The sequence below is a fragment of the Seriola aureovittata genome, chromosome 5, assembly GCF_021018895.1.
Source record: "Seriola aureovittata isolate HTS-2021-v1 ecotype China chromosome 5, ASM2101889v1, whole genome shotgun sequence".
NCBI classification, from domain to species: domain Eukaryota; kingdom Metazoa; phylum Chordata; class Actinopteri; order Carangiformes; family Carangidae; genus Seriola; species Seriola aureovittata.
In genome coordinates this window covers 26674613-26818791 of record NC_079368.1, presented here as the reverse complement: position 1 = coordinate 26818791, position 144179 = coordinate 26674613, and the positions used below count along the sequence as shown (strand labels likewise).

Genomic DNA, 144179 nt, shown 5'->3' with positions numbered 1-144179 from the left:
TAATATTATACTTTTTAATTAGGATAAGAGACAGTATAGATAATGCAGTGGCCTAATTGCACTTATAACATATCTGTATGTCTGTATGTGTGCAGGGGCCCCAGACCCCACAGCAGGAGCCAGTGTGGACGATGAGAACTGCTGGCACCTGGATGAGGAGCAGGTTCAGGAGCAGGTCAAGCTTTTCCTTTCCCAGGGAGGGTACCATGGTTCCGGCAAGCAGCTCAACCTGCTCTTCAGCAAGGTCGGGAGCCAGCAACATTCATTTTCACACATACAGAACATAACAACATGCATACAAAACATACCAGCCCTGACTGCCACAGCCACAGGCACATGCACACTCTGTTCAAAGTAATCCCAGACAAAAGCACTTGCATATATTGGCACATACTTTGTTTTACACTTTACCTTCTGCAATTAGCTATAGCTGAGCGCAAAATGCAATTTAAAGAGAGGGAAAGAGGTATAGAAAGAGGGAAAGCTTGCACTACTTTCTACCCACGATTAAATGATCACATGAGAGATGTGTGGTTCTCTCTGCTGCCTGGTATTACAGAACCAGAGTTAGGCCAGCATTAATGTGCTGTATACTATGTAAAGACTGCAAGCCAAGGCCATTATCATCCACCCTGCCCAGCTTTTAGAACGTCTCTCTGCTTCATGCTCTTTGATGCCTGTTATATCCTTTTCAGCACAGACACACACACACACACACGTGCGCGCGCACACTGACAGCCACTGTACAATTGCACAGACACACACACATACACACTCGCACCCCCACATTGAGGCATGTACACACTCATGTACACAAAGCTGGCCTCAAATAACAAAAAGATGTACTCTATATGCATTTGTGTATGTAAGTGTTTCTGTGTCTGTGTTTGTGAAGTGTTGTGACTCACAGAAAACGTGTGTGTGTGTGTGTGTGTGTAGCACATTTAGGAATCACTCACCATTATTTAATTTTTCATTATTTTTCACCTAAAAATACCCTGAATTCTTAAAAGTAGCAGATCTGTTTAAACCGATGTTTACTTGGATTTTTTTTTATTTTTTTTATCCCCACACACCCAAGAGTTGTGTTTCCTGCTGCAAGAAGATGCTGACCACTAAAGTTTACAATAAACGAGTCCCCCTTGCGATTAGCACTGCACAGAAAATCCTCCAGTAAGAGAAGGTGAAGAGAAAATAAGGAGAAAATGGTGCTGGTGCTGGACATGCACCAGATAGGGGGAAAAAAGAAATAGTTATATTACTGAGTGGTTGCAATACATTTTGCTCTTTTTTTAACATCAGACCTCTGAAGTTCTAATTTGAAAAGCATAAGTAAGTACTTAAGTATTTAGCCCTTAAGTACAATGTAGCTATGTTTGCATCTTGTGTATGTGAATTAAATTTCTATGTGACCTTGTGACTTCTGCAGAATGTTTCTCAAATGAAACCACAGAACTACCCAGAAAGCCCGATACTAGTTTGAATGGTCGTCAAGATTTGGAGAATGAAAAGCAAAAAGAGGTGTCAGCAACATTTGAGAGAAAGCAATGACAGAACTAGAGGAATTTTGCCACAAGATTTGAGCGAACATTACAGTTGCTCGCTGACACCGACCTCTAAAAAACAAGAGACCACTGCACAGCAGGGGCCTCTGCCAACAGTTTCTACAGACATATAGGACCCGTGAGATAGATATAACCCTAGCAGGCGGATATGGGCCTGTCCTTTTAAAGCATGTTTGTCAAGCATTGTCAGAAAGTGCTGTCTGAGGTGTTTATCAACTTCTTTCCATTCAGTTCAGTTCAATACAACTTTACTAAGAACAACTGTATGCAGCAGCTCACCACCTAGATCAACAGCTCACACACAATAGATGGAAAATTATACAGAATACAGTCATCTTAAAACAAGTTAATGTTGAATTGGTAATAAATACATGAATAAATAAAGATATCTAAATACAGATACAGATAAATATAGATATCGAAAAACAATCTAAAAGATGCACAAACAAACAAGGCTGTACAAAAGCTTTGGTCCTCATTTGATTTTGTCATTGATAAACTTTAATATATGCATTTTTCAATTCTTGTGTCATTTGTTTGTGCAGTGTGCAGTCCACTGTAGTCCTGCATGTCTTGTCTGTAAATTGTGAGGGCTGTTTGTTGGTGTGTCTTTGTATGACTGTGTGTGTGTCTCCGTTTGTGTAAGCTACACTTGTACGTAACTGTCCTCCCTGTGTCCCCTCCTCTCTCCTCCTGTAGGTGAGGGAGATGCTGAAGATGCGTGACTCCAACGGAGCGAGGATGTTAACACTGATCACAGAACAGTTCATGGCCGACCCTCGGCTGGCACTGTGGAGACAGCAGGGCACCACCATGACCGACAAGTACAGACAGCTCTGGGATGAGCTGGGTAAGGGGAAAGACACACACACACACACACACACACACACACACACACACACACACACACACACACACATCACACACACACACACACATCCACAGCAAGGTGGGTGATCGAACTCAGACATTGACACATAGATGCTCGTACACACACACACACATTTTTTCCTGTTTGTTTATTTTTTCTTTGTTTCCAATCAGACACACACTCTCAGACGCACACACTCTTCACAGTCCAGTTTCTTCCTCTCATTATGAATGTAGGTTTGGCAGCTCAGCTAGAGTGTCTTTGTGAATTACAAGCCATTTAACGCGGCACATCAAACCCCATCAAAACCCCAAATATTATGACCTCCGTTATGTTTTCCAACACATCACATCATATATTTAGTCGATGTGACAGAGTGCTTGCTCGCTCTTGCAGCCGTTTGGTTTGATAAAGTGTGTAGTTCCTTTGACAGACGTACTGTACCTACAGCAAAACACTTCCTCACAAACCGCAAAAGCAGCGAGCACATCTCCAGGACAGCAGTCGTGCTGTCTCCTGTCTTTGTTGTTTTCCTCTAATGTCTTGGTTGCTGCTACTGCCGCCGCCGCTGTTGTTGTTGATGATGATGTTCGTTTTCTCCCTTTGGTCTTGTTCTGCACTTTGTGAGGACAGCGCAGTGATCTCATCTGTTTCAATCCCACGTATTTTTGGAAGTGTGTGTACGGTCTCTTTGAAGTCCACACTTCAAACCCTTCTTCCCAAGTCCTTATCACTCCCCCTGATGTGTGGTGAATGCTGCCTCTCGGCGCCGCTCTCTCTATCTCTCTCTCTCTCTCTCTCTCTCTCTCTCTCTCTCTCTCTCTCTCTCTCTCTCCCCCTCTTTTGTCTTTCTCCTCTTTGAGCCGCAGCTACTCCTCTCCTCCAGACACAAAGCCACGCCTCATTCACTTGTCCTCACCCATGTCTCCTCGTCCAAATCATCTCCGCTCCCATTTCATTCTCTGCTCCCCTTTTTTTTCTGCCCTCCCTCTGTTCTGCACCTTTTGTATTCCTTTTCTCTCTTCATGTTCTGTCTCTGTCCTTGTCTTCGTCCTTCCTCCCAAACTCTCTCTGCCTTTACACACATACATACGTACAACACGATCGCACACACACACACACAACACACACACACACACACACACACACACACACACACACACACACACACACACACACACTGAGTGTACATATCTCCAACAGTCTTGAGAGTAAAATCCCTGAATGTGCTCGCCTCCTTGGAGACGTAGCCACTTTTCATATTCTGTTTGTTCCAATTTACTCCAAAATGATATGTGTGCAGTCAGCATTGCCTCGGGACTAGTTAAGTCCTCTGTTTTCACAGAGTTTTGTATTCCAGTGCAAGATGGCGGCAGCATAGAAAATGTACTCTAAAAGAAAAAGAACCAATGTTAAGATGTTGCCTGTCTTTGAAAACTGCCTTGAGCTTTTAATCTTGCATGATAACTGTATTTTAAATCTCACCTTCCTGCGTTGCATGACTCACTGCTTACATCATTGTCACACATTGGGAAGTAGGGCAGGTAACTGAAGTGTGTGTGTGTTCATGTTTTGTGTGTGTGTGTGTGTCCAGGGGCCCTGTGGATGTGCATCGTACTGAACCCGCACTGTAAACCAGAGCAGAAGTCATCATGGCTGCGCCAGCTGCGCAGATGGAACAGTGTGGACGTCTGCCCCTGGGAGGATGGTAACCACGGCAACGAGCTGCCCAACCTCACCCACTCACTGCCTCAGGGTGCCCATGGCAACCAAGGTCAGAGATTGACAAGTTTTGTGTGTCTGTCAATAACGTCTTTACTTTGCAATAACGTATCTCACAGTTGTGAAGGTCAGAGGTGCTACATGTAGCATTTGAAAGCATCTGCATTGAAGACTCTGCCTCTTGTGTATGGAGGATCGCTATTCACCTAAAGAACCATTCTTCATTCTTGTCTCTTTTGTTTTGCTTCAAAGTTGTTTTTCCATGTAGCACATTCACCCTGAACACTTTCGCTCGGTTTAGACAAACGTAGAGGCTCACTTCCTTTAAAACATCAGCAGAGTTTCTGTGGTGTGGAAACCAGTTCAGGCTGCGAGTCTTATAGGTGACGGTTATGTTTATTTACAGTCATCCATGACTGAAAAATGAAAGATCATATTAGTATTAAAAAAGCTGCCAAATGACCATGCATGTGGGCCCTATCTGCCTTTTTCCCACCACATGATCAGGCATTAAATCCTCCTCCTCCTCCTTCTCCTTCTTCTGCAGAGATGCGCCCCCACAGGACTGTGTTCACACGAGCCATTGAGGCCTGTGACCTGCACTGGCAGGACCGACACCTCCAGCACATTATTGCCAGTGACCTCTATGCCAACTACTGTTACCATGACAACCAGGAGGGTTCCCTCTTCGACTCACGCGGGTGGCCTTTGTGGCACGGTGAGTCTTTGTGTATATAAGTGTTTGTGTATGTGAGTGCATGTGTCAGATTCTGCTCAGCAGGTGGGATTGAGAATGTACAGTGTCCCCAAGGAGAGAATATTGTGGTTTGAAATTTGCCTTTTCCTCAGAACATGTCCCGACGGCCTGTGCCAGGGTGGATGCTTTGCGTTCACACGGTTACCCAAGAGAAGCCCTCCGACTAGCCATCGCTGTGGTAAACACGTTACGACGGCAACAGCAGAGACAACTGGAGCACTTCCGCCGGCACAAGAAAGGTGAAGCTAATTTTTTACTATTCAAAGATTTCTTTTTTTAGTTTTCAGAATATAAATTAGCAAGCATTCCCACAAATTCACTAATTATGCACACAGTCAAAACGAGCATACATCCAACTCATATATTATTACTCTATAACATCACAGAACAATGAAAGCATGGAGAGAAAAGAGAAGAGGAAATTGCCAGTGGCAAAAAGAAAAATTATTTTTTATTCATTGTCCTTATTCATTTCATTTGATTTAAGAGCTTGTTCATTTTTCTAGTACAGGTCTTTTTATAGAATGTTTTCAGTTTGTATTGTGAAGGCTGTTGAATACTTTTGGAAGTTTCAGTTAAAAATATATGTGTTAATATACTGTATGTTTGTGTTAAGTGCGTCTTTATCTGCTCTGTCTCGTCTCAGAGTTGCTCCATAAAGGCCATACCTCCATAACCAACATGGAGGGCTGGGTGGGACACCCCCTGGATCCTATCGGTACCCTGTTCAGCACCCTGACAGAGTCAGGACGAGCGGGAGAGGAGGGCTCCAACACCTGCTTAGACCTCTCAGGTACTGCTCCCTAAGTAGTATCCTGAATACAACAAATGTACACATATTACTTAAATATATCTCTGCTTCTATGGCAGCATATGAACCTAATCCAAAAAATCAGATCATTATTTATGTTTTGTGTGTGCTTTCTTATTACCACATACTAATACTATATGATTTGTATATGATATATATGACATTTGCTGTATAATAATATGTATTCACCGGTAACACAACTACCACATACAAAACAATATCATAAATATAGAAATATACAAAACCAACACAGCTATAATCATGAAAGTATGCAAACATTTGTGTATTTATACAGATGTTTATAAATACGAATGTTTCAAGATGCTTTATGTTATTTCCAGTGATTGATTTGAAATTTTATATGATTTACACTCACTTACTTGCCTTGTTGACTACAGAGGAGTAATTTTTAATCAGTGTAGCGTAATAAGATGCATTTTCAGGTCTTTCATATTTTTCAACTTTCATCAGAAGTTTTAGTTTAAATGCAGATTCACAGTCATGCAGTCTCTTTTTCTTATCTTGTAATGCGTCCTCTCATGTTTTTTAAATTCTCCTCTCCTGCACTCCACGATCGCTCCGTCCCTCATTGCCTCCTCTGCACACAGAAATAGCCCTCTCCTCTGAGGTAGAGAAGTGAATAGAGGAATGCTCCTGAGGCGTTGATCTTTATTTTGGATCGTTGTTGGGTTCAGACCTCTACTTTGTGACTGACACAGAGTGGTTTTCCATAGGAGACAGTTGGCCGCTTTATGAGAACTCACTTCCTTTGTTTCAACTCTCTTTCTCTTCATCTACCTCTGGTGTTTTCGCTTCCCTCTCCTCTCCGCAGACTGCTCCAGTGTTGTAAGCCGAGCAGATCTCCAGCGAATGCCTGTGCAGCGATTGCTGGGAGACGGCGAATCGTACGTGGCCCTGGCAGTGGAGACGGCTCTGATTGGCTTAGGCCAGCAGCGGGTGATGCCTGACGGGCTGTACGCTCAAGAAAAGGTGTGTCGCAATGAAGAGCAGCTATTGGCCAAGCTGCAAGAAGTGGAACTGGACGACTCCCTGGTCAAAATCTTCCGTAAACAGGCCGTCTTTCTGCTAGAGGGTGAGGGAGCTGACGGATTCTATTTCACCCTCATTTTCCCTTTAATTCACTACACCTCCCAGTCTCCACACATATACATAGACACACCTCCTCACATTGGAGAAAAAAAACACATTGGACTCTGTCTCACTATTTATTATCCTTTCATTTTGTGGTGCAAACAGAGGCTGAGCTGCCCTGGGCCAGACCAAAATGAGCTCTTTACACAGTAACACCAGGGGTATTGTGTCAGCACACACATGCATGCACACACAACAGTGTGTACATTTACAAGACTGGAGCTGGAGCAGAATGGGGCTCGGTTATGGGAAATGGAGAAGGAGGAGGAGGATGGAGGTGGCACATCCTGGAGGGCCTGGCCCAGTCAGTCTCCTCTCCAGTCCCCACCCTAACCCCAGCCATGCCTCGGTCCCGGCACGACCACCCACCTCTGGCTCCGTTACTAATAGAACACCAGGCTCCGAGGCCTCTGTGGGCCCCTGGAGGCTGCAGCCGCGCCACTGTGTGATGTGGTCTGTGGCTTAGGAGCCTGTTGGGGTTTAAAATAACCCACCAGAGACGAGGGGAAGTGCAGGAAGAGGGGGAGGGAAGGGAGAGAGCGTGAGGCCAAGTCTGCACACACGACCATATGGTTTTTGACGTCACGGTTTGTTTTAATGCTGCGTGGCTTTGCCTCTTCCTGGCTGGAAGGGATAGACCAGATCACTCCTCGGTATACAACAGAAAAACCACGAGTCAGTATACACCAAAATGAAAATATACTTGTTAATCATCTATTTATATTGTCTATACCATAAAATGCACTGACTTGATGAAACCATTTCCATCGTCACTAGAAACAGCATTTTTATGTGTGTATTTGTTTTTCAAACAGCTGGTCCGTACTCTGGCCTCGGAGAGATCGTCCACAGAGAGAGTGTTCCCATGCACACCTTCGCCCGCTATCTCTTCACCTCTCTCCTACCTCACGACGCTGAACTGGCGTACAAAATTGCACTGAGAGCCATGCGGTACGTCTCTTACCTTTTGTGTGTGCTTGCGTGTTTCCGTAATCATGTCAAAAACCTTGTAAATCAAATTTTTATTGATTTTTCATTTGAAGAATTAATTGCTGGCCTTTGGATTTGAAAAGAAAATCCTCCCAAATTTGGTCTAAAGGAGCCTTTTAAAAAATCACTGACCTCCTAAAACTGAATGATCTCATTTAGATTTGTCCAGATTCCATCTCTATAACTTGTTTGAAGTTGTGATGACTCCTACTAAAGTGAGCTAAACATTGCAAGATAACATATAGTGATCTCTCTGCATGCTCTCCTCAAGCTTTAAAGTCAGTCATTGTGGCTGATCTCTCTATATTAAGCTCCTGTGTGTATCCATCTGTGGACAATGTGTACATGTGTATGTGTGTTAATCAGTCTGCGCTGCTGTTTTGATGTTGTGACTAGTGGGAGCTGGATCAGTGAATATTAATTACATTAATGAGAGTGTAATTAGTGTGGCTGTAATGAGGAGGAAGCATACACACACACACACACGCGTACACACACACACATATACTCATGCAGGGCCAGCAGGGAGAGGGCAGTGTCGGGAAGATGTTTGTTGTGTTTCTACAAAGCCAGGCCTCTCTTAGTCCATCGCTGTCAAACTGGCAAATGATTAGTGAATGGATGAGGAGTGAGTTTTTCCTTGCACCATCGTGTGTCACAGCTGGACAAGCAGAGAACAAAAGGACAACAATCACACCTTCCTACAGTTAACCAGTTAGGAGCAATCAGGAAGTGAAATAACATGCTTCCAAAACCAAAACAACACGGCTGGATTTCTCATTGAGGGGTCGTGTGGTTTCAAGGTTGCACATCCAGCCGCTGCGTGTCCCCTCCTTGCCTCTAAATCCACATCCCAAACCTGTTTTTCCTGAGTCAGCCACTCCCCACCATCCCTTGCCACTTCCCTTCACCTTCCCCGTTTCCTCCCCTCACCTCCTCCATTCCTCCCTCCCGTGGCGTGAAACTGGCGATTTAGAATAATATGGCCACTTATGGGTGCTCCTGGGAGCCAGGGGTGTCTACTCAGCACATAATGAATGTGTGTAATGTAGCGTAGTGTAATATGATAGCATATACCTCCCCGCTCCCACGGGACGGCGGACAGTTAAATATAGAGGAGGAGGTAAAGGAACCAGGGCTATTTTAATGAACCCATTATAACACTATTATTGATACAAGGAGAGAAAGAAAGTCTTGCTCTCTCTCTCTCTCTACTTTTCCACTTTCCACTTGCTCTCTCTATTTGTCTTCCCTCTCACAGTTGCTCTTAAAGTGGCTTTTTTTTCTTTAAATGAGAGGAAGTCAGACTGCCTCCATACACAAACACGCATCCAGTAGAGTGTTTTAAAGTGTGTTGCGTGTGTGTGTGTGTGTGTGTGTGTGTGTTTGTGCGCCATGGATGAGGTTAATTAAAGTGTGTGAGAGCAGCATATGCCGTGCGATGGCTTGGTGTGAGCAGCCAACACAAAAACAGAGGAGCTGCCTACTGGTTCACGGGCTGCCCAGAATTTGACTATAGCTACAGAAGAAGCAGCTCGCCGCCTCTCCGGAGACTGTCCTTATCTCAGCTCTTCGGAAGCCAAAGAGACAAATCCCAGCCGCCTGTTATCATATGAGATTTCCATATGAGATTCAAGTCTTCCAATGCTAATGAATCTAGATCCTCTGCTGTAATCCACAACCTTTTGATCCTCTGCATAATCCATAATCTTTGAAAATACCGCACTGTATATCATAACTGCAGTCTGAGGTTATTCTCAGACAATGATATGCCAATGACACTCACAAGTAGCTGGCATCCTTTTTTGTTTAGGTTAGGCCCCCTGAAAATACAATGATTTTTCTATATTTTCTTCTTTTCATCATTTCATCATGCTAATGTTTATATGAAAAAGCAAGACTTTGGAATTAAGATGCTGGGAATCCATAGTTACAATGGCGGAGGAAATATTCCGATTATCGACTTGAGTTATTATAAGTAGCACCAAACAATTAAACTTTTTACTCAAGCAAAGGTACAGATCTACTGGCAACAAAATGTATCAAAAGTAGAAGTTCTCATAACAGGCCTTCAGAGTGATATACTGTATATACTGTAATACTGTATATTCTTGGACAGTCATTATTGATGCATAGCATGTAAGCAGCATTGTTGTGTTGTTGTTCTGGCCATGGTGAAGACAATAGTGCCTCATATTTCATAAACTGATCTTATGCTATTTATAAAGAATCATAAATATAGGTGTCAAGTAAATGTAGTGGACTAAAAACTGGAACACATCTGTCTGAAATGTAGGTGGGTTGTATTCTGTACAATGGAGTTGTACTATCAGGAAGCATAGTACTTAGTTCATTTGTGTTCAAACAACTGCACCATCACTACAAATCCTACAACCCTTGGTTTCTTAGATTATGGGGAAGTTTAAAATTCTGGATGCAGAGATTTTCACCTTACTGCGATGACATTATGATGAGTTAGATGCTTTGTGGAAAACAATGTGTCAACCAAAGCAGATGTCATTTCAAGAATCCAAGGCACTTAAGAGCTGTGAACTAAAATTTGGGGTTACCCCTTTAGGTCACGTATGACTTGATCCCTCCTGTCAGGCACCCTGAAGGTTTCCAACTCTTGAACGTTTGTGTATAGAGTGGAGGTCTTCCAGCGGATGTGTCACTTAGCTGATAGATGTGTGCTTGATAGATTGTGAAAGTGAAGGGTGTTTACAGTCAGCGGGGAGGAAGGAGTGTGAGCTAGAGAGGTCAGTAGTCATGGTGATGCTGACCAGAAACCCAAAGAGCCCCGGGATTTAGGTAAAACCTGGCGGGGGCTGCTTTTTATCAACGTCTGACTCTTTCTTCTTCTCTTTCACTTGTTAAACGTTTTGTTCTTCCTAAATGGGTATTCCATTATGTCACGATGATCCCGCCGATCTACTAAAACTACAACCCGACAGTTGTTTTTGAATATCCGATTGCTTATCTGTGTATCTTCACCACATGGAGACTCCCTCTTCACCATCGTCCTTGAATATTTCTGGTGCGATAAGTTTGACTGTGTCCCTTTCCGATGTGACAGGGTGCTACAGTGCCACAGGACCCGTTTGACACCTGAGCTGCTCCCCCTCCTCACTGCCTCGCACAGGGATTGATTGCCTCTTCCAGCTCACTCTGCTAGTATTTTATATATCATTGATGATTGCATTTATATCCAGCCATGACAGTGCTGTAAAGAAATATGAGTTTAATTTGATGTTTTAAGTACACTTGACATTGAATTTAGTGTTTGCATAGTGTTATTGGGCAAAGAAGATGATCGTGTTTATTGCCAGTGTGCACCATTTTGCAGGAGTTTACAAGGTGCTCAATGAGAATGCACCCGTGGCAGGAAATTCACTGTACTTTGTGGTTGGATTGAATGCCTCAGAGCAGTCCATGAGGATTTTTTTTTTTTTTTTTTTTATCATTTATGTTTTTTTGTTTCTCATGAAACAATAGCCCAGTATGGATTTTCCTCCCAACATTTTGAGGAGGTTATTTTTCAGCAGGCCAAACCTCTCAAGCTCCCATCCAATGGAGGCCTCTGGCTCTCTGGTGAAAACCAAACAAAGACAGGAATGTTGATGAGGCCTCCATCTTTACCCAGGGCCCTTTTTTTTGCTTTTTTTTTTTTGCTTTGCTACACCCCAGGAATCTTCCAGAAGGCCCCAGTGTGGTGGAAGCTTTTAGCAGCTCTTTAGATGTGTGCGGAGTGAACCCGGCTGTTGCTAGGGCTTTCAAACATCTCCATTTTACACCAAGTGTGAGTGTTCACACTCGCACGCATCTCGACTGGGTTTTTTGTCACCTTCTCTCTCTCAGAGACGAGCGCCGACTGTGCCCTCATGGGCAAAACAGAGTATAGAAGGCTGTTTTTGTACATGCCTTCACTCAGGTGGCAACAGTATCACATGCACTCTGCTCTGAAATTGAAACTGGCATTTAGCATCGCATTGCTTTTACTGGGCTGCTTTGATGTGTTTTAAAAAGGGCAGGTGCGTGTGTGTCTATCTGAGTGTGTGTGTGCATGCATGTGTGTGTGTGTATGTGTGTACGCGTGCGTGCGCTGGCTCTCTTCATTCATGTGTGTCGGTATTTGTTTGATGTGTGTCCAGCCTTACGGGGCTGGAAGGTGAATTCCCTAATTTCCCCGTGGACTCAATTAGCTTTGTGATTGGCTGAGAGAAGGCCAGGTTGTCTTCTGAAGGAAAGAAGACCTTTGAAACTGAGGTGGTAGCGGAAGGGAGAGAAGTGAAGCAGAATAGGAGATGAGCTGGCCACAGTGGTAATGGTGGTAGTGCTCATGGTGCTGGTGAAGACTTGGCCCTGTCAGTATTATTATAATGAGAGAGAGAAACTAGTGAAGCTCCTTCATCCTCTAGCAGGTGTTGCACAGCTCTGAGTTCATTATGACCAATTAGGGTGAAGAAAATACTAATTATACCTTAGTTTCTGGGTGATTAAATACTAGGTTGCAAGTGAATTGCAGGGCTAGGGTAACTGTAATCCCCCTGTGATCACTGAAGTCATTTTCATTTTGAAGTCACTTTCAGACCATCGTAATGAAGACTTCTTCTGTCTGTACAGTATTTCTTGTGACTGTCTGAAGAAAGAAATGATCTCACTGTGATGTTGACGATTCCTGGACCTTTGGTGTCCCTCCATTTCTCTGCCACTCTTTTTCATGCCAACATTATTCTTTTTCAGACTCATTCAAAATAGATTATTATTTTTGGAAGTTTTCTAAAAACACGATCAGTTTTTATATTATTATATACTGAATTGAAGTCAGTTGTTTTGTGGGGAATAGCATTGCTTGGATCTCACCTTCTGTGTCTGTTTTTCCCCGTCAGGTTGCCGGTGTTGGAGTCAACGGCCTCGTCAGGTGACCTGTCGCGACCCCACCACATCGTATCCGTGGTGCCCAACCGCTACCCGCGCTGGTTCACCCTGAGCCACATAGAGTCTCAGCAGTGTGAGCTGGCCTCCACCATGCTCACTGCTGCCAAAGGTGCAGATGTACTCTCAGTGACTGATACAAACACATATTGTACACAGCAAAAGGTCTATGCTGCTAACTCTCAGATAGTATTAGCAACACACACACACACACACACACACACACACAAATAAATACAAGCGGTGATCTCCGGGCTGTTCTAAAACATCCCTGCGTTTTTCATGTACGCCTTCTAGGTGACAGTCGGAGGCTGGAGACAGTCCTGGAGTCCATCCAGAAAAACATCCACTCTTCGTCTCACATCTTCAAACTGGCACAGGACGCGTTCAAGATCGCCACCTTGATGGACAGCCTACCTGACATCACACTTCTCAAAGTCTCTCTGGAGCTGGGACTGCAGGTACACCAACACATGTTTGTCAATAATGGCTTCCACTGTGTATATGTGTGTTGTTAAAAAAAAAAAAGTGTGGTATTAAATTCAGTTTGTGTGATATTCTACTCATAACAAGCCCTTATAAGTTTTAGAGTTTCTCCTTGAAACAACTGTAAGTCTCCTTTGAATTCTTGAAATTTTTCCCACTAATTCTTGTCTTTCTGCAGTGAGATATTTGATCATTTTTCTGCAGGTCGTGAGGATGAAATCTACTGTGTGTGCCATAATGCTCCAGTTCTGTAGAAATCTGTTGGGTCAATGGAAGTGCTTTCTTCTGGTGTTCATAACATCTAATTTAAAGTTGCGGTGGCATTATCATTGTGGAATATGGGAATATGTCGTGGGACTGTTATTTGCGCTATAAGGTTGCACTTCTTCCTGTAAAATGGCTCAATATTCCATGGCCATTACACAACCATGCAGAGCAATCACAAGACCTCATGACTCCCATGAGATGTCTACCGCACCGTTACAGATCGAAACTCTCTGTGTCCTTTAGATCTTTGAAAATCTAAATATGACATTTTTAGTTACAACTGTTGCAGATGTGTGCAGAGTTTTGAAACTAGATTATTTTCCATCAAAAACTCACAAACTGAAGTGATCATCATACCTGTTAAAAGATACCTGTTGCAATTGTTTTTTCTTTTAATGCACAATTTTCCTTGCACACATTCTATATTTTGATTTTTCACTTTGTAAAGTTTGATTTTGTGCTTGGATTTTAAACTGAAAAAGGTGGTGAGAAGAATTGTTAGATTACTTTAGTCTTTCTTCCTTGACATTTGTCAAGCAGGCCTGTACTGCTGCAGTAGACCAAACTGATGTCTTGGACAGACTCCATTTCTAGTAATGTCCCCATACCCTCCATTTACTTTAAATGGTTTGCTTGAGGATTGGTCATCCTCATAGTATGAGTGTCCCTCAGCCAGTTTGAAAATACACATGTGAAGTGAAACAGAAAAGTTTGTGTATTTTTGATGACAAATCAATCATTACACTTATACACTATAGTGTCAGTTGAATTAGGTAACATAAATATTTGAATTGTCTCCAGTGGGAAAACTATCAATGTTGAAAGTATCTCACCTGTCTCACCCCCTACTCCACCCCTTTCCGTCCTCCGCAGGTGATGAGAATAACTCTGTCCACATTAAACTGGAGAAGGAGAGAGATGGTGCGCTGGTTAGTCACATGTGCCACTGAAGTGGGTAAGTCACCCCGGCTAGTTAACCGGTTTTGTTTGGTTGTTTTAAGATTTACTAGATATACAGGTTTTTCTAATTTTCTGTTCATTTCTCTTCATTCTGTCCTCTTTGTGTCCTTCAGGTGTGTACGCGCTGGACAGCATCATGCAGAGCTGGTTCACCCTCTTCACCCCCACAGAAGCCACCAGTATCGTGGCCACCACTGTCATGTCCAACAGCACTATCGTCCGCCTCCACCTGGACTGCCACCAGCAGGAGAACCTGGCTTCATCCGCCCGCACCCTCGCCCTGCAGTGTGCCATGAAGGACCCCCAGAACTGCGCCCTCTCTGCTCTCACACTCTGTGAAAAGGACCACATTGCCTTCGAGACAGCCTACCAGATTGTACTGGACGCGGCGGCGACAGGGATGAGCTACACACAGCTGTTCACTATAGCTCGCTACATGGAACACCGCGGTTACCCGATGAGAGCCTATAAGCTAGCGACGTTAGCTATGGCTCATCTGAACCTCAGTTACAACCAGGACACACACCCGGCCATCAACGATGTGCTGTGGGCCTGCGCCCTCAGCCACTCGCTGGGGAAGAACGAGTTAGCTGCTGTTATCCCCCTGGTGGTCAAGAGCGTGAAGTGCGCCACCGTGCTCTCGGACATTTTGCGGCGGTGCACGCTCACCACGCCGGGCATGGTGTCGGCACTGCACAGCCGCAGGAACTCTGGGAAACTGATGTCCCTGGACAAGGCGCCACTCAGGCAGCTGCTGGACGCAACCATCGGGGCCTACATCAACACCACACACTCGCGGCTCACACACATCAGCCCGCGCCACTACAGCGAATTCATTGAGTTCCTGGGGAAAGCCCGGGAGACTTTCATGATGGCTCACGACGGACACATCCAGTTCACCCAGTTCATAGACAACCTGAAACAGATCTACAAGGGCAAAAAGAAACTAATGATGCTGGTGAGGGAGAGGTTTGGCTGAGGGTAAAGCTGGGGGTCACCAAAAGCTCCCCTCCCCACTCTAGTACTTTTCTATTAACTTGAGTCTGCCTTTTGAACTTCTTTTGGACTTATAAGATAGACAAGTAAAAAAGAGGGATGTGACTTGTAGAATGAAGCAAAAAGAGAAAGGAAAAGATGACAAAAAAATCAACAGAGCCACACGCGGTATTATTGTTCTTGCTGTTGTTATTGTTATAAACATTATTACTATTATTATTATTAATAATATTATTACTACTATGTGTACAGAAGTGTTTTTATTTTTCAGAAGAGAGGAAATTTGTCACGTTGTGAATGTTGTGTGTATTTCTCTACATGTGTGCGAGAGGAAAATGAAAAGTGAAATGGCTTTTTTTTAATTTTTGTTCCTTTATTTTTATGATTTAAAACATCATTTTTCCCTTTTTCAGTGTATATTGAGTTATATGTTGTCAAGTGGCTGAAGCCCTTCTACAATAGCGCTCATGTAAAAACAAAAGGAAAAAAAAAAAAAGAAGAAGAAGAAGAAAAAAAAATGTCTCGGCATCCTCAAAGAGAAACTAAGGCTTTAAACCACACAGAGCACCTCCCTCTGTCTAGGCCCTCACCGGGGGGCGCTGGGCAGCACTGCACAGCTCGGCTCGGCTCGGCTCGGCTCGGCACGGCACGGCACAGCTTGGTTTAGCACTGACAGAAAGCCGCCATCAGCATTTCTACAGACACAGCAGTAGCAGCAGCAGCAGCACTTCAGCAGCCATTAGTTTTCTCTGGGTCCCAGGCATTAGCATCATTACACACAACAATGCTCTTAGCTAACTCGTGTTGTTGTTATTGTTGAAATCTCACCCGCCTCCATAGTGAGTACCTGTTTTACCTGTTTTCCAGAGAACAGTGTGCAGGTGCTACAGTGATGGCACATTAGACAAAGATAATGAGTATTATTGTTACATTATTGTAATGTACAGCTGTGATTTTTAACAGCTCAGATTTGGCTAAATGACTGATATATAGTTGAGTTTTCTAGGTAAAGCAGATACCCAGAGGGAGACGACTACCTCATGACATGGTATTGAACCTGCTCCCAGTTTTTTTTTTTTTTTTTTCTTTTTTTTCTTTTTTTTTTTTGCTATCATGATATTTATCATCCAGGATAGCTGACAGTGTTAATTAAACAAGAGATTCACTCGTGAGACCAAGGTTATGAGGCGATCTAGAGTCAGATTCCTGCTGAGTGTTTCTGTGCTCGGCTCTGCTGTAACGTCACTGCCCTGGCATCGGTACTTACAACCCCCCTCCAAAAAAAAAAATCAAAAAAAAAAATTGGCTCTGACATGCTCAGAAGATGTGTCAGTATGTCAGTCCCCCTTTCATCTCTACAGCCACCATTGTACGGTATTTTCAGACTAGGCCAGTGTCATTTCCCTCTGTGCATGTGAATCATAGAAATTAGACTTTCTACTGTTATAGTTCATTGTGTGGAACCTTCAGTAATTGTCAACCAGAACGTTCTCAGGGATTTCTCTACACAGGAAAAAGGCGGAACAAATGAACGACTGACTACAGGAAAAAGACAAAAACATGACACAACATGAGCGAGCATTTATTGTACTCTGTATATATGCCATAGTATATGTCTGAATATGGAGGATCTGAAAGTATATGTTAACTAATTTATACAGAGTATTCTATGTAATGTGAAATACTTGAAGCCGCTGTAGTTTGCTCTCTCTTGCTCTCCTTCTCTTTCTCTCTCTTGTCTTCTCTTTTTGTTTCTCTTTTTGTTGAAAACAGAACATATCAGAAGGACTAGACTGACGGCTTTTTGGACTCACAGGGCCACATGTGTTCATACTTGAGACGCTGGATCCCGTCAGAGATGCAGGTTGAGTCAAATTGGTGTTGGCGGAAAAAACGTTGATCATTCCTGCTGACTACAGCATAGGAAGGGAAGGGAAGGGAGGAAGACTACTTTAGGCCATTGGTCGATAAATGTTTGAAAACACAATACAGGATTTCTTGAAGTACTTAATTGTGCATGTAAGCTGTTGTACTAGCATAGTTTTCGGGGAAAAAAAAACTATAATGTGCTTTACACAGGAGCTAATTGGAGCTGAATCTGGTTAAAAAAAAAAAAAAATCATATATTACGTGTCCAGCCTTATATGCATTTAAGGACATCTCTTGGTTGAAGTCTGCTTCATTCTGCAGTAATATAACCTTTGTCAGAGTAACTTAATAGTCGTGCAACTCAGTAAGACTCACAGTGATAATTATGCACAGGTTCAATCTATCTGAGATTTTTTTAAAAATGAGTCTCCTCAGTTCTCCCTTCCATTCACTGCAGAATTTCCAGTGTCTCCTCTGCAATGTTCAGCTGTCCTGTCATTAATTGCCTTTTTACCTTCTTCTTTATATCTGATTTTTCTTCTCTCTCTTTCTCTCTCTTTTTTTTTCTGTGCATCTTTTTCTATCTTGTGTTGATTAAAGATAAAAGCAGCCTTTTCTCTTGCCTTGTCTTAACGCTTTAAAGTAACCAAACAGGAGATCTATCTAACAACCAAACGCGTTCTAAGAGGTGAGAGACAACCCACCTTGGTCCCAGCTTTAGTGTCCTTAATTAGTAAGTGAATGGCTGTGTAACTCATGCTTTAACAAAGCAATTCCTCACGTGTGTTTGGTGAAAAAATACATTGTCCAGTGTCTCTTGTTCTCTTCAGAAACAATTTCCTCTGAGTCTTTCTAGCTGTTTTTATTTCATTTTATTTTTTTGTTTGTGTAGGAATCTTCTGCTCTCCCATTTTATTTATTACAATGACCCATGTATACATGCTTATGAAATTAAGATTTGATACACCGATATCAATTTATTTATGTAACTAAATCACTGTTTTATAATCTTGTTAATGAGTCAATAATTGATTTTTTTGTTTTTGTTTTTTGTTTTAATAAAAGTTAGTTTTTTGAAATGTATATTTATGTCCTCTCAGAGCTGCTTTTTTTTTTTTTTTTTTTTTACACCCTGACTGACACAGGAAACTTTTTTTTTTTCTGTAGCTGCAGTTTTGTCTCAGAAGGTCTGTCATGGATCGTTATGGGACGCGGCCTGTGAGTTTGAAGGCGTGCGTTGGTCGGCATATCAGTGAGAGACGATCAGTCGGGATGGTTCAGATCTCCATCAAACAGCGGTGTCAGAAAAAGGCAGAGAGGGATCACTCTCACTGGCAGCTGCTTTCACACTGTCATCTCAGGCGAGCTGACGAGGAATATGAAATGTATCAATTGATATTCCCGTTGTCTTTGTAGCTTCTGTCAGGCAGCCAGGCTCAGCCAACCACAATAACCTGTTTACATGCATCCAACACTGACAGTGGTGCCACAGGATGACTAAATCAGTGTATGTAGTTTGTCAGGTGTGTGTGTTTGTGTGGACATGTTTTTGTGCGTGCTCCTTCTTGTTTGCATGCCTCTGTGTGTTTGCATGTGTTTTCTTGCGAGTGTGTGTGTGTGTGTGTGTGTGCGTGTGTGTGTGTGTGTGTGTATGTAAAGGCCTTTAGGGAGTGAATGGGAACAGGTGGTAGCTCCAGACTACAGGAGCTCCTGACAGCAGTAAGGTCCCCAGACTCCCAGCCCCTCATTAAACATTGACACAAAAACACTGCAACTGTCTGTGTGTGAACAGTAATGAAGCGCAGACGGCTACACCGGCATACACGCTGAAACTTAGCACAGCACGAGCTCTCAGTCCGCATACGTGTGTGTGTGTGCGTTGTCCATCTGTGTGCGCTCATTAATGAGGCACATTTGTCCATGGAGGTGTCCACTTAGATATTGAGGAATTCATCAGGTTTAGCAACAAAAGCACCCGTCTGCTGTCAGAGGCCAGACAGAACTGTCCATTTGTGATGTGATGGATGCCTGCCTTGTGCGAAATTGTGCGTGTGTTGGAGAGTAAAAACACACTCATGCATGCGTGTGTATCCATGCGAGTAAGTTGCAACTTGTTTGTGTGTGTGTGTGTGTGTGTGTGTGTTTGTGTGTGTGTGTGTGTGTGTGTGTGTGTGTGTGTGTGTGTGCGTGTGAGACCACTTCCTGTGTGTCTGACCTGTGCTCAGGTCCCTGCTCAGTTCCAGTTGGTAATGACGTCCCTTGGGTGTAGCGTGGTGCAGCAGCCTCCTCCGGTCTGTCTCACTGTATACTCCTAATGACATCATGATCACACACTGGCCCCTTTCATGCCAAAAGCCCTCTTCCTCACCATCACCATCAAAACTCCTATCTAGAGCATTCACTCCCTCACTTTCACTGTCTCTTTCACACATACACACACACACACTGCGCCACAGCTTCACAACACATCAAGGCCTTGACATTTTCTTGCAGAACTGTAGATCTATTATGCTTTATAGTTTCACCTATGGAGAGCATTTTTGAAGTCAAACAAAAGCACAGTATTTTCTGAGTTTCAAATGTGCTGCGTAAGACATAGACTCTGGTGGCAGGCAAATGCTGCAACACAAAGATGTAGTGAATATATTTTATCTTTACATTAAGGGTCATAATCTGCAGACGAGTTCCTTGACAACAGCTAGGAGCCCTAGTACAATAAAAACTATAGAGGTGGTCACAGAAGTATTTTTCCCCACTGTAGTTTTCTTTTAATGATATAATTTACATTCCTCAACAGCCTGTAGAAACGCATGTCTTTTGGATAATTTAACAAAAGGTTTATTTTATGGCCATTTATTTTTATTATTTTATCCACAGTACATTTCATGAGAAATTATGCCGGTATGTATTTCCCATTATCGCAACTTTATCCCTAATCCCAACCAGTCATCTCTGATATACCTAACAATAACCTAATCTAAGGCCTAAGCATGAAGGAGCGGGGGCCGCTGCAGGAACCATCTTTTGACAGGAACTTCCAGGTTCTGTTTCAGAAATAAGAAAACCTCATTCAAACGCACACTGATACTGAGTTCAAACATTTTATTTTTTAAAGTTATGTCATATCCTTATTTATGGAAGCTCTACACCATTGCAGGTTAAACGTCTCACTATACTATGACTTTTTATGCCATGCTATGTAAAAGAGACAGCCTACAGGGATGAGGTTCAGCACCTTGCTGCGTGGTGTGGCGACAACAACTTGGCGCCTAACACCCAGAAGACTAAGGAGATCATCTCGGACTTCAGGCGGGCCACGCACACACCCCCGTCTAAGCTTCAAGTTCCTTGCCATCCACATCTCAGATGATCTCACCTTGTCTCTAAACTCCTCCGTCCTGGTCAAAAAAGCGTAACAGCGCCTTTATTTCCAACGGAGCCTTAGGAAAGTTCAACTGTGTCCCAGGATACTGGTGGACTTCTGCCACTGTACCATTGAGAGCCTACACATGAACTGCATCATAGTGTATGTGGCAACTGCTCCACATCAGACCGTAAAGCAACGGGTGGTGAAAACTGCCCAACCGATAACCGGCACCCAGTTACCCACCATCAAGAACATTTACTATAAACGGTGCCTTGGCATTGCGAGGGACATTATCAAGGATGCCTCCCACCCTAACCATGGACTTTTCACCCTCCTCCCATCTGGCAGTTGTTACAGGAAACTCCTCTCCCGCACCAGCAGGTTCAGGAAGAGCTTCTTCCCCGCGGCTGTGACCCTGCTGAACTCCACACGACCACTTCAATAGCATCATTGCAGTCATTACTCACTGTTACTTTTGTGATTATGTTATTTGAACTATTCATATTTTGCACTGACTGAACCACCTACAATGTTCAATAATGTTACTGTACATATAACCAACTGTAGATATGCTCTTTATACTCTGCATATAACTAAATGTATATATGTTGTTCATATTGTACATATAACCTGACATCATCACTCTTTATTCTCTAACTCTGTCCACTTCTGTGTACATACATATTTACTTACGTCCATCACTGTGCATAGGCCTATTGTAAGATATAGCATCACTGATGCTAAAGTCTGCACTTTTAATCCGCACTTATCTGTAAATAACACTAGTTTTGCACTTCTGGTTAGATGCTAACTACATTTCATTGGCTTTGTACCTGTAATGTTTAAAATGACAATAAAGTTGAATCTAATCTAAACTATGACATTTTTATGCCTTACTATACTATGACGTTTTCATCACGTTTTTTATGTCTTACTATACTATGATGTTAATATGATGTTTTTTTATACCTTTCTAATCTATGTCTTTTTTCCTGACGTTTTTTACGCCTCAGTATACTATGGCGTTTTTATGATTTTTTTTTTTTTACACCTTCATAAACTATGGCGTTTTCATGATGTTTTTTACGCCTCAGTATACTATGGCATTTTTATGAAGTTTTTTTACACCAGATCTCATATATTAATAAACCATTTTGTTGATGGCATTGAAAAGTCCATCTATTTGTTTCTGAGGGGTTTTGGGGTATCTACCAATGTTGAGACCAAAGCTGTGCCGTCGGTTTTAAGGTCTGGGAATTCATCTGAATGAAAGTTGTATCTGACTTATTTCTTTGACTTCTTTCATATAACCACCTTTTGCTTCTGTTGTACAAAGGTTTATACCTTTTACTGTTTATCAAAGAATCAGACATTTTCTTGTGGAGGTGCTCATCTTCTCTGCTGATGATTCAACTGGGAGATGCTCATCCACACGTTGGAAGTCCTCCAACTGTAAGTCACCCGACAAAGTCTTTGCCCAAAATTAGCGCTACTTTTATTTAAAGGACCCTGGAATATTTCCTCCCACTTCGCAACCCTATAATCTCCACCATTTTCATGGACCCATGTCCAAATGTCTCCTCCCATTCCCTCCATCACCCTGTTGGCAAAATATAATTCTTCCAATAATCTTTTCAGTATTTGTGGAGTCAAGCTACTAGGAAAAGCCCATCATGAACTTTTACAGTATCTGAGAATGTAGTCTGTGTTCTAACATCACCTCTTTCTGCAAAAGGTCCAGGGCCTTTGTGGTGCATCGTGCTTGCTATCATTAGAGAAGTACAAAAAAGGATCATAGACATGTGTTCTTCTACACTGCCTGCAGCATCAGGCCGGCTACCACAGGGACTGTCTTCCTTTCCTCCTCCTCTTACAGAAGGCCGTTGGAGTTTGATCTCGTCTCTCCCCCTCCATCGGCCCCGAGGCATCTGATTAAATGCTAATTAAAGCCGTTAGCGCTGCTATCACCGCTGCTAACTCCTCTCTCTCTGTCACAGAGATTAATGTCCCTCGTTCATCATCCTACCTCGCCCAGCCTGAGTACCTGCCCAGCTCACAAAACCTGATCAAGTCATCAGCCCCAAAACCCCTCTCCTCCACTCCCTCCCACCGCATGAAGATGGACGAGGGGTTTAAATTTTAATTTGAAAATTGCCCTCAATTACTTCTGCGGCGACCACTTGCCGGAGCTTCTCATGTGGTTGAGTGGGAAGGGGTTACAGCAGCGGGTCAGTGGCCGTGATGAGCGATAAGGGGACATTAATAAGAAAGGCAGAGGTTCATTTAAAAGCAGAGAGGACAGTGGGAGCAGCTTTCTCATTATTTAACTCCCCCAGCTTTATTTAAAGGACTTTATTTAAGGATACCAAGTTAATGTGTCCTCCAGGACAGACGGTTAAAGCGCCTGACAGAGTGAGAAAGTTACGGCCATAACTTACACCCTGAGCACACACTGTGGTGCCATCTTTTTTACCTCTTTTGACATTCTCGCCGTTTTCAGGCAGAGCAGAACGAGCCTCAGAGGGGCATAAAATGTTAGAACAAAGTTACACACATCATTTAATTTTATTCTTTCACAATTTCTGGCCCACAAATGTTTTATTGGTTCCAATATCGGTAATCATTATAAGCTATTGGAAGATATTGAGCTATGTATAACAAGTCAGCCAAATGTCATTTGAACTACCACCAGATCGGGGGGGAGCGGTGCCCTGGAATATGCAGCTACTCATCAGGGGCTCATTTGGTGTTTGTGTTATGCATATCATTTTTACTGCATTGCACTCATGACTCTCGCATGATCAAGTTTTTCCTCTTTCTCAAATACACCTTACAGCAAACAGGTTGTTGTTTGTGTAGAAGCTGTGCTACCTGTTGCTTGTGTGTCAGCACTTTGACAGATAAGTTGGGGTTTTGTTCACATTTTCATGATGAACAAGCTTTGTGAAATAACATTTCTCCCCTTTAATCCCCACACTCTGCCTACTTCCCAGCCCGAGCGACAAACCTGAGCCAACAGCGCTGTCACTCAATGGTTTCCGAGGACAGTTAACAAATATACAGAGATTTATGCACCTGCGACCTGACCGCTCCCACCCAAAAATACTTTCACTTCATCTCTCACTGTTATTGCCAACACTCTGCCGGATGCCTGTCCAAAGGCTCTAAATCTGTCTTACAGTGTTTATAATGTCATAATGAATGCTGAGAAATGGAGGAAAACCCTACTTGACTTCTCTTCTCCTCTCCTCTCCTCTCCTAATAGGATTCATAGACATAAAACGGACATGTAACACATGTAGCGCACATGTTGGAATTCGATATCCTGTAGTTTGTCAAAGGCAAAATGTCACATACTTTGATAAAGACACGGGCAAGATAGAATCCAAGCTGAAAATGACTTCATGCCAGCTTCCACATTCTTCCAGGCTTGCAGAATAGCCCTCAGAGCCAAAGAGAGCTTCAGATTCCAGGTAAAGTGACATTTAATAGTGTGTGCAGTGTGCTCTGAGGATCTGGGGCTGCACCACAGGAATAAACAACACCATAGTCAAGGTTGGCAGGCTTTGCAGGAAGAGATAGCTTTAACATTCCAGTGCTCGTTGATTAAAAGCCTAAATGAATAACAGCATGATGTCCCCCACTCACTCCGTCATCCATCCACTGCCTTTTTTTTTTTTTTTTTTTTTTCCTTTTCCGGCAGCAGCAGGCACCGAGCGTCCGGTGAACGGGAACAAAGAAGGGGGAAGAGAGACAGAGAGAAAGAGGGATGGAGCGACAGGAAGAGGAGAGAATGAGAGCATATATCAAGGCCATTTTCAGTGACATTTGTGCTCTCGGTGTGGAGAGCTACTATGAATATCAATATGAACCCATGGAGAGGAAACATAGTCTTTTATTTTTTTTCTTCTTCTCACTGGGCTATTCATGCACACAAGAAATCTATTCAAGTCAATGTAATGGCCAATCTCTGAGCCTGTGCATGGTTGTGTGAACATTGCTGCCTCGGCTCTACATCTTCTCCCTCCTCTCATGAGTGTGGCTGGGCTTGTATTAGTGAAAAACACTTTATGTCAAGTGCAACTGTGGCGAACACTACAGTATGTAAATCAGACTGGATTAAATGCTTGCATGAGTCGAGCTCGATGGCACCAGTCAGCAACAGCTATCGACCAACAGTTTTCTCAGTATAATTTTTTGGGGTTTTCACACAACCTCTGCTCTCCTCTCCTCTCCTCTCCTCTCCTCTTCCTCTGGTGCTTAGAGATATAGAGTCAAAGGGATGCAAATCTACCCACTTCCTTCCTCCCCTCCCCCATCTGCAAACACAGATAGCCCCAGGCCAGTCCCAGTTCTTTCTATATGCAGAACCAGTGACAGGAGTTACGCACCATTCTCCCCCTGTAACAAACTGTTCCCTCCCTAACAAGCTGTGAGCCTCACTCTCTCTGGGCTGCATGTATGAAGCTGTGTGATTGGTTTGGTACGGTAATAACAATACGGGAATAGAGTGCTGGCTGCCTCCTCCCTTTTGCATGTGGATCTTTGCCGCCTCCTCTCTCCTTCCCTTCCCTGCTCACCTTTTGTGGGTGTATGAGTGTGTATGTGTGATTGTGGACTGTTGGCTCCCGGCTTATTACTTTAAGTTGTCTCCAGCCCCTGTGTTAATCCCTGTCTTCTTCAGGGAGGGATAACAATAATACAACAAGATCCAGAGGTACTAATGAAATCCTATCAGGTTCCTGAGCCTGAATGTCAGGGAGAGAGAGGGAGAGAGGTGAGGAGACTGAGAGTGTATGAGATATTGATTGAATAGAGACCAAAGTGAGGGAGAGATAGAGGAGGGAGTGAGGAGGAAGAGAAAAGCAAGGAGGTGTAGTCATGAAGAGAGAAAATAGTCACTGAAAAGCAAGTGAATAAACAAAGTGAGTGCGAGGTTTGGGAGAGAGTGAAAGGACGAGGAGAGCGGAGAGGACTTACGCCAAGAGGAGAGATTAAGAGTGGATGTGAAAGTTGGGTATGAGTGGAGACAGAATGTTTTTTCTTCGGTGACTGAGCATGCGGCAGCTAAAACGCATCAGCTCTGACTTGAATAGGTTTCAAAACCCAGACCAATTCTCCGCCTGCGTCTTCGCCAGACCCACCATTCGCCCCTGGGATTGAATTAGGCCTGCCCCATTATACAGTTGCCATGGGGACCCTGACACCTCCACTGACGAAGTGAGAGCCACGCAAGGCTGAGTTGCTGATCAGAATTTGTGCGTGTGTGTGTGTTGTGTGAGCATACACACGCACTTGGGTCTGTTACTGATATGTGAGTCTGCTCAGATGTATGTGTCTGTGGATATCACTCACAATTTATGAAGAGGTTGAAATAATTGGCGCCTTTTACATATCTTCAGCTAATATAAACATTTGATTTTCATTCATAAGCCCTTCGCTTTTTTGATATTGTTTTTATCTGCATTATTTATATGGTAAGATCAACACACACAAACACGTTCATAGTTTGTCACGGTCATGTGAAAACAACTTATCTCCAAAACAAAAACTTTTCATTAGATGAGAAAATCAAATGGGATTTTAAATAGTTTATTCAGCTCAAGAAGGAGAAGTTTCTCAACTCATAAAGAAACTATTAGTCCCTCAGTTTCTCTTAAAAAAAAATACAACATGACCAAATTTGGAGATACATGGTCTTCATTTAAACGGAAAGAAAGAGAAAGAAAGAAAGAAAGAGGAAAACTATATGGACACCTCCTTGGTTTAAAATGTTAAAAAGATCATCTTTACAACAAATGGTTCCTTTCACACAAAGTATCAATAAAACAGAAGTTACACAACACATTGACTGTGACTCAACATATTGCAGATGAGGTGCCCCAGAGTTTTCTCATTTGGTCTCACATTTCAAAAGGAAAGGTTTTTCTGTGACAACACAAATTTCATCTTGTAACAGTTTTTGGTATCATGGTGGAGTTGATATTTTCCAGTCTTTAAAAGCTCCCTTACTCACTTTCTTGGTCAGGATATCACGTGTATGGTGACAAGACGCCCCGGTTTCTGCGAGATTGTACCGGTTTCTCCAGGATTGTCCCGGTTTCAAGCGCGTTGTCCCCAGTCCCGAGAAGTATCTGTAAAAACACTTAATTTTCACCACGATTGAAAATAATAATGATAATATTATACTTGTTTTCAACACTTACATAGACATTTATCATGTTCTGTCCCACTCGTTATTACCTAACCCAATACAAAATGTAAACAATACACCATGCGTCTGAATTCAACATTGATTGGTCTGTGTGTGTCAATCAGTGGTTCGGTTGTCAAGGCTACTGCTAGCCCATGAGTCATAAGCCAGCGTCATAGCCTGTGATGCTGGCGGCTCTTTCTCACAGAAACTGTCAGTATGCTAACGTTAGCCGCCGAAGAGACAGTCGCTCTTTTCTGAAGAGCTCCAGGAGGCTTCCTCCTTCCTTCGTAAGGTACCTGGCGATGAAAATTCTGCGTTCATGGAGTCCATGCTGTTGAAAGGTGCACTCAGTAGGTCTGTTAAGTGCTGGAATAATTGTCTCCCATCCTGATGAAAACGCCCATGTTGTGTGTATACATATGTGCATGCATGAACATGCTGTACACTTAACAGTCCCAGTTTGGGGGTTTGAAAATATGATCACCCTACAGGTGACATTATGGCCTTAGAAGTTTTAAAAGGCTAAGGTGCAAATGCCTAACACCCAGCAGTGAAGGAGCAACATTAGTATTCATTTGGAGGAATTTTTCTGGCCACCTGGCAAATGTAAGTCCAATTTTCACTGTCCTTTTAGCTTCGATTAAGTCTCCACCAACTCCTGAAAATAGCTCCTGAGCTAACAGCTAACTTTGTCTGGGCAGGTAGTGTACAGTGCGTTTATCAGAGCCGTAAACAGATGTTTCCTCCTGGTCTGGCAATGGGGTCACAGAGTGGTGAGAGTGAATCAGAACAGTAAAGTCCTGTAAAACCAAAACAGTGGAATGATAGAAGCTAAAACGCTCTCTAGAGCAGAGGGGCGCACTGCAGAACAGAATGTGGCTTTATCACTGAGACTGACCCCTTCCACAAGTTCATGCTCTTTTTGTTTTTGTTAGATATATGTTGTCATATAAATATATTGATTTGTGCAGCTTTAAGAATCAGCCTTGTGGCTGATACAGAACCGGTCATCAATGCTGTTTTTCACTTGTCAGGGACGGGTTTTAGGTGTTCTCCAAACATCTAAAAATAACCAAGTCTCTGAGGATGTGTTGTTGTTCTGTGACCAACATAAATATAACATTGGACAATCCAAAAATAGATGTAATTTATTTTGTTATTATTTCCTTGTTGTAGTTAAAGCCATGATTCAAAGGTGGGACAAAACAACGGCACTTTTGTTCTCTAAACTAATCTGGCATAAATGTGTATTTCCAAAGCCCTGTGGAAGGCAGACACAATTTCAATTTTCTCTTAGAATCATTTTGCAGATTATTTACGACACTGTTCATAAGTTTTCTAAACAATAATAAATAATAATAATTTAATTCTTGTATTTATTTATTTCTCTAGTTTCACTTGTGCCCCCTGAGAAAATCAGTGCTAAAGAGATGGTAGTTATCTATTTATACACACACACACACACACACACACACACACACACAAGTGAATGGATACTGAAAGCAGATACCTTGTATGTCTCCTCACATTGGAATTTTGTCACCAATGCCGTTCTAATGGATGGCCAGAGAAAGGATGCCACCCACAGCACCATCTGGCTAATGCCCCGTCCTCTGCTTATGAATTACGCTAAATTGTGCCCAAGAGAGAGAAGCCACATGTTCATTATGAAAGCTGCAGGGGTATTAGAGATCCCCTGAGTCGCACCAAACGAGCTGCATGTCACAGGACGGCGTGACACACAACATGGTGCCATGAAGGGGGGGGGGGATACAACCTTCTCCAGACTTAATAGGATGCATTCATCAGGCAACCTTGACTGAGTTCTGACAGGGTTGGTTTGCTATTGTTTCAACAATGATCAACTGTTTTGTCAGAGCAAAATAAATACAGTATGGTTTGGCTGTTTGCTAAGACTTGCTGTTTCACAATCCTTTTCTTGGAGCCATTGCAGAAACCAAGAGAAACTGCACTGATGGATGTCACCCCCAACACCAAGTGACACCTGGACCTGAACTGAAACACGGTGGCCATTTTGAAGCAAAATGCTCACAACAGCAGCCTGTGTTCGGGAACCACCATTAGGTGTCTTTATCTGTGTCTAGACCATCATGAGACCAGCCTAACAGCATCTGTCAGCTCCTGCAACACCCCCCCTTGTACCATAAAAGACTGGGCCCCCTCAGTAAAAGAACTAAGGCCGGAGAACCCAGTGGGGACCAATAGGAAGGTATGGAGAGAAATAAAATGCTCAGTTTTTTTTCTTTTTCCATTCCACCACGGTGTGTGCCATGCATTGCCATGCAGGCAGATGGGGGAGGTGGAGGTGGAAATAAAACATGCATGAGTCGCCTGCAGCCCAGGAAAATAATTACTGTCATTTAGCAGACATGTAGAGGAGAGCAGCGCAGCCCAGTCTGCCCACAGTATACCGCCACACCGCCTGCATACCGATGAACTGGAGGGAAAAACGCACTGAGTGGGAGAGAGTTGTGTGAGAGATGGCTCGATGTTTCCTTGTTTGATGGTAATAGATGCTGCAGGTTATTTTGAGGATGTTGCCATATGTCACTCATAGTTGACAGTATCCTTAAACTGTTGCAGTGACGAGAAATTAAACAAAGAGGTTTCCTCTTCTCATCCGTCTGTCCTCTCGTAGAAGTTCCAACACGGCTCATGGAGCACTGTTCTGGGTCCAGGAGTCTCAAAAGGCACAAGAAGTACAGTATATTTCTGCAAAGATCAGAGAACAAGACTTGACCCCTGTGTCTCCGCTGAAGCTAAATCATGTGCTCGTTCTCTCTCTTTTACTCTGTCACTCATCTCTCTCCCTCCTCTTCCTTTTTTTTTCTACATCTGTCCATCTCCTTTCTTCCGTCTCCTTCCTTCCCTTCCCTTTGCCTGAAGTCAGACCACAGCACAAATTTATAGGAGGTGGAGAGATGCCAGTAGAGGTCAAATGCATGAGCGGCTCCCTGTCTGCCTCCCCTGTCATTCTTTATGGCTGATCTAGTGGTGGAGCCTTCATTACCCTGAATTATACGCTGCGATTATTACCTCTCCCCCCGGCCCATGCAGGACGGCCCTGGCCTTATCATCTTATCATCTTACCCAGGAGGAACGTAATGCAGGGAACTCTCGATATATAGCGCAACATCTGCCTCCAGCATGACTCCACCTCGGATCTTTGAACTTTACGTCCTCACATCCACAGTATGTGATGTATGGTGTATGACTGGGATCACAGGCTTATTTGTAGAAAGTTATAATGGACTGTAGAGGCATATGGTCTGATGGGGAAGTGGGTATTCCATGTAGCTCTACACTGTATATACAGTTTTTCTGTAGGTTTAATTAGACCCACTGATCCCCACTCTGTGGTGCTAAAGCAGAAACCCACCCAGTGCTGTTCCGTGTCATGTGACTGTCTGCTTACTAAAAGCTCCACAACACCTCAAATTTAAGTGTCTCCAATGTGAATAAAGCATTTTGAATGTTCAGCCCAGATTTTGTAAAATATTTTCCCTTTGGCCCCTTCAAATGCAGCTTCCACATGCTTATTTGTAGTCTTTTTTTTTTCTTCCCATCTGTTTTTGATGTTTAAGGGAAGCCTAGCGATGACCCAACTGCTAAGAAATCTGGTTACTGAAGACTCACCCTCATTGTTCCAGATTTTTGATCTTCTTGGTACAAATTGTATCCTGAATTTCAGACAGTAAAGCTCACTTAGTTTGGACGCATGATGTTGTTGTTGTTGTTGTTGCTGCTCTTTTCCTCATCAACACACCGCCATTACACATGTTTATTACCGCAACTGAGGTGCCAGTGTGAGGCCCGATAATCTGAGAAATCAGCGGGGTGTTCAGATAGCGGCGAGCGTTGGCAGCCTCGATATATTGTACTTTTTCACAACTAATTTTCGAGTGGGCACACTGAGAGAACCTGCACTGTGTCATGGTGTAAATATCAATGCAGGCACAGAGGGGGGTGGCAGGCAGGGACTGGATAACAGATACACTGCAGCAGGCTTCATCAACTCAGCTACAAATCAGAACTATATCTCAGGGAGTTTGCAGAAGTTTTGCCTCACAGATTCTTCCTGTAAAGTCAAACACACAGAAACAATTCTTTGTGTTGTAGTCACACCTCAGTAGTAGCAAATGCACACCAGGTGGAGCTAAGTGTATGGTTACAATGCTTTTTCCACTTGGAAACGTGTCATTGGGCCGGAATTGCTAGTATAGTGGAAGAAGTACTCAGATATATAAATAACAATTAAAAAATACTCCATTAGAAGTAAAAGTAAAAGTACAGTCTTGTGTTTTTAATCCATTTATATCAGTAACTAAATATTCTAAACACCTCTTGCAAGACAATTTAGTTTCAACAAAACTGACCATTACAACCTTCAGGGAGGATTTATTACAGGACAGCTTTACTGGACTCTATTACATAGCAAAACGGCAACTTTGTGCATATAATATTGAATTCTAATCACTGATGCATTAACATATAAGCAGCATTTTAATGTTGCAACTGGTCCAGGTGGAGCTATTTCTAACTACTTCATACACTGCTGGGTAGTTTGATAGTTTGATGTTTGGATGAAGATTGTATTCTTATTGTAACAAGTAAAAACTGTTGGCAAATAGATGTAAAGGAGTAAAAAAGTTCAAAATTTTACTCTGACATGTTGTAGAGTAGTAGCATGATATTAAAATACAAAATCGGAGAAATGCTAAAAAATATTTTATATTTTCTGATTGTCAATAAATCCAATGGAAAGATCAAAACAAAAAACTGAAGATAAAACACAAATGAATTGGTCCTACTAACAAGTGTTGTCTGTGTATCCAAAACCTTATATAGCTTATTCCTCAGTGCCGTAAACCTCCATTGTCGTCCAAAAACTATTAATTACACATTTGAGCCACACATCATTGCACTGGTTGATCTGCAGCTGAAAATAGTTATATAGTTTGCTCCTGTTCAAGTGATGTTTTCTTAAAAACTACAGTATCCAGCCGTTAAAGCAAATTACTGAGCCTTTATATACAGTGGGTACGGAAAGTATTCAGACCCCTTTAAATGTTTCACTCTTTGTGTCATTGCAGCCATTTGCTAAAATCAAAAAAGTTCATTTTATTTCTCATTAATGTACACTCAGCACCCCATCTTGACAGAAAAAAACAAAAAAACAAACAAAAAAAAGATATGTAGAAATTTTTGCAAATTTATTAAAAAAAGAAAAACTGAAATATCACATGGTCATAAGTATTCAGACCCTTTGCTCAGTATTGAGTAGAAGCACCCTCCCTTGCAGATCCTCTCCAGTTCTGTCAGGTTGGATGGTGAACGTTGGTGGACAGCCATTTTCAGGTCTTTCCAGAGATGCTCAGTTGGGTTTAGGTCAGGGCTCTGGCTGAGCCAGTCAAGAATGGTCACAGTTGTTCCGAAGCCACTCCTTCGTTATTTTAGCTTAGGGTGCTTAGGGTCATTGTCTTGTTGGAAGGTGAACCTTCGGCCCAGTCTGAGGTCCTGAGCACTCTGGAAGAGGTTTTCTTCCAGGATATCTCTGTACTTGGCCGCATTCATCTTTCCTTCAATTGCAACCAGACGTCCGTCCCTGCAGCTGAAAAACATCCCCATAGCATGATGCTGCCACCACTGTGTTTCACTGTTGGGACTGTATTGGGCAGGTGATGAACAGTGCCTGGTTTTCTCCACACATACCGCTTAGAATTAACACCAAAAAGTTCAATCTTGGTCTCATCAGACCAGAGAATCTTATTTCTCATGGTCTGGGAGTCCTTCATGTGTTTTTTGGCAAACTCTATGTGGGCTTTCATATGTCTTGCACTGAGGAGAAGCTTCTGTTGGGCCACTCTGCCATAAAGCCCCGACTGGTGGAGGGCTGCAGTGACAGTTGACTTTGTGGAACTTTCTCCCATCTCCCTACTGCATCTCTGGAGCTCAGCCACAGTGATCTTTGGGTTCTTCTTTACCTCTCTCACCAAGGCTCTTTTCCCACGATTGCTCAGTTTGGCTGGATGGCCAGGTCTAGGAAGAGTTCTGGTTGTCCCAAACTTCTTTCATTTAAGGATTATGGAGGCCACTGTGCTCTTAGGAACCTTGAGTGCTGCAGAAATTCTTTTGTAACCTTGGCCAGATCTGTGCCTTGCCACAATTCTGTCTCTGAGCTCCTTGGGCAGTTCCTTCGACCTCATGATTCTCATTTGCTCTGACATGCACTGTGAGCTGTAAAGTCTTATATAGACAGGTGTGTGCCTTTCCTCATCAAGTCCAATCAGTTTAATTAAACACAGCTGGACTCCAATGAACGAGTAGAACCATCTCAAGGAGGATCAGAAGAAATGACAGCAGGTGAGTTAAATATGAGTGTCACAGCAAAGGGTCTGAATACTTATGACCATGTGATATTTCAGTTTTTCTTTTTTAATAAATTTGCAAAAATTTCTACATTTCTGTTTTTTTCTGTCAAGATGGGGTGCTGAGTGTAGAAATGAAAATGAAATGAACTTTTTTGATTTTAGCAAATGGCTGCAATGAAACAAAGAGTGAAAAATTTAAAGGGGTCTGAATACTTTCTGTACCCACTGTATGTGTGTATATTTGTGTGTTAAAGATTTATGTCTTCAGTAGGATCCACAAGAGTTGGGCTGAGTGCCGCAGACGGATTGGGGAATTCAGAACGTATTGAGAGATGAACTAACACATTGTTGGTTTGTGTATTTGCATGGGATTTGCTAACAATAAGAAAAATACCAGTATAACGGCAGGCTTATCCTTTGAAGGGGCACTGCATTTAATATTGCACTTCTATACAAAGATTAACAAACAGAATAGTAAAAATTGATACAGCAGAGACCAAGATATCCTAACTTTTAGTATGATTCAAGCTCCAAAACACTGGGTCTAGCAATTCCCATTATGCATATACAATTGTTTTCAGACTGAGAAGTACCGCCCATGCCTAATAAACTGACTATGTAAAATCCAATTCTACTGCTGCAGTGTCAGAGCTTCAGTAATGGACAACTTTGTGTAACGTTGTTTTTTTATGTTTTTGATTTTTACTACATCCAATGCAAGTGTGTTTTTTTTTGTTTTTTTTTAAACATATAATGCCTAATGTCTGTGCATGGCAGTTAAGGTATGGTTAAGGTTAAAGAGTCATGATGCTGAGTAAAACACTTGGTTAAACTTTCTCCTGTATGATAGTCAGACATACGTTGTGCTTGACTTGATGTCAGGCACACTACTTGTTGCTGGATGTAAATCACGGCTTGCATAAAATGTCCTATATGAGCTGAAATTCTAAGACACTGGGCTGGGAATGGAGCAGTGCCCCTTTAGGTAAAGTAATTCAAAACTGTCTTCTTGTAGCTTACTTCCAGGGAACATGCGATGGAGACCGAAAGTGAACCCAGCAGAGAGCCATGTAACACATACAGATCATCCTCAGCTATCAGCTCCATAAGTGGGCACAATTAGAGAAGTTGTTGTTCTGTATCATCACCTAAGAGTAAGTACAGACTCAGCGGGGGGGGGGGGGTCGTAGACAGGATTTGGATGACACACGCATACACACACACATACATATAGACACACACACTGCTCCCCACCAAGTGTTCTGCTATATCAGGCAGCCAGGCAGGGAGTCAGGGAGCAGTAACAGGGCTATTAGGACTCCCAGGGACCCTATCGATCTCCTCATTGATCCCCTCCTGCCTCGGCTAGTCCAGACAACTGCGAGGGTTTATACAGCTACTACAGGAAAGAGCAGTGAAACACTACAGGCAAGAGCACATGTAACAGCTGAGGATGGACATGGTAAGAGTGGCAGCAGAGCCACTTACAAGACAAGACAAAAAGACACAGAATCAGAGTGGGAGTGAAAGTTTGAAAAGTTTAAAACCTTCCTGCCTTTCTCCCGTCCCTTCCTCCCTCCTCCATTCTTCCTTCCTTCTTTTACTTTATAAGCAAGTTTTAAGATCACTTTTTCCTTCAACACACATGGCTCACATTTGATATATGTCTTTTATCTGTAATAGCATCTTCACAATGATAAAATGACACCAGAGTGAAGTGAATGATTTTACAGCATAAAGATGTTATCCAACACTTGGAGCTGAGGAGATTTATAATCTGTGACAAAATAGGGGGGAAAAAAAAACTCTGCCAACCACAATCCCCTGTATGACAGATCATCATGATTATCAAAACCAGGCAGTTTGGAGCCTTCACCCCGCCTCCAAACGGATCACATTAAAGTTACATATGAGTCTAAAGGACCGAGAGATACTATCACCCCACCTGCTGAACCTATCGAATGTGATGTGGTAGAAGACAGTGATTGTTTTAGTCATTAGTCTTGACTATTCCCTTATTAAATAGTTTTTACCGAGTAGTACTGCAGGGCCCTTGCTCAATAGCCACTGGCACGGTGAAAGAAAATAATGCAACATCGCCCCCACTGGACCTTTGATGGTACTACTACTGCAAATGACTAATGCGTTTGCATAAACTGACCAAAATGATCATCTAAACAATCTAATAATTGATATCCACTCACTCTGTGTGTGTCCTCTGCCCATGTTTGGTGACCATGAAACAAGTGCTGAGTGTGCAGTCTGACCCTGATGTGTATTAATGACAGAGGGGTGGCAGGTCCTCATCAGAGCCCAGCTGATTAATAACCGAGCCGTCACGCCTTCCCTCACAACTAATGGCTCCCTGTCTCACTCTGTCTATAATTATCACTCAATAATGAGGTCTAAAAGAAGGCCCGTATGTGTGTGTATGATGTGTGTGTGAGTGTGTGTGTTTGAGACACCAGGAGAAACCATAATGTGGCAGTGTACAGATGGCACATGTAATAGACTGCACATTGAATTCATTAGTTGTTTAGATGTGCAAAACATCCTGCAATGGTGGAATGAAACTAAGTTTATTTACTACTGTTTTTTAATACTGTATTTAAGTACAAATTCAAGGTACTTGAAACTTTCTTTGAGTCTTTCCAATTCATGATACTTTATACTGTCATGGTTTGCCATGACAGACACTTTTTGTTAGTTTGTTTGGACTTTTCTCAATGTTTTTACTTCCTGTCTTGGTCCTGTTTCTGTGTGGTGATTGTCTGCCCCGCCCTAATGTGTTTCACCTGTGTTCAATCACCCTTGCCTCCCTTGAGTCTATATAGTCGATCTGTTCGTCTGTGGTTCTTCCGCGATCTGTTCATGTCTGGATTGGTCCTCAGTCCGTTCATGTTGCCAGTTCTTGTCTCCTGTTGTCATCCCCTGTGGTTCCTTGTGTTTTGGCCTGTTGTTTAAGTTCTTGTGTTTCCCTGTGCTTCACCCGTGTTTCCCATATGAAATGTTTTGCCTATGTTTTCTTCCAATGGGGGTGAGACCAGAGTGCGAATTATACAATGACAATCAAGGGGATCAACTATTTCTCCAGGGTGAAAGGAAACCCAGTAAAGCTCAGTACAGTGCTTCAGTGAATTGAGGTGTTGGGCACACATGTATTTTAATATTTAACAATATTTAAACATTAGCTAACATTAGATCATATATGAAAATTTTATGTGGGTAATGAAATGACAAGCTAACACTGGAAATTAAAGAGCATGCTATCAGCTAGCTAACATTGGTTAGCTAAGCTGTAACTGTATTTATGTATATTTAGATAACTAACTTAAGGCCAAAGTGAGAAACTAGTAAATATTAGTTAAACTAACTTAAGGCTAAAGTCAGAAACCAATTACAGACAGGAATATTATATACTGTACATGTTTAAACCCCCCAAATTGTTACTCTTTTTTACCTCTTTTGGTGGGGTCCAAGTCTTAATGAGGGGGGGTCAGACCCCCCAAATCTTCCCCATAATTAGAACCCTGGGTGAGGCAAACCTTTATGTTTGTATGTTTGTTTGTTTGTTTGTTTGTTTCATGTGTGGCAAAGACGACTGAACATGTGAAAAACAATGACTGTAATCTTTGAGCTACTGTGTGGAGCAGCTGTAAATCACTAATAATACCAGAGATAATGTCACCTAATCTGTTAATGATAGAGAACTTCATAATGAGGCGGCTGTTTGGTCTGGTTGAGGGTCCCTATCAGTTTTTTTCTTACAGTTCTCAGCAGTGTGCCAACCAGGTGCATATCAGACCACTAACAGCTTCCTCCGATTTGAGCGCCAGAAGCCAAAAAACACAATCTCACAATGACTTTATACAAATAAAACAAGCCTCTAGAGGAAACCAGGAAAACACTTTGAAATAGGATTTCTCACCTACAGTGGATCTGTTGTAATGACACAGACACTGAAATCCCCATGAGCAATGATGCATTCCCAGAAGAAAATTACACCACAGCACAGGCGAACACTTGCTTCTCATTATCTGCTATAAATATGCAGCATATTGCAGCGTCATCCTCCTGTTTCTAAGACTCCAGTTCACTTTCTCTTACAGGTCAGATCACTCAGGCTATCAGTCCAGACAATTTGTGATAAGAGTTGTCAGAAAATACACTATGTTTAGCATTGGGGACATGTTGTTAACGTCATCATTATCATCTTCAAAACAGAGTTAAGTACCTGCACTGTTGAAAGTTTACCATCTCATACTACATCAGACTGCTGAATGTGTCGATCAGCCACAAAGATTTATAATCTGCTATAGTGCCACCATTAACACTCATTAGTAGGTAATTCCAACCTATCAAGAATACTGTATCTGACATGGGCATCAAACACAGGGGTGTGTTAACCTGTCAAAAAAACATCGGCATGGTGCAATATGGAGCTCAGGGGATTAACACCACATAAGATAAGACTGATATGGTTCATTGAACCATTACAGTCTCAGAGAGCCGATAACAGCTCTGATGACTGTGAACTGCATTCATAACAAATGTTGAAAGGGTGTGGAGAAATTTCATTCATAACACCATCCAAGCATAGACCACTGTACCAGTCGTGATGGAGCGTCAATAAATGATGACTCATGAATACACTGGCCAATAAACAAAGAGCGAGGTACACAGTAGAGTTTATAGGTCAAGGGCAAATAGAAAGGAGAAAATAGTCACAAGTGTCACGTAGCAGAATATAATGCTGTCTTTGATTGAGCTCGGTTTTTGCATACTTTATAAAAGGGTCAAAAATCTCTTAGCATTACTCATTTAGGGGTTGTCTACAAAATTGTACATATGCCGTCTTTGCAAAACTTAAACACTGTTACATTTAGAAAGCAATTCACAATATATTATGGATTACAAGTATGACTTGTCTGATATCTTCCTAGAGTCTCTGCACAAGCCTTAGCAGCTTAGAAAGCTATCTTGTTACAGTGAAAACACAAATCTGGTGCATATGCTAATAAAAGGATCCAAAGCCTTCACTGCAGAGGATCATAAATGAAACCTCTGACTTTAAAAATGTAAGAATTGTTGTTTTGAGCACCTGACCTTGTTCCAGGTGAGGCCTGCTTACCCCATAGGTTATCATTCAGCTTTATGTAAGAAGGAAGTCACATTTTCACTGTATAGTTGAACATAACAGCTTATAAGCATCAAGGCCAAAGTACATACAGAGTATTGAAGGATTATTCACTGGATAGGATTTACATAATCTCAGATTTTAGAGGAAAGGGAAGAAATAAATTAAAGATTCAAGTGGAAAATTAGAAGAAATAGGAAAATTCCTGTTTAATGAATTACATAAACAATTGAATTATCATTATAATACAGTCAATTAAAAGCTTTCGCCTAATTTAATTGTGTACATTAATCTTACTACACCTAAAATGAATGTTCTATATAAACAGAACTACATTACTTATAATCTTTTTGTGCACTACAATACTAAACACAGGTAAATAAATTTACTTAATGAAAATGGATTCATGGAAAAATGACCAATTGACTTCCGTAAACTGTTTAGAGAAAAATGTTGTGCAATGCTGCACAGTTTTATCAGCACAAAGTGGCTCACTGCCAGCTGTGTGTTGGTTGTGATGACTAAGTAGCATCCATCAAATCAAGATGTGTTTTTCCATTTCCATATGGGCATGGAAATATTTCTATCTCACATTTTTTTTTAAAACACAAATCTTTTTGTTCTTTTTACGTGTTTGCAATAATTATTGACTTCATTCACATGAGACAACTAAGAAAACTTCTGTGGTAGAATAAAACTAGTGCCTGCAATGGTTAAACTGGAGGTAGCAAAAAGGAATAAAGAGAGAAAAAGGAATGTTTTTGTGCTGCGCACTTGAGTAATTAATGGCTTTTATGTAACATTGTTGTAGTGCATCTCAAGTATAAAATGTAAATTATAACTCTCAAAATTGATTATGGTGCAGGGTAGAAATTGAGAAATGGTAAGAAAAACTGTCATTGCAAATTAAAATGTGTAAATGATTACTGTAGCAAACAGTATTGATTTGTGATGTATTGTTTCCTTTTCTGTTCAGCTTCCTTTTTTTGTTGTTGCCAGATTCAGATTCAGACAGTAACAGCTCTATTCATTCATTCATTCATTCCTTCATTGTGTCTCTAGTAGTCATCAGGAGGAATGGTAATGTTCACAGACAACTGGATCAGCACCAGGATCGTTCATTCATCTTTCTGTTGAACTGTTTGCTTCCTTGTTCTTATTGTTTTTCAAAAAGCAAACTTTTGGAGATTTTTTTTTTTTTTTTTACTGTAAACTCTTTCTTTTTCAATATTTAATTATGTAATAGTTATAACAGTTCACCTTTTATTATAATTAGTAGAAATATCTGTATGTAATCATGTATAACATCATCAAGTTAGCAAGTGCACAGTATTATGTTATATCCGATAGCAGTGGGTCGCAACCTTTTTGGCTCGTAAAACCTTGATATAAATCAAAGTCTACTTGTAACTCTTCATAACAGGTTATGGTCATAAACTGTGAGCAGTTCGACCAAAGAGGGATTTGTCTTTCTCAGATTTCAGGCAGTTTAATTTGAGAGATTTATACGGGTCTTCAGAGGTAAAAGTATCTAGTATTTCACAAGAAACAAAATTAGAGTTAGTTAGAAAGTTACTTAGAAGTTAGTTAGTTAGAAAAGTTAGGTAGAAAAACTTGTGTACCCGATTTTTATGTACTCATCAGATTTATATATTTACAATGTTGGGAACCAGTGGCCAACAGCTTCCACCACCGTAAGATAAGCCACCTGCTATTTTTTCCACTTGTGACAGCACAAACAACAGAACATATTGAGATATGGATCCCACACCTGTCCACTACCAAGTTTAGTCAATTGTTCTCTTATCAGCTCTCAGCCCAAAGAATTTTCTGAATGTTTTTGCCTCTACCAACCATATCTCACTCATCCTTCTGACCCCAGATTGATACTGTGTTAATATACAACCGAGGAGGCAGGTACATTCCAGTCACCTCCCTTTATGTCTGAAGAGGTAGAGAAAGTTGCACAAACTCACACACCATCAACTGCAGCACCATTTGTTGGCATTCAAATTTGGAGAGGGAATTTATTCACATTATAGGTGCGTCTAACATGGTCTTATCCTGAGCAGGCACTAAAGGGATGAAACTACAATATAAATAGCTCCTGCCTGATACCAGTGTCATCAAGACTTGGGAAGGTACAGAAATAAGAAGGAAAACGACACCTGGAAACTCCAATAAAAAGCAACAAGGGAGTGAAATGATCATGAATGTGAAAAAGCAGCTGTGGTCTCTGGCCCGGATAGTCCTGCCTGGTGTGGGATTTGCGTTGACGTGCATCGGGGCCTACCTGGTGTCCCTGCAGACCGAGTACCAACACACATGGAAGGTCATCCCAGGTTATATCGTGATTGTCTTCGGCTTCCTGGCCATGCTCGTCGGGGTCTTCTGGACCATCTGCCTCAGCATGAAGAGTAAGATATACCACAGGGGAAGACATGAACAGCACATCCACATCTACACTATTGAAAGGTAAAACCACCTAAGTGATTATTTTTGCGCAATACTTACTACAACAGTTGGAAAAAAGAAATAAAACTTTTTAAGTAAAGTTAGAATAGTATTTGCTTTCTGGAGGAAACTACAGAAAAAGTGTTTTTCTGGAAAACAAATAAAACTAAATGAAACTAATGCCACTAATGTATTCTCTGTATTTATCTCTGCAGACCGAGCTCCTTTCCTCCATCATATGAGGAGTCCCAGGGAAGCCAAGTCTCTCCTGATACAGTCCCTGAGACTGTGGTTGTGGTCGACGGAGTGGATGTTGTCATGGGTCTCGCTCCTCCGCTGTACAGCCAGGACAGCTCAGAGGCCCCGGACTGCACGTGGAGCTGGGAGCAGCCTCCGAAATACACTCAGTTCGAGTGTGTTCAGCAAGAGCAGGGACAGGGACTAACTGTCTGAGAGAAAAGGGAGAAATGCCGATTATAGAAAGGCATGACTTCTAGACTGAGATGAAAGAGAAAGTTCCAGAAGAAAATGGGAAAGGGCTTGTATTGCCGGATTGTTCGGCTGGCAAACGATGGACCACAGAGTCGTGTTGACATCACCTGTGAGCCATGAATCTACACCCAGCGCCCAAACTCTGAACTCTAATGTCTGACCGGACTGCTAACAGGCCGGTTTCAGCCCAGAGGTATTAATAGAGGAACGGTCTGTAGAGTTAAACTGTGGTTTTGTGCTGATGTTACTCAAATGGTTTTGTCTCTGGTTTCCTAAAACAAGGACAAGCTTCACATTTGAACTGCAAAACTGTTGACAAATAACAGAGGACGATATTATTCCAGTTGGATCCATGGAAGTCTGAATGGACAGATGGATTTTTACCTGCACTGTAGTTCAATTTGTGAACTATTAAAATCAAACACTCCTGTATGTTTACAAGTATAATACCACTCTGTGTATAGAGGTGAGTGATGTTACCCCTGTTCTAGGGTTGTTTGTATTATGGAATAAAAATATCTGCACTGTGTCATTATATTGCTTGTGCTCAAAATGTTTCTTCCTCAATGTCAAGGCAACCTTTGGAAGATTTGTTTTGCATTATAAACTATGACTTGTCACATTCATCAACACCTTTTAGAATAATAGTCTTTAAAAAATCTTTTTACCAGGCAACATGATTTTAAAATAGATTGAACCAAAATCTGAATTGTATAGTTTAAAATTGACAAGTTCCTACTTGAAAATAAGCAGTTTATAGTAACGAATCTGTAGTGAATAGTGTACAACAGACTGACTTGAACCAGGAATATTAAAATTACATGGACCTTGTCCTCAGGCCACAACAACATCCCATACATTAGTTGAAAACTTCTTTTGCAATGCAAACCTACTCAAGATGGCAGCATATAAAGCTGGTGGAAAAACTACATGAAATCAGACAGTGGACAAACCAATATATAAAAACTTAATGATACTGAAATAAGATTAAATTAGGCTAAAAATGAGAATTTGTCAAATAAAAGTCCTTTTGTAGATTATTCCAAGTGGCTGGAGCAGAAAACATGGAGGCTGTCTTTCCAACATCTGCCCATACATGAGTGACAGCAGATATACAGTATGTCTGGCAATATTAGCTCATGATTACAAGATGGATTTTGTGAAATAAGTTTACACATCTGTAATGACAGTCAGGCCAGAACGGCTTTACAAATAATAAAATACACTAATATCTAATTGGACATATGGACACAGAGCACAGTGAGTTAATGCTCTTAATTACAAATTTTAAATATTTGCAACTATGTCAGCGGTCCATTGAGTGTATTTGTTTTACTATGGCCCTAACTAAGGCCAATAATGCTCTGGCAAAACAAAGTCTTTTCAGTCTTTGCTGAGCATGACACCATGAGATTTCCTAACAAGCTGTTTCAATAGATTACATGTTCTCTCTGAAGCACACCTGACAGCTCAGTTGAAAAGTTCAACACAATAAAAACACTGGTGGAGCAAAATGTCCTGCACTGGTATGCAACTTTGCATTTTAATGCTCAAATGAAACAGGGGATTACTAACAGGAGCATATTCATCTACGCATGCCTCTACTTATTAGACATTAGTCTCTGAAACATGGACAATTTCAGCTAAACTGTCTTCTTAGTGACAAACTCAAAGGTGATAAACTGCCACTGATCCTCATCCAACCTCAGAAATAACCCATGACATTATAAAACAGTTGGATGGGGCAATAACCTGTAATGGTTGACAGGTAATGTCTGGCTGACTGAGTGAACACATCCTTGTGGATATCCACTGGCATATCCTCAACTCATAATGACGGCAATCGGTGTGTTTATGAGTTCCTGCTCTCGGTGGCTCATTCAGGCCGTATAAAGATCAACCCTCTTCATTTCTTATCACAACACAACAGCTTCGACACGTTCAACACTCCGTTCGAAAGGAGGTGCTGTACTTAGGGAAACAAAAGCCTACTTTTCCTCCACAATCAGCATGTGATATATAGTATCGGGATAACATGATGCTCTTAATTATGAAGAATCTGTTTAATTAAAACCCAAAAATGCCTGAGGGCAAGCTCTCTCACTCTGATGTATTTTTATTTGTGTCCATTAGACCTGTCCGAATCAATTGAAAAAGCATCCACTACACACAAAAGAGTTTATTTGGATTAAAAAAAACAAATCAAAAAATGGTTATGTTGAATTCCCAAAGGCCTAAACTGACAAAATAAAGAAAACAAGTAAAATCATATTAGAATATATTTTTCTTCTTCATTCCTGATCTTGCTATGGCACCATTATTATACATTTTGAATACCCTGTCCTTAGGTAGTAAACATGAGTGTGACTACTCCCCACTTCATAGAGCTTTAACTTCATTTCATATCAAACATTTCAATTCACATCACTATGTCATATAAGTTGTGATGCAATGCTGCTTTTATTTTACACTTTGAAAAAATTATTACGTCTGCATGAAATGGTTGAAAAGAAAAAAAAAAAACACTGTGACATACTGTATATGAGAGGATGGGCACAAGCAATATGAAAAGTGAACACTGCACTGTTATACAAAAACAGCGTGAATTAAAAAATGGACAACTCCTTTTAGGCTCCCTCAGTCAATATGTCTCGATAAAAGCAAGGCACAAACATTAAACGTCATTCTGCACATTGATAATTGGTTTACTGCTGAGATAATTAAATAGCCTCCCTGGTTTAAACACTGATACTATGCTAAGTTCTCAATATAGTGGTCAATAAACAATTGAGATAATTGTGCAACATTAATTTTCTTGTAGGGAGATAAACTCCTGCATTAAGCACCCTCAGTTTAGTCATTTCTTTAAAAAGAAAAATGAAAAATGAACCTGAAGTTACAGAGAAAGCATGTTTAAAGCATCACAAACATTTTGGGGGGGGGGGGGTTTATCTGTGTGAGCAGGTAGATGAATGCGCATGTGTGTGCATGCATGTGTGTGTTTTCCCGCTTGCTCATGTGATGACGTTGGGGCCACGGCGGCCTGTCCTCTCATGGATGTTGGAGAGCTTCAGAGCAATGGCAATGAGAGGACCCAGCACCACCTGCAGTGAGAAACATAGAGACGTTTCAGCTGTTTTGAATCAAGCGGGGAGGAATGTTTGGCGCGTTTGTGTATCATCACAAATTCAGGGAGTGTTTCCTTCATGATCAGAATGTTTTTTTGAACTTTGAGGTTGAGACGCTGACTGGCTAATCAATGTCTGCAGCCGTGACCATCTGCTAGCATGCAGCAATTCACTCTCAGTCCATAACAAAATATCAAAGTTTTTTTGAAACTTTTAGTTGGGAAGACGTTCCTAGCTAGGGAGGAAGAAGATAAAGCACATGATGCCCGAAAATGACAATGTATAGCTTTTTTTTGGCATTGTTCTGTCTCAGTTTTTTAGTTTGAGTATTGTTGTACTGCTTCTGTGTATTGTTTGCATTGTTTGCACCTCTGACCAATGAGTTTCCTTCTTTGGATGAGTTGGACAACATAAATGTGATTTGATTTTTTCATAGCAGAAAAAAAAATTACATTATGACACTAATATTATATTTTAACTTATATTCCAACACTATATTATAAGCACAGCAAGAAAAAAACAACAACTTGCCACTAAGAGACTCTGACCATGAGAACACTGATCTTAACATCTAGCCTCTCACTGAATTACAGTTGTTGAGCACTTCATCAACAGACATCGACCTGGTCTTTGTTTTCTTGTGCACATATACTGTATGGTAGATATGATGTGAGATACACAGATAGTTAAACAGTTTCCAGCACCAGTAACCTGGTCTGACTTATGTGGTGTTTGCGCTATAAAAACTGTGTGAACGTGCATGTACGGAGGATTTTACAGAGGCATCAGCCTCGATTGTGAACCACTTCTTGTTATTCGTTACAGATAATTCATTCATAAAATGTCTGCAACAAGAACACTTGGGTGTAATAAAGAAATTAGGTATGAGGGAATGCTGAGTTGCGCCATGACAAGTGTTTAAACTAGAGCAGGTGCAGAAAAATAAACATAGAATGAATGAAGACTGAAAACAAGTTACAGTTTATACTACACAGCATGTGCAGTATTTCAATAAATATATCAATGTATTTGTTCTGCGCATGTGCACGGCACCTGTCACTAACATTGCTTATGACTTGACTCAGGAGTTTTGTGTTATGGTGTTATTTTTAACCCTTCATAGCACAGGGTTGTGTGATGGAATACAACTCACATCCCAACACATATTACACAGCATAAGCGTACAAACACAAGTACAATGTGAAACTTAATCATATCATCGTTTAGGCTTTAAACTCTGACACCGAACCACACACACAGTCCGCCACTGTGCTGCTCAGCTCAGTGGTGTGTATATAAAAGTATTTGCGGTACGTTTAATCTGGCCTAATTAGCATGTTGGCTAAGCTTGTACGTCCTCTCAGGTGATTTATGTGCGTCGGGTAAGGGGCAGAATGATTTATGATCTAGTATTAATGACAGATTGTTCAAGGGTTCAGTGAAGGTTCACACAATGGGGACAAGGAAAATAAAACGACAGTGTTAACATTTGGGCTATTGAAATATAGCAGGTTAAACAATATTTGTTTTTATATTAATGAACAATAGGTTAGCCAGAGGAATGCTGCTGTGTTGTGGTCAATGCTTAAAAAATGAACCCTTTTCATAGGCTACACAATGGAGGTCTAATCCCTGGCTTTTTTACCACTGTGATGTTCATTTTGCTGTTCCCTGATATTTTCATTCTGGTTCCCAAAGGAAATGTAACAACTTTAATGTTAAAGTTTTCATTTTATGACACGACAGAGTCGGACATTACTGGTTGTCCTTTGTCCCTGTTGTCCTTTGATTCAGAAAATACAAGCAAAGCTCGGTCAGGAGGCCAAACCTAAATGAGGCTGTCCAGCCATCATGACTGCATCTTTACAGCCCCTTGGTACTCGCTATTCCAACATCGATAGCCAAACTAGAAGGTTGTGTTCCTAATCACTCCAAAGTCTACAGGTCAGTCAGCGTCAGTAGTGTCACAACGTAGATCAAAACACTTCAACGCAGTTGGCTTCTGAGGTGGTGAGCACAAAAGAAGGCATGATGGAAAGTAATAACACAACAAATCTGTTTTTAAAGACATGAAGGAAATAGAAATTTCATGCCAAAATTATGAACACTAAATGAAAACAGCAGAGATGACTGATATATATCATACGCCATCTGACATAACTTCTGCTATTGTTTAATATCAGTCAATAAAGCTAAGATAGTATTGGTTTTTATGATGACAAAACTGTAAGTATCTACTACTAAATGACTCATTTTACAGACTCTAGCCACTCATAGACATTATATACATACACACACACACACACACACACACACACACACACACACACACACACAAGATAAGCACACAGACACACCTTCACACCCTCTCTGTACCTGTGTCTCTCTGCTGTGTCTCTCAGGGTCTCTCTCAAAGCTCTCGGCATAAATGCGGATGATGGCACCCATCCCGCCACCGCTCCCGCTCATCCGAAACACCAGGCGCGATGCATCGGTGAAGATGATCCTTAAACCCTGGAAACATACAAACCAAAACAAAATAATGACAAACGCTGACCACACAACAACAGAGCCAAAAGAGACTCTTAAATTCCATTGTTACTTTCACCAAGACTAAACAAACAGCCAGTTCCTTAGTGTTCAGTTTATAATTATATGCACTGAAGAAATGCAGCTCATTTAATGCCTGTGTACTTACCCAGCAAAAGTTTAGTACGTGGGCTTGTTATATTACCAAACGACTGATGGTTTGACATGAAGATATTCTGACAGCATGAACTGAATAATCTTACTGGCTCTGTATACTAAACTAAATTTGCAATTTCATTCTACATGCCGCATACAACATAAATGATGATGAGCATGAAATTCATCATATAATAAACATTTTTAAATATCAGACAATTACTGTTGTATTAAGTATTAAAAGTTTATCTAATCTTGATTACTCATTAGGTCCCAAATATGCAAATTGCTGATACTGACAAAATAACAAATTACTAGAAGGGCACTCAGAAAGCGCAGACCTCTGCCAAGGCCAATGACAAACAACATGCATCAGACTTCAGAGAAAAAAATTCTAATTGATAGTAAATGATCCGTATCTGCCTCAAAATTTAATGGGTTCTTCCAGCAAGTTCTGTGCAAATTGACTCAAAACGTTTTACATAATCCTGCTGAAATAAACACACAGGGGTGAGAACATATCCTCCTCGGTGGAGGTGAAGAGTTATTTAGTGCGCAGTAACTGCAAACATCCACTAGATGTCACTAACATTGTGTGTATTTCTGGGACTTCAAACAGGATTCCTTTACAGTGTACACCACAACATGCTTGTATCCACGGCAGTACTGTCTATAAAGTTATGTAAGGTCATAAATACGCCAGTCGTCAAGTGTTAATTTCAAGGGTGATTCTTGACCATTTGTTTCAGGAGCTCATCACGTTTGTGTTTCCACGGTTCCTGATTAAGAGCCTCCACAACCTCCACGGTTAACTTTGAACTTAACCTCAACATTTTCAGGAAAAACAGGATACTGTTGCGTTGGGGTAACCAACTACAGCTCTCGCTAGCTGACGTAAGGAAGATAAGACTCTTTGAGTAATGAATGTGTGATGACTCTTATCTGTCCTACATTCCACAGCGCCTCTTTCCTTATCCCATTAGAGAGAGACAAGCTCAAGGGAAAAGACAGCAATATATTTTGAGAAAAAACAAGGAGCATGTATAAGAGAAGTCATAATGATTTTCATAAAACACACCCTGGATACTTTTACCTTGAGTGACTCTGCTGTAATGGTTCTAAGTACTGCTGTCAGAATATTCATGTTCATCACTAAAAATGTACTACATGTCTTTTAAGAACAGTACAGAGGGATTTTACGAACTATTATAGCAGTAAAAAGTCAAGTGGGTGCAGCGCCCCAGTACAACTGTAACCCCATCTCAGATTAATAGCTGTTAACCTCTTCATACTCGGCTGCATTTTTATAGACCGTTGCACTAAAAGGAAAAGTAACTCTACCACCACTCGCCTTCCTCCTAATCTGAGTTTGGCGAGGGAGGATAACACGTCAGAGTCCGGGTGAGGAGAGACAGTGATAATGAGAGATGTCCGTCCGCCTGTCTGTCTGTCTTTCTATCTGTGAGTATGTCAGCTCATCTCTAACAATAGAGTAGCGGTTATCAGGAGGCTGTTAGAAACAATGTCCACTGCAAAGCTCAGAGGCCCTGAGTGGACCACATACCAGCCACAGTGTGTCTGTGCGTCTGTCTGTCTAATGTTCAATGCTCAGTAACTTCATTTTTAATCAAAAATAACTTAAGACCTGAAACTGTTTCCCTATATAAATATTATTATGCCTTTGGGATGATTGTTTTCTGTGAAAACAGCGTAGAAATTTTCAGTAAGTACAAAATTGAACTAGAGCTCCTACTGATTTCTGGCTTTGCCACAGAGAGAAAGCCAAGCAAGCTCACTTTGTTAGAGGAAGATCGCTATCTGGGGAGAAAACCTGGGCTAGCTTTAAGTATATTGCATTCGGACATTATTCAAAACCTCTTCAATAATTTCACATTTTGATATGTTGTGGCCTTATGCTACAATTCTTTTCTTTCGTTTTTTGCCAAACTGAGAAATCAGGGGAGAATGGCCTTGATAACAGAGGTGACCAAGAACCTGATGGTCACTCTGGCTGAGCTCCAGAGATCATGTGTAGAGATGGGAGAAACTTCCAGAAGGACTTCTAAAAATAGACCTGAAAATAGATCTGAAAACACACATTGTGTCGGCAGATACTACATTTTCAAAAGTAACCCAAAAACAGAGTATGCAGGAAGGTATTACAGGTTCTATGGGAATGTTTTTTATCTAGCCGTCTATCTGGAAGATATGCAGACAATGCAGAATGAATTCAGTAGTCAGCTACAAAAGGCTGCCATGTCACTACCGTGTAAATCCCCCATACTTTGTCTTGAGTGTGTGTGTGTGTGTGTGTGTGTGTGTTTGTGTCTATGTGCCAGCTTTCCCCCCTTCAAACACACTCGCAGTGGAGAGACTGCAAGTGAGACGACAGCTGATATAATTCTGTCCTGGGAGGAATGTGTACTGTAATAACACACACTGGTGCGACTGAGGATTTACCAGTGAGGTTAAATCACATTTTGGGGTGACTGACTAAACTAGCTGTGGAGCTGCTGTAACCATGGTAACACGGTGGAGTATTCACAATGGGACAGCGAGAGATGTTGTCCCTCCTTTACGCTATTAAGACATATAAGGTGAAGTTGACGTACAAAGTTGCGGGCAAACACAAGTGTGAACACATGTAGGTCATGCAAGCGCGTGTGTGTGTGTGTGTGTGCTTGCTTGCGTGCGTGTGTGCGTGCGTGCATGCCTTTGCTTGCGTGCGTGCGTGTGTGTGTGTGTCTTTGTGGTATTAGGTGGGGCACAGGCTAAGATGTGTCGACGCCAGGAATGAGTTTCCACACATTTCTGGGCAGAACAGAGGGAGTCAGCTGGGTAAATTTAACAGAGATTGAGGGGGAGGGAGACAGGGAGGTTATAGTGACCGAGGCAGTTATCAGTGTATGTTGTGGGGCAGCGTGCTGTATGTAATGTGTGTTTGTATGCATATGTTTACAGTTTATAATGGAAGATAGACTGTCATGTCCAAACATGGAAACTCTCTGATGAGACTAGACTGAAGCTCAGTGGGTGGTCTGGCTCACGAGCAGCTGACCAATGTGTATGAAAGAGAGCGAGACAGAGAAACTGTGTGATTGCGAGTGTGCAGTGTCTTCAGGCAGACTTGACATGGCGTGAACCAGCTCTCGGCCCACACTTTCTAGTCCAACTCAATTTAATGACAGGTCCGGGGTCTGTGCAACATTTCTGATTGGTCCAGCTGCTATTGGATAAGGCAGCCACTCCCAGTTTTAGGTCAGGACTGTTGTATTAGACTGCATTAGTTTTAGCAAGGTGTACACAATAAACTGCCAACCGAGTGTATAGATTTAAACCACCACCACACTTTGAATCTTAACACGATGCTTCTTTCCTTTCTTACAACAAAATGTGAAGCAGAGACACTTAGCTTTGGATCCGTACTTACAGAAACATATATGCCAATATGATATATCTGTGATAAACTAATGCTGATCAGCAATCAAGTTTCTGGTGGTTATTGTCACCTGAATGTTAATGTAAGTGTTATTTAGTATTCTAAACATAGTCATCATTAGTAACTTCCCATGTAAGCTGCCCTCAGAAGCCATTTTGAATTTGCAACACACATACACAGGGTGAATAACCTCTCTCAGGGGAAGCACGTACACCATAATATACTAATTTCAAGCAATCATAGGTCAGTCTGAATTCCATAAATCAAAGTTACACTTTTTGGGTTAGATTTCCTTCTCAAGTGTTCAAAATGACTGTTGCACCAGGATGCACCAATTCAGCTTTTTCTCTTACAGTGCCAGTTTCAATATCTAAATTCAGAGTATCTGCCAAAACCAAATACCAGATCTGATACCAGTGCTTTTTTTTTACTTTTACAAAGAAACTATATGTTTAATGCGGATACTTGAACTGCTTCATAAAATGAGTATTCTTCTCGATACTAACCCGGGCGTATTGGATTGGTGCAACCCTTAAATCCAGTATCACTTCCTGTCCTCCCTACTCATTTCTACGTGTCCGACTCTGTCATGTAAAATCCTGCATTCTTCCCAGACTGACCTGGTTTCGAGCCACTGCTCCATCCACGGGGTCGATGTACTCATAGTTGTCGGCTCTCTCCACGCTGTATATGTGGTCTCCCACAGCAAACTTCTGGCTGGTGAATGCTTTGTCTGAGATTACTCCCTCCAGATCCCTCATCAAGTAAAAAGCTGCACGAGGATCCAGGCCTTCGTAGTCAAACCTGGCAATCACAAGGCACACACACACACACACACACACACACACACACACACACACACACACACACACACACACACACACACACACACACACACACACACACACACACAAGCAATGAAACCATATCTAACATAAGAAAGCAATGAGAGGAAAAACTTTGTAATAAAGGAAAAACTTTGTTAGCGTTAAAGAAAATTGTCTTATTTTTTCTCTGATACGTTTTCAAGTTGGTTTACAAATATCTTAACTATAATCCATATATGATGACAGATGTTTGTGTTTTGCAGACTTTTTGGTCATCTCTTGCTCGGCCTGACCTGTATGTCCTCTCCAGCTACGTGTTGTGGGAAATGTTCATCAGTTTAGAGAAGCTCTCTGTGGGAACATGAAAAGCTGCAGCAACTGTCAGTGGGAACACTGACTGCAGTAACTATCTCTGACGCTCACAGGGGAGAGGTTAAAATAAGAACGAGTGGCAACCAGTGAGGAGAGGCTGGAGGAGAGATGGATGAAGGTGAAGGCCTGGGAGACATATTTGGCTTCGGTAGGGATAGAGGGGATTGAGACTTTTGAGGAAAGGGAATCATCGAGTCAATCACAGGCTTTTTCAGATTCACATAAATTCAAGATTTCAAGATTCAAACAAGGAAAACGGCTCCATGATTAAAACAAGGATAGACCAATAAAGAGATTACTTAGCCGATTACCTGCAGAAATAGTTGCGTCCAAACTTGGCCCAGTGCTCTCTCACGATCTGCTCCACACCCTGTTTCCTGGCCGCCATGATGGACAACCACACCAGCACTGACCACAAACCATCTTTCTCACGAATGTGGTCTGAACCTAGAGGAGAAAGAAACGCACAAAAATATCGCAGCTCTTGATAAGCCTCTCATACAGTGTGGAACTGAACTGAGGTGATGAGAGATAACATATAACCATGACGTAACTGTGCTGTGTGCAGAGAGTTGTTAAGACTTCAGTTTTTAGGATGTATGAGAAAATGGTTGGCAGCCCTTTAGATTAGCTTAGCACAAATGGAAACAAGGTGGGGCAACTGGCCTGGCTCTATTTAAGTCACAGCTTCTAACCAATAGAAAAATATCCCATAGAACAATCAAGACAAAATGAGATGGTTAGTGAGCTTTAGAGGTCCTAGTAGGTGGATATCTTTTATTTATCTTTGGATGGAGTCAGGCTAGCTGTTTCCCCCTATTTCCAGTCTTTATGCTAAGCTAAGCTAAGCTAAGGTAACTGTGTCCTGGTTCAGGCTTCATACTTAACAGATAGATACGAGAGCGGTAGCTATTGATCAAAGTAAGATAACAAATATGTGTGTTTCCTAAAAATGTCAGGAGAAAGAACCGAAAACTGGAGCTGCAGAGTTTCATCAGAACCCTTGTGGAAAAAACGTCTTTTCTTTACAATTACCTCATAACAGGGTTGGATTCTTAACATATTACAAGAAGCAAATGAAAAAATGAAGATCATTTTGGCATAGTATTCATCTCTAATGTAACAGAAGGTTCAACTGCTTGGGCTTGGAGATGTACCTCATACAAATAATCTCTCCCTCTCCCCACTCAACACACACATATATACACACAAACATAGGAGTAAATCCCCCCCTTTATCAGTCTCCTTCATTGGGGAGCTATCAGTCTGTTCTCAAAGACAGCTGCACAGTAAAGGTATCTGTTAAGGGGACACTCTGACATTTCAATTAGATGAATATGTTAGTAATGTTTCCCTTTTAAGAGATTGAAGTGGAAAATGGACTGAGCTGTTTGGTATCACTTTATTTTAAAATACATCTACATATATTTAAAAAAACAGGAAGATATTATGTCTCTTTTATAGCATATATAACTCTATACTATTGTTTTAACCACCAAACACTGTCCACAAGAAGTGGACTTCCTAGGTCTGTGTCCAGCTGTAGCATTATACAGCTGCTAGGAAACTGACTGTTGTTATTATCTAATCCCTGTGTCACTGTCAGTCTCCCTGCGTCTCACACTCTCCACCAAGTTTGGTGCAAATCGGTTCGTTACTTTTTTCCTATTCCTGCTGACAATCAAACAAACAAAGCAACAAACACACATACAGACACAGGTGAAAACAACCTTGTTGGAGGAGGTAGTGATTCATGCTGTGTACGTTTGAATAAGTGTGTGAGAGTTAGTGAAAGCCAGGAGTGGTGTGCAGCTCTGATGATTTACTACTCAGGGCTCTGTCTGAGCTTTTGGCCTTACATGGCTAGACAACGAATAAGCTCCCATAGTCCTCTGCACTCTCTGCTTCTTCCATTTCTCTCCTCCTTGTCAATACTCCTCATATTTGGACTCTCCCAACTCCCTCTCCTCTCTTTCCTACAATCTTCTCTTGTCGTCTGTCCTGTTCACACCCGCAAACATTTTTATTCTCAACTTCTCAAACTTTGCGTTTTCAAATTCATATAAACCTCTGCCGCTGGAGGCCTGTCCGCATGTTGCAGTGATTCAGGGAGCCCCCGTCTCCTTTTATAGCAGAAGAATGGGGATTATTTACACATGCAGTCAGGGTCACAGCCCTCACATCTATTACAACACTGCCTGCAGCTACAGGCAGTCGGGATGCACTGCTTACAACTCTAAAACTGGCTGGTGAGTGTGAGGAAGAGAAGGGAATAGGTAAATTGTGATAATTTTTTTTCAACTTTGAAGGGAAATGATGATTTCATAAACACATGTATATCATTTTTGTAGTTTTGGCCATCATTCTTATCTGTAATAATAACACTGTACTCACACAACACTGTGGCTACATTGCTAAAAAGTTTTCAAAGCAAATTATCAGAATTATTACACAAACAAGTAACTTTCCAGAGTTTTAAAATCCCGTCTTTATTTACACTGTTGTGCAGTATTTTTCTAACATATGGATCTACTCTTCAAACCAAGCTTTCTGGATTGAATTCCATTGTCCCACAGTACCTTAATCAAAACTACCAGTGCAGCCATCTGAGCGCTCAGCTACAACCTGTCTGACCGTTTCTTTCCCCATTGGACTTCATTGTAGTGCGGTGCTGTGTTCCCAGATCTCTGAAATCTGTTTGGTGAGTAAAATGTTATCATAACCAATGTTAACCAACATTAACGATGGCCAACACTATGAAAATAAGAGCCAAGTTGTAACAACATGCAATTTCACTCTAATTATAATGAAAAGCTGAGTGGACACACGTGCTGTTTGAATGTTTCAGCAAGTCCCTGCTGCATATTGAGCTAGCAGCAGCTGGCTGGTGCAGTCTTCTAGTGATGGCCTTGTTCGCAGGCACCTCAACAACAGTTGCCGCTGAGGGGAGGGGATTTCTCAGTCACACACCCGCTCACATTTTCCAAGCTGGTATAGGGGTGCGAATCAGTGACCTTCTACCCACATTCAAACAGGCTACTGCTGCGCTGTCTCTGTATTTACTGGATACATTTCTGTATTGATGACATTCAGCATTCACAAATCTGTCCTCATGGATGGAGGGCTGTGTTGTTAGGATTGCGAGTGAGTGTGCTAGCTCATACCTGTCCCAAAGCTCTCCTCCCCGCAGAGGGAACAACGCCCAGAATCCATCAGGTTCCCAAAGTACCTCCAGCCTGCCGGAGTCTCATACAGCGCCAGTTTCATGGCTTTGGCTACCCTACAAACAGGCAGAAAGAAAGAGAGATAAAAAAACAAAACAAAAACAAAGCTGGAGACAATCTTCTTCTACTTCACGCTCACAAAAACACACTGTATTTTATCTCTGTCTAATATCTCATGCCAGCCAGTTTCCCTAGTTCTGATAGAAAGATAAGCTTACAAACAATCCTCTGACCTTTGAAATAAAGCAAACCAAATGCTGTGTGACAAGCGTGATCTGCCAACAGCTCATCCAATAATTTAATAAGTTGAACGCAGCGAGAACAAAGTGAGTTAACCTTTTAGCTGATGTTTGCTTTGAACCTGAGCCATGTACTTACATAGGGAGAGGAGGAGAGGGAATGTGCATGTGTGTGTACGTATGTGAATGCATGTGTATGTTGGAGGGATAAAGGTGCAGACAGCACTATATGTGGGAGGAGAGGGAGTGCAAAGAAATGGACTCGAGGGGAAAAGAGCAAAGAAAAAGATCTAATAAAACTGTGCAAATTTTGAAAAGGCTGGATACAATGGAGTTACAGCAACATGAATATAAACGGGTATATTTATAGGAAAGGGTTGAAACATATGGACAAAAATGGAAATAACATTTAGAATTAAAATATTATTAAATAACAAACCAAATCTGCAGCAATTAAAATAATTAGATCTTGGCACAAAGTACTTTGTCATTGAGCCAAAGTCCCTCCCTTCTTTGTGCTATAGCCTCTGTTCCACTTGCATCAACCAAATATCTGAAACACGTTCATGGGGTTTTGTGTCCGCTCTCTAAACTAAACATGCTATTATAACCATGACAATTTACATTCAGTATTAACATTTGAATCAGCCATTGGCACAGTGTCAAAGCCTCATATGTAAGGTCGCAGCTATCGTTAAGGACACTGAGGTCATGTCCTCAGTTTTGTTTCTGGAAACTGAAGGTTTTAATTATATGTGGAAGAGTTTACATTCCACAACATGGTGAGTTTATTAAAGCTGACATAACGCTTTTTTAGAGCCAGTGTTTTTAAAAGGTGCTATAGATAAATATTTTTATAATAACAATGGATCAAATGACCACTTGTATGTGAAAGGAGTTGCTCACAGACTCTGCAGTCCCCGTCAGCTCTATGGAGCATCTCTGCAACTTTACTGTTGCTTTACTGTTCACTCTCAATGCTCTCGTACACTACCTGTCCACAGGTTAGACAAACTTAGCAGCTAGCTGGTGAACATAAACAGGATGCCATAGATTTATCTGTTTGCCAAAATAAATGCTGTTATTTTCCGTATGTCTAATGGAAGTGTTAACAACTCTACCATATCAACACCATATAAAAGGTGATGTCAGATTAATCATTTATTTCAGGTTTGAAGCCAACTTTTTTAAAAGTGTAACAGGAATATGAATAATTATGTATTTCTTCACCAGACTTTTTTCTGAAAGTGTGGAGAGGGCATCAAAACAGCATTGAGACTATTGTGAATTGTGAAATTTTTGAAGATTCTTACAAAATAATTATAATTATATCATTAGAATCATTAGGTTTTAATGTTTTACTGTACAGTACATTATCATATACATATTTATCTTTGATTATAAACAAAATAACAAAGCAATATGTTTTAAAATGATGAAACAAACCCTCTATGAGAAAATCCATTGAGCCTCCAGGAGAGAGGGCCCGGGTTTTTATATTGTATTATAAAAGTTACTATCCCAAGCCTGCATGCAGAGATGTTTAGTTGCCCAGTGTCCTTGTTATTCCCCACAAATCACTCGTCAACCACATCATCCACGCCTCCTCAGTGACCACCACAAAATGTAAACACAAGTCTTAGGACTCCACTAAGAAATAATGGACAAAATACCCAATACAAAACAGTTGTTGCTCCCAAAGAAACAAACGTAGAAATGTCAAGCTCACATGCGATATGTGTGGATGTGAGTGGGATTGAAGGTTTTTAAGTGGTGGTACACATGTCCACACGATCATTATGCACATAAATAAACCCCACAAAGTGTTCAGTACAGTTGTTTACATGAGGATGGGATAAATTACCAAATAAGAGTAAACCAGCTTTATTCCCCTCTGGGGAAGAAAGAGCTGGAACGGAAACCCGGGCATTCCTAAAAGAAAAAAGAAAAACTGGCCTTCTGACGAGCTTTTGACGTTTTAAATGGCACGTCCGCGGCCAACACAAGCATTGAAGCGGAGCCTATCAGTGCTCAGTTTTCAAACAATGCTGTAAAAACGCCTGGACAAAGTGGCTGGGAGAGGACTGAGAATCGTGTTTTCTCAAGTTTGATGATTCCACCAGCTGAGCTTTAACTCAACAACAGTGATGACCAGAGCACAAACAACAAGCAAGTTCAGCCTGGTCTTTTTCTACACTTCCACTTATGATACGACATGCTTCAAACAAACAGTAAGAAATTAATGTTTTAGATCCACTAGTACAAGCAATGGATGTACTTGATTCTGAAGACTGCGCTTAATTAAAAAAATAGGAGATATCTACACGTTGGTAAGCAAGAGAAGACATCACAGATTAGCATGTTGAGATGTCAGTCACGTAATATCAGAATTCATTTTTTGCTTCAACCAAACACATAAGGTTTTGGTATATACACGCATAATCAAACACAAGCATATTCAAACAGATACAGTACACTGTCTCAGCCAGGCAGACCCAGTGGATGCTGCCTCCCTCTCCACAGGCTTTGCCAAAACAGAAAAAAAAGTTGGCCGATGAATATGACCAGAGACACAAGGAATGAACTTGGAAGGTTTCTATTTAGGGCTGTAATCCCCCCGTGTGTAGGTGTGACCTCTCAGCTGTGAGGCTCTATAGTCTATCAATGTCCACTTTCTCACACTAGTAAGGGCCAGAATTTGGGCAAAGTGTGAATGTGTTGTCAAGTGTCTTTCTCATATAAAACACAACGTTTTTGTTCTGAAACTGTGAAAGTTTTTAAATGAGGGCTGACAGTATGTAACTGTGGAAGCTGAGGTGTGCCATCAGATAATATATATATTCTTTTCGATCTGAATTGATACACTGAGAAAACCATTCATAAAATGATTCATAAAAATGTACATATACAAATTTATACAAATGAATATCAATGTTATTAAATGTGCCAATTAATGATTCCAGCTGTCTTTAAAAGTTTTATGAATCACTTAATTTTGAATTTAATTAACAGAGCGATTTTAATAGGGATTTTGAAACAGTTCCACTAGTGCAAAGCTCTATACGTAGTTCTTTTTTTGACAATTCAGACTAACCTGAATACTTTGAGAATGACGACTTAATCAAACTATATTTCTGAGATTTGTTTGCTTTTACTTTTACATATAAATCTTCTAAGATGCCTAATGCATTGAGCAGGTCTTGTCTATCCTGCACTATCTAAGGTAATCAATGCTTTTTTTTTTTTAGGACTGAACAAAACTGCATCAGGGACTGAGACTACTGTGTAAAAAAAAAAAATCGTTTTCTGCAACACTGCCTGTAAGATGAAATGAAACTGAACAGGGTCAAAGAAGGTCAGTCGTTTGAATGATTTGGATGATTTTTGCCCCCATAAGGTGAAGAGCAGACAGAGATTTCTTAATTGGGCACAGCTATGTCTCCCTTACATCATGCTCATCCTCTGAACTCCAGGCTCTGGGTGAAAAACTTACACACAAACTGATGCGCACACACACACTTACAATATTATTTCACAGTCAATAAACACACGCCTGCATAGACTTATCGAGTGTCTCCCTCGTTTTCTCTGTCTCTCTGTCTTCTTGTGTTTATCTCTCTAACTTGTGCATCAGTAAACACTGAGGAGTACAGTGAGCAATGAGGTTTCCAGAGTGAAATATTGCCAGCTTTTGGCCTTGGCTTGATATTTTACCAAACATAGCATGTAGTGCCCTCACTCCTCACCTCCCCCTCTGAAGAGAGCACAGCCTGGACTTGAAAACTTTACACTGGCATTGAGACAAAAAGCACAGCATGCTGGAGCTTTTCTTGGTCTTCTTCACCTGAACCCAAACCCTCACTGGACAGCACAGAAATTCAATACACTGAAGCTGTTGCCATGGTGATCAAACTGAAAATAAAGTTGAGAAGACTTCTCTAAATGGTCATAGCTGTTGCCTTTTGTTTCGTGGAATCATCAAAGTACCTTTCTGACATCAGTTCAAAACAGTTTTCTAGGCTTTTCCAACGCTGTGTCAAAATATATTTAAGATTTAATAATATTATGTCAGGTGGAAAAGTGTGCGTGTATTGTAAATGTTTAACCTGGCTACCTTCTGCATCTTGCCTCCTACCAAAATACTGGTGCATAACACAACATCTCAGCCTGATGACAACTTTTCAGTTTTTCTTAGTGGGTTCTTTTCAGCATTTCTCCGTTTTTTGAAATGAACTCAACTTTGGCAGCATTACAAGGGAACACATGTCCTGCCCTATCGAAACTGGTGTGGTATGGTCTCGTTGGGACAGCGCTAAATTCAACACAGGAAAAGCTTAAGATCCATCCCAATTTTATAACAGCAAATCCCAACCACAGATACATGTACCTCAGGGAGTTACTGGCAGGTTCTGTCTGTGGTTAAAACTAAGACAAGCAGACTGCACAGATCCTACCACTCACTTGTGATGTGATTAAGAGTATGTGAAAAGGAAGTTGAAATAAAATGCTCAAAGTAATGGATAAATGGTTGCAAGTGGTTTTAGTATGAATGCAAACTCAACCAAACCTACTGAAGAAACACCTATTTTTAAATGGATTTAAATGAACACACATGGAACATGACTGGGCTTGTTGATGGGGGGGGGCACTTCAACTACTCTGATATGGATGTGGGGGTACATTTGACATAAAGGGTTGGGAGCTGCTGCTATGTGATAGCACAATAAGTCCTTGATGCCAAATTTATCCAAGCTGACCCTCTTTCTTGAGCTGCAACCTCTTACATCTGTTTCAAGCTATTGGGTTTATTGTTTCTTGGTTTCTTTTCCTATTGCTCACTCCACCAAAACATTATGAGAAATATCATACAAATACCAGTGGGCATGTAGGATGAAAATTAATCCATAAAAAAGCACGCCATGTGGTAGTAGCACATCTTGTCATACTAGGCCTTAAGCACTAGGAGTGATAAGAGACACTAGACAACCTAGTAACCAGCACAACAGCCATAAAACAATAAAAAAATATTAAAGTCATTGCGGATAAAAGCATCTGCCAAGTGAGTAAACGTAAATATAATGTAATAAGAATTCTGACTTCATCCTGGTAACACATCAGTGGCTCAGCCCTCTCTTCTCCCTACATCCTCCCATCCCTGGAATGGTTAAAGGAGAGGCAGATGTTTCCTTTAGCAAAAATTTCCCTCCCACTTTTTCTTCCTCTGACCCCTCCTGCCCTCCTTGCATCAGCCCTCACTTACAGTATGTGCACAAAGAGACACAAGCACCCATGCACACACAGACACAGACGCAGACATCTCGGTCAGTAGACCTCAGTCCACCCAAGAATGGAAGATTTCACACCTGTAACTCCGGCCTCCTGTCCATCTGAATCCAAATCAGTTCCTTACACAACAAAACATCCCCTGCTCATCTTAAAACATCTTCTCTTTCTCTTATTCCCTTCGGACACACACAGCTAGATATGGTATATACACTGTCACATTTATCAAGGCTTTTATAACACAGTTTGCTTGACTATGCATAAACACACAGCAGGGAGGGCTTCTCAGTCTAAACACTCAGCATACAGACACACACTCGCTCGCCTAAAAAGGCCTACAATTGGGCCGACTCCAGGGTCCAACACCACATTACTAAGTACTTCAACACTTCCTCAAATTTTAAAATGCAGACATGCAGATATGAACTTTACGCAGTGTTGTGATAATAGACAAGGGGAGATGAACAAGATACATTTTGAAGAAGTGGGACATGTGACATTTGTGTCTCAGGTCTCAATCAATGTGTTGTGTGTGTGTGTGTGTGTGTGTGTGTGTGTGTGTGTGTGTGTGTAATGAAGCCAGGCTGACATGGGAACCAGTGAGAGAAACTCTGAAGTAGCTCTTTCAGTGTGATCATTACGGCTCAACATCATAAGACACAGCTTTAGGCACGTAGCAGCACAACAACACACAACCCTGTCCAAGTGATACATGTGTTTGGATGTATCTGTATGTGTGTGTGTGTGTGTACGCGCCTGAGTGTGTAGGGGCGTCTCCAGACTAACAAAGATAATAATTCTGTGATGTAACATCCCACTTCACATATCAAAGCATCACTTTCCCTTGTAACTGTGAAGCCCAGAGAGATCAGGATTGACAGTGAGGTCACTTCCTTATTGTCTGCCAGTGTTAACACATACTAATACACACGCACGCACGCACGCACGCACACACACACACACACACACACACACACACACACACACACACACACACACACACACACCAGCATGTGCACACAAAGGAAGTCAGTCCTATAGGCACTCACTGGATATGTCAGTTTATGAATCCTGTTCATACTCAGATATGGATTAGTGATTCATTGAACAGTACATTTCTTAGAAGTGTTCAATACAGGAACTGGTGCAATTTTTGTTATTTAACCATGATCCCAGTTTTCTGAATTTAAATCCAAAGAGTAGAATTTGAAATATTACGATGATGTAAATCTAATCAAGTTCAAATTTCAATACAATTCATTACAATACAAACATTCTGCCTGGTGTGGTGAATAAAAATATCAATATTTTCCCCCAGAATGTACTTTAATAAAGCAAAATATTTGCATATAAATGCAATTCTTACGAGACACATAGTTTACATACACTATGGCACATATGATTGCACCAACAAACACGTTATCCGAAGACACACACAACCACACACTCTAACAGATATGCAGACAACTAGTATGAAAGTGTCAAGGTGAGGCTATAATAAAAGTCAATAAATACTGATAAGAGTTACACAAGAAACTTACACTTCAATTAGGTCTATAGTTAACAAATAAAGAAAATCAATTTAAAATCAGTGAGAAAATATAAAATTGGAAAAAACTAAATCTAACTTAACTTACTGAGTATAATACTTTGTTGAAATATACATAGTCTGAACTAACTATAGTTGATCTCTTCTGGTTCCCTAATTGCATTTAATAGCATGTTTTCCTTGAGTAGCATTCTGCTGAAGCCTCAGCGGGGTGCAGTGCTGGGATCAATCCTACTGGAACAATGTTAATGGAGATGACTTTAGCTGTGATCACATCCTCTCATTCAGCGCCCTCTGCTTGGCTCTAGTCTTACATAACAGACAATATTTATAAGTGGTGAGTAATTGTGTGTGTGTGCAATGGTGTGTATGTGATCTTATAGTCTTATTCATAGTGGGTGAGTCTTCATCTGAGAGTGCCGCCCCTCTCCAGGGAGTGGGCTGCCGCAGGAGTTTGTGGAAAGAGGTTGTGAGGGCGGTGTGACAAGACCCCTGTGTGAGTGTGTGTGTGTGTGTGTGTGTGTGTGTGTGTGTGTGTGTGTGTCTGTGTGTGTGTGTGTATACGTGTATGTGCGTGTGTGTGTGTGTGTGTGTGTGTGTGTGTGTGTGTGAGAATTGTACCTGTCAAGGGCGGTGCTTGTGGCCATACTCCTGGCAAAGCCTCTGACACCATGCTGTCTAAAGTAGGGGATGGTGGAGAGGTTGGCAGCCATGATGGCCACTGAATCAGCTGGGTTTACAAAGAAGCCTTTTTCTCCGAGGATCATGTACCGGTCCTGCCAACAACACATCACACAAACCGTTTTAAGCGCAATAATATGAAGAGAGCACTGCATTAAGAAAACATTTGACTGGTTAAGCTTTCATATTTTGCTTTTTATCAACAAACCCTGTGGAAAGACCAAAACTTGAATTGATCCCCCAGCACATATTGTCTATGTAACCAAAGTCTAATATAGCTTCTTCCTCTGTGCAATAAACTTCCATTATTGTCTAAAAACTATTAAAAACATATCACTGAGCAAAACCATTGCACTACGTGACATGCGCCTTCATTATAATGAATATGGCCACTGTAGTTTAAGTGAATCCCACATGCTGCCATAAATACTCACTAGCTATGTGTATGAATCCACAGCTGAAAATAGTCCCCCACAGATGCACTATTTACTGTTGCTGAACCACTACGGTGGCCAGCTTGGTTAGGAAATTACATAGCATTTTTTAAAGAAATAATAACACTATAATTGCAATGTGTTTTTAAAGATTAGAATCCTCTGTGGGAAATAATGGGCTCTGGGCTGAATTGCACTGACAGGATAGGGAAATAGGAAAGTATTAAGAGACCTAACACATTGTTGGTCTTTCCATGGGATTTGTTGACAGTAAGAAAAATATAAAACAACACCAGCCTTATCCTTTAAGGGCTATTATCTAATGCATAAAAGTTGTACATAAATATAATATACATCAATTCAAGACACTATGCCTGCATACCTCTTTAGCCAACAGTCATAAAACACGGGACAGTATGAGCCACAAATAACTGAACTACTTTTTTCAGTTACAGTATTATGTAACAGCAACCCCAAAAAAGAAACATTTACGCAGTAAGATTATATCCACTGGCGCTAATGGCTGTGAAGATACCGATCCTTGTGGGAGAAACAGAGCAGATATGACATAATTCTCCTGATGCTAAGCTAATTTACTTAGCAAAAGGGAAAGGGTGTGTGTCTGTGTGAATGTGTATACAGTAGAAATGACTGTTGGATGACATTGTGGAAAAAGTGAGCTGCTTGTTTGATCATCATGGATACTTATTCCAGCCCCATTGCTTGTCTTCCCTCTTATCAATGAGAAAACAAAAACAAATAAAAAATAAATAAGGTTGTCTCTGGTATCCATGGGTGGAGTCTAAATTACTTAGATTTAGTCTTTATTAGAGAAAAAAACCCCAAAGGGTTTGAATGGATTTATGCATGTATTGCTGAGTGATGTATCATTACCCAGGATATAACATGGTATTTAAATATCGTAAATACACAAATAAATCACTGCCATATTAATGTTTGTAAAGAAATGAAACCAACAAATATTGGCAACTTCTTTCGGCCTCCACATAGCAGGTGCTTCTCTTAACAGGTTTAATTTTCCACCATTAGCTTCATTATTTTATGGCACAAAACAAGTGAAGGCGCCGTAAATGTAGTTCCAAAGCCTTCAGACTTGAAAATGTCAGATAGTGTGATGAGTAAAAGGACTTTGAAAGAAATTCTTTCGAACATTAAACCTTCAAAAAATCGACAACACAGCATATGTCAATTTTTTTATGAGACAAAAGAGTTTATGGAAAGTGTTATGTTTTGAGTGATGACAACACCAATAAAAGCAATGGGCAATATGGCAATGTATGCAATCATATTCATACCACCACAGTTTTGCTGTGCTCCTACATTTTTGTCGTTCTATACGTCTAACACAGTAGTGTGTCAGATCTGTGGTAATGTCAGGAGGTGAAGTGAAGTCCAAGCATATCACATAGTTAATTTGATTATCTAGAAACCTTTTTTAAATGTTGTAAAAACATTAAATTAGCGTGACATAGATACCAGATGTCTTACCCCATCCGCATCAAATGCAGCTCCAAACCCAAAGTCACTTCCTTTCATTGCATCTACCAGAGAGGTGGCGTAAGTCAAGCTGGGCTCAGGAGGGCGGCCACCAAAGTCCTCCAGAGGGACACAGTTGACCGCTGAGTTAGCAGGGGCCCCCAACTCATCACACAGGATCCTACGTACATATGGGCCCGTCACTGTAACACGAGAAGAGAAGAGAAGAGAACATTAACCAAATAGCCAAACCAAACAGCAGCTCAGGGCTTATACGAGGGAATGATGATTTGTCTCACCTCCATTCATTGCATCTATGTGGATCTTCAGCCGACCTGGTGCTGTGAGGAGACTTTTAATGGCATTAAAGTCAAAGATGTTTCGCAGCAGCTGTAGATACACCTCAACCGAGTCCACGATCTCCACTGGAAACACAGAGAAGAGATGATCAGTAGTGGATGCTTATCAGAAAGTGATACTGAAAAGCCTGAAGATTTAAAATTTTACAGATGAATGTACAAAACTGACTGACTGACTGACTGTTGTACCTCTGAAAGGTTTGAACTTGTTCTCCAGGTCAAATTCTTGTCTTCCCAGCCTGGAAAGGTCAATGCGGAGATCGGGGCAGATGGCATACTCCTCAAGTGTTCGGCTCACCTGGTAGATCCTCTCCATCGTTGTGTCCGGAGACGGGCCTGCCGGCAAAATAAGGACATACATCAATATTTGTAAACTTAACCAACACTGGCATTCAATTTTCTCTCCAGATAGTCATAAAACTTCCCAGCATCCTGAAAAAGCAGACCAAAAAAAGTACATCCCTTCTCACCTCCGTTTGCCACGTTGAACTTGATTCCAAAGTCTCCACCAGGGCCTCCAGGGTTGTGACTAGCTGTGAGGATGATCCCACCGATGGCCTTGATCTTCCTGATGATGCAGGAAACAGCAGGGGTGGACAGGAGGCCGCTGTGGCCGATCACCAGACGACCAATCTGCACAGCAAATATATTAGTGAGGAGCAATGCCTGTTTCACATCATTCCAGGATATCACCTATTGTAATAATGCTTTCTGATATGCTAGAACTGTCTCATAAGTCTGATATGTTAATATAAAATCAGGCAAGAAAATGTGTGAAAAAGTGATCCATGTTTCTCATAAATGAGGCAGAAAATGTCAGGTACTGTGTGGTACTGTGACAAATAAAAAAAATAACAAACACACTTTTTTCTTCAATTTTCACCTGAAAAAGTTCAAGAACCAGGTGTGACCCAGACTGAAATCAACACTGGGCCGAAGCATCTCGTCATTCTACAGGTGACCAACTGATAGTCCGCTGTAAAAAGCAAATCATCTGCCCCAGGAGGGTGCCTATATAACAGAGCTGCACTCTCCATTTACAATTTGTATGCTACTTTTAAAGTGGTAATACCACCAGCATCCCATAATACCCCTGCGTATCAGCCATACTAAATAAAAGTGTCCTCACTAGAGAGGAATGTATCCTTCTGACGTCAGTGTATATCCTTGTAACATCCAGCAAGGATTGAGAGAGAACGTGAAGGAAAACCAGTTATGTACTCATCAAAATACATTTAGCCTGCACAGTGTTGTGTGTAATAACCTAAGAACATATACGGTATAAATAGCTCTGTTCTTCCTCACTCTGTTTAGATTTTATTCAGAAGCCAGTGTGAGAAGAATATCTGCACTATTTACCACTATCCTGTATTTTGGTCAATGCTATATAACAGAGGATCCCCAAAGCAAGTGGCCCAGGACAGATGGAACAGCGAGGGGGGGGGGGGGGGGGCATACGTAGGCAGGAAAATAGAGCAGGATGGATGGAAGTGCTGATAAGACCGACATCAAGAGACACTTGGCTGGGCCAGCAGAAAAAACGGACTGATGTCAAAAACAAATTATATTCCCTTCAGATTTTCCTTTGGAAAACGTCCAAACCAATCACAAAGATCTCAGAGCAAGCGTTTTAAATGAGCTGCGGGGATTTCCCTCCACTCTGTGTCTCTCACTCTGTCTTCCTATTTTCATTTATCTGCTACCGCTGCTGACACTTTGAGTTCAGTTACTTTCTTGGATGGGTGACAAGTTTGCACGTCCTAATTAACAAAACATTACTTTCAGTCTGAACCTTTCAAGTTTCTCTTTGCATGAGGACAGGCTGCATGAGCTGAGGTGGTAGAGCAGCCAGTTCTGTAATTATGAACAAATATGCACCAAATATGTAAAGTAACATGTAAATATGTAAAGTAAAATTATGATTTAATATTTTGCCAGGAAAAGCCAAACATACCATACCATTTTTTTTTAGGTTAAGCTTTACCTCATACCACAAGAAAAGGTTAAGATGAGAAAATACTCCATTCAATTTTACTCACAATAATTTTGTGTTTTCTTATTCCCTTCACTGGCAGTCGTCTTACGACCCCTTGTAGGGCTCCCAACCCGCAGGTTGGGAACCATTAAGCTACAGGATAAGTACATGAACATCCTGAATCCAAAATGTGATGACTGTCGCTTGCATGTGTGAAGCAGTGAGGCACCTTCCTGGAGTTTGACAATTGCTACTTTCCAAGTCAGTCAGTGTTTTCCATCACAAATTGTTTTCATACATGGTTAACTGTCACACTTTCCAGCAGTCAAAAGACAGTATAATAAACTAAATATTAAAATATCAAAATGTAGAATTCAAGTTGTAGAAAATAAGAAAAAGCAAGAGGGTGAATCCTCTACATGTTTTAAGTGTTTCCAATAGGTTAATATAGTGAAACAAATGTACGACAGTGTCTGTATGTCCAGATCACCCCTTCCTTCTTACCCCATTGGCAGCTGCCATCTGCACTATCACCTCGATGGCAGCTCGGCTGAAGTAGCGGCCGTCGCTGCCCACCACCATGGTGCACCCATTCCGGTCCCGCAGGTCGATGGAGGACAACACGCTCTGGATGTAGTTCTGCAGGTAGTTCTTCTTGCCCTCGAACACCGCTGTCTTCCTCCGCAGCCCGTTGGTACCGGGCCGCTGGTCGTCGAAGGGGGCGGTTTGGACCGTCACCACCGGGATGGGGCTCGTCTCCATCCTCCTCGTCTGGACCCAACGGGAGGACGCCGATCTGACAACTTGGGAGTTAGGTCTGGAGTTTGCTGCCGGTGGTGTCCGACCACAGAGTAAAAGTAAAGTGAATGAACGGCTCAGAGATGGAGCTTGTCAGCCTGTAAAGTGAAGTTACAGTTGTTCTGGAGGAGAAGAGCAGTGACAGCAGCCCCACACAGGGATGGAAGCAAACACACTCAGTCAGAAATGTCCTCACCTCGGCAACTAATGTTAAAGCCAAGAGAGCTGCATCCCGCAGTTAACATTCAGCTAAACTCTCCTCTGCTGTTAGACAACTCCCTCTTTTCCTAATAAGACTGAACAACTGACTGCAACAGAAAAAATCAGGGAGGGCCAGAATCCTCAAGGCCCACAATCAGCTGAGCCTCGGGCCAAAAATAGACCTCTGACTGAGGGTAGAGGGGGATTGTTTCAGGCCCGGTCTGCAACCGGACACTGCCTGTGTCTGTCCTGTCCAAGGCATAACCATCCGTGACTGTAGTCACTGAGGGCCTGCAGGAGTTTAAAAGTGGGGAATGAGAGCGAGCTGTTCAAAAACATCTTAACAGCAAAGTTGTTGTCTTTTTTTTTATTTGAAGCAGGATCGTCTACATCTCCTGCAGATTATCTGCATACAGCCTGATTTTGATAACCGTATAGACTCGATTTTACATGCTAAAAGGAATCGTATCTGTGACATTGCATTCACTGGCCTGCAATCTCATAGTAAAAGGTCTCCCATCACGGCAAGTCAGCATCGGGCTGCATCATGTCCGCTCCAGAATTTGGTAAATACTGCGACCTTGAGGCAGGAAGGAGGAACTGATCTTTTCTTATAAATCTAAAAGAGCGCGAGTGATGTTTCATTCCACAACAAATAGATCCTAAATAATAACATAACAGCAGTTAAAATATCTTCCAATTTTTTTTTTTTTTTTTGTGTCTTTTCACTTTTCGGTATGTAATTTTAAACTATTCTTCTGTTACACATCATGACTTTAATTGGGTAAATGTAAAGATTTTTTTTTTTAATTTTTTAGGTCTTCGACATTGTTTTATGAAATCGGCTTCTGCACATTTAAATGAGGAGATGACATGATGTCTATTCATTAGTTGTTTGGAACATGAGTTTGAAGTTTTGTCTCAACTATTATATCTTATATTATAGCTAATTCGGCAGACTGCTGTTCTATTCCTTGTGTAACTCCTCTACACCATGACCAGAACCACACAGCACATTTTGTTGTAAGTTGCCAAATAAAGAACCTAAAACAAAAAAGTATAGCAGTCATTTTTCAGACATTTATTTTCACACGTTAATTAATTAATAACAAAAACACAATCATTAGCGAGTGTCACATATATATTAGCCTACCGCTCATCTTATGTACAATGGTTTCATTAAAGACATAACTTTGAATGTCAACGCACATAAATATCATGCAATTCAAACATTTCTTTGAGAAATGAGCTACACCAACGTGTCTTCACAGAGCATCAAACATACAGACACTGTAAAGTTTCTTATGACCAAAGGCTTCAGCAGCGAGGGTAAGAGAGTCTGAGATGCTCATTTATTAAAGGAGCAGTGCTCAGCATGGCAGGGGGGCAGAATGGAGTCCTGGGAGCCTGCAGGAGCGTCGGAACCAAACAGGCAGCGGGGCCCGACACGAGATGACCGTATCCGAGAGCGCTGTGCTGGCTCTGCTGTGGATTCGGGTTCTGAGGAGCGACGGGGGAGGGTTTGCTCATGATGCTGTCGATGCTGAAGGAGCACTTTGCCTTGGGGCCAGGCTTTGGCTCAGCGGGTTCTGTTGCGCAAAGCTGCGCTCTGAAGTCTTTAGGCCCACTGCACTTTCCGTGGTTGTTCAGAGTCTGTGGTAGAAGGTGATAGGAAGAGGGAGGAACCATGATGCCCTCCTGCAGGGGCATGTACCGGATAGGAGCAGTGGTTGGGGGGCTTACCTGGCCCCGTACACAATATGGTTGCCCGTACGGCCGGTAGCAGTTCAAGCTGGAATAAAACATAAGTCCGTCTTTGCTGAACTCTGGCTGGTTTCTCTTAAACCGCTTCCTTCGCCGCAGGAAGCTGCCGTTGTCGAACATGTCTTCTGAGGCTGGGTCCAGTGACCAGTAGTTACCTTTGCCCGGGTTCCCAGGCTCCCTCGGGATCTTGATGAAACAGTCGTTGAGGGAGAGGTTGTGCCTGATGGAGTTCTGCCAAGCGGGGAACTTGTCTCTGTAGTAGGGGAATTTGTTGCTGATGAAGTCACAGATGCCACTCAGCGTCAGCTTCTTCAGCGGGCTCTGCAGGATGGCCATGGTGATGAGGGCAATGTAGGAGTAGGGGGGCTTTACCGAGCTGCTCTGGGCTTTCCTGGACGGCGGTGCGTCTGCGCAGAAACTGTTCTCACTCTCCCCCGATGAGTCCGGCTCTGAAGAGTCAAATTCAGCACCAGATTCTGCTGAGGAGCCTGCGTCCGTAGAGCACTCATTTCGATATAAACGCCCGTGGGTAGACCTATCCTCGCCCACTATGTCAATCTCATCCTCCTCTAGAGGCAGGGCGGCGTGTTGTGAAGATTCAAATTCACTGGAGAGAGTCATGGCCACACGCGGACTGTTCACAAACGCGTAAAGAAAAAACTCAGCTTTGCCAACGAGGCCTTAATGGTTCGCCGTGCGTAAAAACCAAAAGGCACCTATTCATGCGTAAAAGCGCATCTGCCGTCTGTGTCTCCTTAAACCTTGTGTGCCGGCTGTTTACTGTGATAGGGAGAGCTGAGGCTTTATATGTTGAGAGGCTGCTGCCCTGCAGGCCAGTCCCATTAGCCCTCTGAACCTATCAGAGTAGCCCCTCACCGCGGGGAGCCAGAGGAAGCAAGCACACAGGTGGGGAGGGATCTTCAGGGTATTCCTGAAGTGCGCAGAAAGCCCACTTTCTGGTGGTAATTTGTTGCATTTTAGCCAATATAGCAACATTTTTATGAGATCTATTGGAATGAGAGCCAACAACGTAATGTAATACACCAATAAAAACTCTCAAAAAGAACCACAGCTTACTACTTCACAGCCTAGAGTTCTTTATGTCGAGATAATGCGTTTTAAGTGTGGCCTCTACACATTAGTGTTTTATTTTGGATAACCACTTTTTGCTCTACATCAAACACATTGAAAATGATTTTAGCTGGTTTGCAAGTTATGAAGCTGTTTAATCATTTGACTTTACAAATACAGAAGCAGAGTCAGAGGTGGGGTGTTCTTGGGATTTTTAACACCAAGCCTGTAACCCGTGATAAGAAACCCAAGTGTTTTCCCCTTGGAACCCCCGCGGGTTCGTTTAGTTTGCCACCTCTAGATGCCCGCGGGTGGTGTGACCATGAAAATGGCCGTGGGAGGGCTTCCCGCGGCCAGCAGAGAAAAGAGGCAATAGTCGCCTTAACGAGACCATCAGCATCAGAATCGAATAGGAAACGGCTCAGCTGCATGGTGCGTTCAGGGCTACAGGGCTCAGCTCCGCTTTACGACCGGGATGAATAAGCAGAGCCATCCTCAAAGCAAACCGGTTCACAGCGGATATGTGCCAAAACCGTTCGGCTAAACCATCTCCATTGCAAATGACCAAGTTGGGAAAACTCCACCTATTTCCTCACCTGACTGGGCCTACTGTGTGTGTGTGTGTGTGTGTGTGTGTGTGTGTGTGTGTGTGTGTGTGTGTGTGTGGTGTGTGCGCAGGCTGTGTGAGGATGATGGTTCTCACATGACTTTACCAATCAAAGCTTAAACAACAAATACCAAAAAACAGAAGGGCTGTAATTTGTCAAGTATTATAAGCAGAGACTTCACTGAAGCTGCAGGTGCAAATGGCAGCACCACACACGCAGCTGAGGGAAAAACATCTAAATGTAGTTTTATCAGCAACTGAAACTGAGCCAGAAATGTCAGATTAGCTTTCAAAAGGACAGACAAAGTAAATGAATAGTAATAAAAAAAATGTTAGAATTCCATTGGGAACAAGTAAAAATACAGATTTTAAATAAAACCCGTAACAACTGGACTGTTTCACTGTAGTAGAAAGCTGAATAAATTATTCACCCAGTTTAGATGCACAGATCTGTAGGTTTTCATGGCACTAACAAAATGTTAAGAAACAATAAATTGGAGCCAATTATAATCATATTTTCTAGGATACTAGTTGTAAATAATTACTTTCCTATAATATCTGAGTTGTCACACTTGTGAAACAAACGTTTCTCTAATCATCGTCTCTTCACTTGATGCAAACCTTTAAAAACTCTCTATATGCGTTTCATAACAATGAAAGCTAAGATGTTAATGCTCTTGGAGCCTCTTTTCACACTTTGTTGAGTATCATAGTGAACCTTCCACAAAGGCACTGTGTCTCTGTCATGTTAATAGTCTGCTGTCGTCAGCTAGAACAAGCCACGTTTACACATGATTATTTTGTTTAGGTATATTACAACAGTTACAGAATAACGTGTTCAGAAAAAAAAACTTTATTTCGAATAATTTAAAAATACAAGCAGGGCTGCTTCATTTACAAAGTACAGTCTTGTACCAGACTTGATAAAGTATGTGCACCACTTTGCAACCTCTAACACTGTTTGTCCCAACCTTCAAAAATTACAGATTTTACAAAGCCGTCTTTATAAAACTTTTCTGTGGTATCTTTGTGTGTGTGCACATTTTTAATTTTTTTCAGGGTTATTTATAGAGGTCATGTTTGGAAAGTTTCCAGGGAGAGAAGCAATTAACAGCATTTAGCTCAGGCACTACAGCAACATAAACACACTTCCTGTGATATACCGTAGCATTTAAAGCTGGTTGTGATGGATTATCACAATTCAAATTTACTGTCATGATTGCTACAGTAACTATAGCCATCCTCAGACATACCTCATCCTCATGAAGGAAAGGAATCAACATCTGAAACACAGTCCCCGATTTATGGATGGCCAAAGCCAAAACTTCTGCTCCAGAATCAACACTTTTGGATGTGAAACGGAGAGATGAGCTTCTCACTAGTTTCCCTCTGCCCCCTGCATAACTACAGAAATGAACTGTTCCTGCAAAACTGACTTTTCCAGGTTCCTGCCTGCAAAACAGATTGGAGAAAGCGTCAACACAGTGCGGCTATATGTGCACACAGACAAACAAAGATATCGTGCGTGTGGACAAATTTCACATTTTTGCATTTTCCGCTAACCTGATGTGCAATGACTAAAAGACTAAACTGAACACTGTCTCTACTTTCTGAATAATCTGTAACATATAACAAACTTTTTTTTGTTACATACACGTTTGTTAAATTACCACATAAACTAATTTTAAAAATTTGAACAGAAGATTATCAATAAAAGACATTTTAATCAGTTAACGCAACTCAGTGAGTTGGCTGCCTTTACAGTGGTGTTTAAGAATTGTGTGAAGATAAAAATGTGAGAGTGTGTGTGTGTGTGTGTGTTTGTGTGCGTCTTCACCTATGAAGACCAGTCGGTTGATCCGCAGGTTCTCCTCCCAAAGCTGTGGAGTCTCATTCAGCTCGTACAGCTCGTGGACCCCCTGCAGCATCACTTGGTGGGCGTTTCCTGCAAATGATACTATGCCCTGAAAACACACAAGTCACAAGTCACGAGTGACACATTAACCCACACTGAGTGAAGTGTTTGGAACTGATTAATATAGATAATAAAGCTGCTGTTATTGATCACTGCTGCCACTGGGCTGACTACTGTGCTCTATTGTACCTTTAACCGGATGACTGTCATGGGTTGCCCTTCTTTGTTTTTGAACATCTTTTCCCATAGGAGATCCTGAAACAGTGGAAAACGGGTGTTTACTTTTCAAAGGACTTTGTTGTGCTATAGCTAATGGTCGCGGGGATCTGAATGATGCAGAGCGTCTGTACCTGTATGAAAACATTCAAGGCGTCCTCAGAGAGATCTCCAGCCACTTCAAACGTCACAGTTAAAATACTCTGAGGATGACACATAACACACCACACAGAAATGAATTCATATAAGAAATCGAACATTTTGTGATTCTGAAAAGTTATAGCACTTTTCAACATTTTTCATCACTGAAACACACATAAATGACACTTTATGTGAAATTGAAATACACAAAAGTTCTTTCAATGCAGTAGTGAAATTCGTACTCAGGTCTTTTACTCAAGTAAAAGCACCAACACCACAATGACAAAATAATCCATTAAAAATCTGACTGAAGTATATCAACAAAAGTACAATAAAGTATCACATGTAAAAATACTCATTATGCAGAATGCCCCCATGCACAGTGTTATAGTAATCATATACAGTATTATTTCACCGGTATTGAAACATTATTAGTTTGATTCTGTCAATACTACACTGTGAGGTAGTTTAATCTTTAGCAATACATATTATATAAATGTTTTCTGTATAAAATTTTGATCTGAAAACTAAGTTATAGCTGCCAGATAAATGAGGTTGTATAAAAATTTTAATGTTTCCATGGGAAATGCGATGGAGTAGAATATAAAGTACCTTGAAATGAATATACTCAGGTAAAGTACAAGTACTTCAAATTGTTCAGTACTTGGTTAAATTACAGTGCAACACTGGTTTTATGTTTTCATGACCTGAGTAATATTATTTAAAATACATTTTAGCATACATTTCTGGGTTTCTGAAATTAGCAAAGTCATAATGAACATTAAACAAAAGAAGTGTTTTTTACACCCCGGCTGATGACTTTGTCAATGACCATGTCAAAAACCACAACTACCAACAACGGCACCTCTTTTTATCTGCCGCCCCTCTCGCTCTTTCTCTCTCTCTCACACACACACACACACACACACACACACACACACACACACACACACACACACACACACACACACACACACACACACACACACACACACACACACACACACACACACACACACACACACACACACACAGTCTGTCCTCTCAGTACTTCCTTACAGCATTAAAAGAGCACTTTGCAGATATTTGGGGGTTTTGTGTTGAAGTGTTAAGGTTACACACTTCCTTGTCATTTGGTATAACAACAGAAAAACAGCATTCTCATTTACATGAAAAGAGCAACATGGGGAAGAAGGGGGGGGTAGGGGGGCTGGGGGTCTGAGGGACGCTGAGCTTCATGCGGGAAAGGGAACCTGGAGAAAACAGACAACAATACCATTATTTGCTCACACAAACAACCCTCATCTGTCCTCATCCTGTGATAAAAGTTCATGGTTATAAAGCACAACTGAAAACAACATGAGGCCTAATTGCTGCAAGGAGTCATTTGCTCTAAAGCCTGATGAAAACATCAAGAGAAATGGTATGAAACCAATCCTGAAATAAATATTTTTTCATTCTTTACATCTTCATAGAAAATAGCTGTACTTGGTCCACTAGAGGCTTCCCATTCATATCCGACACTCAGCTGCTAATTATCTGGTCAAACATGGTCCGTGTGCTACATTTTATGACATCTGCATTCAGTTCAACAACTGTGAAGCCATAATATGTAGCCGAGACTCTACTCAGTCTAGCCAACACAGTGCGCCCAGTCTCTTTAAGTCTCGAGTGAATCGGTGTCTGCGCTGCCCTGTATGACCGAGACTGCATCTATTTGTAGTGTAACAAGAAAACATCAAAAGCCTCAAGTTGATCTCAATACAAAAACCAAAGCAGGGAGGGAGTTTTCACTGCGGTGTCACAGCCTGGGGGAATGCAAGGCAAAAATTTAGCCTCAGGAGAGCGCATCCCTCTTTACTCTGTAGGAAATGATGCGTTGAAATAAATTAGCAAACAAAACAAGGAAAACTGGAAGAGAGTAAGTACAGGGAGCCTATAAGTGTGAAACAGTTCAGAGCACACAAACAATACCTTGTCGAGATGAGGCCTTGCAGGTTTCACAAGCTGGAGCTTCTCTGCTAGACTTTCAGAGGAGAGAAATGTTTAAATGCCGTGACATATTTTTCCAGTTTCAGTTATTACATGAGACTCATTTTCACTTAAAAGGCGACAGTGTTGCACTAAATGGATTCAAATAATAGTTTACAATAAATTTTTAAATATGTTCCCATGTGTATCTGTCAGCTGTAATGCATAGTTTCATGTTGTGTAATGATGGAGTGACATAAGTAAGTAAGTACACATAAGTTTCAAGCCGAAGGTTGTTGTTAGGTTGTTTCTGATATTATCTTTGACATGATTGTTTTAGAAACCGTATTCATTATTTCATAATCACATTCCTGTTTAATCCTGTTTTTGTGGCATATTTTGTCTTCTTTATTTTAAGTTGTTTATCTGTAGCTCACTGTTATTGCTGCCCATTGTGAAAAATACATTTTTATTATCAGTGAGGCTTAACAGGTTTGTACATTGCAGTACAAACCAACAGACTTGAGCTTTTTTATTTCTTTTATCCACATCCTTCACGTTTTCTGCAGAAGAAGAGTGGACTATAGCGTCTTTTTCTTTGTGTTTTGATCTCACAGTATAACACAAAGTGTGCTGTATCACTGCTTAATGACACAACTCCTGAATGGACTTGTGAAAACTTTAGAAATGGCAATTAAATCCTACAAAACACCCACCACCCCCACCCCCAAACAAACTACAGGCCTTGCTCTCTCCATCAGACCTCACAAGGAGGCTAAATGTTGTGTCCAGCAGCTTGAGCCCTGTGTGCTGTTAGTACCACACAGGCAGAGCAGCGGGGGGCCGCTTCAAACAGCCAGCATGGGACTGAGTGGAGGAGGGGCCTGGATTCTCAAAGGCAGGGGAAAGGAGCTATCTGTTGGGACATGGGGGACTCCTCAGGAGCCAGTGGACACACACAGCTCTAATCCTCTGCAGCTGGTCTCAGAGACACTGACTGAGGGCATGTAAGAGAGCTTTAACACCGAGGCCCGTTTCATTCACATGAAGGGATGAACATTGACTCTATTCATGAGAATGACATTCTACAGGGGATACAATATGATGACCACCCTGTGGTGTAACAGGGGGATGCTCAATAAAAGAGTCTGTTAATTAGAGGGCAACACGGTGAGCAACGGTATCAGAGACTGCTGGGTACACAGTTCAGACAGGCTAGCAACAAAGGCCATCAGTGCACTCGAAATAAGTTTTTGATCTTTCACTGCAAGTTTTAAAATACAGCATCACAGGTAGCGATCACTGACACGGTCAACACATCCACTGATATCGGCATTTACAGCATTCCAACCTATACGCAACAAGAAATTACAGTGAAGACATGTTAGGTACGATATATTTGAATTCATCTAAAAAGTGTCATTGTTACATAGGTTGTCTACTAGAGAGCACTGACAAGTTTTTCAGCTGTGAAATATCTTTATTTTCTTCTTGTAAGAAATTTGGGGTTATCCGTAGGAGAAATGTTGAAGACACGATATCACTCGATAGTAAAAAGAAATCCTTGGGAAATGTTTTGAACTATTGGTATCAGCCTAAAAAATCCACTCATAGCCATAAGACAAGATTTCCATGTTGCATTTATTAGTTTTACTAAATTAAGAAAATTTTATTTTAAAAATATCTAAATACAACTTTACATTCAAAATGAGGGGCAATGTGTGCAAAATTGCCAGCTGCATTTACAGCCTGTCATTAAAAACATTAAAAACATGTACAAACAAGTAACAACGTATTCGAGCATTTTTCTTTAACCTGTTTACCTATTTTATACGAGTGGAATATATAGTTTTTGCTTTTAAAGAAAAAAGAAATATATTATCATTTCTAATATGCAAGTAAGTAAATAAGTTAGAAATAGAGCTGCCATTACATCATTTAGTAATCTTTATTTTGAAAGTTTATTTTTCAACTGTGAAATGTCCCTCTCAGTAAATATCTTGGTCACAATTCTTTAATAACCCAATCAATGTTTGTGAGACAAATATCAGTAGAAGGTTTTCAATATTTATATTAGATTTATGTGTGGCTTTTAAAAGTCAGTTTTTTGACACTTACAGTCACTTATTTTTTCTGAATGAGTATGTTTTGTGTACATGAGACTGAAATGGGGCAAAATCAACTCACTTGGCTCCATCCTTGCTGTCAAAGGAATGCAGATCCAGGACTTCAGACAGATCCACCCTGTGGAACAAGACCACTGCTTATTTTACTTTTTCCAGTTTAATTTAAAATCCAGCTTCACTATAGTGGGAAATAAATTAAGTGAGAGATCTCAGCGTTTGCCACAAGTTGGCTAAAACTAACATTAAGGGTAACCAGGTGAACTGACTCAAGCAAAAAGTTGTGGGAATGTTTTTCTGATTAACCCCTCGCTACACGGTGTCTTTCATCCGCTCACCCTGGTCTGAACTCTGTGGGGGGGTGGGGGGGGGGCAAAGCAGATCCAAAACACACCCAAACCTTTGATACACACTGCTTGTGTTAGCCAGATGCTACCTGGGTCTAACAACACACAACGTGCTAACACAGAATGTGCATACACACACACACACACACATTTTTGCACGTATGTACGCTGATGCATATGCAACCATGTCAGCTTGAAGACCCGGGGGTCAAAGAGCAAAGACTTGTGGGTAACTGGACACCATTGAAGGTTTGGTGTTTACTCAGGGTGCAGCAGTTTGTGTATATATACGTGTGTGAGTGTTGGGGGTCTCTCATGAACAGTGTCATGCCTGAGCTGCTTCATCTTTGATACAAAGATCTGAGGGGGAGCAGCACGTGGAGCTCATCTGTTGCACTAAACAAAGCAGGGAACCTGGCCACAGAAAAGCTACATAACCTTATCAAACAAAATGATCCTGTTTCTGTCCAGAAAAAAATGACTTACTTTGATCTCTGGCTTTCTAGAATCTTGACAAGACCATTTATCGACCTGAGGTGAAGAGAAAAAAAGTTATCATCAGGCTACATGTAAGGTAACATGGTCCAAAATTTACACAAGCAGCTTAATAACAGGAACAACAACAAATACAGCTTCCTGTATTTGTTGTTGTTCCTGTTATTAAGCATTAAGTATGGGATTGTCGACCTGACAGTGTCTCTGACTTGGTTCAGTTCCTCCTCATTCACCAGGTCTGTCTTGTTGATGATGGTCAGGTCAGCGAGAGCAATCTGTCTGAAAAGAAAGTAATAATAACATGGTGTTTATTTGGCAAGTGAACATGCTCTTCAAAATTTGCACAAATCCCCCCCTTAGAAATGTCCAATATTAAAATCGTGTCATTGCTTTGTCAAACTGTTTCTTCGTTCTGTGTACATGCAGAAAGTGTTCATGGGTGGCAGTAGGCAATACAAGCCAGACTCAAATGGGAAGTGAGCACTGTTTGGTCAAGAGGTGAAAACACAAACAAAGACAAAGAATGCAAAGGGTCGTGCAACTGGTCTTTCTTCATCAGTGTATTTGTTCAACAACAACACCACCACTATACAGCTGCTGGAGGAGACAGACAGAAAGATGCCCAGACAGAAAGACAGACAGACAGACAGACAGACAGACAGACAGACAGGCGGCATGAGTCTGCTGACCTGGTGTGGTGGATACCGAGCGGTTTGATTAGTTTTTAAGGAATATTTTCACATTTTGGGAAATACACGTATTCGCTCTCTTTTCCATGGAAGACTCACTCATGTCAGCTTAGCACAAAACCTGCATTAAACATACCTGACTGCTTCATTGAGGAGTCCATCTGCCTTTTCCTCGGTTAGTTGCTACAGAAAGAAGAGACACCGGACATAACTTACACATGCACCCGCAAAATGAAAGACAAAAAAGGATTTAAAAGTGCAAAACTGCTCATGCTGACCGTATACATTTCCAACTTTAAGCACATTCTTGAACAAAATAGAAATATCAGCAATCATTTGCAACAGCCAACACAAGATGTGACAGATAAATTGATAAAAGAAATGCCTGTATTTCATCATTTTTGTGAACTAAGAGACTTTCTCAACACATGAAACCACAGGAGATTCCTTTTCATTTTGTTTGTGTCCTGTTCTTGCACTCGGGATGCAGCATTTTCCAAAACAGTTTAATATCTAATAACAGACAGAGCAGGAGGTGTTAATCTGGATCCTGACCCCCTGAGTGTCAATCTGACATGAATCTGTCACTGCCTGAATCGCCACGGCTTTAACTCCGAAGGAATGACTGACGAAAACATATTAAATAAAAAACATAATAGATTGCAGCTTTTCATTCGACAACCTCTGTATCAAGAGACAAAGGCCTTTCACAGAGCGTGAGGCCAAGGGCTCAGGTTAAGCTGAAACATCGCAGACGGACGGATATTTCATGAGGCAGGTGAGGGGAGAGGCGGGTGAGTGGATGTGACAGTCCTATTACAATGTTCACATCTCTGATATCAATTACTCCTTCACTATGAGTTATCCTCTCCTTCTTTCTGTCATCACTTCCTTCATCCCGCCTCTCTGCACTTGGAGGACAGAGCAACACCTAACGCATCACCTCACTGTGCATGACACCTTCAAATTAGAGCCCATTATCCAGGTGTCACTTATCCTGTTCCTTTTAAATACCATCGGGAGGGCAGGGTTTAGTAAAGCGTGATGCTCTGCACTGGGGGTATACGAACAGTAGTTTGGCTTTAAAGTCATTTTGAGCTGAATTTATTTTTAGATGTCAGTGCTCAGAAGGAAATACCGCAAATACACTTCAAAGTTTGGTAACATTATTAGAGTTACAACCAATCTTTTTTTTTTTTAATGCTGTTTTGATTTATCAATCACTCAAAGAGCCTATAAAATGTCAGGAAATTGTGAAAAATACCAATCACAACATTCAACAGATCACTTTAAACTGCCTGTCATATCCAATCAACAGCCCAAGATATTCAATTTACAAACAGACAGACTGAGGAAAGCAGCTATTTTTTTTTTTTTTTTTTTTTTTTACATTTGAGAGGCTGGAACCAGCAAATGTTGACCATTTTTTGCTTGATAAATGACATGAGAGATTAACAGAATATTGAAATTTCTGTCATTAATTTTCTGTTCATTAACATATCCACTTTACTAATATAATTATGTCAGCACTGGACTTGATAAAGCATTTCAAAACTGAAAAGCCACTTATCACATACCTTTAGCCCATATTTGGCATCGATGACAGTGACGATGCCTAGGATGAACAAAATATACAAGTTATTAGGGATCAATGACGGTAAGACAGCACCACAACTTGTGCACATTCTGTTCTGAGCTGCAGTTGCCTTTTGGTGTTTAGTTTTGTCTGATTGCTTACACCACTTTCTCAGCTATTTGAACCACACTTTTGGTCGACCAGCCTGTCACAACAGAACGGACAGCTGAGTATTTAGTGTGATGAGCAAGACACCATTCATGCAAACACACACACACACACACACACACACACACACACACACACACACACACACACACACACACACACACACACACACACACACACACACACACACACACACACACACACACACACACACACACACACACACACACACACACACACACACACACACCAGTAAAAATATGACATTCCCACAAAAAAGACAGGCACCATTTGGGCATGGGATGTCTCTTCAAAATTGTACTAGAATTGGGGCCATAACACAGACACAAAATATTTAATCAAAGCACTGAACAGTGAGAGTTTTTAAATCCAGAAATGTAGGGCTGAGTGCTTAATCCACCAGGTAAGTAAAAAGTGGTGTCTGACTAATAGCAAGAGTTTAAATGCTGACCTTTACCCATATTGCCCCCGACTAGACCTGTCATTTGTGCTAGGTCTACCGTGTTTTTTGCAAAGAATTAGAGTTAAAGCCTTTTAAAGTACAAAAACAAAATTCAGACTTTGAATTACAGCACCACCATTAATCAGTGTAATGTTTTTAAATGGCTGCACTAAAATCCATCGTTCATTTGAAGTTACATCAGACAGACCAATGATATCTGAGAAATCATGTTTAGTGCAGCAGACAAACGGCGACAGCCCGAACCAGTGTCGGCGCACCGAGGGCAAAGAGTCACGTGCCATTTCAAATATCTTACCATCCAAATATATGTCACTGCCAAGCTCTGCGTCAACCCAGAACATGGAGGCCACAGCTCCTGCCACGAGATATGAATTGGTATATTAGATATAAATGACTGTTAATGATAATAAAGAACATAAAAATCTAAATCATCAAGAAATTAGTGGCAGGGGGAGAAAAGTGAACGGAAGCCTTGAGATATTTCATTACATTTTTACTAATTTCTTCATTAGGTCTTCAAGAGAAGAGAAAGTTGATAATAAAAATGCAGCTCTTGGCACATTACATGGGAATTACTTAAGTTAGTAAAATTATAACACTGGCAGACGTCATAAATGTTTGATTAAAAAAGATTTATAATGTAAAAATTATGAATACAACAAAGAAATTACACAATGTTTTTCAGAATTCATGTGCAGTCACACACACACAGTCATGTTACCACTAAGCTTAAATTCTTAATTCTTTCGGTAAATTCAGGGCTGCAATTAAAGGTTATTTTGATTATTGATTTGTTTACAGATTCTTTCTTTCAATTAATCAATAATCAGACTATAGAGTGTCAGAAATAGTAAGAAACACTTCCCACAATTTAGGTCCAAGGTGACATTTTAAATAACTTGTTTTGTTTATTTACAATAATTTTACTTAATTTACAATAATATAAAACAAGGGAAAAGCAGAAAATCCTCACATGTGAGGAGCTGGAACCAGTAAATTTAAGACACTTTTACTTGATAAGAAACGTTGCTTTAATTAATTATCAAATAATTGTCTGTCACTAAATTAATGATTTCAGCACTAGATGAATTTACTTTATCCAGTGACATCCACATCTAAAGTATTTGTGTTTGAAGTCGGCACTGCAGTACTTCAGAAACCCTGGATGCTTTTTTTTTTCTGACTGAGATCTGTAGAGCAGATAAAACCAATATCAGAAGCTTTCAATTGTTTATGTCCTGCTGGTACATTTGGTTTGTTCCTATTTTCCTGTGAATGCGGTTATTACAAGACCCTATGTTACCATGCCAGCCACAGCTTGTTCACATAATGCACTTTTGTCAAACTGCCAAGTGAGAATAAGAAAGCATTGTAAATATTTGATGGATGCGTAATGAAAACACTGTTTTTGAGTGGCATGTTTCACATAACTCATCCAACCTCTTCCTAAATGGAAGGGGAGAATCTCCTGGGAGCCCTTATGATTGACGGCGCTTCTGGAGCCAATGACAGACCCGTCCTAGTCGATAACAAGCCTGTCTCAGCCAATGACAATGCAGAAATGTGAAGACAGCCCAGAGTCTGAGCGTGCTCTGTTGGTTCTGTCTGTGAGGCCAAGTGGTGTGTGTCTGCCCGTGCCGCTACCTCCTGACACCTGTCACTTAGCGATACACCCTGATCGCCACAGCTCTCACCCTCTGATAGCCTAATATTGATTTCCTGATTCAAACCTGAGCGTTGAACGGACAGGTGTTTTTTGTTTTTTTTTTGGCTGCCATGATGGAAATAGGCTCCTTGGATGCTCCTGTCACAGCAACACAAGTCTGGTCCTCAGAGTTAGAAAATGTTTAACTTCTGATGCAGGTTTTACAGAGAAATCTGCAGGGGTTTATGCAATATTTAGACACATTTAGAGAAAAATGCATCGCTTGACCCATAGGTCTTCCCTAAATATTGTGCCAGGAACACTAAGTTGCTCTGAGTGAAATAAAAAGACAGAAAAGACTTTAAGCAGCAACAGTCTTAAGTCACAGTTAATTTTTAAGTAGACCATTAGGGGATGGCGGTGGAGCCAATGTAAACAGTTCTGGGACAATGTGACACAAGGATATGAAGACCGCATTTAGTTTAATTTTGACCACTATAACTTACTGTTCAGCCATTTGCAGAAGTCTCCATGTGATCTTTCAGAGTATGGCCTGTCATGAGACGTGCAGCTCTGTTGCGAACTTGTGAAAACAATGATGTGATTTTGGTTTGTGTCATGTGTTGTGTATTTGGGCTGAAACAACCAAGTCACCCCACTGCCTCCAGCCCACCCACACCTTCAGGTGAAATCGCTGGTGAGTCCATGAGGTTTTACGGGAGGCAAATAACTGTCTATCTGCTGTGTGGAGTTTGAAACTAGTTTAGTTTAGTTTAAATAAAACAAAGCAACTAAAGGTTTATACGATAACTGCTCTTACTTTAACCTGCAAACGTGTACCTGGATCAGCAAGTCCTGTGGTTTCCAGCAGGATGTAGTCAAACTTTCCTTTCTTCTCCATCAGGTTCTCAATAGCTTTAAAACCATTGTCCCTGAAGTATTAATAATAAAACATTATTATTTTGGACCTACAGGAGATCCTCATAACAAAGTAGTCCTTAATGCATGGGAAAGTTGATGCATTATCATTAGCTTTGCAATTTAAACTTTATGGCCTAAATCGTAACAAAAACAAAGTAAGTTAAAAGCAACCTTTGATTTTATTCTATTGTAACAGTGGGAAACGGTTTATCTCCATACTTCACAGAGCAGCAGAGGCAGCCATTCCTCAGTTCCAGCCACTCCTCATACAGCTCTCCTTCCTGGCTCACTGCAAGGGACTTCTCCAGAGCACTGCCTGCAGGGGGAGCAGTTAGAGTCACTGTTAGAGACTGAGCACTTTGTTTTCAGACTTCTTGACAGCAATATGACATCTTTGGTGCAAAGTAACGGGAACTGGGGGAATGATTTTACAGCCTAAGCTGCCTAAAAACTAGCAGAATAAATATACAACACTGATATCGCAAGAAAATTGAGGTGTAAAATAATGCTGAGCTCAATGAAAATATAATGCACTGTATTTTACAAACTGTGGTACAGAGCTACTCTGGGTTCAAGGCAAAGTGTTACTCTGCTGCTCTCTTGTGGAACTCTTTGGAAACACAACAGTCAGACAGGCAACACATATGTAGTATCGAGTGTAGGTAACCTTTAGACTGAAGAACTTGTATATATTAATTTTGAGCTCTACAGAGGATATAATGAGTTTACCCTCTCCAAATTCATTGAGTATGACAGCAATCCGCTTGTTGTGTTGTTCTGTTAATATGTAGTTCAGGAGTGTGGTCTTTCCAGCACCTACAAAGAAACAGGAAAGCACAGGATTTGTGAGGAATACTGGTTATTAGTGGAAACCATCAGTAAATACCATTTTTCTAATACTCATGATGAAGAACAGCCTTTAATCATTATGAGAGTGCACAATACTCTAGTCTAGGATCAGAGCTGGAGAATGGAGTGCCAGTTGAGTGAGATTATAATCCTGTTGCTAATCTTATTAAAGATGTGCGTAACGCAGATATTATTTTACCGAGGTAGCCTGTGATGATGGTGACAGGTATCTGCTCTGCAGGAGGACCAGGCTGGGTATCAATGGGCACCAACTCTGGGCAATCATCCTCCTCCTCCATCAATATGCCATCCATTCCAGAAATAATGTTTGTCTACAGGTGCAAAAGATGGATTTGATGTGATGCATCAGTGCACAGATACATTATAAACAGTCATTAACAGATGTATAACAAAACCGGAAAGAATCAGATCTAGTCAATCAAACTTAATTATTATGTAGAAAAGTATCATACAGACGCATCACTTAGTCTGACAGTCACTGTGAATTCACATAGACTTACTTATCAGGTTTAATAATGTAACATAAATACTCTGCAAATAAAACGGGATTTTGGCGGCGTCACAAACCCTTCCTTACAAGTCATAATTATAGCAATCATTTCTTTAAATAACCCAACAGGCATTCACTCTCTGCAATATTAGCAACAGATTAGCACTCACTAAGTAAGCAGAGAATGATCATAGGACTGCATGGACTTTATCCTAACACCTGCTCAACACGCCAGCAAAACAGACCGACTTCCCTTAACTTACAAGGGCTATAGATGAATTACCTGGTTGCTCCTCTTGTAAATGCCGATAGTCAAAGTTTTCACCAAAAATGTTAGCAACTGCACTGCTCTAGCTTCACGTTCAGACAGCGCGCTACACTGTAGAGACTCCGTTGAAATCCTGAAACAGCGACAATGGTTCCGCTTTCGTTTGCCGTTCATCATGACACAAAGTCTGGTAAGGGAAGGGGGTGAAATAACATTACAGTTAACCGACGAATAAATGATACATAATTACAACCTTGTCGTGACAATAAATAATCTAACTTTTTTTTTCTCTCCGTCCCAGAAACAGTTTTTTCAGACAAAACTTGGTGTGATGACAAGTATCCACCACAAGAGGGTCACAGGAACCGGTTTATGATATGCCTGCTTCAATCTAATGATCACACAAGGCAAAGTAAATGAAACAAACTATCAGATATAAACACATCTCAAATTCAAGACATTATAGTACTATTATTGCGTCACGATACAGCTTATATTATAAACGGAAAACCTAATTTATTTTTAATTGAGTTGAATTAATTTAATTGAATTGATTAATTGCTCAAGATTATTTTTTCTTCAAAATGTAATTTGTGTGTTTGCTAAATTTATTTGTCTGTTCTGAGAAAGTCCCACTGTGCACTCAAATTATTCTGGCAAAGACTCGGCCGGGTCTGGGCCCAGAGATCTGGCTGAAGTGCGGACCGACTGGTTGCCTGAGTCCAACAACCCACAACCAATCCCAAAAGAATAGGCTGACACATGCCAGACCCGGCCCATTAGGCCTACTGTTCTGGCTGTGGGCCTGAATGTCAGCCCTTCCCTTGTTTGAAGGGTAGAGTCAGGTTAAATTACCTGCTCTTTTATTAAAAGACACATTGAAGGAATGTTCAAAGTTCACAAGCAGCAACAAAAATCCATAAACTGCAGTGGTAAGTGAAGGTAAACTGCAACTATAAGTCCAACAGCAGCTGTGCACAAAGTTCAAGTTAGTAATAAATAATAATCACAACCTTCATAAACATACAGTTCATTCATTTGAAAGCAGTTTTGACTGAATAAAAGGGTTAAATGTCACGTAAGTTATTCTTGTGCCCAAGAACAGTTAAGTCTGTATTATCTTTCCTAAAGCTATAGACAACATATATAATGAATAACATTCATAAATTAACACAAGGGGTATTCCATTAAAGTGACAAATGAAAATGTGGAATTCAGGGATTGCATTACTCTTTTTAACTGAACACAGCACAGTAAGCGATATTGAGCACAAATTATGAACTAATACAACAGAAAAACATACTCTGGAGGTATAGACTTGCTTGCAAATGCCATTCCTTATTATTGTGCCTTATTATTAAATTATTAAAATTAAAAGTTCCATGATAGCAATGTAATTTACTGGACTTGACTTTATGAATATGAGCAAAGCAGGAGAAGCAGTCAGCAGGTTCCTTTTCAGAGTAGGCTATTTAATCTTTTGCTTGCAGTCAGTCAGGTGGGAGTAGTTACAGCTGAAAGGTTATATTTCTACAAAGAACAAGCGCTTGCCCCCAGTGGACCATGCGCCCAGCCAGCAAGCTAGCTGCCACCCCTGTCTCCTGCAGCAGCATTAGTATTAGCAGTCATTGTACAATGATGCATTATAACTCATTTTTGGAAGAAAAATTTTAAAATGTCATTAAATGCACATTTACAGTGACCTCTTTTTGTAAAGGGTATGTTTTCATGATGATTTTTCATTTATTCTTTCTGAATAATCATCTTTTATAAATATATGACATTGAGTCCAATGTCCCAACATTAACAATGTTATTATGTTAATATTCATCTTTATTTATTCTTTATGTAATCTCTGACTGGATATTTAGTATAACGTCGTATATGGAGAAGTTCTAGTTGTTGTTCCCTTCATGCAAAAGTTATACACAGTAAATGAGGGAATAAATAAGATTTCATAAAAAATGTAACTGCTTTTCATGGGAGAGTCTCATCCTGTTATACAACCCTGTGTCAAATGATAAATAATGTGTGAAGTAGTTTTCACTTTAGTCCACTTTCTTCCAAGGAATATTTTATTTTACAAAACCATCCCAGTATTCACTACTTTAAAGCTGTAACAATACCATGTTGAAAAGGAGCTTTAATCTGACAATCTAACAATCCTGCAGTAAACCCTGTGTTCATGAAGGTTATAAGGTTCAATTGTTATCGGAACTGTTATGGTGATTTCTGTTATTAAGCCTGCCCCTTACTGATATGAATGGGGTGAACAAAATATTAGACACATCCGCACTTTAACAGCACGACACATTACAGCCCCCAAAATGACCATAGTTCAATCAACACCTCTTTAAAACAGTTCAACAAAACTGAACATTATAACCTTCATTAATGTAGGATTTGTTGCAGAGCTGTTGCATTACACTGCATTCGTTTTAGCTAAGTGTACCTGATAAACTGCCAATTGTGTGAATCTTGGCTTTACAACAGTAAAGAGACTTCTGCTTTTACGCATATGTTCCAAGGTTTGTCCAGTGCCTATTCCGTAGTGATCGTTGTAGTTGACGCTTTCAGAGAGTCATTGTGCGTACATTTTACGCAAACACCGTTTTAAAGCTATTCCATGTGTGTACTCACAACAGTTGTTAAAAGATAAAAGTATCGACCGTAGTATTAATTAAATTACACGTCTTATTTTATTTTTGCTGTATTGCCCCCCCCCCCCACACACACACACACACACTCTATCCTGCACTTCACTGCGCATTGTCGCGCAGCTTTGACTGTCACGTGAATCGTCTTGAGAGAACAGGAAGGAGGAATGACAACAGTGTGAAGATGCTGCTTCTACTGCTTTGACACACTTTTCAACTCTTCGTTTTTCACTTGCACAAATCAACAGACAACAATGACTTCAATTATAAAAGAAACACAAAGGTGGGCAACATTGTTTTCCTTCAGGGACAAAGACTCCTCCCAACGTTATGCTACCTGTAGGCTGAGTCAGAGACACGAAGGCATTCTGAAAGTTATCGATATTGTGATTTGGTGCATAAATGGGCATTAGCAAACACTAGCTTGGGAATGACTTATGCTACCTCTGCCTTTATCAAACTTATAATTATCAAGTTGTCTTGTTCTTTCAAGCTGTACTCCAATGTCTTCTATAGTAATATACCTAGTAACAGAGATATGACTCTCCTGTGGTTACAAGCATTGTGTTGGACAGGAGAAAAGTAGCTACATTTTATTACTGTAGTCAAACTGTGAGATATTGGCAGTCCACTTGAGTATTATCTTTCAGTATGCCTTCGTACAATACCTCTGAATGGGTACTGTAAGTGTACAAGTGCCTAATTATTTTAGGTTTGCAATTAACGATTATTTCCATTATAGACTAATGTCAGAAAATAGTGAAAAATTACCCTCACGGTTTCCCAGAGTTCAAGATGTCTTTAGATTGTTTTACAACATAATTAATCAATTATCCAAATAGTTGCTGATTAATTTTCTGTTGATTGACTAATTGATATATCAAGTAATCATTGCAGATCTAAATAATTTGTACTGCTGCTATTTCTTTACTTTGACCGAAGTGTTTTTTTATTATTATATTATTATTTATATAATTATATTATTTTCAATTGATGAAAATAATATTAATAAGAAGTAACTTTAGGATGAAAAGTCAAGAATGTATGGTATTGTACAAAAAAAAGGAGTATAGAGAGAAAAAATATAATACAGTTTCAAAAGTAAAAATTCATTCTGTGAGATACACAGACTGGACCTAAAAATCACAGTTCTTCAATACTGGTAATTTTGAATACAGCAGTCCTGAAATATTTGTAGTTCTACTACTTAACTCGAGTGAAATTTCAAAAGCTTTTGATTGAGCATTTTAACTTTGTGTTATTACTACCTTAGTTTTCAATGCTCACATAGACAGCTAGTGAAATTGTTGTATATAAAGCGTATTTACTTTACAGTATGTGTGTGCCTAATAGTCTTGATACTAAAATTTGTCTGTACATACCCTCATTTTACTCCTCATACTTGTTCTGATGCACTTATGTAGTCAGTGCAATCAATTGCCATGGACAGAAAAAAAAAAGCTAGCTGATGCTGGATGGTGTCACTGCAGTGTGTTTATGTCTGTTTGTTTTCAATGTATAGAGCTTTAAAATTCACTGACAGACAAAATGAAATACCTTTCATGTATCACATAATACATGGGCAGTAAACTGTTGTTCTGTGTCTTAACTAAAAAATCTGAGTACACCGCTGTCATTAACACTCTCAACTCTTCTTTCCAAACAGCATTAAAGAAGCAGTGACTTTCATCAACGCCATTGATGTGAACAAGTTCTCCAGGCTGATCTCTCGTATCATACAAAAGCTTCATCTGAAGGTACTGAGAACGCACAGTGTTATCCATGCCAAAGACAAGAGACTTTTGAGGCTTTTGTGGCAAAGCTGTAGTGCCAGAGAGAGCAGTGCATGCATAATGACTTACTGGAGTATCAGTCAGAGTTGTTTCTAATGAATGCAGACATGGCTGGCCCTGTTGATCACTCTGGTTTTTCACCAGACTTAGCTGGCTGTCAAGGTGTCAGTCATTAATTCCAAGAACAATTTGTATTTTTATTTTAATTTTTTGACCTGCTAAAAGAAAGTCACACACTTGTGTTTATCAATAATATACATTTTGACATGTTATAGCTGGAAAAGCACAGGTATAACTAATAACATTAATGATGACTGTTTTGCATGATTGCACACCAGGGAATCTGCAGGAGTTTAAAAAGCACTCAATTAAAATTTTTTAAAAAGGCCTTAGAAAGTCTTCAATTTAATTTACAACTGTCAAAAATTTTCTCTTGCCTGGTGTAGACAGTAGTGTTCCTTATAAAATGTTTCTGCGACTGTGGGCTGTTTGGAGATGTTGTACGGTTATAAACTGAAACTGTTGCTTCAACAGTGGGTTGTGCTGCTGGAGGCTGTTCAACCTGGAGTTTCAGTCAGCATCATCAGACTTGCAGGAAACACTGTCACCACTGTTAGCTACAGTAGCTGGGAAGCTCATTGACTTATAATGGGACAGTATCAGTTTAGACAAGAACTTAAATTAACTTGAATAAATTATCACTTTCATCCATCATCATCCACATCCAGCTGTTGGGGTCCAGGTCGTGCCAATATAATCAATTTAATCGTTAGCACAAAAAAATGTGATATAAAAATGAATAATTCTTGGCCATAGTTTCCCTTTTCCATCATACTTTCATATTATGATTGGTTTGAGTATGAAAGAGGTATTAAATTCTATGTAGCATTAAAAGGGTCTTTAAAAAATCAACCCTTCAGGAACCCCGTACTCACTGACATGAAGTTACATTAAGTGTAACTTACTGTTACACTTAATTAAAATGGAGCAATTGTTAATGAAATTAGTTTGACCTGTGCTTTTTACTGCTCTGAGAAGACAAAATGTCTGCTGTGAAAAAGGTCTATACGCAAATTCCAAAATACACTGTGATTATTTTGTAATTTACATTTTTTATGTATTTTCATTTGATATTTTAATTACATTCTATATTACCTTTGTCATTGCTATGATAGTTGCTGGATTGGAGTGTTAAATGCTTTTTTTTGTTTATTTGTGTAAGGCATTTTACTCTTTAAGTGATGTAATAGTACAAAAGCCCATTGTATTAATTTCACACTAGCATTATTAAAAAATGAATAGAGACTTGAGCTTGGAATCTTTATGTTGTAACTACATGGTGGGTATTTGCAATTGATTATTGACTAAATCAAATAAAATGAAAATAAAAAAATAATTGGTTAATTAAAACTCAGTTGCTCAGATTAAATTGAATTTATATGGTTCCTCATATGCTGACCTCAGTATACCTATTCTGTCTCATCTGTTTCCTATTTCTCTGTATACTATCTGAAAGCAGCTTTTCATTTATTTTTCAGTTCTTGAAAACGGACCTTTTGTGGATCTTTTCACATCAACACAGTAAATTATGTTTTCTTCACAGAGAGAGCGGACATTCAGTGAAGAAGAGGAGCAAAAACTTCAGGCTGCTCTCTCATTGGATAAACAGGCTCTCAATCTCGTCCTGGAAACGGCTGCCTTCATTCTAGAGCAGGTGAGGGGTGGTCATCCAACAATCCTTTATGAAATTATTACCTCAGCCATAGAGGTTATATTTTCGCCTGTTTCTGTTTAATTGTCTGCAGGACTATGCAAAAATTACAGAACTTATTTGCACCAAACTTGGTGGAGGGGTGGGGTACTGGTCAGGGAAGAAGCCATTCAATTTTTGGGCAGATCCGAATCATTTACTATGAATTTTTTTTCTCTCAAGTCTGGTGTATATTGTTCAACATTGGCCCTGGTGGAGGTCTGGGCTCTCTCAGTGCCCCTCTAGTTACAAGGGTTTTACCTGATTTATTTATTATAAAATGATTGAAATGGTTTGAATTTCTTATATGACAGATGTTTGTTCTTTAAAGCTATTTTTAATGGGTCAGCATTGGGTATGAGATATGATGGTGGAGGTCAGGTAAAAAAAAGATGTTGGATATGAAAAATAAGAAGTATGATTAGCCTAACCCACTTAGACTTGAGTAATTTCTGTCCCTTTTACATTCACTTCCCAGTGTTGTTTATCTTATACATAATCCTTTAACCAAGAAAAATAAACGGAAAAACCAAAACCAAAACCAAAAAAGAAACTAAGTGACCAAACAAAATGACTATTATTATTATTATCCCAAGACACAGTTAATAATGACACTGGACACAGTTCTTAAGTCTTACAAATCTGTGGTTGAAATGATATGCTTTGATTAAGTTCATATTTTCAATAACTCAATGTGTGGAGAAATCTAATAAGAGCCTCACTCCAAAGAAAGGAAGAAAGAGAAATTAGCATAGTGTCTGTAGCTTTTGTGCCTTGTGTTCCTTTAGTGTGGATCACATTGTGAGCCCATTTCTCCAGCTGGGGTCACTGTTGTATTGTTAGTTTTTTGTATTGTAGCAATGTTGAGTTGAGTGTTGGGTGAATGGAAATGGGAGCAGGAATGTAAGAGTTATTTGTTGCACCTACAAAGCATAGCTAATGTTAGTATTTATTAAAGTGACTACTCTACCTCATATCTCCTCTCCTTTGCAGGCAGTGTATCATAATGTAAAGCCCGGCTCTCTGCAGCAGCAGCTGGAGATGGTTCATCTAAACCCAGACAAGGCTGAGGTTTTCTCTCAAACCTGGGCCACTGCTGGACCTGAGCTGGTGGAGAAGCTGAAGCACAATATCTTTGCCCCAAATAAGGTACTGAACTTTACCTACACATACAGTACCTGACATCATTGACCATGATTCTAAACCAAAGTGTAAGATTGATCCACTTCCAGACACTGAGTATTACAGGCTACTTTTCACATTGTTCTATCCCTTTGAACTGATCACTGTTTGGTGAGATGTTACTCAGCTGTTTGTTTTACAAACACTTCGTTCACAGCTCTCACAAGTTGTCACATTAATTTTAAAACGTGTTCCTTTCTATAACTCGATTAAGTGGTGACACTTCAAACAGCTTTCATTTCAAAGTCAAGGGAATTAAGATCTCACAGATTTAATAAGCAGCAGGTATGCATCAGTCACATTATGCTGGAGTTGTTGCTGCTGTCATACTTTCAGACATCTCACTTGCCTGTGTCTCGCAAATCATCTTTCCCTCCTTCATGAATTTTTTGCTGCTAGCAGAAGTCCGTGACGGCCATTGATCCTCAGGACGACCTCTGCTCCTGCTTTGACTTGGGCAATAGTCAAGTCAGGCAAGAGACTGTACATAACTGACATGCAGCCATTTTCTCATCCATATTTTCTATTGAATATATCAACTGAAAAAGATATGTCATAAATTTTTTCACTCATTTTCCCACTAGTGATACTATCAGTCAACAGATGCAGGTGGTGATCAAAAGATGGTTGAACTAGGGAGATAAAGCAATCTGATTTAGAGTTGTGAGTATTAGTCAATGACCTGATTGGTTGGCCAACAGAAAATGAATCAGCAACTATATTGATAATTGATTTATCATGTCATTTGATGCTTTTCTTTGTCATACGTGATAGTAAACTGAATATCTTTATTTATTATTGTTACATTAAATAGACAAATTGATCAATCAATTAATCAAGAAAACAATCAGCAGATTAATCAATAATGGAAATAATTGTTAGTTGCAGCGCTGGTTGCAATACTGGTGACAAATGGATGTTTCATGATTCACAAATAAAACTAATGTTTACAAATGTGTATTACAATTAGTGAGTAATATATGTTGTGCACAATGCACAAATATTTCCAATTTCAAGTTCATTGATTTTCTTGTGCACATAAGTGTCTAGAAATAAAGTTGTTTTTTTTTGCACTTATTTACAGATTGTTAAATGTGGATTAGGATGAACTTGTGTCTGACGTTTGAGACTCTTTTGCAACACAAATGGATTTTGTGGTCAACAGTTGTTCCTGTGATTAACACTGTTGCTTACGGAGTCATTTATTCAGTCATTTATATATTAAATAATATTAAAATATAGTATATATATTTATTTCAATTAATTGATTTATTGATTGATTTAAAAAAAAAAAACCAATGTACTCATTTGCATATGGTGAAAGTAAAAATAACTAACACATTATAGAGTTGTGATGTTTATTCATGCTAATGTGGATGTTGTTCCCGTTGTGAATAATGTGGCCCAGCCCTTCCCCACCTCACACCTGTCGTCTGATGCTGCGGAAGCATCCAGACCCAATAAGTCACACATGGTTTATTATTATGGCCTCTCTCTGCATCATAAAACACTTAACTGCCCTGCCTTGACTCAGTGCTGCTAATCTATCACACTGCTACAGCTGACTGATGAGGTATCTCCCAGTAAATCAGCCAGGCAGGCAGTGAATTGGTGAGATTGGTGTTTGGAGGCACTACAAGGTTTTTTGCCTGACTTTAACATCAGCTGGGCCTTTTTCACATTTAGAGATGTTGTAGAAAAGTCTCTGAGTTATGGAGGAAAGGTCAAACACATTTTAAAATTATTTTTAACAGTTTGAATTGCAGTGGTCTCTATCTACATTTCTATTTATAATTATTATATTATAATAATGCTGATAAATATACCACCTATCAAGGAACAATGAAAGGTTCAAATAGTGAGAGCAGAATGAGGAAAAAGGACTAATTAAATATCAATATATTCATAAATATACACAAATATAAATTTTTCTTTAGAAACTTTGCTTCCACTGCTGTATTGTGGGGAAAGTGTTACCTTTGACTTTTTGTAATTGTGTCTAGGGCATTTTATACTATTAAAAGTGAGGCTTTATTACAACTATGCTAATATTCAAGTAAATTTGGCATAATTTGTGTTTCAGCTGGAGTATGTCGGTTGGCAGTTGAACCTGCAGATGGCCCAGTCCAGCCAAGCCAGACTGAAATCTCCCAGTGCTGTCCTCCAGCTGGGGCTCCACAATGAAGAATCTGAGGTATGAACTCACACGTACAGTATGCATACACATACTTCTCATGTGCTCTGTGTCTCTTATACCTTCACTTATCTAATGTGAACACATTCACTACGAAGGAAATCGGTACTATCCACTGTAATGAGAGGCCTCTTCTGTGTTTATGCCAAATGAGAAGCATCTCCAATCTGTCGCTCTTTCTTTGCTAATAGATGGTAATCCCACTGGTGTCTGTCTTGACCCAGAGGTAGACGTACATCTGGCTCCGGAGTAACTGTAGTGTAAAGACCAGAGATCAGGGAGCTTGTTATCTTAAACCTCCAGGGTTTTTTTGTTCTCTTGAGAGACTCACTCTGTAGCTAGGATTGGACAGTATGTGCATTTATTGGAGGGTCTTGTTGTAACTAGCATTGAACTGTATCCATTTATGCACAGTATCCGGGCTTGTTTACAATATGTTTTAGATTTAGTCTACATGTCTACCTTATTGAGGCAATTATTGAAGATTAGTCACGGTTTCCTTATTTATGTTCTTAATACTCAACCTTTCCATTTAGAAATTAGTGTCAATTCAAAACAAAGTATTACATAAAGGATTTTGGTGCAGCATCCTAATGAGGCCGAGCCCTGAATATTTGCATTTGTAAAGGAAAACGTTTACAAACATGATACAAACATGGTTTTGACTTTTGATTTTCCAGTTTAGCATTTCCCTTTTTCCATTCATTTGTACTCAGTAGAGTTTGTTTGGGTTCCAGTTAACTAATGCTATGTAGTTACTCTAATAGCCAAGACCTCATGTGCCTCCCTCACTCATTTCTCACTTTTCCACTGGGAGAAGGATTGCTCTGTAGCTGTAGCAGAAGGAGTGAGAACTCACAAATATGTTTCTGTTTTCACATTCAATGATTTTCAACCACCACCAAGTATGTGATTTGTTTGAAATATTTTATCTAGACTTTTGAGTCTTCTTACAAACTTAAACATGAGCACATAGTTGGCGAGATAAGATCAAGTGCTGCTGATGTTTTGACAAATATATGAAATGTATTCCACAGATTTTAAATGCTACACAGGACTGCTGTTTGTTGGCCTGGATACTGATTTTTTTTTTTTAGTTATAACATTCAGGCATTTGTCTGGTTTCTTTTAAAGCAGTTTTTGTCGCAAAATGGTGGGACTGATTATCCCCCAAGCCTGGATAGTGTTGTTCCAGCTGACTAGTCAAGTGTCTTTCTTGCACGCTGCTTTGTATTCAGTCCCTAGAGAATGCCGGTTCAGCCTAAACGTGGAATTAAGCATGACATATTCAAATTGCTGCCGTCTCAAATTTGGGCCTATAGGCGTAAACTAGAAAATATATATGTTTTTCTTTATCTTTGTGAATGCAACAGCAGAAGAAATTTTTTTGTTTTGGACTATTTTCTGCTGTGTTTTCCCGAGGCTAGCAAAAGGGGCATTAATTTATTTAAATCCACTTACACAATTCCCCTTGTGGGAGGAGATAGCTGGGGGGCTAAAACAAGGCTGGTTAAAAGTGTGGAGAGATCAACTTCAGTGAATATTACTGAGGTGCACATCTTCTGGTGAACTGCAGGGGGCAATGTTGTCTCACAGGTTGGAAAGCATCCCTCGGGCGCAGTGAAGTATCTGAGCGATGGATAGGATACCTTGTTTAACTTTGTATTAAGGCAGTTTGAGTGAGCATGTTGTGTCCTTTATTTTTTTCAAATTTCCATCCATCATTGTTTCCTGATTATAGTAAGTTTGTTTTCTTACAAACTCACTGAGAATAGCTCAGTGCAACTTCTGGAATGTCAAAACACTGCGATGACTGAGAAGTAAATTAGTTGTGAGTAGAAATGAAATTCAGCTGCAATTGTCACACTAATTACAGAGCAGATTTATAACACACTCACTACTAACTGTCTAAAAGAGAGGGGAAGGAAAAGCTGCAAATAGGAGAAATTAGAGGATTAAAGGTAACAGAGGACAGGCGGAGAGCAGGAGGGATATAAGGATATAAAGGAGAGGAGCTGAAAACAAATAAAAAAAAGGACATAGGGAGTAAAATAATGAAGATGAAGAGGATAAAGGAAAGAAAATGAAAGAGAAGGAGAGGAAGGCGAGGGTGGCCGTCTGTATATTATTGATTGCTTGGAACCCAAATGGAGAGTTAGAGACTCTCCCATCTGACCAGCCTCCTGCTTCATTAGCACTCTCCCTGAGGAGGAGGAGGAGGAGGAGGAGGAGGAGGAGGAGGGCTGCCAAGGAGCTTCACATTTTCCTTCACTGAACAATATGTGACATACAGTATATCTACAGTATAATGGAGCAGATGTTGAAACACATATTTAGAGAAACGAGTGAACTGCTTTTTGGGATATTAGGATATTATTTTCATGGAATTATTTATTATTGGGGATTTATTTGCTAATAATTCCCCCTCTGCCTCCAAAGTGTGTGACCAAGAACATATATTGAAATTATAGATCACTGTTCCATGCAGCAGTCATCCTGCCCAGGGAAGCTGCTGTTTCCCTAAAATGAATTTGTATTGAGTTCAGTTCGGTGTAAAGTTGATGTACTGCAGAAGCATTGCAGTACATCTTCGCACAGGTAAATGCTCTCATACCCACCCCTTAGTGTTTCAAGAGTTACATCTCTGCTTTATCCTCATAAGGACGAGTGGAAATGGCCTCATTCAGTGTAGGTATGACACGAGACCTGTTGCATAGCTTGTTTGTTATCCCAGAGGAGAAGCAGCTGAGACAGAAAAAGACTTAAGTGATCTGCTGTCAGAAGGAAAAAAAAAAATAGAAAAGAATGAGGATCTGACCACGGGACAGAAGGAAGAAGATAAGGATGCAGAGGAAGGTGATAGGAAGGACGAAAAACATACAAAAGAAGATGAGGAAAACAGTAGAATGACAACAAGAAGATGACATTGGGATAGTATGGAAATGAAGAGATGGATGGGGCGGTGACAGCAAAGATGAAACATGCTGAGGAGAGTGGGGGATTTGTTTAAATTTCTCTTGCGATTCACTGTGGGACATACGAAGTGTGGAGTAATGCCAGTATTGAATTTCAGTATATGTAGAAGCGGAAATAATAATAGTATGTATGGGATGTCACGTTACATCAGGCAGTTATTAATGGTTTGCAAAGTTTCCCATTCATCAACACACAAAAAAGCACCAGGTATCTGGGTTTTTATCTGCCAAGTACACTATCTACACTACAGATGACCACGTTTCGCTCTTTTCCAACTGCACAGACCTTTAAATATTAATTACACAATCTACCTGTTTTAATTCTGAGGTGTGCTGTCTGCAGAGATTTGGTCTTTGTGGGATGAAGTTGTGTTTGAAGAGAAGCAACAGAAAAAGCAAACAAGTGGCTTTCTGCCCAGTACCTGGTCTGTGTGTGCATCCTCTCTTGACTGTTGGAGTGCATGTCTCCTTTCCACAAAATTTTTCTTGCTTAGGGTTTTGTGCTCAGGAGACCCTCAAAGTACAGTTTCTTTCATGCACAAGGATTATGCACAAAAGAAACTGATAAAAATTCAGGCAAATTGATTAGTTCTGTAGATTTAAGTTCCCGATGCCCGAGTAGGTCAAACTATCGGTAATTTTATTTTAAGAAAAAAAGCACACAGATGTCCTAATAAATAAGGGCCAAAAAATGTTTTTGTTTTTCTCTCTGATCTTGTTAAGGACCCCAGGGTGGGCACCACTGATTTAGCAAAACAATAATGGTTTACTCCAAAACAGAGACAGACTGAAACAGAGGGCTGGTTTTGTTTCTTTCTCTCTCTCTCTCTCGCTCTCTCTCTCTCTCTGTTCGCTCCTCTTGTGTCCCTCACTATCATTTTGTCCCTCTTTTTTCACTGTATCCATTTGCCCTTTTATTCATAAACATGCAAGAAGACACTCTGGTGTCGCTTTAATGAGTCTGAAAGTTGAATTCCCTTGCTAGTCGTGGTGTCTCGCTCTCTCGTTCTCTGTGTCTGTCCTGTGGCATTAGAATGAGCCACTGCTCCACTGACCAAGGGTAGGGTGACATTTATAATACAGAACATCCACTTGCAAGGCAGCCACCGTCGATTTCAATATTTATTGTGGGCATACTAGCCCACAAAGGCACGGGGTAAGAGCTAGTGAGCTAATGTCGCTTCTACATGCTGGCTCAGACTTCAAAGGATATCTTTAGCTGATAGCTTCAGACAGACTTGATGAGAATTGATAAAGCTAAAGTTCTTTTGAGTTTCAAACCGCAAAAGGGGGGAAAAAATTACTTAATGCAGCTTTAAGGTACTTTACGACAAAACCCAACAGATTTCTCTTATGTTCCTCCAATGGCCCCCGAACATTCAATTACATTTGTGAGCAAGGTCAATTTTCTCCCAGAATCTCCACTTTACTTTGGCTTTGGCTTTGTTGACTTTTGATTGAAATAACAATATCCAAGTACTTGTTTCATAACCAGTCTTCACCCTAGTGCTGAAATGACTAGTTTATCAGCTGATTTGTTGGTTGACAGAAAATGAAAGTTTTAATAATCAAATGATTGTTTAGGTAAAAGGTATTAACCTAAAATTCCAAATATTTGCTGTTTTTGGATTTGCCGTTTTTGCCTGTTTCTATCATTTAAATTAAATATGTGCAGGTTTTGGACTGTTAGTTGAAGATGTCACTTTGGGCTCTGGAAAATTGTAATGAGCATTTTTCACAGTTTTTGGTGTTTTGTGGACTGATCAATGAATTGATTGTTCAAAAATTCAGTAATTAAAGTAAATACAAGTTGCTGCCTTGCCCACTCCCTCCACAGGGAGATCAGAGGTTAGAGATCAGGGTCAGCACCTCTGAGCTGGTGGAGATACAGTGTTTAGCTTATTTCAGTTTACTAATGGATTTTGACTGAGAGGCTTGGTTATTGTCTGGTCTTCCATTTGCCGAGCAGAATGTTTTCCTTTTCAATCCAAATAAAACTGAAAGGCATCTTAACTGCACACAACTCCTTGTTGAATATCACACTTACAACCAAATCAATATATTGAAACTCAAAACTGCATTTTGTGAACTGTCCATTTTCTTGTAGCTCCTGAAAAGAGAAAATAACTTTATTTTTCTACAGTTGCTCTTGGTGGATATGATGCCAAAGTAGTTCCGTTTTCAATATATGTGGGACTTAAAGAATAGCTCCATCTGTATCTTGTCTCAAATTTTAATAGGGGTGTCTGTAAGCATCATAGAATCCCTACTGTTAAATGTGCTCATTCATACACAAGTACTTCTGAATTGTCAGAAAGATAATTTTTCTGCCAGATCAACTGTAGCAACATTTTTGACTCCTTCACATTTGCATTATTCTACCTCAGCAGACACTCTGCTTTTTCTTCTTCTAGCACTTTCCTTTTTTATTAATCCCAAAAATAAATGTCATAATGCAGTTCTCACTTCCCTTTCTTTTATTTGGGACTTATTCATGAGTGAATCTTCCATTTGTTGTTTGAAATTTTTGTGTCAAGTTGTCCCCAGCTAGCTCCAGATTATAAGCCAACTTTGTGGAAACCTGCTTGTTTTTGTTATCAAAGCATCAGACATGAAAGACTTTTCTTCTTGTGATTCTAATTTATATTCTCTGTTCTGGCTTTCAGCGCCAGTGCTGTAATCACGGAGGAACGGAAGCTCTTTGTTTGAAAGCACACCAACAACTCACACTTGCATGAAAACACACTCGCACTCACACACACACATATTGTACACTCCCAGTAAAGGCTGTGACTTTATTTATTAACACCGTGTGATGGGGAATGCAATTAAACATCCCATTTTGACTCCTGCGAGGAGGTGCTGTGATCAGAGGCTCCCTGAACATCCCTCCCTGCTTCACGTGTCTCCATCAAACCGTCATCACGAGCAACAGGCCACACTTTGAACGCAACTCAAAAGCTTCCCCTGGCGAGATCCTGCCTCCCACATGCTGTTGTCATGTAGACCCAACTAACAACACACCCAGAGTAGATCCAACCTTTTCCTTTATAATTTGAGGGATTACATGGCCCGATCAATATATTGGAGAGCTCTAATGTAAATGCTACCACGTTCAAATCCTTCACACCAAGCCACCCACCAGCCAGGAAGGACAAAGGCAGCTTTGTCTCAATCTCTACTTGCCTTGCTCTACATGTCCCAAGATGCTTTGTTGCTTTGTGTGCACATCTTTTTAAGGGTCTCCCTTTCTCTCTCCATCTCTCTTCTTTCTCTTTCTCCATCTCTCCCTCGCCCTCCCCCTTTCCCACTGGTGATTTGTTTTTCTTCTCTGGGATTTGGGATCCCATTCATTGAGAGCACATTGTTCGGCTCTTATCCATTCCAGAGGATGGGCCCCGAGAGGCAGAATGGGTGACTGTGGGTGCTCTCGTCTCTCCGTTCTCCTTCTCTCTCCCCCCAAACTCCTCACCACCCCACTCCTTGCTCCTTGCCATACGATGATGTCATGGCTTTTATTAGCTCCTAGGGTACCCATTGATTCTCTCTCCCTATTACACACTCTCTATATCTCCTTCTTCCACCCACCCCACCTCCCCCCTAACCTCCACTTCTGTTTTCCTCTGCCAGTCTCTTTCCCAGATTCTTTTGCCTCTCAAAAGGCGCCTTGGGGATTTGGGGATGTTTGGATGTTGTTTAGCACACCCACGGTACATGCTTGACACCCAGATAGGGAAGCCATCAACCCCACAAATCCAACTGCAACTCCCATTTAAATCTCATTGATTTAACATCCCTCTTTTATTCTCACATCTCCCACTCCTGTGATCAGCTTTTATTTCTCTCTCATTATTCAGCCTGTTTTGTTTCACACCCAGTTTGTGAAATAATCATTAATCCCCTGATAATGTGGTGCCATTTTACCATAGCCGGTAGCAATGGTAAAAGAGTGCTTAACACTGAGATATTCAGATGTGCATGTGCATTTTCTTTTTTTTCGTTATTCATTTCAGTTTTTTGTTGGAGTTTATTTTAGAGAGGCTCCTCTGCCTCTTGGCTGAACTATGCCAGGGTGAGAAATCTATTTCAGTTTAAACAAGACGCACTGATTGCAGAAGCACAGAGCCAAATCACATCCATTCATTCCAGTGAAAGTTGGCTGATAAGCATACACGAGGTAAAAAGGCTAGGGTCTTTTATGAAAATGCCAAATATCTGTAATAATTCAGATACATTATCGCATCATGAACTGGCTCGGGTATTAATTCATGTGGTTTCAGTTTCTTTAATTGTTGTAGCATTCTTTTTTCTTTTCTGAATTGTGCTCGACTCATGTTGACAACAGTTGTCTTTGTCTGCTTGCATCTCGCTGTGACAGGATATAATGGCAATGAAAGGATATGAGCCATAGGCCTCTTCCCTTCCTTGAAATAATGATTATAATGAGTGGGTTGGAGCCTGGCACTGTTGTCATCCGACATGCAGTGATAGGGCACAGAGTGCTTCCTCCGCCTGTATCAACAAATCGTCACCAGTGTCTTACAGAACACCCAACCTCTTTGATGTTGCACTGGCATTTGACTGTTTTGTTGAAAGGTTAAAGTATTGCTTTAGAAAACAGGTTCAGAGTGGCAGGTAGTGTATTTGGTAGAGGGATGGGAATCACTTGAGATGTTTTGATAGCAATGCAGGTGCAATAGCTGAGTTTTGGTGCTGATACCTTCCGATACGTTTCATTGCATCTTTCGTTACCACGTTTGCACAGGCAGCGTTGTGAAAGGAGAAACCTAGCAGAGCAGCAGCTTCAGCCTCAGTGTCTACACAGGATTCGTTCAGGCACAGTTCTGAGTGTAGGTCTCCTGAGTTTTGGCAGCGCTCAGAGCAGAATACACAATCACTGTGGTTACGCACATAAAACCGAAGAAAATGGTCTTGAAGTGTAAAAATACAATTCGGCTATGAGCTTCAAGAATGAGAGCAGCAACAAATATTGTGCCCTTGTTCATTAAAATAGAAGTGTATCTGCTCCATCAGATGCATGTGAGATGGACAAAAGAAAAGCACAGTTGAAACCTCCTGTGTAGACAAGGCTTTATTGCAAGAAATAAAGCCATGATTTTCTACAAAACTACTTTTTTCATTTAACAGAAGGAATTAAACTTCTCAAATTAAATATGTCTAAACACAAGCTGCCATACTATAATTTTTCCATGAAAAAAATCAAAAAATTACAAAATTATGTTTTAAATCCTAGTAAATGTGATTAAAGAATAAGTAAACGGGACTGCAAATCTGACCAGACATTTAAAGCCAACTTTTGGCACTTAATTTTAGTTCCAACACTGCTCAGGGCACTGATGTCTTATTTAGGCATGAACTGAGGAGCGCTGCCAAGAAAGGGAAAATGTAATTGTCTCTTATCACAAATGCTGCATATTTGTTGATAACACCATATTTACGTCGGGATTTGAGTTGTTGGTTAGTGATGAAATATTTTTGCTTTATTAGGGGGACAGCTGATGTTGTCTCTTGCAAGTTGTACCGAAAACTTTCTCTAACGCTCCCTCTCTCTCTCTCTCACACACACACACACACACACTCATTTATGTCCTCCCCCCTCTCCTTGTGTATGAGAACGACAGTGTCTACATACCATGGGGGCATAGGCTGGGTGCCTTGGCAATCTTCTAGCTCAGGCCTTACAGTTGTGAATAGCAGCCGTCACTTGTCTTGTGCTCTTTACACACACACACACAAACACACACACACACACACACACACACACATAGACACAAACCCACACACAGCTCAGTTGCCTATGACCCCCCCCACTCCAACATTTTGCCAACCTAATACATTAAAATGCATACTGTTTCAAAATGGGGGTCTTGGCTGAAGAGGTTGAGAGCCACTTATCCCAGAAGCTGGCACACCGATGGTTAGTCAAGGCTCAAGCTACAAGATGTTGCCTAGCTTCGGCTTTTATTCAAGCCACCCCACACACATTTAGAAGATTAAGGTTTGACACAGCTTTTTCAGACTGTGTTGTAATAAGCAGATTCAGAGGTGAACATGAAGTTTGAGCAAAAAAATTTGATTTTTGACTTGTAAAACTTTATTTTTTTTTTTTGGTTCCTGTTATAGGCCCGGGTGCAATATGCAAAAAGAGCACGACTCTCAAGTGGTTATATCTATTATTAGTTCACATCATGCATTCAATGCCAAGCCAATAAAGCTTTCTCATAGTGTTCTTCAGTTAGAACATTTTTTCCAAGCCCTGAGTTTATGGGCTTGGCAGAAGAGGCTGGTACATGACAAGGCACCTTCCCTCTCTCTCCATATCAGGCAGCGGTAACTAGCTGCCACCACCATAATCATCTTGTTATGGCTCACACGCAGCTCGTGTTCCTTGGCTTGTTTATCTTGGCGCTCTAGCTGTTGAGTGTCTCCATTCTCTTTGGCTCTGCAGCATCAAGCTTCTAGATTTAGATGCTCTTAAACATGAAGATCTATTTTGGGTTTAAAAAAGACCCAGGGATGAATTTTAGATCAGTAAATGGGATAAAATATCATCTGCAGCTTATAGGTTATAGGTTAATAGAAGGTGAATCAGTTAAATTGTCTGTGGATAAAAACCTCTTTCAGTAATCTTTTGTGTCATTAGTCAATAAGTAGTCTCAAATACAGGTTCTGTAATTGACATATGACATCGTGATTGAGGTTTGCAATGCAGCAGCCCTGGGGTTGGTGTAGCCTTGATTAACGAGTAGAATTCATTAGTTTCAGTCACATCAGTATTAAATACTTAAGCACTTTTCTGTCAACAGAAATAGGACGATATGGTAATGACATCTGTATAGTGTGACTGAAACACTAGTTATTGCAGAGAGAAGGTAAAAGAGTGAAACTATACTCTGCTAAGACAGTGGAGGAGATACAGCTGTGTGCTGTAAGTCAAAATAGTTTCTCAGTTTAAAGCTGTAACCCTTTAGTGACAACATGTGGTTACTGTTGGTAACAACACCATGTGTGGTACACTACTACTACAGTAAAACACTCGTTGAGCAGTTACTTTGACAAGAGATACAATTGAAGAGCAACAGTAGTTAAATAAGAAAGTTTGCTAGTAATGGGTCGTGAGCAACTGTTATCTGGGTTTATGCTGCGCTCTGCACGCGTTAGCTAAACACACAACAGAGCACAGTACCAGAAGCTGTTTACCTTGCTGAGAAGTTGGAGGTGTGCAGCCTGTCGCCTGCAGCTCTTCATCTAGCAACTCGCTGTGGCTGCGACTTCTTGTTCCATTACTCTGTACGAAATTGAAAACTGATACGATGCCAAAAAAAAACCAACCAAAAAAAAAAAACAAAAATGAATTTTTGATGAATGATCACGGTTAGCGCTAACCTCTGTGACAAATACATTGTGTTTCCTGTGACTGCCCCATGTTTCAGCACTTGAGTGCTTTTAATGTGTAGCAACAATAGTAGGAAATGTTCAGTTTGCATTAGTGGTAAGTTAACACAGCTCAGATACGGCTGTGGGAGAGTGAACAGTAAACAGTGAGGCTGATATCTGGTTTGTGTGAAGGCAACTTGAATCCAGGAATGGCATGGCAGACTTTGTACTAACAATAAAAACTACTGGAGAGGGAATTACTCCACATAAATACATTAAATGCTATTGCTGGAAAAAACAACCATAGATAACATCAAAATAACAATTAGGCCCGTTACTTTAAACACACTCCTTACCAGTAGTTGACATAATGCACCATTTTGTTGCCACTGTTATTCACCTAACAGAGAGGGAAGAAGAACATTTTAAACATATTTTGGTATTGTTTTTCCTGTTTTACACCGCTTTATTAGGCTTTTTCAGATGTGTCCTCATTGGTGTGGGCATGGCCTAAATTCATGAGTTGAAAGGCTTGAGGGTTGAGCTGAAAGTCTTGTAAACATTAAGCCTTGGATAAATAGTCTGCAGAGGCAGAGCTCCTTCTGCCCACGAATAAACTGCCAGCCCTAGTCATTCCAATTCAGGGTTTGGCAGTTTTTAGGTGCTTAATGTGATTTGTCTCCTTTCAATGTTTGCACTCTCCATCTAAGAGGTGTGGGAGGTGTGAACAAACAATGTGAAAACACCGCAGTATTTCCAGACATTTCTTTTCTCGTAGTCAGATGCCATTCAAAATAGAATATACTGTACTAAAACATGTTGTTTAAAACTTCAAATCAGTATTTTCCTCTGTCTCCCCCTGCCTGTGATTCAATTTCCATGTCTGTTTCTATTTCTTTGCATCAGTTTCTTTCTTTACTTGTGCCTCTCTTCATACTCCATCTCTTGACTAGTGTCCCTGTCTCTGATTTTCACCAACACTTCTAACAGCTTGATTATTGTTTAAGATATCGCTGTCGTGAGGCATGTATATATACTATATATTTATATGTAGGGGTCTGTGTAAACAGAACAGAAGCAATGGCAGCTGATATTGAATTTGGAGTGGAAATATTTTCTGTATGAGGTACAACAGCTTAAACGTTTCTCTATTATTAAAAGCGTGATGGTGTTGTGGGGGGGGGGGGGGGGGGGGTCTTGGAGACCATAAACCAGGTCACGGCAATCAATAGTGGACAAATCCTGGCTAACAATCCTCCCTGAGCCTGTAGTTGCAGTTTTGGAGAAGTGCTTGTAAGCTGCAGCAGTGCTTTCTTATTATCAGCACGATGACTTCTTGATGCTGAACCATATATTATTATTATTATTATTTATTATTATTTCTCTTTCCATTGAGCACATTAACATTTTTATACCTGTGTACCAGAACACTCACAACTTTCCCTCTATTCCTCTTCCTTCTGTTGCACATCCCCCTGATTGTTGCTCACTGTTTGAGTTGAAGAGAATGAATAAGAGGAGTAACATACTGTGTTGCAGTTTGTGAGAAAGCTATTTTTGGCTGCTCTAAAGGATGAGTCACAGTGACATATGAATAGATAAGAAATGATCCTTCCATCACTTACGAAAAGCCACTTTTCCCTCTCCATCATTGCCACATCCACCCCATTTCTCACTGTCATTAACTTGCCATCTATGCAGTCACTCATCTTTCTGTTTTTTCAATATTTGACGTACCTCTTTTTACTCTCTCCCCCACTCTGTTTTTCTTTACATCTTAATGAATATACCCCCATCGGCATGGCTCGTTTGTCTTTGTGATAATTGGAGCACGCATCACATTGATAGCAAAGGCCCCTGACAATTTGAGTGTTGAGAGCACCACACATGTCACCTGCTATTAACAATGTGTAGCATTTTAATTAATACAGAATGTACATGTCTCACAGTAACGGAGGTGCTGCAACTGAGACTCACAGAAGCAGGTGTAAAGAAGGTCCTATAGAACCATCATAACATCCCAACGCACTGAATAAATTGAAGCAATTGCACGTCCCATTGATTTCATCAACTATACAAAATGTGATGATGTCTGTCAAATGATGCTGAAACTGACACAATGTCAACATTATGAGCAGCAACTGTATCCTTAAGAAAATGTAGGAATTAAGTGTACTTTATTTTAAAAGTGCAAAAAGTGTCAGACAGTTGTAAATGCTTTCATGAACTTGCTTTAGATTTAGCAATTCAAGTCCAAATTATTTCCACTTTTGATTAGTCCGTTGATTATATATTCAATTAATCATTAAAGGCGTTATAGTACACATCAAACGAAGTCCTTATTGGATCGTCTATCAGTGTCTGAAACCCTCCTCTCCCCATACAAAATCGTTGTCACGTTCCAAGTTCTGGCATTTTCCATGTGCAAAAACAAGTGAAACACCATAGAGGCCATTCAGGGGGGACTACCTAAAAGTGTGTGCAGATTTCCCCATTTGAACACGTCGTCTTGTGCCTGCCATTCAGAACAGCCATAAACACTATTTACTTTAGACGTGGTTGGACAGCAGTTCATAATAACTGGTCTTTTTCAAGCCTCAAGTCTAGAAGATGTCAGAAAACAGTGAAAAATTCCCTTTATTGTATTGTCGAGTTTTATAAATTTTGAAGGCCAGTTGAGGGACAATGGTTCATATTACAATGTTATGGAGAAGTTGGAAGCAGCAGATATGTGGAATTCCTGCTTGATAGATAACTTAAACAATCCAGTGAGTATAAAAAATTGCTGATGATTAACTTTCTGTCAGTCTATTAATCCACTAGTCATTTCAGCACTATACTGTATACATTGAACCGTCTTTGTGTTATATCGAGCATTTGTGCTTTAGCAGACTGGCTGCTCATTTATATGAAAATATATATGATTACCTCCAACCTTTTGTTTGAAAGAAAAGGTACAAGATACTTTATTTAGCAATGATGAGTGGTGAGTATGACTAATGCGACAAGATTCTTCCCATGTAGCTCTGAGACAAACCTCAACAGACAACAGGTATAAATCTTGCATCCATCCTCTGAGAATAACTGGAGCTCGAGTTGCTAAATATTGCATGATTGTCCTCCAAGTGAGCATTGGATGATTACAGGTGTCTATCACGACAAAAGAAATATCAGGCGGTGTTGAAAGAGCCTTTGTTTCAGTGTAGACAGCACACTGAGTCATATTCAAACCTGTTCACATGTCTGCCTGTCTGTTTCCTGATAATGTGGGTCAGAGAAAATCCATCAAGGCGGAGAGAAAAAGAGACAGAGAGAAAATAGTATCCCTTATTCCACGTGTGGCTGTCATCTGCCTGTCTGTCAATCTGTGTGCTCTTTTCTACTATCACAGTCTATAATACCTCTTATTAGCTCCAGGTCCTAGCTATCCAGCTATATTTTGTTTGCAGCTTTAGCAACCGTGTCAGTTCCCCTGTAGTTTGTCTGATGGGAGCCGAACACTCTGTTCTTTGTTTAGAGCTTGTGCTATGAATTATAGATACAGGAAGCTTCTCCGATATGTCACTTTGTTGCACTTGGCAGAACACACACACACACACGAGAGAATGCTAGACACAATGCAGAAACACACACGCAGACACATCCAAAAACAGAAAATTATACATATTGATATAAATGTATATAAATTGAGCCAAAATCATGTAAATGTAAATTGACAAATACACAGTGGAAAACACAGGGACACACAAACACACATACAGTAGACACATACGCACACACATCAGGTGGCATCCTGGGAAATTGTTCTTTTTTGTTCTGAAGGCTTTTCAGAGTCGCCCACAGCGCTCCAAATACATACACCCCTGGAAATCTACTCTGGCTTTGGTTGCCTTTACTGTTGTTGTCATATTCATACTCACACACACACAGACACACCCACACACACACACACACACACACACACACACACACACACCCTAGTACACTTGTCTTTGTGGGGACCCATCACTGATATAAATCATTTGATAGGCCCTTACCCCCCCCCTTACCCCCCCCCCCCCCCCCCCCCCAGCACACACATACACTAATGTGTAGGCTGTTATTGAATCGCATTTTAGCACAGGCGCACTTGTCGTGTAATAATCATATTGTCATCAGCCTATGGGGATAAGCATGTGCTATGTTGTTTACTATTCATTCTTGTGTCTTCTCTTCTTAACAATAGAGAAAACTCACACACATTCTCAGCAGTAGGCTTTCACACATATTTTCACAAACTAGGATATGGCCCATGGTATGTTTTGGTATCTGCTGAGATGTTAATTGGTCACTGTTCATTCTGTTTCCCCTCTGCCATACTGCGCCATTGTGTTGCCTTGCCTGGTATGTGGGTGTCTACTCGGATGTGTCTGTGTTGCTGGAAGTTATACCATGCATGTTGATCCTAAAATGGAAATTCCGGTTTCATACAACTTGGGTCTTAGGTTTTTTTTTTTTTTAGTATCGATGATAACATTAACATGGCTAAAAATAGGACAGGTGGGGCAAGAAGGTGATCAGACAGGTTTTAAACAAACCCCCATGTAAACCAAACATATCTGAAAGACTCAACAAAAGTGAGCGATAACGTTATTTCTCCAACTGTCTGTCATAGATATCCATCGCCTTTTACAGAAACACATCCTGGATTAACTTTGAACTAAACTAGTTTCTGTGGCTGTTCTTGCACAATCTTCCTGGTTATGACAGACATTTTACATGCAATTACTTAAGTTTAACCTCCAAATAAAATGTTCATAAGTCCATAATCTATCTGAACTGTTTTATTGTCAGACTGCTCGTGTTTCTTTGCCCTGTCTGACTTTACTGAAGTGATGTCTTAGTGGTCCCAGATCTTAGCAATTACTTTTGTGAGCACACTTTTGTCATCATTACTGACCAAATCTGCAAAAAAAAAAAGACCAAAGTTGTAATAAAGTGGAATTTTCCTTTAAGGAAAGTCTCCACTCAGTAAATTCTTACATGTTACAACCCTGGTCAAACAGTCTATATTTGGGAAAGCAAGTAACAACTCCCAACTCGCCCAAAGCCTAAGCACAGTGAACTTACACTCAACTCCATGATGTCACCAGGTGTCAAATCTGGAGCTTCTCCAAAGATAATAATTGCGAGGGGAGATGATAAATGTGTCTGGAAAAGCACCTTGGGGCATACCTGGGAATACAGATACATTTTGTGGTTGAGAACTGCCAAAACCACTAGGTAAGAAATCTTAGACAAAGCAGCTGCAAGTCCATAATAGGAAGCTCAATCGTGAGAGCAACTCTGGGCCTCCAGAGCTCTGACAAGCCTTTTTTAATTTCTCTTCTTAATTTGGCATCTGGCTGTTGTGCATGATCACAAATATTTATTGGAGAATGGTAGCAGCGTGGAATAACAGATACATTCTTAAATTTAATGATGTTCTTTTTAATGTCTGTACAAATTGACTAATGGTAAGTGTTGCTTACTGTGGCAGGAGTAATATTCTAAGGACATTAGCCGGCCATGATCTGCTGCTGCACTGCGACTGTTTTCTAAATGATATAGGAGGAGCGCGGGGAGAACGGAGGAGTAAGCACTTTTGTTATCATCTCCTTGTCAGATCCTCACAACCACAGCCCTCTATTACACTGCTAATAATAGAGGCAGGCTTTATCACTTGGATCACTATCGCAGTAGGAAAGAGAGGGAGAATGAGAGATGCTGCTGTGCAATATTGACAAAACTCATATTATGATTCTGTTTTCCAGAATATTGTAAAGAAGAAAGAAACCAGACAGGCAGGTAGAGAGAGATGTTGTTACTGAAAGTCCAAAAACAAGTTTTTTATGAATGTTTGATTGGCACCCTAAAGAGGAAACATAACCTGGATAAAAGGGTGCGTGTTTGTGTGCAGTCTTTGTTGCGTGAAGCTGAACATGTGTGGGTGGAAATAGGTGGAGCCAGGTTTTCTCCTGGTTCGAGATCTCTCCGGTAGTGCCGGTCTACTAGAGATGGAGTCCCATCAAACGAAGAAAAAACAAGTTCAGATTGGAGCCGATAGCTTTGCTGCATCAAGGCCACCCTGTATCAAAGCCACACTCGATCCCCTGTGCTATCTGGTGTAGCCTTGATGGTAAGGCTGGACAGATCAGGTGCAGCCAGGTTGGCCAGGTGGGGATGTAGAGATGTGTTTGGTCAAAACAAAGCTCGGGGGATGAGAGATGGCAGCAGATGCATGCATGGAGGCTTCTTGTTTGTTGTGGTTTCAGTTATTTCTTCAGATGTTAGCAGACATCTTGAAAATGTGAAGGAGGCTGTTTGTTTAGCTCTGTGAGGAGTTCTTGAAGTTTGGCCTATTTGTGGAGCTGGTAAAGTCATTTTGAGTCAACTGAAATCTCAGTAACATATTTGCTTTTTTTGTTTTAAGCTTTGTGTCAAATGCTTGCGTGATTTAACTTTAACATTTAAGCCTCCAAGTCCATTATGTGTTTGACATTTATTTTTGTGCACAACAAAGTTTAACAAGAATTTATGAGCCTATTTTTAATGACTAGGATTATGCAGTGATGTTTCCTTGGGTTATTCTACAACTTTGATCACTAGCATGAGCCTTTTCCATATTGTTTGGAGCAAAAACTCCCACAGAACTTGCATTAGTGTTTGTACTTCTGCACTGTCAGAACAGTTCTGCAGAGTCTGTGCAGAGCTGAGATATGAAGGCTTTGAACATACACACACATAAAATTTATTCTGAAACACATACACATGCAAACACACTGTGTCCATCTCCCGTTTCCTTTCCCAAACACACATATTCACAAATACGCACACACGCAGACATACAGATGCATCCCCCTTTGGTCATATATTCTCTTTGCTGTGTGAGGGTGTGCTGGCTGACTTGCCTCTCTTTGAATACACTCAGTATGTGTATGTGTGAACTTGCCTGCATCAGTGTGTGTGTGTGTGTTTGCAGAAAGCATAAGTGTGCATACATGACCACCAAAAGTCCAAAAGGCCTAGACCACTTTCCCATTCACTGGACATGTACTTTCCCATTCACTTGAATGTCTGGATTCTTGTCTGTGTGTTTGAGAGTGTATTTCAGAAAGTTTTCTTGTCTGTTATGAATAATAGAGAGAGCTGAATCCACAAGTGAAAGCAGTCAAACTGACAGCCGCGTCTTTGATGGCTTGGTCTTTTAAACACTGAAAACCAATTAGATGGGTCAGGGGCCTGGGGAGCACGACAGATAAGAACCCCGTGCCACTGTTCTGTCATCGGTAGCTTCAATCAACACTCGGGACGTCTAACACACTCTTTATTTCTCAAACACACACACGCACATGAAAGAGGTTCGTGTAGACATTCAGGAGCTACAACTATGTTGAGCAGTTTAGTTATCTGGGTGTCTCTTTAGCTATGTTTTCGTTCAGCTGTCAAGTGTATTGTAAGAGAGCTTCTGAAATATAACAAAAAGTAAAATGCTAATTAGATTTCAATCAGCTGGGTTTAGACATTTAAGTAAATGTCTCAATGGCTCTTGGTGTGGCTGTGTCTGAAAATATCTATGATAACAAAAAAAAAAAAACAAGAAACACATTTAAGAATGATTTGATATGGTGCAGTTTTGTTTTGTTTTCTCTATAGTCTTTGTTTGTCTACTGCTATTGAAAAAAAAATTGATTTATTCAGTATCATAATGCACAATTGATTGGCTGTGCTTTTATGATGGGCTCCAAACACAGTCCAGCTGACATTTCCTTCAGGTAGTCAGATATTGCTTTTTTTCAGGCTTTACTTTGCTTGAATATTTAAGAATATCAAAAGCCACATTCTGCTTTTGTGCCGCTGAGTTCTCTATTTTTACATCATTTTTTCATCTTTAGCATTCATCTTATGATTCATTATGGTTTTTACGAAAATACTTGGGTGAAACCAATTGTGTATCTGAATACATTCATTGCTGCTTTTTCAGAGTACTACAAAAAGTGACATCGACCAAGAATCTTTAACAAAAGGCAGCTGCAGACTCACTGAGGACTAATTCTCGCATTTACAGTGATGTGGCGTCCACAGTTTTACTTCTTCGCTGTTTGAAATCAGTCATATTGTATCTCAACATAATGAAGCCACACACAAGATTATGTTGCAGTGAGGCTTTGTTGCATCAGGTTAATGGGAAATTTCTTGTCTTGCCAACATACTTTTGTTCCGTTTAAACCAGATAAAACACAAATACAACTAAAATTATATCTTTTAGCTGAGATATAAGTGACTTTTTCACTTTCTTCTTGAGCTATTTAACTTTTCTAATTTGCTTCTATATTTAAAGAGGGCAAATGTTACTGACATCCTTAGAAGATAGTCGTCTCCCTGAAGCATTTCCTGCACAAGACACTGAACTGTCACTCCTGGGAGCAATATGGTTTCACATTTAGAATTTAGAATATGGCAATACCTTAATCTGTATCTGATAAATTACTGCCATGAGGACAGCAGTTGGGATTTTGATGTTAACTCCGACTATGTTAACCTCTTGTCATGTAGGTCGTCTTGTGGTGAATGTGCAGCAGGTTGCGTGATAAACCCCAGCTTCCAGACAAAACCACTCAACCAGTTATGCTCTGAGCTGCTGAGATAGCAGTGGCCTTTTTCTGCTTTCCTCAAGCTGTGTCAGTTCGACCATTCAGCCAGCCAAATGTGCCAACCTCATCAAGGTGCTCAGCTTTGCCCTTTTCAATAATTCATCCCCAAATTTGCAGGGAGGAGTCGGGGGTTTGTCTAACAGCTTGCCATACAGTGGAGTGTTTCTCCTAATTGGAGTGACATGCAGTCCCTATTGGTCAGCGCTAAATGTCATTAGAGTAGCGGCCAAATACCATGTGCTGTTTGAGGCTAAGTCACAGCCGCTACATTGGAAGTGGCAGTGTAAACTGTGGCTGACTTGACAGGGATGAATATGATTACAAGTGCAACACTCACATACACTCACTACCAGGTGCACTTTATAAACAGGAGCCATTCACTCGTGCTCATTCATACAAACAGTAAACGCCTGTGAGCATGCATATTTCTAAATATTTTTTTACTTTCTTTCTTTCCTCCTTTTCCCTCACATATTCCTTTTGTGTGTCTTTATTCACACACACACACACACACGCACGCACGCACACACACGCACGCACGAACGCACACACACATACACACGCAAAACCACACAAATTCTAATGAACTGAGGCATTTTGAGCCTTGCGCTTCTTTCTTCATCCCCAGCTCTAACTAATGCAACACTTTAATAGCCACTGCTATTCTCTTGGAGCTAATTAGAGATTATACAAATGCACACACACATAGACACACATGCACATAATGCACGCACATACATACATACATGCAAACTGTGCCCATAGCCGTGGAGAGGTATAATTACAAAGTCTAATTCCTGTATCGTTTTACATTATTTATGAAGTAGTGTTGCAAGTGTCACACTGACCTTCCTCTAATGATGCTGCACACACGCATACACACACACACATACATGCACTCTCATGTTTTACAAGCATCATTTGCAAACAGATGTGAAGAGCACACGCACGCACGCACGCACACACACACACACACACACACATACATACAAACACACACACACACACACACACAACCGTAGCCCTATAATTCCCTCTAGTGATCTGAATATCTCCCCACATTTTAAACTAACTTTAAAAGCCTTCCAAGTTGCTCCCAGCTGTGACTTGGTGGTGGTTCAACAGCTTGAAGGTTGCATTCATTTTCAGTTTGAATAATAGGTTGGTGAGAGCCAATCTAAAACTGACACTGGAACATTAGAGACAACCAACTTATTGTTTTAAGAAGGGTGGTAGCTGTTGGCACTGCATTTGAGCATTAGCATTAGCATTGTGCATTTGATGTGAATGATGAAGGACTACCATTTTAGACATCTGACAGTGCTGATTAGGCATTCAGCTCTCGAGTTACACAAGTGTAGGTAGATTCAATACAAATGGCTCTAGCTCAGCTGTTCAAATGTTCGCCAGTGGCGGAGATTATATACTGCAGTATGACATTTTTTCTTAAATCTGTGCTATTCTCCTACACAAACAGTTTTGCTCCTACCATTTGTCACTATGCAAAAGCACAGAGAGAACAATGCTGAAGATGACAGCTTGTCAGATAGGCCAGAACATGCCAGTGGTGGTGGGTGTAGAGAGATAATCCTCATTGTTCTAAGTCTAGTACAAGTGTCAGAACCCACTTGTTTATGTAGGCGTCTTCTGCCTCGATGTTTCAGAGGCTTTTGCCCCATCATACACATATGTGTGTGCGTGTGTGTGTGTGTGTGTGTGTGTGTGTGTGTGTGTGTGTGTGCACAAAAAAAAAAGCAGTGACACACAAATACTAATACTCACTCTTTCTGGAACACATTCCACATGTATGTGATATTGGTGCTCTTTCACACCTTTTCACACAGACATCCCCACTGACTATTGTAAGTAAATGCATCTTGCAGGTGATTTCCATCCCATCCTGTTGTGTATGTCCGGACAGCTGGACTCCACGCACTGTAAAACAGCCGGGATTTAACTTTGCCCACAGCTGTGAGGAAAAATCCACAGAAAAAATTTTACAGAGGTAAATGTTGCACGCTTCAACTCACCAAGGCCATATTTTTCTCATTTGGATACAGTGGGTATTTTATAATGTCTCTGCTATTTCATATTGCCAGTTTGAATCTGATCTGTAAGCTGTAAAATAAGCATGTAGAGGAAACTCAAGACTTTGTTGGATGGATAAAGAGCCAAAAGAAGACAAATAGAGAAAGGAAACCGTGACAAGCCTTGCAAAACTTCAGCTTCTATTTTCTCCAGAACATTTTGTAAAAGTGATCTTGTTCTCTCTACCTTTGAGTGTCTTTCTCTTGGTGTGCCACTTTCCTTCCACGCAAAAATGTATGATATTGGAGGAATACTCGCGCTGTTGCCCTTGACCAAGGAGCTGAGTTTGGTCACTTGGTGCTGTGCTGTAAGTGCCTGCTGCTTCTAATTAGCTTGGCTAGGTCAAATGAAGAGGATGAATTTCCCCAAAGGGAAGCAACAGATCTAACATTACTTAAAGCCTTAAGTATGAAGACTTGTGGAGTCTCTGGTGATTTCACCTCTTCTCTTATGAATGTGAAAGTTAATTTAAAGTCTCTTCATATTAAGAGATGTTAGTGACAAACTCTCTCAGCCAGGAAACAAGTAAGACATAGATAGATGATACTGGCTAATCTTTCTGGCATGTCTTTACGCTTTGGTGTTTCCCCTAGGATTTTTTTCAGCAGCAGCAGGATGCAGCAGGGATGTCTGTAATTTGTTTAAGCACTGGACTGCACATATGATGTGTGCATGTGTGCACATGCACAAATAAGTTATGGCCCATTTCAAAGGACATGTAACCACTGTTCCTACAGTGGCAAGTGTACATATGTTAATCAACTGACCACACGATCACATGTTAGACTGACTTTATGAATAGTTTAACAATGTTGAAAATATTAGGTGGTAATCAGCCAAACATCTAGCTAAGTAGTGTTAGACGATGCCACGGATGTAGTAGGTTGTAATTAACTTAATATTAGTTAAATCTACCTTTCTACCTTATCTCCTCTTTCTTTTTCTCTTCTTTCTCTCTCTCTTACTCGACCAGGTGTCGCTGTGTCTCCACTTTGTTCGTTTTTTCAAATTAAAAGCCCTCTGCAGAGTCATGTAATAGAGACATTGCAGCAATTTAGTAATAAAAAAAACATATTAGGGAAGAACTGCACTTTTAGATGCCCTCAGCTAACCGAAGCTCACTTGGGTGTAGTAATTTTAATTTTCTTACTATTAATGTGTTTCTATATCATGCTACAGTGCATCCACCTTTTCCTCCTTCCAGCTCACACACCTTCAGTAGACACACAAACAAAACCTATTAGTATGAGTATGTATGTAATTTAACAGCACAACACAGAGACATGTCATCTCAAAGCAACATAGTAAGTTATTTCAGGGTGTTTGTGTATGTGTGTACGTGTGGTTCCTGGGTCACTCATTAAAACAATACATGTGGTTCACATTGCCCGTCTGCTATTCACACCTGCAGAGCCTGGGAGAACAATGGACAAAGAACCACAGTCTGCATGTATTTTCATGTCGCCTCTCTTGATCAGGCTCTCCCTCTCTCTGTCTGTGTGCCTTGTCACAGATCTTTCGGAAATTTGATAAACAGGAATGTTTTTCAACATATTTTTTTTTTTTTTTTTTGTCTGATGACAGGACTCATTCCACATTCTAGGTTAACTGCTCTACAGCGATAAACACAGTATCAATTTGTCAGTGAGTGTTCATGTAAGGGCGACAAACATGACAGTTGGCCGAGAAATGACAGCTGATGGCCGATTTATGATTGCGAAACAGTTGGTGATAGATAGAAATATTGTTATTCCTTCTGTAACAGTGAAAACAAAAGCACGTTTGGGAAGATAGCTGTGTCTTGGTTTAAGAGAGAATAGAAAAAGAAATCTAACCTCAACACTATCATCATTTATTTATTAAAATCACTGGGAAATAATGCCCCTCACATTCATTGCTTTTTTACTGACTGGATGGGATTTAGATGTGTTCAGCATCTTTTTTGAATAAGCTGTCAGCTTGTTGTAAGCTTCAGCCTGTCTCTATTTACTGGTCAGGTTCCTCCTGACAGTTTTCATAAAGAATTTTTAGAATTATGACCATTAAGCACAATTTCTCTTTCTACCGAAGCCCTGTAGGAAAATTACTCTAGTCTAAACCATACTTTTGTTTGGGGTTGATAAGCCTGTGTGTGTGCATTTATTTCCATGTGTATCTGTGTGAATGTGCTTGCTTGAGTATGCATGTCAGCCTCATTGTGACTGCCACAGAGCTGATAGCAGAAAGTGGGGTTGACAGTAGCTTCTTCTCAGCCTCGCCCGTAGACCTGGGAAGCCTCGATAAGACACCCCGCCTCTGAAGCTTCTAAAAAGACACATCGGTGTGGAGAGCAGAATGAAGAGATAGGGTAGTGAGGAGGAAGAGGAGGATGAGGGAGAAGACGACAAGAAGAAGAAGAAGAGGGGGAAGAAGAAAAAGATGGGGTAGGGTTGGTGCGGATGTTAAAAAAAAAATCCTCCTCTGCCTTTTGGCAGTTGCTCCCAACGAGGCAGTTTTCTCTCTCTGCCATTACGTCAAAAATCCCCACAATCCTTTTAGTCACAGAAGAGATGGGAGAAGCCCTCAAAGGGAGGCACACACACATACACACATGAGTGTGCACACACACACACACGCACACACACAAACTTGTACATCTATCTTTGTGAGGACCTGTCATTGACATAATGCATTCCCTAGCCCCTTACCCTATCCTTAACCATCACAAATGAATCCCTTACCCCAACCCTTACCCTTACCCTAACATTAACCCTAACCTAAACCTAATTCTAATCTGAACCCTAAAACCAAGTCTTAAAAAAAAAAAAGTTGTAAGGACAGGCCTCCCAAGGTCTGAAACTCAAACTGGTCCTCACAACGACAGAAGTACAAGTACACCCACACACCAACTTTTTGAGGGTTCATCTTTGTTACTAGTGAAACTTAGTTAATTCTATTTGAAGGCATATTTCAGTATTGCCAGCGGCTATGTCGCTCTAACAGTTATAAAACTCTCAAAGTTATCTTGAATATGCCAAATTAGGTGTCTGTGACATTAGGCTGAGGGTTTGGTTCGCATACCTGTAACATAGTACAGTTTTAAAGTTGGATGACACCTCACCATACCCCCACAGCGAAGTTCAGTTTTGAATTGCATTTTCAGTGAGGCACTTAAGTCGACAGAAGTCATCCATTTTTGAGAGAGAGAGCACGCAAGCACGACTTGAAACATCGGTAAAACCTTTCATAGACCTTTCCGAAGTTTTTGAGATGATGAGCTTCCTTCAGCAGAAAGCACATTTGACCTGAGATAGTGAAAGCGGGGCTGGAAAACAACTCTAGCGTTTCAGGAGGCTCGGCAGAGGCTACGCTTCTGCTGTCTCTCACTTCTTGGAGACTATTATGACTTGAGTGTGGAGACAGGAAGGGTTAAAGGTGATGTTGATGTGTGCCTGTCTGTGGCTGTGTGTTAGTATGCGTATGTATGTATGTAGTAGTATTTGTGTGAACTGTGTGTGCACCAGATGGATGGGCCAGTCATGGTGTGTTTGTGTATTTGTGCACGAGCGTGTGGGTGCTTTCAGGTTAGAAAAACATGGGTTGATGGATGGATGGAGGAGCCAGGGCAGGGGGAGAGGCAGTAAAGGGTTTGACAATGAAGACGAGAGACAGTGGGTATGTTTTGATTTGGTCATGAAAGACTTAAAGATAGCTGTGGAATCTGGATGACACCTGAAGCTCCGTTTCCACCTCCTTTTTCTCTTTCTCTCTCCTTGCTTGGGTTTCGTTTACTTTTCACACTTCAAGGATATAGTACAATCAAAGCTTTCATACCTGTTTTTTTTCCCTGTGTGAGATGTTGAAAGAGAGAAAAAGAATCTAGGCTACTGCATTGGGATGAGTTAGGTCTGTGATGTTATTTTGCAAGGTTGGATTTTATTTCAGGAATGCATTGCATTAGAAGCATCCCGATACTGTGCCTATTGCTATGAGAAAAGTACAACTGCTGTTCTTAATGTGAATTAGTCTGAATGATGGAAATTATGTCTACACTGTGGCTGTCATAATGTAAATAAGAACATTTTCCAAAATTGTTTTATATCATAATATAACAAAACAAAACAATTACACCTTCAAATTTCTTTTTTTTTCTGAGCACTTCTTGTCAAGATTGGCTTAAAAGCTGAGGTGTAATTTGTTAAATTCAATTCCATGACAATTGCATAAACAATGCTACTCTCTAGGAAAAATGGTGAGAATGTTTTGTTTCTCAAACTGATGTTGTTCCTGCAGTGGCCCTGAGAGCTCATCTCATTGCCACTTAAGAGAACACATGAAAATAGACAAAACACTGCAAATACTCACAAAACAACCACATACACATTATTATTTGTCATCATTTGCAGGTTTAGTCACTCAATGTTCATTTTCACATCTATAAATGGCATTGTGGGATTGTTAGTAGGAAGTAGTGAACATGCCATGCCATTTTTTATTGCTAATAGATTTTCACACTCAGAATTCAGACACTCAGATGAAATGGCAGACAGTAAATATACTACACAATACAAGATATGGAGTAATTTCAGAAACAATCGTTGTCATCCTGATTGTCTAAGACCTTTCACATAAATATATATATATATACATACATACATATGTTTGTGTATATAAATGTAAATTAACACAATTAAAGTTAATGAAAAATATAAAATTTCATTTTCTTCTTTAAATTACATTGGATAACAGGTGTATCTTTTTTCTATTCCAAAAAGTCCCCAAGTGGACCTTTAAATTTAGATCATTTTAATTGTGTTTTTTCTCTGCGGGTGGATAAATAACTAGTTACACCACATAATTCCCTCTAAAACCACTAAAACCAAATTTCCCAAAATGTCTAAACATCCTTTGATATACAACAGGGTAAAAAGTCAGTGTGATTTCCTGGTTTCACTTTAGTTTACAGCTCCAATCATGGCTCTGACACCTCCATATATGACAGGCTAATAAGAGGTGATTGTTTCACATGTGACTGAACCTCACAGCACAGGTTGAGCTCATTATGCTGTAATTCAGTGATCTCACTGTCAGCAGACGTCCTGTCTCTGTGGTTCATTTATTATTTAATCCTATCTGTAGCCATACTGACATAATGTACAGGTGTTTAGGGAGAGGAGAGCAGTACTGCACCAGAGCTGTAGTTCATTCATTCATTCATTTATTCATTCATTCATTCATTCATGTGAGTAGAAAGGTTTATGCTTTATAGTGAAAGCCATGTTGTAAAATAGCTGTATATTTTAATTATAGCACTGTAAGTTGCCACACTCTTTTAATAGGTTATAGTAGGTATGTTTGGTGTATTTTATCAATACATCTCATAATGCAACTTAGTCTTACCAAAAATGTTACCCCAGTGTAGTCTGTGGCATTGTGTGTCGGTTTGACAAGTTTGGTGTGTCAGAAATCTACCTGTTTAGAGTGGTTCCCTTGACAGATCTGCTCAAAATTGTATCTAAAATAGCAAAGGACATGACTGTGAGGCATGTTAATTTGGTTTTTAATGTCTTTTTAGTGAAAAATAGGTGAAAATTGGATGAAAAAATAAATAATGTAAAATTCCTATCTGCCTTATCAGCCTTTTTGCAGTGTAAAAATGTTGGCAATTTTGTTGATTATCACATTTTTAATGACTCAGAGGGATATAAGGTTGATGTGCAGCAGACTTACAAAATATTCTCTTTGTTATTTGCTTTTTATCATTTGGCATTTATCATTTCAATTTTAAAAATATTGGAAGTAACTTGTTATATTAGTGGATTAGTTCTTAAATAGTCATTGTAGATGGTATAGTTCCTTAGGCTAGTGATAAAGCCCAGGAAATTTGATAGTGATAAGGTATTGTTGCATGTAGACATTTAGCAAGAAGAGCTTTGAGTGTAATCTCAGTCCATTAAAGCCAAGAACTTACCTCTTTGCTTTATATGTTTCTATATGTTTGGGCATTTTTCTTAGTTAAGGCTAGAGTAAAACCTGTGTAAACCTAATACATTTCTCAGAGGAAAAAAAAAGGGGAATTGTGACTCCAGAGGTTTTCCACTCTAAAATGACTCTTGTGTAAGGTTAATGTGGCTTCAGTTAGCTTGGGTTCATAGAGCTTTGACACATACTCCTTTTCTTTATAGAATGAAGCACAGCTCATTAGTTTAGAGCACATTGCTGAGTCTCAGGGCCTCCTGGCCAAAGTCAGCTTAGACTGTGTAGGTGATAATAACCCTGCCAACCTTTAAATAATCAGCCACCCTCCGAGAGAAAGATAAGATGTCAGTAGCATACAGTTAGACAGTCTGGCTTGGTCGGAACTATATTATTTAATAAGAGCAGGGGGACAAGGAAGAAAGAAATGAAGTCAATGTATAGGTTTCCAATGGTTTTCTTTATTTGCCAGATTCCAGTGGCAAGGCATTTCGCTAATTAGACCCAAGCAAAGGTCAAATAGTTTGTTACAGCTTAGATCATTCAGGATAAAGGTATACGTAAAAAAGATTCAGGACAAGTTCAAACCTCACCAATGTTAATTGGGCAGAGTGTGATGGCAGGTCTCTCCCTAATTAAATATCTTAGAGAGGTTAAAATATTTAGTTGTGTGAGGGTCAGAAAAATCGGGACAGAAGTTTGTAAAATTCACAAGACAAAATTAGAGGTTAGAAAGTTCATTTTCTCCCTTTTGCAAATGTCCTTTAGCAGGTAGAGTTCCTAATTAGACATTTCTTTAAGTCAAGTTTGGGTTTTTCCAGTAAGGGTCAGGATATTTCTGCCTTCTTATGACAGGTAGTTTCACTAATTAGGCCCAATAAATCTAAAGGTTAAAAGCACTTCATGGGAATTTACGATTTAAAGATTAGGATATGAAGAGGTGAAGGGCAGGCTAACAGTACAATACTTTGTTGCGCACAATGTCGACACACATTTGGAGAATTAGCTTGAGAATCCCTAATCACAGTTTTTCTCAGAGACTTTGTTTGACCACTTTGGCCTTAAAAAAAAAGAACTCATTCACTGTTGCAAAATGCTAATTAATCATTTTTTGCAAAACTTCTTGATCTTTGACTTATGAATCTGAAAGTACACAGAGGAACTGCAGCTACCACATTATAGCCAGCATGTTTTCCATGTTAAATTAGCATCACATCATCTTAATGTGCATTCTTGGTATAGTGTAAGGATCCTATTATAAATAAACTTTTGGATTTGTAGCTTTAGTGTGACCTGCCCTGCCAGCACTTCTTTCGAAGCCGGCTCATTGTCCAACACACTGCCCTGCTGGGTCTCCTTCGCCTTTAACATCAGGGTAATCAGGAGGAGGGAAGCCTGGCTTTGTTGATGCAGGAGGTTCAGGGATTTATGGTATTAGAAAAAAGGACCAATACAGGCCAGGGAAACCACTTTCATTCTATTCTAACTAATGTAACTCATAATGAAGCCCAGTCAGGCCTTTTTCTGAGCCACAAAGGCCAGTGGGAATGTAGAAGAGTGACAGAGGTGGTGATAACAGGGAGAATAAAAGACGGGCTGACAGAGAATGACAGAAATATGACTACAGCCAGACAGGGAGGTAACTGCCTTGCACGTTCACGGTTAGAGACGTACAGGATGCCATAATAGCAAATTTTATACCGTACATCGATTTTTATCTTCCCCCAAATTGAGTCCATCTTTTCCCCACCACTTATCTCTAACTCTGGTCTTTGCCTGCCTTTCAGACTGTGAAATGGAGAGTGGTAATTTCCCCCGCTTCTCTCTGTATGTTAATGAAGCGCTAATCTGTTCCTGAGCGAGTGCCTTAATGAGGGCGACGTGTCTCTCGCTCAGCCGGCTAGCTCCCGTTAAGATACCATTATGGAAATACCTCAGTACCGCTCATCGTCCTGGGACCGGACTGAAATGTATGCCTTATTTCCACTTTTAAAGCTTTCTTTTCCCTCCTTAACAAGGCTGGATGTTCCTCTGAGGGAGCGAGCTGTAGATAAACAAACATGGTAATGACGAGCACGGGGAGAGGCTTCACACACTTTGAGGTCTGGTCGTTTTCAGTTGCTGGATGTTGGTTGAGCTAAATAGGCCACATAGGACAGATTGTTGGAAACAGAGAGCACAGTGTGAACCAAGTATCAATCCTTTGCTCTCTCAGATATACACCCAAGTCAGTTGCTTTATAATAATTAATCAACATTATTGTGTTTATATCGAATTTCTTTCTCAGGTGCTGCTTTATTCATCTCATAGTTACTTATGGAGTTAAATATGTACACTGAGAAATCAAATTAACTTGGATTATTGACATTTTCTGCTGCATTAGTACATTCCATTGATCGTGTCACATCCTTCTATCCCTAATGCCTGCTGACGATGATAATATTTGGCTGTATTTAGAGAAACACCCTAACCAGATTAAAAGTAGGAACAGATGCTGCTTGGAGCTTTCAAAGACTTGTATCAAAGGATATTATGGCTTTATTCATTTTGCATGTATTTAGGCCAACCCAGCCCCTGCCACTCCCACAGACCACATATGTAGGGTGTTGTGGTGGGTGACTATGGAATGGATTAACTTCTCTCGCTTGCTTCACTCTCAAAATGAAATTGCTTATCTTTAGGCTTCTCTCTTTGTCCCCCCCTTCCCTTCTCACATTTTGTTTCTTTTCCCATCCTCCTCCTTGCACTGTCTTCTGCTGTATTTAATGTTTAATGTGTACAAAGTCCAAATAGTCTAGTGTGTCATTTGTGAGTCACTTAGTGGAGTAAAAAAGTAGTCAGGTTAGGACAGGCTTTTCTGTAGTTACCTTCCTTACCTTTCACAGACATCACCTGATGCTGGAAGATGAGGTTCCCCCCATGTTAAGCTGGCATTTAGATGACTTATCTTATCTAGAGCGACTTCCCACCAATGCACAGCTTCTTTTTATGAATCCCATAGTCATGAGCAGCACAGTAATGAATCATGAATGAGTAAAATACACTGGTAGGAGCTTAAAAGTATTTTTGGAAGAAACAAGAGTGAGAGTAAGTTTAAAGTGTTTGAAATACAAGTGGGAGGTTTGGAAGGAGGTGGGGGAGAGGTGTATCAATTTTTTTTTTCTTGCACTCGGCTGCTCACATTACACAAATTCACTACAGGGGATGAATCCTCGGGATTCCTCTTACGATGATGAAAAGATGTCTTAGCCTTGTCTCAGATGAGTCTTTAACAGTGTGCTTGGATTTAAAGACCCTCTGGAGGCTTTTGTTACAAGTTTTCAAGTTCATACATCAGTGAAATAGTCATGAACCATGCCGGTTTGTCAGATTAAGATTGTCAGGCTGAGGTGGTTGGGGGACTGGTTTGATGTAGGTAAAGCTTAATGGCTTGCACCACTTCCTTCCTCCACCACATATGGAGAAGTTCAATCAGAAATCCATGAAAACTCCTGCATGTATTTCCTTTTATTATGTGTAGTTATCCGCCTTGCTTCAAGCGCTGAGCTTGAAAAGGGGAATTTTGCTAAATGCTTTGGTACGTGTCAGGCACAGAATGCATTGCAATAGAAAGTGCAAAATATATGTATTATATATATGCAGCGGTTTGGGATGTTTTTCATGTGAACACATCAACAAGTATCTCTGAGTCTTCTACAAGAAAATGCCCCAGATTCACCTATTAAAAATTTACTAACTGTTTTGTACATGGCATGGTGTGTGTCAGTCTCTTCTCACTGCCTTTGGCTCAGCTTTGGGCGATGCTGGCTGATACATGACATTTGATATAAGTGTAGTTATTAGTAAAGAAAATGACCAAGCAAAAATATTATCCCACTGACAGCTTGAATTATTGATTTCTGTAATAATATTAAGCAACAGGAATACTCATTTATATGAGGCAGTGGCAATGTATCAAATCAATGAGAAGAAGCGCTTATTGCTCGTATATTGGTTTAGGCTTATAGACTGTAAGGCCATGGAGAAACCAGTAACCGCAGCATACAGCAGATGACGCATTGCAGACGTGCCGACTAAAGGGCTGATCAGAACCAGGCTCTGTTTCTATTCAACACTGACCACAGTAGGGGGAGAGAGGGATGGAAGGGTTGAAGAACTGTCATATTTTCCCCCGGGAAGGGAGGGAGAGATTCCCATGTGGTTGAATAATAATGTGGCTCTACCTCAGCAGGGAGAAGTTCAGGGGAGTGGGCTTCAGAATGGAAGGAGAGGAATTGGTCATAGAGCATTTGTCATAGAAGTTCAGTAGTGTCACTGGCACCACTAAAAGCACTCCAGTGCCCATAAAATGTGGTTGTGTGCGTGCATGTGGGTTTTTGTGTTCCATGCTTGCATAGAAGTGTTTTTGATTAAAGTGAGGCCTGCGAAGCAGTGAGAGGCTAGGACGGAGGATGTGGCGATGGTACGGTTGTCCAAGTCATCGTCAGTTAGCTCACAAAGGCTGCTGAGTAGCACAGATGGTACCATGCTGCCTCTGAAGCACCATCGGTGCACGCACCCTGCAAGATGTGAGCCAGATTTATCCCAAATTGTAGCTTGACACTCGCCCAGAATAACAATATATTCAAGAGCCTATAGTGTGGAGCCAATGAGAATATTTTTCCTGCTGAGTTTGGTGGTTTGTATAGTTTGCCTTTATCTTGAGACCAGTGAAAAGCCATTGCCATCAATAGCTGACAAATGTCTCTCTTCGCTTGTATTTATCTTGGTGTCACATCCACATTGCACTTTTGTTCCCACAAGCCACAGCTTTGACTCACTTAAGAAAATGATCAACTTCAATTTAGGGACTTCGCATTGATGTCATTACACAAAAATCTAGAAAACCCAGTGATAATCTGCCATGGTGAGACCTTCAGAGGACTCAGTGTTAGTTAGCAGCTTTGGTGTTTAAACAATCACGAGTTTACTTTTTATCCTTTAGTGTTTTTATCACCCCAGTAATCTGAACTCTTTAGTAACATACCTGTTTGAGGAATATTTACGCCTTCAGAAATTGATTTTGTGGTATCTGTGCAGACTACAGTAGAGTGTCATTAGGCTAGTTAACAAAAAAATTTGGTCTTACTCTTGTTTTTTCTGATTTGGAGTCACAGTTTCACTTTGCTTCTGGTAAAAAAATTCAAAGGGCCAGCTGCTGTCTTTGGCCTTTATTGGAACTGTGTGTAGTTGGCTGCATAACCGTGCACCTACATGTATAGTGAGGGCAGAAGAGAGCATACTTGACAGGCTGTGTGCTACAAGACTTAATCACTGGTGCTGGCTGACTTAGTACTTAAAAGAGAAAAGAGGAAGACAGGAAGAGAATGAGAAAGACAGAGACCTTGGATGTACTTGGTTTGAAAAAAGAAGAAGCCTGGTCCTACAGCAAGCCGCACAAATCAAACACTTAAAAAGTGCAGTGTTGGCACATATTAAAAGGAAATATAGCACATAACACTCTTAAAAAACTGAATTAGAATAACTAATGATTAACTGTAACTCATTTGCCCCCCTGGACTCTTTATCTACTATCTACACTGCTTTTGGTCCTAAAAGAAACAATCAGAGAGACAGAGTTTTTATTACTAGTATGCTTAATAAAATAAGACAGAATGTTTTATTAAGAGAACAGTAAGTGGCTTTCAAACATTTATTTCTGTTAGGTCCATGGTGGCCTTGGCTATTATTTATGAATTAACTGCTTAAAATGCCTCAAAAATCAAATATAACACTGCAGGAGGGCCATCAAAGTGGGAAAGCGGAACTTGCATCAAAGTGCATTTAACTTAGCAAAAACACAATTGCAGGTTGATCAAAGTAATATTTATACAGTAATGGTTCTATTTGCAGCTGAGTTTGTTGAGCTAGAAACAAAATCTATTGTCTGAGTCCAACTCAGAAAAACTCTCATGTGCATCAAAGAGTGAGAATGTGAGTTTACTGTGGTGACGTTATTCAGCCTCTTAATACTTAGTAGTTAGTTAGTGAAGGAAATTAATCAGACAGTGACTCTGTCCATCCATGTGCTTGTTCTAACTGTGGGCTTCAGTCAGCTCTATAGGCCTGTGCTTCTCAGAAATAAGGCTCTGGATGCAGTGTGTGTGTGTGTACGTGTGTGCACGTACGTGCGTCTGTGTGTTCATGCATGTCTGCAGTGAGCCTGTGTATGTATCTGCATCCGTGCTTCACTGTGTTTCTGTCATTCTAGTTCAGTGAGTGGCCCACTGGGTGCAGACAATCCCAGTCTTTGTGTGTATGTCCTGCTGCCATGCTGTGTACTGTACTGAATGGGCTCTGGGGAGCGAGGCGTGTGAAAATCCCACCCTTGCCCACCTACAGACTCAGTTGTGTGTCCGTGTGTATGTGGGTGTGTGTGTGTGTGGGTTGGAGGTGGTGGGTGTGTGTGTGTGTGTGTGTGTGTGTGTGTGTGTGTGTGTGTGTGTGTGTGCGCGTGTGTGTGTGTGGGTGGGAAGTGGTGGGTGAAAGAGGGCACTCCACACTGAAACAACCACTTTCTGTGTTGGACAGTACAGAGATTCTTTATTGTTCTTTTATTTCATTAACTGGGAAACCTAATGACCTGACAAATGACCCCCAGCAGAGGCCACTCTGTTGTCTCGGCTGCAGCACCACTGTCACTGCCTGTCTTTCTCTTCCTCTTTGTCTGCGTGTCACTCTCTATCTCCTTTCGTCATGGTTTATAATCTATAATAACATTAATGATGGCTGCATCAAATTTAGGTTTCTCAGTTCTAGGGCCCTCATTTTGTGCTTTAATGTAATGGAGCCATCATGATGTTATTAGTTACACCTGTTTTTCCTGCTATGACAAGTCAAATGTCCACTGTGGAATAGTTCTATAATATATATATTTTTTTACATTTACTTTCATTCTTTGTGATTTTTGATTTGTTTATTATGTTGCATGTTGATCTAGGGTATTTTGTATATTGATTTTGATGATGTGTCTATTGATTCCCATTGACTATCTGAATTATAATCTGTTTTACACTCATGCGTGCCAGAACTAAATTAGTATTATTTTCACATATTTATACCCATTGTATCTTTTTAATGAGCTTGATGAAGTGCTGAGTGAAATGCATCGCTCTTATCAGTGTTAAAGGTCCTGCACAGATACACAGGTGTTGTCAGTTGTTGTGGTTGAATAGACCTCTTGTCAGGCTGAAATGAACTAATACTAAGAAGAGCTGTGTAAATCTGTGTAAACAGTTGGAGCTAAACTAACAGAAGCATGAGGGAGCTGTCAGTCAAACACACTTTGCATGCGCCTATACAGTCCTGAAAAGAGGTGTAATTAGGCAACCGTACAGCAAACCCCTGCACGAATAGAATATGGTCATTACCACAAGCCCAGAATTAGTTTCTTTGTTTTAGTGTTTTCTGCGCAACTCAAGTGTGAATATAAGCAGTTACAATATTACAATATTTGTTTGTATTACGTTTCATGCAAAATAAGTCATGAGAGATTAGGAAGTCATGCTTCATTCACGTGGTGTTGCAAAATAGGGAGAACAGGAAAAACACCCCTTATTCCAACTCGGGAGTGTTCAAGCATTATTCAGAGGTGGTTAGCTCTAGTGCTAATCTTGTAGTCACGCCAGATGAACAGACTAAATTAGCTTCTTTTATTTACAGCACTTCGTTATCAAATGAAACCAGATACAAACAAAGCTGATGTGAGCGGTTTTACCCACTTGGTTCTTCATAATTGTGGTTTAAATATTTTTTTCGAAGCACGATGTATGACTCTCAAGGGAGACTTTAGCAAGGCAAGCTACTTTGTAAAAATGACTGGAAATTGCACTAGTGCCCATAATAGAGAACTCCTTCCTCATCGAGGGCGACATAACGTGACAGTTGAGTGGCATGTTTTGGTAAACAGTCTCTCACCTTGTGCTTACTGTAGTCCCGTATGCCAGAGGCCACATACCATGCAAACATTTTAGCTCTATTAATAACAGTTCTGTCTTAAGTCATTTTACAATTTTTCCAGAACAGAGGCCTATGTATTAGAGGTAAAAAAAAATAATTACTATAACAGACAGAGGAAACCAGCTTGAGGTTGAGATTTCATACCTAAAAGGGGCTCCTTTCTTTCTGAGTCTTCCTGTCTTCCCGTCCCCTCATAGTGATTAATATAGGAATGGATTCTTCACATGTTGGCCATCATCATCCCCAAGTGTCATACTGCGTCTTGCTGCATAGCGTGTGAAGATTTGAGAGGCGGATGTGGAAGCCTAGTCATGTTCCCATTGTTCCTAACCACAACACAGGATGTGGTGGATTCTGATTGGGGAGGTGGATGGACTGCGCACACATGCAAACAAATAATGAACAAAGTGCATAGACAGGACATTGGTGACCTCATCCATGTGAGACAAAACCAATAGGCAAAATAGCTGTCGTCCTATTCAGCCCACCGTCGAGGATGTTATTTGTTTAGCCCCGGTAGCTGCCTCCTGCTGCTCATAAATGTCAAGCCTCATCATTGAATGAGAGTTTGTTGCACGATTTGACTGTGCAGGGTGTCTCTGTGTGTTTAATGTCTTGAATAAAGGTGCTGCGTGTTTATTTAGCAAGTTGGTTATGTGACTTTTATTCACAACAACCTTATTGACTCCTTCCTTTGTTACAGCACCCATTAAGCACAGTAGGTAGCTCCCATTTCATCAAAAGTTTACGGTTAACACTGTGTTCCCCAAAGTAGCATCTTCTAGCTAAATTACTAGTGGGGTATATTTAAAACCTCTCCTCTCCTCTCTTTCTCTTTCTGTCTCCTTCTCTCATTTCATCCATCCATTCGTCTGTCTGCTGTGTGCTTGTTTGTGTTTGTGGCCTAGCCTGTTCGAGTTTGTAGACGTATGCCCTGTTCCTCCTCTAATTGGTTCTCTGTATTCATGTGGGGATGCAGAGAGATGTAGGGAGACTGCAGGCAAAGCTGACTCTTAATAAATGTCAGTCCACAGCCGGCTACGGATGGACAGCTCACTGATGGGCTGTTTATAACAAGGCGTCACTTAATACAAGGGGAGACAGGAGCTGAGGCAGAGATAGCAAGAGATAAAGAAAAGGAATACATCAGTAGAGGGTGATGCGTCTTGCCAATAGGAGACGAAGAGAAGACAAGAGTGGGACAGGGAGACAGACAGACACACCTCAACAGGCAGAAGGAGACAGAGGAAGACCTCTCCTCATTTTGTTATAGCCTGCGGGAAATTGGTGTGATACAGCAAGGTGTCTGTGTGACAGGAGGGAGGTCACAGACAGGCTGCAGTGTATCTGTGTGTGTGTGTGTGTGTGTGTGTGTGTTAGTGCAATGATTCCAGTGGGTACCTGGAAAGCTCAAGTCATTAACTAGTAAATTACAATTACAATTACAATAACCAGTGGGCTGCCCTTCAGCCAGAGTTAGTTCTAAGATATTAACATCGCATCTCTACTCACCTGTGCGAGCAAGCTGTCTACTGGATTCTACTGGATATCATTATAATCATTAGGCAAAAGTATTGTATAAAGGGTTGAAATGTTCAGTCGTATGAATGCAAACTTGACCAAAACAAGCTGTACATTGACAATTTAATTGTATGAAAAAATACATGTAACAGCAACCACTTTTATTATATCAACAGTGTTAAATAACATCCACTCGTATTAATGGAAACCACTCTGTTAGTGTATATTCGCACACAAGTGCAAATTTCTGTTTTAATGAGAGCTGACTTGCCTGTGTTTGTGTGTCACGTACTCTTATGTTTGTGTGACTATTAGTTGTGCTGTTGGCTGCATGGACCTTTGTGGCAATGCATGCTTGTGTATGTACATGCCGAGTGTACAGTATGGTGTATGTGAGGCCTTTTGTGTGTGATGTGCTGTGTGAGTGTATCCTGGTGTGTTTTCAGGAGTGCATCCTGTCAGGTCTGGAACCTGCTGCCTCCTCCCAGCTCCTATCTGAACACAAAACAGAGCAAAATCCCTGGTTTGTTTATTGTTTTGCCTACCTTGTTTTTCTTTTGATTGTTGTCAAAGTTCCCACCATCTCCCCCGGTGTAGCAGCATACACTCCACTCTTCTGTGCTGTTATTTACTGCGGCTTTCACAGCTGAGATAGAATGAGAGCATTATCAAAAGGCTTGTTGAAAAAAGGAAGAAAAAGTTAAGAGGGATAATATATTCAGACTGATTGAATGTTCTAGGCCAGTTCATTCCCGGGTGTTTTCTCCAAATCATAGAAATTACAAAGACTGTGACATGTTGGTGCTATTACATGTTCTTGGGAGGCCCCTTACTGTACATGAAGGGTTCTTCATCATGTCATCTCCTGTATGTCATAAGTCTGACAGAGGCTCGGAAAATAACTTCATCTTCTCTTCTCTTTTCTTCTCTTAATATATTTCGGTGAATAAGACTGAGTCTGTGTGTGTTTGTCGAGGCCTGCATGGTTGTGCACATATATGCTCGTGCTGATTTCTGTTATAAATACCAGTGGTGATTGACAGTTTCTAGTGTTTGGGTTTGACAGCTCTTATTTGTTGTAGTCGACAGGCTTTTAGTGAATGGCTGACGTTTTGAGGTTCCACGTCTGTCACTGTGCGGTGGCTACAGGGCGCTGTTGTGGATGTTGATACCATTTCCTGGTGCCCCCCTTTCAGAATCAATGCACAGTGCATATGTGGCTCCTACAGGCTTCTGAACGACTCTGGGCTCAAAGGGTCATGGGAAGATTAAACATGGTTGCTTCTTGAACTATTGATAACTGTTGGTTGTTGTCGACTGGCACATTGCAATTCTGTGTAAAGCTAATGGCAGTAGTGTTTGCTGAATGACTCCAGGACACTGACACATGCGAGCGGAATCTTGTGGACTGATATAGTTAATTGAAAGAAAAACCATTTTATTGTTCATTGTTACGTTTCATCATCCATAAGGATACCTGACCAAACATACTGTACTGTAAGTGATGGGGTAATTTCAGCTGCTGCACAACAGGTTTCAGGTTTCCAAATAAAAGTCAAAGGTTTCAGACCCTCTATTATGTTAATCCTATGTGACAAAACCCCCATAGAAGAGGCAGAGAAAATACAGTTTCTTTACAGCCTGGAGCTTCCACAGACCACAAAAGGTCTCTTTCTCTCGATTAGAAAACTCTGGCTGTTACTAACCCTCTCTCCACCTACACTTACACAGTTACAAGCAGTAAGTTCATTCCTATTCTTTGTCAGGTTGCAACACAATCTCACCTCAAGCCCCATTTAGCTCTTCCGGGGCTTTCTATTGCATGATCATCAGCAGATGAAGTTTGCCAGGTTGGCATGGATGGAAATGGATATGTAGACTTCCATTTTTCCATGATTGATTGGACCTTCAGGGAAGGTAAAGGTTAATGGAAAGTGTTTAAATCAAAAAGTAAAGGTACGTAAGTCTAGTAACTTCTGGAGAATATGGAAAGCCAAATTGAGATTTTATATCCTTCCTTACAGTGGAATAAAAACATAAGACTGAAGCACCTTTACGAAATGAAAAACATTTAAAAAAAAATAATTTACACACCAATGACAATAATTATAAAATGATAAGTAAATAAAAGGAAAAATAAATTAAACTTCACAGTTATAATTAGCTGTGTAATAGCGCAATATTCTTCAATATATAATAATAATAGCAATATGCTTCAGTAACTATGAAACTAAGCTATGTTCTGCTAGATGAACATTCTCAGTAGCTGGCTCCAGAGAAAACATGAGAGCACAGCAAAAGTTTGAAAAGCATGACAAAGGTTTAGTATCTTTCTACTTTGAGAGGACTTCGAAAACATCTCATTACACCCACTACCAACAACTTACTTGCAAATTAACGCAATTTATTTTACAGTCCAAAAGCTGATAGTCTGTAAGGTATATACACACACTAAAAGCCTGTCAGCTAACTGGCAAAGCAGCAAACCTGAGTCTGAGAAATGCTGGTTCTAATAGATCAAGATATTTTCAATGTTTTGGGGGTCACTAGTTGCCATACTCTAATTGCCTTATTATGCCATCACCTTCTTATTTGTAAAATATAATTAGAGAACATATTAGATGATGCGGTATGATGTATTACATTCAGTTTGATTAGTGTGTCATAATGAGTAGAAAGCTATTAATTAAACTCATCATAATGCTTAAGCCAATTTCATATCCCTTTTTCTTCTCGGCTGAACCTTTGACCTGTCTCCACTTTCCCATCTGCATTCCCTCTCCACAGCGAATCAGGTGGCTACAAACTAGGCTTACCTCTTCAGTGTTGATGAGGTACAGACAGATGGACAGAAACACTCACAACATAAAAAGGGAGGCAGCACACCTGTAGCAATGACACAAACAACAAAAATCTTTGTTGAGACATTATAGGACTGGGTTTTGACAGCACAGCTGCCTTTGTCAGAGTCTGTTTTAGGCAAGAGACAGCTGAACAAATGCACACAAACATATGCATCCTCAAGCACATTAACCACACTATTATATATGAGCAAAGTGTCCCCACATTTGGTTAACGTCTCAGTAAGTTGTTGTTTTGTCATTTCTGATTAATTAAAAAAAAAATGTCAGTGATGATGAGATGCCAATGTATTTCACATAATTACCTGTTTATGAAAAATGCAGTGTCTTCACTCCACAGTTTTATTTGTGCTGTCACCTGCATGCAAGCCCAGCCTCTCTTCACATCCTCATAAAATAACCACCACTGATCATCTTTCAGCAAGATGGCAGAAAGCGGCTCAGACAGCCAGGGAAGCTTGTGAATGGAGGCTGGCACAAAGACAGAGAGGAGGACAGGCAGACAAGTTGGCAGACATGGATGTATTGTAAGCTAACTGACAAACAGTAATGACACGTATACTGCTGTTGCTGTAAGCTGACCGACAGAGCAGTCAAGCATGCAGACAAGTTGAAATACCAGATAGAAAATAGGCCCACAGTCACTCAGTCATCAGGTGCTTGTACGTGTGCCCATGGCAACATAATAGTGCACCAGCAAGGGTTGCAGATTTTCATTTTGATGAATTACGGTCAGGATGTGCGTTAATAAAGGTCAGAAGAGTATGTGCTTGTCTGTATGTATGAATTACAGTAAAGCAGCCAGGAAGGGGAAGGGTGTATTTGTTATGAGTGTGTGTATTGAGAGTAGGAGGGATAAAGGGTTGCCAAAATCCGACAGCTCAGCCTCCTGTGCATTTCGCCTCTCTTTCTGTCTCTCTGTCTTTCATTGTCAAGATTTCTCTCTGTCAGGCAAAAGTCAATGACCAGGCAGCGGCAGAGATCTCCAGTCGGACAAACTGTCAAAGAGCTCATAGTCACTAGAAGACACGTAATGCAGCAAAGTCACAGAGGACCTATAATCTACTATATTCTCCTTCTGCACAGCACTTGAGCTGGCAATGCTGATTTAATGCTGTGTTGGTGTCATATTGACAGAAGCAGAAAAGCAGGGATGATACCTTTTTATTCTGAACTGTCAGACCCAAACTTGTGTCTGTCTATTCATTTTAGTCGAGCAGGGATAAACTGTAGCATATTTTATGCATTTTTGGTGTTTAATTTTAAATACTTTGAACTACCAAAGCCAGTGGTTTCAATGCATGTGCTGAAACATTTATGCCATTTGTGATGCCAAGAGGGATATATCAAATCACACACTTTTCAGTTTGTGTGTGTTTTTTTGTTTGTTTGTTTTTTCAAAGTCATCTTGTTTTTGCAAATTAAGACTTTATTGATGATGAATGATTTCTGGATAAAGTGGCAAACCCTTGGTTAAATGAGCTGGACATGGGCACCTAGGTAATGCAGAGGAACCACACCATGTGTACTACTGAAGGGACCTGGTTCCCTTTCCCACCTGCCATGTTTCTGGCTTGGTGGGGTGCTCCTACAAATACAACTGATAATGTTTGCAAAGTAGGAATTTGATGAGGGTAAGCGTGTCGTAGTCACTGCACCAGCTAGTCGTACTGGCATGAACTTCCCCATGCCTGAGGGTTAGGCCGTGTTCCGTGCTGCCTCTTCATTCGTTGCATGACACAACATAAACACAGCAGGGGTGCTGCCACAGAAAATGCAGTTTCATCTGACAAAAAAGTTTAACTTTGCTCAAAATTTACACTGTGTAAACGTCTCCCAGTGTTGGCCAACTGCATGCAAGAGCACATACCTGCAAAAATTACTTTGTAATACAAACAGCATATTCCTCTGATTAGATCATCATATGTACTTTACTGTAGTAAAATTTATTCTCATCGATGAATCACTCATCACCAGTCTTTTAGGATCCTTTCTTTAATCTCCCACATCTTATTAAAGGTCTGAATACTTGCTTCCGTCCTCCTGGAGAAACAGCCTCCTCAGACTAAGAGGTGGAATTAGCACCAGCTAGTAAAAAATGATAACCTGCTACATCCAAGCAAGCAAACAAGCAAACCTTATTTATACAGGAACTTTCAGAACAGGGATTACAATGTGCTTTGCAGGAAGAAGAAAAGTGGAAAGAGAGACATGAGAGAGACAATGAAGAAAGTGTATAAGAATAAAAGGAATTAATTGGGCAAGCCATGAAATAAAAGGTATACAATCAAGACAAAGCCAAAATCAGCACTGGTGTTTCATAATAATGATAGAGATGAAATGAATCCTGTTGGTGTTCAGCAGTGTCTTCAAATACGAGACGTAAGACTTCTATAAGATCATACAACACGATGATAGCAGTTTTTGAATGCTGATCTAAACAGTGTTATCTATGAAAACACACAGTACAACCACCTCTCTCCAAGACAAACACAAGCTTTCACACAAGGACGCATTATTTGACCACACTGCAGAAAATTGATTGACAGTTGTTGTCGACACTTGAGCCTGATTTGTTTCACTTTGTGTCTGTGTGGTATGAACTTTTTCATGCATATTTTAAGCTCGCTTCACCCAGCCGACAGCTTTACACGGAGGCTACAAACGTGTTGTCCCGTCTCTCTTTCTCTCTCACTCTGTGAAGTTATAGACAGCTTTGTTGTTACACCAGGTTTGAAGTTAAATTTCTAGATATAAGACACATTAATTGTGTCAATGGATTCTTTGTAGTTTGATGGTTGAGAAGCTTTTGGTTGATTTTTTTTTTCTTTACAATTAAAGCTCTTTCGGGTTATCACAGTTTCTCATTCTTTTACTTAAGCTCTCATTCTCTGTCACGTTCTCCTTTTCGCTAGTTTTCATGTTGCCTCTCATTTCTCTTATATGTCTTTTTCTATTTCTCTCCTCTCCTCTTTGTTTGAATCAATCTCTCTTCCTTGTCATCTTTTACTCCCTCTCACCATCCTGCCTTTCTTTGCTTTTATCAGTGAGAAGTAAGAAATTCAGTTTCTGTGAAGCACTAGGCAAAAAAAAAAAAAAATCACTGCTTTGACAAGTGTTTCAAATCCAAGCTATCCTCTATTGCAATGAAGCAAATAATTGATGAAGGGCACCTTTTTGCATCCATACAGCTCCATCCACACAGATTCCTTGTGGTATGACACCGCTCAATGCCATACATCTCGGTCTCATATAAACTGACATTACCGACACCAGTAACCACTTGATGGGATAAAAGCACTGCTTGCTGAATGTGTCACTTTGTTGTCAATTGGAATAAAGTGATTGGTTTACTCAAGAACTTAAAATCGTGAAAGCTATAAATAAAAGCTTGAAATCGTGAAACTGGTCTCCTCTTAATATCAGTGCAGGAGTTACAGATTGTTAATCTACGACATCAGATGAGCTTCTCTCTGAGCTTTAGGGAGAATGCACTTGTTCAGTTTTGCACTAATTTATCTAAAGGCTAATTCTGGTTCATTATACTGCAACATGGATCTCGGATATTTACAGTCTTGACTGTCATTTCTATTTCTTGTATCAGTGTGTTCATTTCCTTAACTTCTTAGATATGGAAACATGATAATATCTCTACCCCAAAATCCAATGGGGCAAAACTCACAAGCACTAAGACCATCAGACAGGTAGCAGAGGTCTCATTGTAAAAATAAAAACAAAAAACAAACACAGACCACTTAGACTGATAACATTTGAGAAATTTGAAATTTTGACCTGAGGATGCAGCAAGATGAAAAGCCAAAGTTCCCCAAGACCATGAATGTCTGCATCAAATTACCTGGAAATCCATTAAACAGTCTTCCAGATATTTCACTTTGAACCATGAATATCAAAATGTTGGTGGCATTACATACAAAGTCTAAAATTTGTGTGCCAATCCATTTCGTAGATGTACTGCAAGCTTGTAGCTCCAGATAAAATGTCAGGGGACCGCCGGAGTTATTAGGTTAGTTATCGTTCATCCTCTGGGCACAATAGATATCTGTGCCAAAATTCATCACCATCCATTCCATTCAGTTGTTGAAACATTTCATTAAAAAACAAAAATTTGTCAACCCCGTGTTGGTGCTAGAGGAAACATCAGACATCGGACTTTGTCGCCTTGGGACCATGAGTGTCGGTTATTGTTTCTATATTTCAGTCTTGGACAAAAGCAACTGCCTGACTGAGTGAAATACATTCCAACCCAAGAACCACAGTGTGGACACGTTATCTAACACTTGATTTCAAAGTAAAAGTGATCACACCTGAAATGATAATAATATTTCATTGCACAACTATGGTAAGTATCGTCAAAGTTGAAGCATGAAGTCGGATGGATGTTTACAACAGACAGCTCCCTGTCAGACTTCTTTCTAGCTATGTTGTCACATCCCCAGATATCAGAACATGATGAGCATATAGTGTTATTATCACTGACAACCCATGGACACTGTGTTATCAAGTAACAGGTATCAAGTTGAATTATGCTGTAATCCCTAAAGAGCTTCTCTCACAGTTGTCTCTCGTTGACTTTGCTGGTTTATCTAGGGAATTGTGTAAGTAAGAATGTCGAAAGCTATAATGCTTGTACCAAGACCTGCAACAGAATATTCCATATATTATCAGAAATGTCCTTGATTTATTTTATGAGTTTATTTTCCATGTGTTAGTTTATTCTCTCAGATGTGTTGGACCTCCCTTAGTGTGTAGCCTATATTGTAATAATATACTGTAGCATATATGGAACACCAGATGCAAGTGAATTCATGATTATCTTCATGGGTTAATCCCATTTTCTGTATCCTGGCACACAGGATTTTGGCTCTAAGACAGATAAGAAGTGTATGTATATGTGTGTGTGTGTGTGTGTGTGTGTGTGTGTGTGTGTGTATGTGTGTGTGTGTGCGTGTGTATGTGTGTGTCTCTGTGCCTGTGCATGTGTGTGTGCGCGCACTGGTAGTATAGGGGAATGTGATGATGAGGATGATGCATCCTATCCCCATTAGTGTTAGCCTAGATCTGTCAGAGCCTTGTTGGGTTACTGCCTGGCAAAATCTCAACCCTGAGGAACAATGGGATGGGCCAAACATGCACGCACACACGTACACACGCGCACACACACACACACACACACACACACACGCCCAACAGTGCCTGGAAATTCTCATCAGTACACACTGTCAATCTCACAACACACGCATAAACACACTTTCATCGTTGACCCCTGTGTAACAGAAAGTCTGGTTTGTTGTCTTCACTTTATTGTTGCTTAGTTTTGATCGACATCATATTTCACACACTGAAGCTGCGTTTTCAGTTGCCCCTTGTCTCACCTCTGTCAGATAATAAGAGACAACTCAGTCGGCTGACAAGTGCCTATTTCTTTTTAAAAATGGGCCGGGTTTGTTACTCTGACCCTAGCACACCAAAGACCATTAACCCAAATGACTAATTATGCAGCACTGGTCTCCTCATTACAATAGTGTTGGCCATAGTGGAGATAAATAGAAAGCAGTGTGGTGTGAACTGTGAATCAGATCAGTGGTGTTGGAAACACGGGGAGTGCTCATTGTTAATGTTACTTAACTGCATGCCCAGTTTGTATTTAAACTCAAACCATTCCCTAACAATGCCTTGTTTACTCTCAGAGATTATTTCCTTGTAGAACTACTTTGATGTGCCTCTTCTTTTCATTTTTAATTACTTGGTAACAACACATAAATAAGTTGCTGTATTACCTGTCGTGCAGAGGCTGCCCTTCCAGCGCTGCCTCTGCCGTATAGCCAAATTTAAGGCTGCCCTACATTCTCCTTGTGCATGTGGAGCTGCTGTGGAGTCGCGGCTTTGACAAGAGATAGCATTTTCCCTCTGTGCTCTCCTTTATGGACTTTTAACGTTGCTTCTAATTAATATCTCCGTAATTAATTTGCCGTGACACATGACCTCCTTCCACCCATCCACCCAACCAGCCAGCCAACCAGCCAGCCAGTTAGTTTCAAGCCCTGAAGTCCCATTTAGTCTCTAAGCACCAAACTGCAGGGAAGAGATCTGTAGACAGGGGAAAGCAATCGGACAACTCATGCGGTTTTACCGTCTTTCAGTCAAGATTTCTTTCTCCCTTTATATATTTTTTTGTGTTTGTGTCTTTCTTTGTGTTTGTTTTAGGTTGGCTTTTTCTATCTTTCCTCCTGCCCTCTTCTGCCCTCCTTGTTGGTGCCAGGAGTTCAGTGCTATCAACAGTCAGCGTGACAGGACTGAGTGTACTTTGGTTCTCTCCGAGACTGCCCTGCTTATTCTCTGCTACCCAGAAAGCATTTCACATATTATAGTTATTTTGTCAATCTTGGGTTTTGATAAAGTGGCTCGCCATTACACCCGCTCATGGTAGTGGGTTGTTGTTCAGCCTGCATTTTTGATAGGGTGGTGGTGATGATGAGGATGATGATGATGATGATGATGATGATGATAGCAGCAATGTTTTTCTGCGCAACCTTGCATCCCTTGACAGTTTGTCAAGCCTGCAGTCTTTTCAGAAAGGAGAGGGAAAAAGCAAACGGCTCCCAGGGGAACGGAGGAACAATCACATAATGATGCACTATACATTGTCTTACAATAACTTGCTACTCATAAACTGTCAAATACTTTTGTCATATAACTGAAAACTGAAATAACAAACTTAAAAATATTGAAGCAGTGGTCATAAATCTTAATATTATGATTCCAGCTTCACAAGACACAAGCTTCCTTATCCATTATAATGCTAAAAAAATAGCTTAACTTATATTTGTTCCATTATATTAATATTGGTTTAATTCGTCACTCTATAACATGCACAGTTTGCTCATTTTTTCTTCACTTTTTTGAAATACAGTTCATCTTGCTAAAATAACAAAGTTACATAATAATAAAGTTACATCATTTTCATAACATCTGCAGAAGTTAACATTATCAACTTCTGAAGAAAATGAAAGGGAGAAAGAAAAAAAAATTTGGAAAGTTTTTGTCCTGCATCAATGAACTTAGAAATATGATTTTCAGTTATTTATTTACGTGACTTTGGACCGTTTGTTTCGTCTTTTTTTCCCTCTTTTAAAGTTAGATTAAAGAAACGTCCACTCTGAATTCTTGTTAGCTTGTCTTTTTCCTTGCATGCCAAATGAATCTGTTTGCTTTATCGGATGGACAAGACAGTGTGTGTTGTATTTAAGATGAGGCTTGGAAAAGTGAATGTTCACTATCATAAAAGTTCAATACATGAAATTTCAATAGCTCAAGCTGGTTGATGAAAATGGTTTGTACAGAGTAGCATGACTGCTGCACCTGTACGTACGCTGTGATGTCAGTGCTGAACCGATACACTGTTCAGTCCTATGTTGAGTGTTTAATACATGTTTAGCTACGTAGGACAACAAGTGATGCAGCCTGTCTCAACTTTTTTAAAAGGTAAAAATCAAATGGAGAAAGAATGATGGGGTTTCCCACCATGGGTTAGTGGACAGTGACTTTGCCTTCAGTATATTTTTAAACACTTTGATGGATAACACTTAGAGGATAGTGCGCACTGGCCAGAGAGCAGCAATAATTAATGAAGGTTTTTATAGAAAGCACAAGAAGCCAACAGAAGAAGTGTTGGTCATGACTCTTACGTATGTGCTCTTACCGTTGCTTTTTTATATTCTCAGTTCTCATGCTTTCATACGTCTCTGAACTTATTTTTCTTATTTGTTAGGGAGCTTGTTCCCCCCACTCCTATGCCTCTCTGAGCCTCTCTAACCCTACCTCTCTCTCTCTCTCTCTCTATCTCTCCCTCCCCCTCCCTCCAGGCTCAGGAAAATGTCTTCGTTGAGTTTAACCACCAGGAGCTGCTTGAGTTCTACAATAAGGTTTGTCTTTTAGTGTGTCTGTGCATGTGTGTGTGTGGTGCATACATGCATGTGTCCACTTTACTGTCACATTGTGTGTACATCTTTGTGTTTCCTTGTTGTATTTCATCCTGAATGGCAGACATTGCCTGACAAAATCCATCTACTTGCGTGTCTCCCTCATACTTAGATACATTTTGTTTGTACTTGTCTCTCTCCTTTTCTCTCCCTTTATGATTTTTTCTTCCTTTTCACATGAGTGTGTGCAAGTCTTTTTTCCCGAAACTCAACCTTATCTTCTCTTTCTTCCAGCTTGAAGTCGTACAAGGCCAGTTGGATTCCTTGACTTGATGCCTGCTGCTCTATGTACGGCCCCACACACACATTCACGCTGTTAGTGTTTTTGCTGACAGCTATGCCAGCTGTTAGAAGCCTGGCAATTACATTCCCACTCTGCTTTATTAGAGAAAAATGTCAAAATTTGTAGGCAGGGGTTTCTTTCCCTTATGAGCTCCATTTAATCCAGGTTTGTGCTCAGAATTTAGAGAGGTCGGTGTGATAATTCTCACTGTGCTTTGAATTTTTATGTCTTCATCAAGATGAGAGGTGGGAAAATTACCTTTTTCAATGTAAAAAAGTTTCATAGTGAGATTTTTCTATACCCTGCAGTGAGTAACTTAATGTTTGATTGCTCTATAAATTAGTTATAAGAAGATGTTTAAATGTGCCAATAGTCAGTGATCTGAAAAATTCATGCATACCCAGAGAAAAAGAAAGAAAAAAGAAATGAAAAGTCAGAATCGAACTGCAATTGAATTGAAACAAATGAATTTTGTAACTTGGAGAATGAATGCCATTCTAATAAAATCTGAATCGGAGGTGAAATCCATCCAAGCTGTTGTTATTTAGTGAAGGCTCATTATTTCTCATTAAGACCAACCTGGACTGCTGGTTCAACAGATGGGAGTTCTGGGAGGCACAGCGGATCTCCAGTGTATGTGTGTGTGTGTGTGTGTGTGCGCACACGTGCGTGTGTCGCTGTCTAGATGGATGTATGAATATATCCTTGTTCATATGCATCTGTTCTTTCGTGTGTGTGCCTTAGTATACATGTGCGTGTATGAATATTTCCTCTCTCCCCAACTTTGAATGAAACCTTGAGAAGTTCCCAGATTCCCAGGTGCTGTTCTCTGATGCAGACTTATTAAAACCCAATGAAGTTCTGTTTTGTTTTGTTTTGTTTTGAAGTGGGCTTTATATTCCTTCTGAACTGCTTGTCGGATGCTGAGATAGCGTCACAAACCCCCTCCCCCCCACACCTTTCTGATGTTTGTAAGGGTTA

General features: G+C 40.5%; 6 protein-coding genes across 7 annotated transcripts in view; 3 read left to right on the top strand and 3 right to left on the bottom strand.

The window, feature by feature from the left end:
• Positions 1-18464, top strand: part of LOC130169119 (zinc finger SWIM domain-containing protein 6) — a 47913-nt gene extending 29449 nt beyond the window's left edge. The window contains exons 3-14 of the mRNA XM_056375556.1: positions 96-244; positions 2265-2415; positions 4031-4210; positions 4706-4876; positions 5008-5154; positions 5562-5708; positions 6559-6819; positions 7694-7829; positions 12758-12915; positions 13101-13264; positions 14430-14511; positions 14630-18464. Coding sequence (XP_056231531.1) covers positions 96-244; positions 2265-2415; positions 4031-4210; positions 4706-4876; positions 5008-5154; positions 5562-5708; positions 6559-6819; positions 7694-7829; positions 12758-12915; positions 13101-13264; positions 14430-14511; positions 14630-15495 — 2612 coding nt within the window. The 3' untranslated portion in view covers positions 15496-18464. The remainder of the gene's footprint in view (positions 1-95; positions 245-2264; positions 2416-4030; positions 4211-4705; positions 4877-5007; positions 5155-5561; positions 5709-6558; positions 6820-7693; positions 7830-12757; positions 12916-13100; positions 13265-14429; positions 14512-14629) is intronic.
• A 22016-nt stretch (positions 18465-40480) lies between these two features.
• LOC130169999 (transmembrane protein 252-like) lies at positions 40481-41987 on the top strand. Its single transcript, XM_056377074.1, has 2 exons — positions 40481-40948; positions 41143-41987. The coding sequence occupies exons 1-2, from the start codon at positions 40677-40679 to the stop codon at positions 41378-41380; spliced, it is 510 nt and encodes a 169-aa protein (XP_056233049.1). The 5' UTR covers positions 40481-40676; the 3' UTR covers positions 41381-41987.
• Positions 41988-43583: 1596 nt separating this feature from the next.
• pgm5 (phosphoglucomutase 5) lies at positions 43584-68261 on the bottom strand. The gene is made up of 11 exons (XM_056377153.1): positions 67616-68261; positions 65607-65769; positions 65326-65472; positions 65077-65202; positions 64790-64980; positions 62787-62941; positions 55035-55150; positions 52182-52317; positions 51292-51475; positions 46924-47061; positions 43584-44523 (listed from the first exon to the last, which is right to left on the bottom strand). The coding sequence occupies exons 1-11, from the start codon at positions 67871-67873 to the stop codon at positions 44434-44436; spliced, it is 1704 nt and encodes a 567-aa protein (XP_056233128.1). The 5' UTR covers positions 67874-68261; the 3' UTR covers positions 43584-44433.
• Positions 68262-69168: 907 nt separating this feature from the next.
• foxd5 (forkhead box D5) lies at positions 69169-70633 on the bottom strand. Its single transcript, XM_056377154.1, has one exon. It carries the CDS (start codon positions 70493-70495, stop codon positions 69428-69430), a length of 1068 nt encoding a protein of 355 aa, XP_056233129.1. The 5' UTR covers positions 70496-70633; the 3' UTR covers positions 69169-69427.
• Positions 70634-72387: 1754 nt separating this feature from the next.
• cbwd (COBW domain containing) lies at positions 72388-86060 on the bottom strand. Of its 2 annotated transcripts, none has more exons than XM_056377202.1 (16): positions 85887-86060; positions 85292-85424; positions 84973-85059; positions 84463-84559; positions 84163-84254; positions 81973-82032; positions 81027-81064; positions 79586-79632; positions 78953-79039; positions 78752-78796; positions 77983-78039; positions 75799-75850; positions 73818-73886; positions 73657-73722; positions 73390-73516; positions 72388-73004 (listed from the first exon to the last, which is right to left on the bottom strand). In XM_056377202.1, the coding sequence occupies exons 1-16, from the start codon at positions 86046-86048 to the stop codon at positions 72931-72933; spliced, it is 1293 nt and encodes a 430-aa protein (XP_056233177.1). In that variant the 5' UTR covers positions 86049-86060; the 3' UTR covers positions 72388-72930. The 2 variants fall into 2 exon arrangements, with proteins under 2 accessions (XP_056233177.1, XP_056233178.1); XM_056377203.1 differs by having other exon boundaries at positions 85867-85984.
• A 2612-nt stretch (positions 86061-88672) lies between these two features.
• commd10 (COMM domain containing 10) lies at positions 88673-143726 on the top strand. Its single transcript, XM_056377499.1, has 7 exons — positions 88673-88811; positions 90195-90285; positions 91925-92035; positions 93065-93220; positions 95337-95447; positions 142799-142858; positions 143150-143726. Exons 1-7 carry the CDS (start codon positions 88783-88785, stop codon positions 143186-143188), a joined length of 597 nt encoding a protein of 198 aa, XP_056233474.1. The 5' UTR covers positions 88673-88782; the 3' UTR covers positions 143189-143726.
• The last annotated feature ends 453 nt before the right edge of the window (positions 143727-144179 follow it).

Coding starts and splice junctions, on each gene's coding strand:
- pgm5 (XM_056377153.1), bottom strand. CDS start 67,873: ATGGAGACGAGCCCCATCCCGGTGGTGACGGTCCAAACCGCCCCCTTC. Junction 65,473..65,606: donor GTTCAACGTGGCAAACGGAG/GTGAGAAGGGAT, acceptor TTTTGCCGGCAG/GCCCGTCTCCGGACACAACG. Junction 55,151..62,786: donor ACAAGCACCGCCCTTGACAG/GTACAATTCTCA, acceptor GCCTGTTTGTAG/GGTAGCCAAAGCCATGAAAC.
- cbwd (XM_056377202.1), bottom strand. CDS start 86,048: ATGATGAACGGCAAACGAAAGCGGAACCATTGTCGCTGTTTCAGGATT. Junction 84,255..84,462: donor TGCCTCTGCTGCTCTGTGAA/GTATGGAGATAA, acceptor TTAATACTTCAG/GGACAATGGTTTTAAAGCTA. Junction 81,065..81,972: donor CAGTGACATATATTTGGATG/GTAAGATATTTG, acceptor TGTTCATCCTAG/GCATCGTCACTGTCATCGAT.
- commd10 (XM_056377499.1), top strand. CDS start 88,783: ATGACTTCAATTATAAAAGAAACACAAAG. Junction 92,036..93,064: donor CTGCCTTCATTCTAGAGCAG/GTGAGGGGTGGT, acceptor TCTCCTTTGCAG/GCAGTGTATCATAATGTAAA. Junction 95,448..142,798: donor TCCACAATGAAGAATCTGAG/GTATGAACTCAC, acceptor CCCTCCCTCCAG/GCTCAGGAAAATGTCTTCGT.
- LOC130169999 (XM_056377074.1), top strand. CDS start 40,677: ATGATCATGAATGTGAAAAAGCAGCTGTGGTCTCTGGCCCGGATAGTC. Junction 40,949..41,142: donor CACATCTACACTATTGAAAG/GTAAAACCACCT, acceptor TTATCTCTGCAG/ACCGAGCTCCTTTCCTCCAT.
- foxd5 (XM_056377154.1), bottom strand. CDS start 70,495: ATGACTCTCTCCAGTGAATTTGAATCTTCACAACACGCCGCCCTGCCT.